Source organism: Thunnus maccoyii, chromosome 7, assembly GCF_910596095.1.
Source record: "Thunnus maccoyii chromosome 7, fThuMac1.1, whole genome shotgun sequence".
Taxonomy (NCBI): Eukaryota; Metazoa; Chordata; class Actinopteri; order Scombriformes; family Scombridae; genus Thunnus; species Thunnus maccoyii.
The window spans coordinates 11,403,101-11,547,279 of record NC_056539.1 but is presented as its reverse complement, the minus strand read 5'-3'; the positions used below and the strand labels follow the sequence as shown (position 1 = coordinate 11,547,279).

At 40.0% G+C, this 144,179-nt stretch overlaps 9 protein-coding genes and 1 long non-coding RNA gene across 24 annotated transcripts; 2 read left to right on the top strand and 8 right to left on the bottom strand.

Annotated features, from left to right (window-relative positions):
* Window positions 1–67,068: 67,068 nt before the first annotated feature.
* Window positions 67,069–70,202, bottom strand: LOC121900731 (granzyme B(G,H)-like). Its single transcript, XM_042417251.1, has 6 exons — window positions 69,405–70,202; window positions 69,092–69,175; window positions 68,793–68,952; window positions 68,341–68,473; window positions 67,933–68,154; window positions 67,069–67,826 (listed from the first exon to the last, which is right to left on the bottom strand). The coding sequence occupies exons 2-6, from the start codon at window positions 69,147–69,149 to the stop codon at window positions 67,674–67,676; spliced, it is 726 nt and encodes a 241-aa protein (XP_042273185.1). The 5' UTR covers window positions 69,150–69,175; window positions 69,405–70,202; the 3' UTR covers window positions 67,069–67,673.
* A 13,001-nt stretch (window positions 70,203–83,203) lies between these two features.
* On the bottom strand, window positions 83,204–84,481 carry LOC121900415 (kallikrein-11-like). Its single transcript, XM_042416727.1, has 3 exons — window positions 84,226–84,481; window positions 83,713–83,933; window positions 83,204–83,608 (listed from the first exon to the last, which is right to left on the bottom strand). The coding sequence occupies exons 1-3, from the start codon at window positions 84,235–84,237 to the stop codon at window positions 83,464–83,466; spliced, it is 378 nt and encodes a 125-aa protein (XP_042272661.1). The 5' UTR covers window positions 84,238–84,481; the 3' UTR covers window positions 83,204–83,463.
* Window positions 84,482–84,571: 90 nt separating this feature from the next.
* LOC121900407 lies at window positions 84,572–93,766 on the top strand. Of its 2 annotated transcripts, none has more exons than XR_006096969.1 (4): window positions 84,572–85,437; window positions 86,350–86,471; window positions 87,355–88,634; window positions 89,470–93,766. XR_006096969.1 is itself a non-coding variant. In XM_042416718.1 (4 exons), the coding sequence occupies exon 4, from the start codon at window positions 88,646–88,648 to the stop codon at window positions 89,564–89,566; it is 921 nt and encodes a 306-aa protein (XP_042272652.1). In that variant the 5' UTR covers window positions 84,575–85,437; window positions 86,350–86,471; window positions 87,355–87,749; window positions 87,825–88,645; the 3' UTR covers window positions 89,567–93,766. The 2 variants fall into 2 exon arrangements, 1 of the variants encoding a protein (XP_042272652.1); XM_042416718.1 differs by having other exon boundaries at window positions 84,575–85,437; window positions 87,355–87,749; window positions 87,825–93,766.
* Window positions 93,767–94,570: 804 nt separating this feature from the next.
* On the bottom strand, window positions 94,571–96,622 carry LOC121900405 (general transcription factor II-I repeat domain-containing protein 2-like). The gene is made up of 2 exons (XM_042416715.1): window positions 94,869–96,622; window positions 94,571–94,675 (listed from the first exon to the last, which is right to left on the bottom strand). Exon 1 carries the CDS (start codon window positions 96,164–96,166, stop codon window positions 94,892–94,894), a length of 1,275 nt encoding a protein of 424 aa, XP_042272649.1. The 5' UTR covers window positions 96,167–96,622; the 3' UTR covers window positions 94,571–94,675; window positions 94,869–94,891.
* Window positions 96,623–100,222: 3,600 nt separating this feature from the next.
* On the bottom strand, window positions 100,223–105,651 carry LOC121900412 (mast cell protease 1A-like). 2 transcript variants are annotated; one of them, XM_042416723.1, is made up of 6 exons: window positions 104,823–105,651; window positions 102,211–103,058; window positions 101,936–102,095; window positions 101,517–101,652; window positions 101,010–101,237; window positions 100,223–100,896 (listed from the first exon to the last, which is right to left on the bottom strand). In XM_042416723.1, exons 2-6 carry the CDS (start codon window positions 102,266–102,268, stop codon window positions 100,732–100,734), a joined length of 747 nt encoding a protein of 248 aa, XP_042272657.1. In that variant the 5' UTR covers window positions 102,269–103,058; window positions 104,823–105,651; the 3' UTR covers window positions 100,223–100,731. The 2 variants fall into 2 exon arrangements, with proteins under 2 accessions (XP_042272657.1, XP_042272658.1); XM_042416724.1 differs by lacking the exon at window positions 104,823–105,651 and adding an exon at window positions 104,071–104,133.
* A 6,998-nt stretch (window positions 105,652–112,649) lies between these two features.
* On the bottom strand, window positions 112,650–113,795 carry LOC121900414 (kallikrein-11-like). The gene is made up of 3 exons (XM_042416726.1): window positions 113,739–113,795; window positions 113,226–113,446; window positions 112,650–113,121 (listed from the first exon to the last, which is right to left on the bottom strand). The coding sequence occupies exons 1-3, from the start codon at window positions 113,748–113,750 to the stop codon at window positions 112,977–112,979; spliced, it is 378 nt and encodes a 125-aa protein (XP_042272660.1). The 5' UTR covers window positions 113,751–113,795; the 3' UTR covers window positions 112,650–112,976.
* Window positions 113,355–123,786, top strand: LOC121900403 (zinc finger BED domain-containing protein 5-like). Of its 13 annotated transcripts, XR_006096967.1 has the most exons (5): window positions 114,025–115,725; window positions 116,095–116,216; window positions 117,114–118,462; window positions 119,358–119,388; window positions 119,939–123,595. XR_006096967.1 is itself a non-coding variant. In XM_042416713.1 (4 exons), exons 2-4 carry the CDS (start codon window positions 114,820–114,822, stop codon window positions 117,460–117,462), a joined length of 1,377 nt encoding a protein of 458 aa, XP_042272647.1. In that variant the 5' UTR covers window positions 113,355–113,504; window positions 114,463–114,819; the 3' UTR covers window positions 117,463–123,595. The 13 variants fall into 13 exon arrangements, 5 of the variants coding, with proteins under 5 accessions (XP_042272647.1, XP_042272646.1, XP_042272645.1 ...); XM_042416713.1 differs by adding an exon at window positions 113,355–113,504 and having other exon boundaries at window positions 114,463–115,725; window positions 117,114–123,595; XR_006096968.1 differs by lacking the exon at window positions 119,358–119,388 and having other exon boundaries at window positions 121,580–123,786.
* A 610-nt stretch (window positions 123,787–124,396) lies between these two features.
* LOC121900418 lies at window positions 124,397–126,604 on the bottom strand. The gene is made up of 2 exons (XR_006096976.1): window positions 124,695–126,604; window positions 124,397–124,501 (listed from the first exon to the last, which is right to left on the bottom strand). It is a non-coding gene; the product is annotated as an uncharacterized LOC121900418 (long non-coding RNA).
* Window positions 126,605–130,247: 3,643 nt separating this feature from the next.
* Window positions 130,248–132,224, bottom strand: LOC121900413 (granzyme G-like). Its single transcript, XM_042416725.1, has 5 exons — window positions 131,963–132,224; window positions 131,685–131,838; window positions 131,256–131,391; window positions 130,750–130,977; window positions 130,248–130,636 (listed from the first exon to the last, which is right to left on the bottom strand). Exons 1-5 carry the CDS (start codon window positions 132,018–132,020, stop codon window positions 130,508–130,510), a joined length of 705 nt encoding a protein of 234 aa, XP_042272659.1. The 5' UTR covers window positions 132,021–132,224; the 3' UTR covers window positions 130,248–130,507.
* A 3,903-nt stretch (window positions 132,225–136,127) lies between these two features.
* On the bottom strand, window positions 136,128–138,395 carry LOC121900410 (granzyme E-like). The gene is made up of 5 exons (XM_042416721.1): window positions 138,202–138,395; window positions 137,924–138,077; window positions 137,495–137,630; window positions 136,987–137,214; window positions 136,128–136,873 (listed from the first exon to the last, which is right to left on the bottom strand). The coding sequence occupies exons 1-5, from the start codon at window positions 138,257–138,259 to the stop codon at window positions 136,676–136,678; spliced, it is 774 nt and encodes a 257-aa protein (XP_042272655.1). The 5' UTR covers window positions 138,260–138,395; the 3' UTR covers window positions 136,128–136,675.
* Between the last annotated feature and the right edge of the window lie 5,784 nt (window positions 138,396–144,179).

Below are 144,179 nucleotides of genomic sequence, written 5' to 3'. Positions count from 1 at the left end.
TGTAGTTACTCGCTAACTAACGCTAACTAGTTACTCTGCCATTTGGTGCTGGTGAGGTAGTGTATGGTGGGTTTTTCAAGCTTTTTCGCTGTAAAAAGATGCCTACTGCAGCCAAAAACTACACTGATGAGAGCGGAGAGAATGAAGCAAAGCGCTAAATTTGCAGGCTGGAAAACAGTAAGCTGAAAGATGCTGAAATGCATAGTTAAGGGGAGCTGGGCGATAATTCTCTATGAGTCAACACTGAAAACAACCCCTTTCCCATACAAACAGTCATGTGACCCATTGTTAATATAAGAATATTGGTTAAAGCTATTTTAAGTTCATTTATTGGCTGCAGGTCAGCTAGAAAAGAGTTATTGTTAGTTTTCCAACTTATGCAGCCACAAAAATAATAAAACTCTCTACACTCGAGAGAGATAGGGACACCAGAGAGAAACTAATATGGAAGGAATCAGAAACATAAACATGTCTCTGTGAAAAAAAAGTCACAGTGGAAAACTATCTGAATATGAAACATTGATTTTGGACGGAGTTTGTTTGACAAGTTTCCAAAACAAACTTTTCCTTCATGTGACATTTAGATAACATTTCTAAATTGACAACTGCCGTTACAATTAGGTTTGTTTGGAACATTTAGACGCAAACATTTATGCGCTTCCTCAAATTTCTAGCTCTGGACCGTCTCCTTTTGTTTGCATTAGTGAATGTTTGAGTGTGTTTTGGCAGCAGATTCCTGCTGCTCTTTTTTGAAACTCATAAATAAGAATTCAGACAAGGAGCAAACTGCACATCAAGTGATTCAGTTTGATAGAATGTGACAGCTCAATCATCTAAAAAAAATATACGTACAGTCATTCTCCCTCTGACAACTGTTTGTGAAACAAACAAATTGAACGCATCAGTGACTTAATGAGTAGATCCTACAGGTATGTTTCTGCTGCCAGCCAGTACATTTACTCAAGTACTGGCTGTACTTTACTCAGGTTTTTCCATTAGATGCCACTTTATTCTACTCTGCTACATTTTAGAAGAACATATTTGCAACTATTTCAAATTTTACATAAAAAAACACTGAATAAGCCTATTCAAAACAATGCCTTGCCATATATTAAACCAGTTGTTCCCAACCTTTTTGGTTTGTGACCTGATTTCTGGGGCCCCTTGTCACGTTTCAGGTATCGATGAGTTGTTAGCACTTCCATTAAAGAGTGATTACCCCTTTAAACGTCTCAGATGGTTTCATTTACGTATCCGTTTGAGGCTCAAAGTGGTAAAATGATCCAATATTTAGAAAAAAGCAAAGATTAGAGAAAAGAAAAAGGAATGCCAATTTGTGAAGCAGAATTTTTATTTTTTTATTTTTTAACTTCTTGGTCCAATCAGTCATCTTATGACCCCTCAGATGTATCATGTGGTACTTTTACTTCCATACTTTTAGGTATATTTTGCTGTTAATACTGCATCAGTTTACATCACCTGGATTTAGAATGAAGGACTATTACTTGTAATGGAGTATATATTCACATATTGGTATTAGTACTTCCACTTTAGTTGAGGATCTGAGTGCAACATTAAATCTTGAAGCAGGTGCAGTGCAGTTATGTCCTAGATCTTACTTTATAAAGCTTCTATAATGCCTTTTAGATGTTAAGTTCTCACCCTCTTAACCTTCATCACTGATGCTTCGTTTGCTGGCAAAATGATGCCGAATGCCACATGACTCCTCACAGGCACAGATGCCCTTGACTTGATCAATCAAACAACATGTATTAAAGTCCTGCATGTGCACGTGTGTGTGTGTGTGTGTGTGTGTGTGTGTGTGTGTGTTACACATTAAGCACTTACACATCGCCTCTGAGTGTACGTTTACATATTTGCACAGCTGTGTATGTTTATACCCAGCCATGTATGTGTGTGCCCACGCATCCTCAACATGAAAGTTTGTGTGTGAGTGTGAGAGAGCCAGGGAGAGAGAGGGAGGGTGGGAGTGAGAGAGATACTGTGTGGGTGGGATACGTTTCGACAAAGTTCCCATTTTTCAGAAATAATCACTTGTTCCCGTTACAGAGACTGTCGTGTGACTCCAGGGCTGCTGAGAAGGCAGAGCCAGAAAAAGCTATCTCTCTCTCTCTGTCTCTCTCTCTTTCTCTTTCTCTCTATCCCTCTCTCGCTCCGGGTGCATCCGACCCTTGTCCTTGTGGCTGCTAACGAGGGGGTGTGGCTGTCACTGGAGGCGTTGGGGCTAAATTACCATATTAATTAGCTCATCCTTTGACCGACAAACACAGAACTGAAATGTCACCACACTCACATTGGCCATAGGAAACACAATTAGTGGAAGTCATTATTGTTTTAGCAATGCCCTGTGTTGCTCACTCCATTTCCTGTGTCCTCCATTCCTCCCACTCCTCAGTTCCTTCTCCTACTCTCTAACTACTCTTTTTGACCCTTACCAGCCTATATACATGCATGCATTGCAAAGCCCATGTAGGATAGAGTTAGTCATATACTGGAAATGTTTGTTCACATTGAGCTGAAGTAGTAGCCTTAAATCACAAGACTGAATAGCAGCAAGGTTTCACTTCCACATACTCATGATGTCACGCTGAGCAGGACTTGAGGGATTTCTATTTTGACAGGCAGGATGTACTGCCGTTGAACCAGGCCGAGTTTTTTTAATTTCTTTTATTGTGACCTCTCAAAGAGCATCCCCCATTTTTTCCTGCTTCACCCTGCTATCCAAAGCCATGCAGAGCATGTCACATTTTCTACCAAAGCACTTAATTATGTTATTTCTATTGTCATTGCATATCTATAGTTTCAAGGCAACAAGATGCTCATAACATACTGTTTTCTGGCAGTGAATTTTGCATTGATACTAAAATCCTGAAAACTAACATATCTGCCATGGCACCTTGTGACCCTGAATCTAAAAAAGAGAATATTTGCATTTTATCTGTCATGAATGCAAGCAAACACATTTAAATACTATTTTTTTTCCACTAGTCTTTAATCCTTCCATACTTCGTTCGCATGGGTGGACTGTGAGAGTTAAAGTACACTAAATTTGTGTGTAAAGTCCTCCCTAAGTTCTTAGGAACTACTAGCAAGTTTTAGGGTTGCACCATTAAAATTTAAGTAATGTCTTAGTTATGAAAGACTTCAGTAGTGTGTAAATGTTTTGCTTGCAGACATTTGTACTACCATCCAGTCAAAAGCAATCAACTATAAACAGGAAGTCACTGCAGCATCACAAGATGTAATGTAACTGTCAAAAATAAGCATGGTTTGTGTGGTGCAACACATTTTAATTTAGTGAGGCGTAAATCCGCACTCATAAACAATTACGTTATAACTAAGCTAAGTTTGAACTTATGAAGAGCTGGTGCAACAAGAGACAGGAAATCACAAAATAGTTTCATAATTTAACATTAGAATAAAGGCACAGTGAAGTTGGCTGTGCACTCCTGGATGGAAACTCGATTCAGAATGTGGATTGATATTTGATAAAAAAAAAATGCTCAATGCTCTCAGTATGCAAGTGAACCAGAATAAGTTGAGACACCACCATGTGTATGGTATATGTATATTTCTTTTGATCAAAAAATCTAGAGTATCACAGCACACCCCCTCACAACACTACTGCTCTTTTGAATCGCTATTCATGGCTTTGTATATTCCTGGTACAAGCATCTGATGAATAAGTTAAACCAGAGGGGACTGTAAGGCTCAGATATCCTCCTGTGTAGACCTGACCCCTGGACCGATGCCTTTGTGTTCCTCTATGCTCTCAGAATGCTCTCATCATTTTGACATCAAAGATGCTGTCCAGATATCAGTCCCTTCACATGGTAGCTTGAGGTAACTTTGGAGCTTACTATACATGCTTGCAGGTCAGGGCATATGCATGTGAGTGTGTGCATGCATTTGTGTGATGTGCCCACATTCCTCTGGCCTTTGTATTGGAGTAAGAGATGTGATAGATCAGATGAATACCAGAGTCTGATGCTGGACAGGAAATAGTTTGTCTCCTGTCCTCTCCTAATCTCTCACAGCCAGACCTCTGTCTCATTAACTTAATGGATGTGTGGAGTAATTCAAACACAAAAGTTGGTTAGAAAATGCTGGAGACAAAGTTGGCTGTCATTATACCTTGAACCAATACTATGCAATTACTATGCTACTAACTATGCAATGGAGAATTTAGAACAACAACCAACTATAGGTGCTATTTCTGGCTCTTTCTTACTGGCTCTTTGAGATTCACTGTTCTAACATATTTTTCTGTATACTTCCCGGCAAGATCCATATATGTGCTCTCTACACAGTACCACCTGCACACAGTTTGCAAGAAATTAAAGGAACTTATATTTTTGTAGTTTTTGCCATCATTTTAACAGTATGACACTCAGCACACCCTGATAGCCTAAGACGCGTGCCACATTACATGTCACACCCCCATCTCTCTAATCTCTCCTGTCCACTCCCTCCACTGTCGCTATAATAAAGGCATAAAATGCCCCCAAAAAATATTTAACAGAAACAGTATAACACTGTACCCACTAAAAGAGATCCAGAGAGAGATTTTTACTCATAATTTACCCCACTATTTTTAACAAGAATAAATATTTGATCTCTTCTAATTAAAAATTCAGAGTATAAGGACAAAAGGCCTGCCTTGTGCTACAGTGTTCCGAAAATGCACTGTCCTTCTGACCCACTGCATGCCTTGTTGCCCAATTAGTAAACCAGGCTAAATTTGTTTATGTTGCTAATGCAAAATAGCTAGCCGTTGTGAACTGATTATCATCACGTCACGGTCACATTGTGGTCATTTTTCCTATCAATTAGTTGTAGCGAATAGCAAGAAACTCCTTATGTTAAGACTGTAATGTACGATGTATAATAACCCTCATCCCTGAAGTATTTGCTCACCAAGCTGTGAGCTGTCAGTGCACGGTTTAACTCTCACAGGAGGACTCAGGGCCTGGCTCCCACCACCCACTCGAAGGAAGTGACACCTCAGGGACGAGTCAAACTTGCCCGGGTTCAGGTAGGTCCGCATCGTTTCTTGGGCATGTGCAAACAAAGGCACAGGGTATATTTTAGAAGCTGATATGGCTGCAAGGGTTAATTAATTCCCCTAGACATACCAACAAATGATTTCTCTGGTAGTACCTGTACTGTGACATACCATAGATGGATAAGTTATAGATGAAGGTGAGGCTGTTTGCTGACTCCGCTGACTTTATGAGGCTGCAGAGGCACAGAAAATGAACAGAACAGTTAATTCTATAATATAGCTCAGGATGCGGCTACATATGATGCATTACAATTAAATTCAAACAACTTTTTTGTTAGTTTCAATTTGTTTGAACTTCATTTTATTTTACTGACAGCCCCTGTGTGCATAAAAAACCATAACAAGTACAGTAGGTCAAAGTTGAACCAGGAAGTTGGCTTGTAACAGTGACAGTTTACAGTTACAGGCAGTTTTGCGTAATCTATCTTTCTTTATCTTTTGCTTTTGTTTTCTCTTTCAATTAAGTTTGGCTAACCTGGGGGTTTAAAATCTGTCTGATTTTCTGACTGCCTGTCTTTCTTGCCAAAATATGCAATTTCACAATGTTCCCAGATCTCTTTGTGTTGACATACTGTACATATTTGTGTTTATAACAGTCCGGAGGAGCTGCTGATGCTTTGGTTCACCAATGGAATTATTAGGTAACAATAATGACATGTTTTATTCATCGGTGTATGTGATCGTATGCATGCATTCATGTATAAAGTGATGTGTTCATGGCGGTTTGTGAGCATGTGTGTGTGTGTTCTCTAGCTCTCCTGAGGGCCCTCATTTGGGTCTACCGATGTAAGAAATGGGTCACTCCCACTGAGCTGAGCAGTGAGAGTCGAGCAGTGACAGGTCTATGAGAAGGAGGAGCAAAGGCCCTTGTGAATCAGAGGCTGTATTGCATGTAGCGGTCGAGGCATCCGCTAGAAACGCACAGTGTGTGTGCAGCATATACACTGTGTGCTGCCTACGTGGGTGGACTGAGCAGCGAGCTAATCAGATGTGTTATTTGTATGGGGTGAGAGTGAGGCTGCTCACGGAATATGTGAGAAATCCGTCTTTGACCTTGAATCTCACTTTCATGCTGCTGCTCTTGACAAGTTGTCACATGTGGTCTGAATTTGTTTTGAAGGACGAATCAAGAGGTTGACAGTGAATGAACCATTTGGAGCAACAGACAGTGATGCATCAAACTGAGAAATGTTTTATGAAGCAATAAAAGATGATTGTTTTGTGTATTGATGTTTTTCTGTCAAGAATAGGAAATGTATCAGTTCATATTGAGTCTATTTAGATTTTTATATACGCAGATACATAAAAAACCAATATTATAACCTTTACTTGTTTGTTGTATTGCAAAGTGTTTTATTAAGTGTACTGAATTCAGAATGAATCGTGCATACAGTAAATACTAAGCAAATGTGATACCACAGCGGTTAAGTTCTGAGTTAATGTTCTCACTTTGATTTAGTTTACACAGTGGGGGTGTTCCTCTTTTCTTCTCTGCTTTCCTCTCCATCCCTAATAGAAGATGCTGTTAGAAGTCCTCTCCCATGGGAAGAATGCGACAGATCCCACATTGTTCATTGTTGTTTGTCTCTCCTTGAAAAGAAAGACAGAAAAAAAACCCCTTCACAATGGTGTAGGCAGGGATGGGAAAAAATGGAATTACAAAGATCACATTTTCATCCTCTTTGATCTCATGTGTTAAGAGTGGGTTTTGGTGAGTTGGTGTGTCTGTAGGGGGGGGGGGGTGACAATGTTTGCATGAGTGTGTCATGACAGAGAGTGGGGGGAAGAAAAAAAAAGTGTATGAGAGAGAGGGACAGTGAAAGCGAGAAATGTAAAGAGGGGGGTGTATGGTGATGTGAAGCTGTCCTTAAGGGTTTGAGATGTATAAAGGAAGGAGTTGCTCCATGCAGGGAGAGTGGGCTGTTTATTTACTGTAAAGAAGCTGTCTCCCTCCAGGGCTTTCCAAGGGAGCTTGTCCCCATCACTACCTCAGCTCCTGCACCTACCCTTCAGCTAAACGCCCCAGCTAAGCTCCACCCAAGTAGGGAAGACTGCAGAAAGAGAGAGAGAGAGAGAGAGAGACTCTCCTCCCATAGCCCTTGGCCGTGTTCTCTCCTTCCCCCGTCTGGAGCTGAAAATGGGGGAAACCACGCAGCGCCTCTGCCTCGGCACCAATGAAAACAAGCAGACTCCTAATGCCAAAGAAGTGCTTATTAAATCCCAGGCAGCCTTGCAATTGTGCTGTGCAGCCAGTCAAAATAAGAAATTGTTTGTTGTTGGTTTATTCACCCTGCCTCCCTCTTATTTCACATGCTTTCTTAACCTCCTCCGAATCAGTCTGGACTCTCTGTTTTCTCTGTTTCACTCTCCCCCTCCCTCCTTTTACATCTCTGTTTGTGAAAAATGATGTGTAGCTGAGGCAAAAACACGGGACATGACAGCCAAGCAGCAGAAACACGCAGATGTGACAGTATGAGAGGGCCACTGGAGGGCAGAAAGAAGGAGAGAGTATTGAGGAGAGAAAATGACACAAACAGAAAATATGATAGAACTGAGACAAGACATTGAAAACAAAAACAAACAGACAAAAAAAAAACATTGTGCAGGAGGGAAAGAGAGAGAGCCGGAGGGATGAAATATTTGAAATAGTGAAGGAGATTGTTAGTGTGGAGAGAGAGAGAGAGAGAGAGAGACAGAGACAGAGAGAGAGGGTTGGGGTACACTGTGAACAGCAGATTGTGGGGGCGCATGTTGTCGAGGTGGCCCAGGTCCCTGGTGCCCTCCTGTTTCATGGCTCTCACAGCCTGTCAGTGAAAACAGCCCAGCCATGTAGACAGCTGTGCTCAGGAGGCTGCGGGGGCGAGAGGAGAGGAGAGGAGAGGAGAGGAGAGGAGAGGAGAGGAGAGGAGAGGAGAGGAGAGAAGAGGAGAAGAGAGGAGAGGAGAAGAGAGGAGAGGAAGGGAGAGGAGAGGAAAGGAAAGAAGAAGAGGACCTTTGTTTCCCATTTTGCTCTTCATCTCCATCAATGTCCCCATTTTCCTCTAGGCTCGCTGTGCATCCATTCAACCCCAATTCTGGATTCTGCCATGTTTTAAGTACCATAAAATAAACAAAAGCCTTGGTTAGCATTCAACAGCCTTGACAATATTTACATATCTGTTTGCTCAGTGTGTGTTGGTTTTTGCCAATGTCAATCAAATCAAACCATGTAGACCATGTAAAATGTCCTCATCCTTTGCCTGCACCCCATATTAACCCACTTCCTTGAGGCGACAGGGCATTTTGGAGGAATGGCTGTGTGTGTATGTGTGTGTGCTGACATATTAGAGGAGAAGAAAGAAATCAGAGTTTGAAGCATTACGTTGAGCAATAGATGGGCAGAACTACCAGGCTGCCATTTCCACTGGCTTGAAATCAATCACAGGTTTGTTCGAGTGATTTTTATTGGCCCTAAAAAGTCCTAGCCACAGGCTAATGGGATAGATTCATCTTCACTCCCACAAACAATACATCTCCCAATGTGCAGACTTAAAAGAATATGACAGCTTGTCATCCGGAGAGTCTCTATGTGTCCCTTTTTTGTGTTCATGTCCTCTACATCAGAGGGATCACACAGATCAATGCTCTCTCCTCTCTCCTTTGAAGGGACAAGTGCTGTCCCTTCGATGGCCCTCCCCTCCACACCGACCCTCTCTGTCCCTCATGAAGGCCTCCGCTTACCTCCCCATCTCCCTCCACCTCCGCCCCAGCTCCCCCAGCCCTTCCTGTCATCATGGCCTTGTTTACGAGCCTCTCCCCTGGAAGGACAGGTTAATAGAGGACCTGGCTCAGCTCAGGCCCGCCTGGTTCCCATTCGCTCCCTAATAAGACATTTCATCTCCTGCCTTACTGCTTGCTCGCCAGCGGCAAAGCTCTCTCCAAAAACAGAGTCCAGTATATGTGTGTGTGTGTGTGTGTACTTTGGTCTCAGATCTATGGTGGCTTTGAGGTGCAAAACAAAAGCACATTTCAGAAATCAAATAAACAAAGCCCATGAACAAAACACAATGACATTTACACAGTCACTCACTGATAGGCTCTAAAGAGTTTCTTAAATATTTTTTATTCTTCATCATATATCTTGTCCACCCAATTAACATGTATAAGGGTGAGAAAATATTAGGAAGACTTTTCAACTTAATGCACTCCAGTACATCGCCAGCACCCACTATGACCACAATAATAAACATAAAGCAGAATTACAACCTTTCTGACAATATCAACAAAAACTGAAAATGTATAAGCTTCGTAAAAGTAGAATTTATGGCAGAGCTGTTGTATTGGATTGCATTAGATTGCACAGGTGTTCCTAATAAAGTGCTCGGTGAGTGTATAAGCTGTGCATGATCATTTCACAAACAGACCAACAGCAGTGCCTTCCCACATGGATCACAAATGTTTGGCAGACATTTTACTGTATTATACACAACATCCTGTTAGTTTTAGACAGTTTTAGACATCTACTTAAATGAGGTGCAGATTTTATTTTATTTTTTTTAGTAGATACCCATGGCCAGGATGACCTTGTTTTTCTCCCCAGTCCATCCCACATACTCAAGTACTGGAGTTTAATGTGAATTGAACATTGAAATAACATCCTGGTACTGCCCTCATAGACTCAAGAGTCAAAAAGTGACCAGCAGCATGATGTGGGGAAGTTGAGAAAGGTTCAACTTTGTACAAATGTCCTCTGACAAGCGGGAACAACAACTTGGAAACAACCAATTGATTTCCTTGGGAAATGGAAGTACACTTGTTTTTTAGTCCACTCAAATATGTAAAAGTTCTTCAAACAAAATGTAGGAAAAGCTGATTGTCACAGTCAGTGGCTTTCCTAATTTTAACAATCTAACAGGACTTGAATAAGAAAAATGATGCATGGAAAAACATTTCATGGGAGATTAACTACTTTATTGTAGCATTAGTGGGAGAAAATAACTGCCCAATCAGTGGCATAGTATGTATATTACTGGCTCACACAGAGGCAAGAGAGAATCCATATGTTTGAATTGGGGGTTATGGTTCCTTGTATTTGTTTTTCATCTCATCCACCCTTGTTGCCATTTTTCTGGGGTTCACTAACTATGTAGGAAGATGACGTGCTTAATCCTGCCTACTATGCTCTGATTGGTCGACTGTTTCTCCAACTGGTGTAAACACCCTTCAATGGGCACAACACTGGACCTAATGCTGAACAAATCTGAGATATGTGATCCAGAGGTCTGGAACTAGGTAGCTCTACATTAGGAACAATAAATGTGGTGTAATCATGTGTCAGGGGCATACACAAAACAAAAATGAGCGTACGTTACTCAACTTTCCAGTTGCTCTAGCTATCTGCTCTAGGCATCATTAACATCCAAGCAGAATTAAGAAGGAGAAAGATAATAAGTACCTTCTGGGGTCTGATATGCTGTCATGTTTTCTGAAATGTTGTTTTACTTGTTTATGTCTTTTCTGAAATGTTGTGTTTTGCCCCTCAGGGCTACCATACTACAGCCCACAATTAAAGACAGAAGAACAAACCAATGAAAGTAGCTCCCAGCACACAAGGTTACCCTGTAAATCAGTTCCCAAGGACACAATAACAACCTCCTGAAAACACTGAAACACAAGGACTGTGATCTTTTTACTGGGGGACGAATGAAAGACAGGAACTGGAGGAATGGGGAGCCAGGCCTGGTCCGTAATGCCTGGGCTTTAGGTGGTTTAAATCACCTTGACTAGGCGAGCTCTAAAAGCGAGCCAACTCCCTCATGTCCAGAGGGAGACCAGGGAGACTTGGTGTCCAGTAAACAATGTCCGCCTCGCCCTTTGGAACCCTGGGAGGGAAAGGAAACGGCATGTCCTTGGGGCTTCAACTTTGACCTCCCTCCCTGATGAAATATGGGCCCTGCCCTGCGGTGCAGACTTGTTTGAACTCGAGTCCCTAATGGGCAAGGGTGTGTGTACGTTTTTCATCGAGCCTTTGTGTTTGTGTGCCTGTGCACTTTGGTTGAATTTGTGCATTTGCAACACGGGGGAGTTATGAAATACAGTTATGTGATTGCAAATGACTCAAAAATAATGACTTCTGGAGTACTGAGTAACATGTTCAGGGAATAAAAGACGTTTTGATTGTGGTTCTGCGCCATTTGAAATAACAGCCTAAGCATGATTTAGGTTGCAAACTCAGTCTGTAAATTAGAATAAATAGTTAAACTTCTTGCCGTATTGATTTTGGAACCAAAGAAATCTAATTGTATTTCAGAGTACTCATATTATTTGTTAATTTACTTGCTCTTTGTTATGTTAATTATGCATCTACTAGATTAGTAATCGAATAGTATAATTGTTTTATGACTTTCTCTTACTGTATGTGGTCGGCTGTGTGTTTTTGCAGAATTAGAGAATGAGCTAGAGGGTGAGAAATGTTACGGTAAATGTTTACACAGGCGAGCTTATGCTTTGATAAATGTGTCAGGAAATTACCTATGTGTAATGCCATATTCTATGTTCATTCATACTTTATATGAAACTTGGCACATGATCCATCAGCAAAGCACAGTGACCTTTAGCATAATCGTGAGCAGCTTCTCTTCTGTGTTTCAGATAAGGGAGGATTTATGCCACGTGAAACAGCTATATATGGAGAACTTTGTCCTTCAAAAGTCATGTGTATAAGTCAGTCCTTATGTCACCTCAGTTCATCTCAGTTCGTCTATTTCAGTATTTTCCCTGAGGTATTGTAAAATAGGTTGCCTCTGTGTGCCAACAGCATGACAAAGCAGAAGGTAGAAATGGTGCGTCTGCTCAAATAAATGGAGGGTTTATGTCATTTTATTGTGGCACAAAAACTGCTTTTTGATGCAGTTGTTCTCTCATTTTAATATAAAAAGCAAATACACGCCTTGTAATAAGGTCCTTAAAATAACTTATCATAGTATATTTGGTGTTGCCTCAGTGATGAACATCAAGTCAGGATCGTCATTGAAATTCACTATAAATAACAGATCTACACAGTCACACAAGCAGGATTTGAAATGTTCCACTTCTCTTCAGTTCCTCCTGCTGTGGCTGTTAGTTGAGGTAATTTAGAGTCGTCTCTGTTTCCATGGTACATCTGAAATACAAGCCGTCTTTGTACAAATTGATCTGTAGGATGTCCCTCACTGTGCCTGGTGGTTCCCTAATTGACAATGCATGTGTTTCCATTTCTGCTCTTTTAAATTTCAAATGATGGATGAAAAAGACAGCTGCCTTTTGCCGATGTGAAAAGCACCTTCAGACTGTGGATGGCGGCCACAAGTGTCGTAACCTAGCAACCAGGGAGTAGCTGTGTGAGAGAGCGAGAGCACAGGGAGAGAGAGAGAGTGGGGCTTCCTCTTAGGGGAAAAAAAAGCCCCTCACGCTCCTTCTAGTTTATTTGTGCCTTTGTTTGACCAGCTATTTTAAGACCTTTGAGCATTTCTCTCTCACCCAAGGATTCATTTATTTTTAGCATCATCTCATGCTTCCTGTCTTTTCTTTCTGCCAGCTTCATGGGTGAACACTGCTTAACCCTTCTCTGTTTTTGCTGTGCTGCCTGCATCTGTTCCACAGAACGGCATGGGAGGATAAATTTGCGGGGAAAAGGGAAAAGGGAGGATGGTGGTGCGTGTGTGTGTGTGTGTGTGTGAGAGAGATAGAGAGAGAGAGAGGGGAGGAGAGTCGAGAGGAAAGAGGATGAGGGAGGAAAAGAGACAGAGGGAGTGTTTTCCATCTGTTTTTTGGCTGAATGTATTCTTTTTGTTTGAGGCTGGGCAATATGTTTGTTTTTGAATATGGTTGTTTCACCATCTGGACTATTACCTACCACAGAACACTGTCTTTGTCCTTGTTTATGCTACATTTGTGCTAGCTGTATGCATACACACACCCATGTTCAACTTAACAACACTCTTATATGTGTAGTCCTCTGTTGTTCATGACAACACTGCAGAAAAACAGCCTGTTCTCGAATGTTAATATGCATTAATATCACCTTGCTGCTGCTGCTGCTTTGATGAATAACAAGTAATGTATTTTTCTTATTGTCAAGTAATCATGTGGAAAAAATCCAACAATGTGTCTCAATACTTTCTGACTTCCCCAATCTGTGGCTCTCAGTCCAAATCACAACTAAATCTTTAAAAATGGGTCACAAAAACATACATTCATAATTTCATAAAACAGTCGGTTACTGTAGTTTTTAGCAAATACTTGTTAGTAATCGATAGTAAATAGTGTTTTGTTTGGGGAGTATTTACAGTGTGTGAGTATTTACAGCACCAGGACAGTGTATGTGGATGAGACTCAAAATGTGCTCATGTTCATGGTGAAGAAAGATGTTGCCCGGTGCAGCATCGTTGGCTAATTAATGTGGCTTTAATCATTTTTTGGACAACATTGTAGGCCTGTGGCACAGAGGAATAAGCTATATTAGGTAATAATTGTTAGTGAGATGAGCTTATTGTTGGGTTTGGTCTTTTCATGGCATTTGTTGACAGTTTGAAAAATATCACCAGACTTATCCTTTAAGCTTGCCTGCAAGTATCCAATTGTTTTTGAGAAGGTTTTCCAAATCCTGCCAATGAGCATCATGTGATCCTTCAACTATGTACAAATCATTGGTTTTTAAGTGACATCAATAATATATCTGCTTATGTTTATGTTATTAATTATCACATGTCCCTCTCTGTTGTGAATGAAGCATCAACAGATTTGTGGATGATCCTTGAGACTGAATACGAGTTGACGTCTTTTCTTTAATCACCCTCATCTTCCAACTGTTTCTCATTCTCTCTTCCCGTGAATTTGCATAGTCAAAGCTGTGATCATTTACATGATGGCATAGGTACAATTAATTTTGGTCTGATGTCGCCCCCTCCCCCTGGATAAAGCACTGCGGCTCAGTCCATGTCTGTGGGGAACGATAGGGGAAAAAATAAATGAGGAAATCATATAGGGGTGCTCAGTAGCTGATGTGTAGCTCTCTAGTGGCAATGTGATTTTACTGTCATTGGCTGGAGAAAGGTCAAAGCAAAGGCGTATTGAAATGGGGGAATAAATAGGCAAGCATACTGCAGTGCATAGGGAGAGTCGGCCTGCCAGTGAAGTCCCAATCTATTCCCCTCACGCTCCCTGTTCTCTCCCATTACAGACCTCATCAGCATCAAATCCCCACTAGCAGCAGCAGCACGCCCTCCCCCACATACAGTATGCAACCTCTTTCTCATGGATGCAAACACACACATGCATGCACGCACAAACACACACATCTCATTTGCAGGTCTTGCAAAAAGGAGGCTATTTGTTTAAATCTTCTAGGCAGTCTGTGTGTGTGTGTCTGTGTGAGTGTATACACTGTATATGCATTTTTGTGTGCATGCTGACTATAGTCCCTAACCCACAGATAACCGCCATTCAGATTGTCAACTCAGTTTCCATAGTGGTCATTATCTACAAGCTCTAACCAACAATATGAGATGACAAAAAGCCTTCATTCTCAAAACCACCAACCTGTTTAACTTGACATAAGTCTTATTATGCAAATATTTAGCATGCATTATAGTAAGTAGTTTAAAATTGATGTAATTTAAAAGATACAATCTTTAAAAATTAAAAAAAGAAAAATATAACGTTTTCATGAAAATGTAATTGTTGCTTATTTGCCTTATGATGATGACCGGCTGGAGGTCATAGTTTATATTAACCACTACATCACTGCCCTCTCCCTGTTCCCCTGTCCTCTCTACCTCCTTGCTCTCTCTCCTCCTTCCCACACCTCCCCGTCCCTCCGCCTGAGGCAGTGGACCGATACCTTTGCTACATCCAGACAGGCCCACCCCCCACCCCCCCCTACACACACACATACCTCCTCCACCTCACAGTCCTACACCCCTCTCTGTCCACCTCAGCTCAGCTCAGCTCAGCTAACATGACAGGCTGGGCAGATGATGATAAATGCAGAGGAGGAAAAGCAATTACTGGATCAGTTAGGTGTAGTAGGGAGCGCTCAGGGCACTCATTACCAACAGACTGTAGAGTTCAGGATGCGCACACACACACACACACACACACACACACACTCTCACACAAACACATGAATGTACATCTCCACTGGATTAGATCAGTCCCTCCAGGATTTCACTGAGTTATTTTGTGATTGTTGTGATCAAAAATGCTTGATTTTGCAGCGTCTTCTCTCAAAAAATGCAATGTAATTTGCAAAGTTTGAAATAGTTTGCATCCACTTTCATATAAAACATTTGGAAATTGTTTTGCACAGTCGTTTGCAGTTATTTTCATTGGCAAATGAGAGGGATTTGCTTTCTTCATCGTGTAATTTCACCTGAAATGCGATGACTTATCACGTTGGTTGTTTTGATTAGACTGACGCATGGAAGTGTAACAATTGGTAACATCATTCTCATGATATGACCACATTTCCCACAAACCCTGTCACTTCCTGTTTTGCCCTTTTTTTACGGTCAACTGGCATAGGGTTTGTTTTGATAGTGAGAGAAGCTGAAGAGCCTCGTTGACTGTAAATGAGGATTTACTTTTGTTGATAAAGCAAGTTTTGTTTGGAAAGGCTTATTTTGTGCTGTAATGCCTTCAGCAGAACTCCTGTGAATCCGACCTGGCTGCACACAATATCAATACAAAACAGAGTATATCGATGGACTTGTCGCAATTGTCTTTCATTCTCATCACAAGGTATGGACATTAAATTCACCATGATATATTGATGTCAAAATCTTCCTAGCAACACCTTTAACGCAGAGAAATCACAGGAATTTTGCAAAATTGCATTCCCATGCAAATATTGCAGGGATTGGTTGAATTTGTATTAATTATAGTGATCGCAAGGTCGCTGTTTCCTGAAGGAACTGTTAAATGCATCAACGGCAACTGTTACTCTCAGGGTAACATCTCACAAGGTGAAGATCTGATTTTTTTGTTTTGCTTTGTACTTCCATTCATTCAAGTGGATTGAACCAATAAATGTATCATAATTCATTTAATGCTGCAGAACATGTACTAATCAGAACAAAAATAAGATCAAAAGTGGCAAGCAGATGACAGGAACACTGTTACAGATGAACAACATGAATAGAACAAACACAAACAAACAGAAATGTGGCGTGCATTTGTTGATGTGAGCTATACATTTTTGTGATGTGCCTTCTGCACACCTGTCAAAGCTGAGGAAGCTGCGTGTATAGAATATAAGCCAAGGAGGATAAGCCAGCCTCAGTGATTGACAGTAGCACTGAGGTTGTCATAGGGACAGCTGTAGTCCTCGCTGTCCCCTTAGGAGGATGTAGAAACACTAATAATAAGGGATAAGACACATACACAGAGAGAGAGAGGGAAAGAGAGAGATTGAGGAAAAAGGAGGGATGATTTGTATTTGCCCTGCAAATGCACACACACACACACATATGAGCGCACACTCTTTCTTGCAGGCTAAAACAGAGGCTGTTGCCCGGGCTTTGTGTGTATGTGAGTGGTGGGCGGTGAGATCGCAGGTCAGGCCCACGCAGTCCCCATTCAGCCGTACAGTGCGCAACACACACTGGCTACACGGGGGCCAGAATGGCAGACAGAACAAAGAGGAGCTCATGCATGCACGCAGAAACAGAAACACACACACACATATTTACACTTGCATGCACACACACACACACACACACACACACACACACACACACACACACACAAGGCTCCTCCCCCCTGCCAAAAATCCACCCTGGTGCCCGCTTTGCCACTGCATTGCTGCCCCCTCTCAGTCAGAGAAATGATGATTATTGCTTCATCAAGGCATTAACTAAATGTTAAAAGGGTCTACATTAGCCTGCTTAAAGTCATTAAAAACACACAGCGTAATGATGAACATTAAATAGGATCAAGTGAGAGGGTTTGACTTTATAGTGAAATGTTTTCCCAAAGGTTAGCTGTAATTGTGCGTAGAAGAGCAGAAAATATGACAACTAGTGTTTAAGGACATGTTCTTTTCGTGCCTGAAAACTTTCATTTTCCTCCATCAGAATGTCCAGCAAAGGATCTTAGTTGTGGCTGTCCTTTACCACAACAGAGTAAATGTGATTACAAAAAGCTTGATTCTGTTGCATTTCTAATCACTGGTTGCATTGCGGTTCACTTTCGCTAACCTTAACTGTCAGAAGAGGTGTCTGTTCCACTTTGATAATGGGTATGTTTGGTTATTTGGCTCACATAGGCATTTTGTCACATATCCGACCACATTTGGACTGGACAGGATGTTCTAAACAAGTTCATGCTTGAGTGCCGCTGGGAGAGGATGATGTAGTGGCATTGTAGGTGGCAGAGATACACAAGTCTCAAAGTGTGTTTGTGTGCGTTCATGTGTGTGTGTGTGTGTTTGTGTGTATGTGTGTGTTTGCGTGAATATGTGTGTGTGCGTCAGCGCCAGAGTGAATGTTTGTGTATATGGGCGAGTGGGGGTGGCAGGGCTATAATCTGCTCCAAACTGCTTGCGGGCAGAGGCGAGGTGGGCGAGACAGTGATACAGAAAGAGAGCAAGGGAAAGAGAGAGCAAGTGGGGGGGGTGGGGGGGTTGGTGGGGAGGGGGAGGGAAGGTGGGGGGGGGTGAGGACAAGTAAGGAAGAAATGAGTTGGCAAGGGAGAAGAAATACAAAAAGAAAGGAAAAACAAGGAGAAAGGGAGGCAGAAGTAGAGGTTGAGAGTTGAGAGCATTGTGGATTCATGAGGCTTACGGATGCTCTACAGCTACTGTACCCACTGTCCTCTCTCCTCTCCCACCCATTGTCATGCCGGGCTCCGTGGGCGCCGGCAAGCAAGCTAATTCCTCTGACATTTACACTGATTTCTCAGCCCTCTAGTGACGCAAGCCTGGCCGCAGCCACTGTCAGCACCCACAATGGCCTCAGGTGGATGAGAAACGGTGGATGGTGCAGATGATGGACTACTCAACCCTAACCGGGCCTAACATATGAGGAGGCCCTTAGAAACACTCTCAGAGCCAAGGTCCTGCATATTGTGTTATATTATACAGTATGTCTTGAATAAAACAGGATTAGTGTGGGTGGAAGAATAAGAGAAGAAAACAGTGTGGAGGAAAAGACACAGAGGGAGAGGAAGGAATGAAGAAATGGGAAATTGATAGTGCGTGGAATTTACAAATTGTTCACTCTTCAGTACAAAAGTATGCACTCAAGTTTTAAAGCACAGATTGCATGACTTCACTTAACAACATCAAGTAACACTTACACTAACTATTTTTTAGGAATTTGGTTTGTTGATTACCTGAACTGACAGACATCCCAAAATCTATTGCTACCTGTGAAACCTTAACTACTTTCAGCAGTCTGCTTTTAAAGGACTACAAATCTGAGTAAACTAGGTACACTAAAGTTATTGGCAAAAAGGAGGATTAAACTTTTCCCAAAGACCACGTTTTAGTCAACTTTAGTGAGTATATTTAAAGTTGTTGTGTCAGTGGGATATACTGTATATCATTAGACACGGTGACACTTGTATGGACTACGGTGTGTTGCTCCTGGGGGAAATGTGCTGGACATAAACACGTGTATGTTACACGGGTGTGTATGGCATTCCACAGTAGCGATGAACTCAACACATGGGCATGTTGACTCCCACAGTGCTTTCACAGGATGTAAACACCAATTCCCAGTATCTATCTGTACTATCTGTACTTGTATGTGATATGAAGTTATCACCTGCGTCCTCATATGTTTTCTCAAAGGTAGGCATGACTAAATGGGAGGTATATTTTAATTGTGTAACTCGCTGTGTGTTTCTCCTGTATGAGCGCACTCTCACAGTCATATAACATGCACAGTCCTGTCTGTTTATAGGACAGCCTTGGGGCTCATACTGTTCCAACAGTATCTCATCTTCACCTCCATTTGCTTTTTCTCTCTTCCTTCACGTCTGCGTCACTTTCCCCTGCATCCCTACTTGTACTGTGCAGGATGCGAGGATAGATATAATTGTCAGGGCACTCACAGAGCCCAAGGGAACACACACACACACACACACACACACACACACACACACACACACACACACACACATACACATACACACACACAAACACACATACATACAGACACATTCATTACTACCTTACATAACTCTCTAACATGTACTTTAAGTTAGACAAAGTGACATTTGTGACACCAGGCATAACATGTAAGTCCATCAGTCTAACGATGAGAAGGCCCAGAGCAAAACTTTGCTTTTTTTTGACAATGGACATGAGGCTTCCCTCTTTCACAGCAGACACTCTTGTCATTCCTGAATTGCCTTTGCAAATGACTGTTAAGAGAATGCAAATATGTCTTTGTGGGTTTTAACGCTCCAAGCTTAAAAATGCAAATGATAGATAGAATCCATTCTCTTGCGCAGCGTCTCTTTGTTGACTATTCCTATGACTGTCTGTACACTGACTCTTCCTCTCTTAAAAAATACAACAAACTACTATTACCAGCATCTGTGCTGACAGCGTTTGTAAGAGTCTGAGACTGTCTGCTTTGCTGGTCCCTCCATCTGCTGTCGACCCTTGTCTCTTCATGTTCCTTCTGGCCATCCTTCAACTCACAAACCAGGAAGATAAGTACTATTGCTGTTCCGGTCACAGAACCTGTGCAGTGATGATCACTCTGAATGAAAATCTCTTTCTTTTTCTTTGTCTCGGATGTCATATCTTTGTTTCTGCAAAAGCGTGGGTTCAAATAGAGTTCATGGTTGGAATGGAAAAGAAATGGAGGGATGTTATCTTGGGTGGGATGATAGGAGTGGCACTGACCACTCTGAGATGAAATGGTGAGATGAGGAGTGTAAGATTGATTTGACCATCCCTTAGTCATCAGGGAATGATGACAATTGCTTTCAGAGAATCTGAAAGGCCTGTGCACAATAGATTTCTTAAGATAAATACTACTTATTCTTCTTAAAGTCCCCATTCACTCAAAAATATGCTTTTGTTCTTGTTCCCACAGTTGGATGTTTGAGCTTCACTGTGCAGAATGATGTATGTGCAGAGTTTGATTCTGGAAGTTTTAAAATTCATCTGCTTTAAGTGGAAAGTTTCTCTGTGGTCACTGAAAATCTTTCAAAAAAAATCATTGAAAATTTAAGGGGTGAACCAGCATGATTTGTGACATCGCAACTAGTTTGGAAGTCAATCCTAGTCAGTATGCAACTTTCATAAGTATACATCACACTTATGAAAGTTGAAACTCGAAGCCTCTAGTGCACACACACTGAAATTGGACTTTATAGTAAAGTAGGAGACATCTTGTGTCCAGCTGTTATATTAAATAAAATATATTTGTATGTTCATAGATTCTGGATTTTTAATGAGGGAGAAGGAATAGATGGAATTTTAAGGATTTTAACAGGATAATTACACTTTTTTGTGGAAAAACCATATCAGACACACATGATTGTTCCAAGCAGAGTGTTTTTATATGTCTTAATAGATGTCTGGAGGGGACATTTAATGATGTAAAAGTCATGCAACCAGTAACAACTCAAAACATATTTGGTGCGTTTTACTGTTTCATATCAAATGAAATATATGTATATCATGTACACATACTTAGACACATACAAGCAGAATGGATACAGGCGAGATCTCAGCATCAAAGAAGTGAAGACTGAAGACAAAGTCATTATGATTGAGCTGCAATCTGTGACCCCTCCTCCTCAGCCTCCAGTGCTCACCCAGACAGATCTAAATGATATTGACAGTTGAATAAATTTTCTGCATGAAATCATGTCAGCTCGAGCATGCCGGCCCCCCACCCCTCTCCCCCCACCTCTATGACCCACTGAAGTGCTAAATAATCACATTAGTTTCCAGAGGCTAATTTGACTGAGAGCAATAATTCTGGTCCCATGCCACCATAGTTGTTTTTATATATTTAATATCGGTATTCATAAATGAAAATGAACCGTAGGTTAGTGCCATTATATATCCAGTTGTGTATGTTGCAGGGTGATAATCAAGACATTGGACTACGGTGTAGCTAGAGGGTTAATAGCACTGTGGGTGATGTCTATCATCAGTAGAAATTAAGATCTGTAATTATTCAGGCACCTTGGTATTTCATTGTAAGAACTGTCAGGCAACCATATTGATGAACAATTTACAACCCCAACCTCCAATGTCATATGAGCCCATAAACATAGAGAACAGACGGCTCTACACAGTACGTTCCAATGCAAGAATTTTATAATAAAGCCAAGTGTTCGATCGGTAGATTTTCATCAGGGCAAATGTTTGACAAAAGGGAATCCCACAGCTTATAATGACATCAAATAGAAAGCACATATGGTACATATAGGAAATGTAACTCACAGTTTAGTTCCCAAGTTCCTAGGAAACAATATATCACAAAAAACTGTACATCAATACATAAAGTAAGCAGGAAATCAAAATATAAATACACATCAGAAGTATAAACAGGGAAGGAAATATTGCGCACACATTGGTAAGCCAGTATCATGCAATGTACTACACGATTCCTTCAAATGGTAAGTGCTTGGTCTATGTGTTAATGTGTATTCTAAGTATAGTCTAACAGATTTCTAATAGATTCATTCATCATCAACTGTCTGCAAAACAATGTGACTTATGATGCTTACACAGCTTTTATGCCTGTTTAATGACATATTGTGAGCCTTGGGCCTCTAATAGTCACTGTTTACTCTTAAGACCTGTTACCCATAGAGATTGTAATTTATGACTTCACATCTTTTATGTCTGTTTAATGACATTGCAGTTACTTACAGAAATAACACAGTATTAACATGCTGTATAATAGCACTTGTTTATTTCTGACCAACGCTTTGACCTTTACATGTTTGCAGGCTACAGTAGCTACACTGAAACTGTTTGGCTGCAGTCTTCTAAGATAGGTTTATGTGTTTTGGTCATTGTCTGCAAGTGGTGTTATGTAGTGTGTTGGGTCTGACTGGTCTTTCCACTGCTGGAGTTTCCCCCTGGTATTTGGACAAGCGAACATCTGCATTCCCTTTATTGTGTGTGTGTGTGTGTGCGTGTGTGTGTGTGTGTGTGTGTGTGTGGGGGGGGGGGGGGGGGGGGGGTGATCTAACAGCATACTAAAGAGCAGTTACATCATCAAAAAAAAAAAGACTGATTTTTCTTGCTTTGCATATAGTCATTCAGTCAAAACAAGGCACTAGTGTCTCAGCATTCATGTAAAACTCAATGTGTTTTTCATTAGAGGAGTGGTCACAGTGTGTTTTCACAGTTAGGCAGTTGTCACATAAAAAAAAAGACGAAAATCCATTCCAAGGCTTTTCTGGTACGTTGTCATATCTTCTGGGAAGAGTTGTGTTGTGTGAGACAGGAAGTACAAGGATTGGAGAACAGACAAAGGTCGTTGGCTGCAGGGTTAAGGCAACACGGGTTAAGTAGCATTAAAGCTTCCTCTCGCTGAAAAGCCCTTTAATCCTGATGAGGACAAACAACTTGCTGACACACACACACATTCAGTAACACACACACAAACACAGAGTTTGCTGATGAGAGAGCCAGGGGTCACCCTGAAGGATAAATGCTGATAATGATAAAAACAGTCTATAGTCTCCTTCCTCACCACAACTCTAGATAAACACACGCACATACGGTATGCTACACGTATAAAAAAAAGTCTGCACAGCACATAAGTTGTGGCCGTCGCATTTTTAGGAACCAAAATCATGTTCTGAGAGTCAAATGTGTTTCCCAGTTTGAAACTTAGACACACATCCCCATTTCTCCTTGCTGCTCATCATCATTCCATCTCACCATCATTACCCCTGACCCTGACGCTCAAAGTAGTTTTACCCAAATTTCTCTGTCTCCCTCCTCTCATCTCCGCTCCCTTGGCAGCTGTGTCAACACCCATAGGCCTCTAGCCTTAAACAAACCTTCCACACAGCCATTGTACACCATGCCACTCCCCTCACGCAGCCACAGGAAGGCTGCACTGACAACTCTATAAATGCTGGCAGTCAGTCCCTGAACAACATTGATTTTGTTCCAATCAATCTAGAGAGATTGCAATGCATGGTAAATGACGGCCTGTGTGCCATAGCATACATTTCAGCATTAATTGTTGCTGGGCAGACTTGGTTGGGCCAAATGGTGGGTTGGTCCCGTGAGTGTTAGCGGGAAACATCAGCCTGCTGTGTGTTCACTGGAGCTCTGTGGGAGGCCCAGCTGTCACCCATATCTCAACTCCGACTGGACAAACTTGATCCCCGTCCAATGAAAATGGCCTTCACCATTATTCCAAACACTCCTCTCAACAGTAATTGAGTACGAAATGTCAAAATACTTTAAGCCTTACATATTTCAAATACAATGGTAAACAGCAAGACAGGCAAATTAATTAGATTTATCTAATCGTCTTGATTTCTATTGTTAATCAATTAAGTTTAAAGGAATGATTTGTTTTCTTTCAGAAAATTAGATCAGAAGATTAATACAACTCTCATGTCTTTCTGTTAAATATAAAGCTGCAGCCAGCAGCTGGTTAGCTTATTTAGCTTAGCATAAATACAGGAAACAGAGGAAAATAGCTAACCTGGCTCTTTCCAAAGCAAATCCTACCGTAAAAATCTACAGCTCACTAATTAACACATTATATCTTGTTTGTTTAATCTGGATAAAAACCAAAGTGCAAAAATAACAAGTTTCCTCCCTGTTTAGTTAATCGTCTCCTCGTCTCCTAACTCTTGACAAGAAAGCAAGGGCATCTTCCAAAATGTCCAACTATTCCTTTAATCATTATTTTGGTCATTTTTCAGGAAACACCATTTCCTTCTCCACCTATGAGCTTTTGATTGCTAAAATAAATTGATATTGCAGACTCTTGCCAGAGCAACATATGTACGGTCAAAGAACTTCTGTGGATGTTATTCTAGCTGTCAGGCTTTGTTTACCTTTCATTTGAACATTTTCCTGTCTCTCATTCCTAAGTTTTGTATGTTTTCTCTTCACCCCGCCTCTTGTTTTGTGTCATAACAAAGTAAGTTATATTCCCTCCTCCAATAGTTTTCTCATCCTCTCTCCTTATGGTTGATTTTGCTGTTTATGTTTCCACTCCATCATTCTTCTCCCCTAGGACAGAGCAGAGATGGGACAAGGTCTGCTATTTTACTCTGTGTGATGCCGGTTTGTGTGTGTACAGTTTTGGCACAGGGCATGTTTCAGAAAGTATGTCAGGAGAGGTGTATGCTAACGGTGTGACGTCAGTGACATATCTTGGTGATGCAGGTCTGCATGTTTGTGTCTTACACAAGCAGCATCACGCTGAATTTAATCTGCCTTCATCTTCATGGACACAGATTGGAAGAGGGGGGGAGTCCTGTGCTGACAGCCAGCCTGCTGCCTCCTGACTGGAGAAAAATATTAATGTACCAGTGAGCAGGAATGCTGCCAGCTCTCTCTTTCGCTCGTCAGTCCATGTCTGATTGCTGGGAAAGACTTCTAGAGTTTTATGAGTTTTGCTGCCGGACCTGCCGCCGGCTTGGCTTAAGGCCCTGACAGGGATCAGAGTGGCATAGCAACACTCACACTGGGGCACACACACACACACACACACACACACACACACACACACACACACACACACACACACACACACAAAATGCGCTCAGTAACAAATGTGAATCATGTTGTATGTCTGCACTCTTCCTCCTGGGATGGTGTGGGGATTCTCAGTGATTGAGGTGGTGATGTGTGGTGCCAGTGGCTATACAGGGGGATGCTGGACATTGGTCACAGCATTCACACAAACATACACACACACACAAGCACATTAAGGCCAAGTAGAGACAACCTGCAGACAACCTGAACAGCCTTTGGCCAGTTGACTGAGGACTGTGCCACACATGAGTGGCTGCCTGGCGAGGCAAAGGTCACTGGGAGCAGATATGACGTACTGTTGAGAATCCAGTACGTAATCACATACGACAGATGAGCTGGTCAGGGATAATAAAGATAAACATTTGCTCTTCAGGTTATTTCCTGAGCCTTGCGCTAAATTTGGAGTTGGTGACAGCCAAGCAGCGTCTCACCCAACTCAACCAACCTGTGGCTCAGGGCCATTTCCTATTTGGCTCTGACCTTTTCTTCTGCTCTGCTTCTCTCTCTCTCTCTAACAGATATGATAATCTACAGTAGGCTTGATGACACAGAGAAAGAAAAAGACTGCATTAATCATTGACCACTGGTTGCATATAATTGAAGAAAAAAGTCTCAAGTAGTAACAGACTGAGAGTGAAAACCACAACAGAAAGGAGTGAGAGTACACCTGAATAATGCTCTTTCGAGGTGACGGTTGTGTTGTAAGTGCAACAGAGCAGAACGACAGGAGAGGTACTGTCCCTGTTGGTAAAGAGCACTCACTGCCCTTTGTGTTTGGCTTAGAAGAGGAGGAGTAACTGCTGACCACATCAACCACAGGCCTTTAACTCACGGCGCAAGCACTTTCTGCATGACCTTCACATTAGATCAGCTTTAAACTGATGTCTGGAGTTCAGTTTAAAAAAAAAAGAGAAAGGTAAGAAAATAAAAAGGTAGACTAGAATTGTACCTTTCAGAGTAGAAAAGCGTGACACTGGGGCAGTATACTATTAAAGTACAATTCAGTACCCTTTTTTGGAAAGCTGCTTTTCCATCCTTTCCTTTTGTACTTTCAAAGGGACAATTAATTGGTGAGAAAATAAGTTCTCCCTTTTGTTGAATTTTTGCCTTTTTCTCTGCAGTGTAGACAGACAAAGGGAGGGCTGCAACAAGGACATGATCCTGCACTGGCTTCCCACTACCACCAACACTGCTGATTGTCTTGGATAGGGTTAAACCAGAGGCATGGTGGCCACTACCTAAAAAGAATAGTTTGACATTTGGGAAATATAGTTATTTCCCTCCTGTGTCCTTTCTTTATGCTAAGCTAAGCTAGCTGGCTGCTGGTTCTAGCTACATATTTACCGTACAAATGTGAGAAAGGTATCAATCTTCTCATCAAACTCTTGACAAGAAAGAGAATAAATGTCCAAGATATTGAGCTATTTCTGATGTACTTAACTTACAAACTGAACCTTTAGTTCAGGATGAATCAGGACAAATGTGCACCCTAAACATCAAAAACTGCTCTAAAGGGTCCATTATATACCTGTTATGCGGGCTCTGTGAAAATTATACTTTTGCCTACCTTTTATTTTGAGAGAGTGCACTTTAGACCATTGCTGCTGTTCTGTCACATGTGTTGACTTTGATTCTTGATTATGTATTCACCACCACAGACTGATATATTGTGATTGATTAATGGAATGCAAAGAACTTATTTTCATTCTAGCCAATGGCCAAAACCAAAGTTCCTCAATCTACTAACCAACAAAAATGTTATATTTTAATTTTCAAAAATTTTCTCATCAGGATTTTTGTGAATTTGAACTTTAACCACCACACTCGGTAACACATACCGTAGGTACAGGTTTGATAAAAATAAACTGTTCATGATTCCAATGGAGAAGTACAGCAGTAATAAACAATACAAACATTTTAAAAAGTTTCCCAGTAAAAACTTTATTAAAAAAAATTATTACAGGCTAGGTAAATTATTCTTGCTCTAAATGCACTTGTTCACATTAAACTATGTCAGTCTCTCCTGCACTGTGCCGCGCCATTCTGTTGAGTTTAACATACCACTGGATTTGACAGGGCTGACTCTTCTCACCTCTGACTGTGTGCATTTACTAAACATTTGGCCTGGGACTGATTACCTCCCCTACCTCCTCTCTGGCTGTCTCTGTATATGTCTGCTGATGTTGTTTAGAAGAGCACAGACCACTTCAAATTGTCCTCAGTGTGGAATGGAAATGCCGGCAATCAGGGGGAGTGCTGCAGCGCATTCTTACATGTCACTTTTTAGCAAAACACACAAGCAGAGCTCTTATTCTCTGTCTCCGCATGGAGTTTGCAGTGTGGGCAGAGGGTGATGAATACAATGGAGAGAAAATAGAGGAGAGGAGAGAGGGGGAGTGGGGATGGAGGACAGTGCGTGGGTGAGCAGATAGGACTGGAGATGAGGGGGAGGGGGGCAGGTTAAGTTGGTGCCTACACAGGGCTCTATCCCACAGGCTCTCTCCTGTCTCCCACGCCTGGCCCCTCTAACCTGGCCTAGCTTCTGTTTAATGTCTGGCTCTGTCACACCTCGGCCCACTCCCTAGAGATCTGCACGTCTGTGGAGTAAAGTACATTTCAAACTAGTGTTCCAAAGGAGAAAAACACACTAGAGAAGCCTTCAGTGTAGATTTTAAGGGCCTTTCATCTCTCAAGCAACTTCTGCTCAGCTCCATCTTTGGCTCTGTTTCTCTTGTTACTGTTTTTTTTTTTTTTTTTTACCTCTACTTCTACAGGACTTGCATTTGCTAATATCACTTCCACCTGCTAGCATGTTCCATAAATGTCATGTAACAGTGTGATGCCTTAATGAAGCCAAAAGGAACTTCACTTCTGCTTTGTTCTGCACAGAAGGTCAGGGTCAGAACAGCAACTCTAAAGGCGGTATGTACCTACATGAATGATCAACTTGAAGGCACCCTGTGGAGTTTTTGGCTAGTAGTGCTCTGGAGTGATGTTTTTATGAGCTGGTCTCCATTGTTTGTACCTCGTGCATGCATGTGAGGACACACATGCACACGCATGAGCAGGTGGGCGACGCATTACTCATTCCTGCCAACAGTTTCACACTATTCACTGGTTGACAGTTGGTTGCAGTAAGACCAAGAAATGTAGAAATGTTTGGGTAAAGGCAAGGAACAAGAAGACTCTTTGCTGGGAAGCATGAATGGAAACAATGCAGAAAATACAACACTACTACAGAGAATAGAGGGAGCAAATTTACACAGCACTTTATCTTTAGTTGTTTTACTTTTTCTCAACTGCTTGCACTGCTAGCAACGACCTTCATGCTGGTAAGGTCACAGGGTAAACAGTTTCAAGAGTCCACATCAGTTCTAATATCTTTTATCTTGCATGTAAACACAATCAAAAGTCTTGCTTTAGAACACTTCCTCCTCAAATGCTTTCAAAGCCAGTAGCCTGAGCCAGATTTCCTCTTTGAATGCAGGTTCTCAGCTGATCATTTGCTTGTGTTGGCTAGGAAACAGGTAATACTTTATCAACTGCTGGTATACATAATGACTGAGATATTCAGATCCACATGAGGGCTGGATGAGCAGATTAATAGTATTGACAAATCCTAATTAGCGTCATGCTGAATCAAATGATTAATGTGAACAGTTGTTAAGGAGGCAGTGTGTGTCTAAATAGACCCAGAGGCTAGATAATACAGTAATAGCCTATGACTCACACTAGCACTGTTTTAATGAGAAATACACAGAAAAAGACAGGGAGAAAAAGAGTGAGAATGACAGAAAAAAAGTAAGAAAAAGGGAGAAAGGAGAAAAAGCGAGTGAAATGACGAGTGTTTTCAATCGCTCAACTGTTGTCTGCCTGCCTTTCTGCCTGGCTCCCGCCAATGTTTTTACACCTCGAGTTTTAAGCAGCGATGGGATTAGTTTGTAGGATTGTTGGCTTGCATTGTGTGCTGAGAGGATAGGCAGTGAAATCCCTTTTTCAGCCACTACTACTTATCCTTGTCCCTGTGTTGTCTCTTTCAAACAGAAGCGCCTCGCTCTACATGCATGTAATCTAGGTGACAAGAAAGAATGAAAAGAGAATTGAATGTGTTTGAAGGGAGTGAAAATGGGATGGCTGACAGGGAGAAGAATACAGTGAGGTTAGAGGGAAGAGGGTGGGAGTCTGGTTTAAATGTGAACTGACTTTGTGGTACCCAGGTAGCCCCCGTATTTTTTGTTCATTTGAAAGTGGGGTGCATGCCCATAACCTGAGCACAGTGCATTTATGTCTGACATCAGCATGTGAATAATTCATCCTCAACTTCATGCCTGAATTATTGATGTCTTAAAGAATGCAGAAACAGGCAGCAGAAAACAGCAGTCTTGAGGGAGGGAGCATGATGCAGGATGGAGAAAAGAATTATTATTTCATCATTATTTACAGTCTCATTCCAAAATGAGATAATCGCCAAATGAAAAATGTGACATTTAATCAGATAAAAAAATGATTACTGGCAAGAAAATAAAACTTGTGATTTAATATATTTTGTTATCAGCTGGCTCTAATTTACAAAACAATAACATTTTAGATATACAAAACAAATCTTTAAAAAAAAAATGTGGCTCACGCTGGGGATGCTTGTGTGTCTGAGACAGCAGAATGATACAGTGACCCTGATGAAAGCTGTTTTGCATACTGCATACTAAGAGTGTGTACTATAAATGTTGTAATAGTAGATTGTCTTTACTTTCTATTGGCCGGTTTGTCAGTCGGTCAGTCTCTGAAATATCTCAGTAACTATTCAATGGATTGTCCTGATATTTTGTACAAACATTCATGGTTCCCTGAGGATGAAACCTACCAACTTTGGTGATCCCAAGACTTTTAGCACCACCAGAAGGTTGAAATTTTTGGTTTTGAGTAAAATGTTTTGACAACTACTGTATGGAATTCTATGTAATTTGATACAGATATCCATGTTCTCCTCAGGATGAAATGTAACCCTTAACTTTTTATCTAGAACCACCATCAGTTCAACACTAGTTTATGAATGTTTACGAATATTTGCCTCCAAAACTAATAACATTCCCATTAGCATTAGTAACACGATAAATGAAGATGGTGAACATGCTGAACCTGCTGAACATCAACATGTTAACATTGTCACTGCAAGCATGTGAGCATGCTGATGTTAGCATTTTGCTCAAAGCACTGCTGTACAGCCTCACAGAGCCAATAGCTATGTGGCTGTGGACCTTTAGTCTTGTTGTAGTTAATACAACTACTGATGTCAGTGAAAGTGCAACTTTGGAATATTGCTGCCATGTAAACATAGCATAGAGGGAGCAAAAGGTTCTGTCACCATACATGATATGTTGTATTATTTTGCAGCTCTACTGTTTGTAGATTAACAACACACTCACTCACTTTACTAGTGTGAACACAGTACATACTCAAAACCAGAAGTATTCACATCCTTTAATTAATTAAAAGTACCATACAGCAATGTTAATATACTCCATTACAAGTAAAACCCCTGTATGAAAAATCCTACTTAAGTAAAAGTACATAAGTATTAACAGCAAAATGTACTTAAAGTATTAAAGTAAAAGTAGTGGTTTGGTCCCTCTGACTGATATATTATTATATATGACATCATTAGATTATTAATACTGAAGCATCAGTGTGTAAGCAGCATGTTACTGTTGTAGCTGCTGGAGGTGGAGCTAGTTTCAACTACTTTACATACATTTAGCTAATTTAGTGCAGTGGTTCCCAACCTAGGGGTCGGCGCCCCCCTAAAGGGTCACCAGATAAATCTGAAGGGTTGTGAAGCGATTAATGGGAGAGGAAAGAAGAAAAAACAAAGTTCTGGTACAGTTTTTGGACTTTTTCTCTAATCTTTGATTTTTGGTGAAATATTGGATCATTTGAACATTTATTGAAATGAAACCATGTGAGAAGTTTAGAGGGAAAAATCACTATTTGGTGGAGCTGTTAACAACTAATAGACATCTGAAATGTGACCCTGATTACACACTGCTTTTTGTAAAACCTTTTTTGAACTAAGATCTACTTTTAAAGTTGCCAGTCTGCCAAGATCTGCCAGTTCAAATAGAGACCTGTAGCCTTTACTGATAGCCTACCTGCATATTTAATATGCACACAAGAAACAGACAAGTAATTCAGATATAATGAAAGGCAGTTCTGTGGGTTGGAAAAGTGGAAATAAATATATTTCTCTACCTTAGTGGGATCATTGACACTGGAAGGAGTCTAAGGCAGGCCACAAGGTGGTCATCCATCATTGTGGATCTGTATTTTGACTTGATGATTTTCATGTGAGAGAAAGCAGACTCTCACAAACAGGTTGATCCCAGAAGTGCTGTCAAGTTCGAGGCGCATCTTCTGAGGTTGGGATACTTTTGTTCCAGCAGTAGGTTCCAGAATTCTCCATTCATGCCAGGTGTTTCCCTGGATTTGATCCCAATGTCATTTTGCAGTGTGAGAATCTCATTCTCAACAGCAGAGCTATCCAGTTGGAACAGTGATACTACTTTGGAGGCCTTGCAATCCATATCAATACTTGCACCAAATGGAAAACACAGATATCTGGCAACAGTCACGATGGATGTAAAGTCAGTAAAGTGCTTCTCAGATTCTGACAAGATGCTCTGAACTTGCTCTTCATAATGTGCACTGTCAAGCTACACAAAGTCTTTGCCCTGAAGTTCTGCCTGCACGTGAGAAAAGTTCTATAGGTCACAGCGTTTCAGCCTACTTGACCGCAGTTGTAGCTTGCTTTCAAATGTGTTTGCTCAAATGATCATGTTGAGTACATATTTATCCTTACCCTGCAGCTCTAAATTAAACTTATTTAGCAGGTTAGTGAGATCTGTCAGGGATGCTAAATCCAAAAGCCACTGGTAGTCCTCTAGCTGTGCATATTCTGCATGTTTTGAAAGATTCAGAAATTCTTCAGGCAACAACTCAGTAAATCTTGTCAAAAATGTACCTCTGCTTAGCCGTCTAACATTTGTGCGCAGCAGCAGGTCTGTGAGTTCTGTGCCCGTCTCCTCCAAGTGAGCATGGAATAACCTCTGTAGACTCTTGGCCCAAATGGAACACACAATCTTCATTGCAACATCCATCACTTGTTTCATGTTTAAAATCTTCCCACACAATGCTTGCTGGTGAAATTTACATAGATAATTAAGGAAGTCCGGGAAAGATTCACTTCGCCCAATGCATTGAACCCACTAGTGTGGCCCACCATCGCTACAGGACCATCAGTTATGTTGAAAATGAGCTTAAAGAGGGACAGTTGGCTCTTGTTAACAAATTCCATGAAAGTGTGGAAAATATCTTCGCTTCTCGTGTGTCCTTTTAGTGGCAAAATGGTGAGTAGCTCTTCGTTTGCACTCATGTCTCCAAAAACTATTCTGATGAAAACACATAACCATATCAGTTGACTCATTGAACCGGAGAGAAAAACACTCAAATGCATCAGTGTCCTTCTTAAGTTGCCTCTCGACATCTTCTGCCATTCCCTCGCTTCGCTGTGTAACAGTATTTCGGGATAATTGCACATCCTTAATAGCAGCCACGATATCTATTTTATGCTTAAAGTCACCGAAGAGTGTGTCTAGAGCCTCGACAAACGCTTCTTTAACAGTTTTGTCCTTGAAAGATTTCGTGTTTAACAACTGACGTGATAAGATGCTATCGTTGCAGCCTTACCCTTGGTGTTGGACCCGGTAAAAACTGACTGCTGTGCTGCCAACTGGCCCCCTTTTTGGGTTCATAGAGCTGTTTTAGCAGGGAAATCTGCCTAGTAGCTTTTGTGCATCTTTTGAATTCCACTCCAAATTGCCCTTCTTCTGTAAGGCCACACTTGCATTACAGATAAGACAGATGGACTTCAAATCAGAGTAAACAAAAAATAATCCTCCTCCCACTCTGAATGAAAATGATAAGTTTTCGATTTCTTGGCTTCTGCCATATTTGTGTTTCGTCAACAAACTGGACATGTCACTGACCATCCAGTGTTCTACACATACATGTCCATGCACAAGTTTGTGTGTTAACTTAAACATTTGGTAAATCTAATGATTTTGGCCTTCTTAATATATGTGCAATTTGATGTGTTGTCACCTTCATGTTGAAGTGTATCTGGCAGGACAGGACACCAGAGGTTGCACGGTGAAAAAGGAGAGCACGCACAGGAAAATGCTGAAACACCTTTCTATTTTACAATTCTATTTTATATTGACTACACTTCTCGCCATCGACTAGGAATTAGTCGATAGCACCCTTGACTTAGTTACTTTCCACCACTGTACATTAGTATGTAGTATGGAACTGAGATGCAGCAACAGAAAATAAAAGGTACTTCTGTTAGCTGAATAGATGGATGGATGAATAGTTGGATGGGTGGATGCATGGATAGATTGGATGGAAAGCTGGATGTTTAACTGGTGGCTAGATAAATGGCTGGGATCTACTAAAAGCCAGCAATTCTCATTACAGAATGGAACAAAAAGACCTCCCATTTCTTTCTCCATGTCTTTTGTTTACTTTGTTATCCCCTTTCTGCAGCACCCAGAGTGATACTTGGTGTGTGCTTACGTACATCATTCTGTGGGTGTAACTGTGCGTCTGTGTGTGTGTGTGTGTGCGTATGTGATGGCTGTGCTGCCTGCTCAGGGAGGCACGGGGCCCAGACACTTGGAATCATTTAGTGAGAATTTCGAGTGTGGGAGGAGAGGAATGTGCGCCCAGATAAAAGAAAGAAAAGTGAAAGAAAAACAGAGCAAAGCGAGGGGGTGGAGAGTGCGAGAGATAGACACAGATATAGACAGAGAGAGGGCAGGCAGGGAGAGTGTGGCAGGTGAGGAAGAGGTGGAGGGAAGATAGGGGGGGGATGTGCCACCGGAGAGAGAAACATTTGGAGTGGAGGAAGACAAGCTCAAGTAGAAGATGGGGCTGAGAACGAGGGCATGGAGAGGGAAACAAAACGGAGAAAGGGAGGCAGAGCGCAAAAAGATCTGGAGCAAATGACAGACAGTGGGAGCAGCAGAGAAAGAATAGAAGACTCGGAGAAAAAAAAAAGTACAAGCTGCCCACTCCTTACCTACTGTTCTCCATTAAGCTGATTTTTTTCAAATGGCTTTTGCAGGTCTCGCTTAGGGGGAACATCTATTCCTATCACAATGCTGCCTACACACACCTCGCAGTGACAGGCAGAGCGGGAGAGAGAGAAAAGAGGGGCGCCACAAGTATAAATGAACAACGATTTTAAAAAAAGAGAAGTGGAAATGGAAAGGAGGGGAAATGTCCACAGCATATGTACAACATGTTATATTGCTTTTATTACTAATATACAGAAGAGAATATAGAAACTGATAGCTTGTTTTCTTACTGCAGTGCTGTCTTCAAAAAACAATTACCATAAAGACTTTCCCCTTTTGGTTTTCTCTTTCTGAATCAATGGCATACCACTTTTCTTCCACTCTTCCACTGTTGTAACCTCTTTTCTATGTATCTGTCTTCATTTTATTATTATTATTATCTCTTTTTTTTTTTGCTGTTCACAAATATACCCTCCCACATTCCCTCCTCTTGCTTCCGGTCTGTCTTCGATGGTCTGTGCCAAGGCTAACAGCCTTGTGTGAGCATCCCTCTCTGCTGTGTATGTGTGAGAGAGTCTATATGTGTATCTGTAGGTGTGTGTTTGGGTGTGTACACATGCGTGTCTGCAGGACAGCCGGAGAGTTCCCATTGAATACTAATGACATACCACCTCCTCCAAGAGAGTTTGGGCTGCTTTTAACGGCCAGGAGAGTAGATGCAAAAATTTAGCTCTTAAATCAGAGGATCAGATTTTAGCTGAAACTTCAAGCCTCTGACTGAAACTAAATTCTAAAATCAGAATTGCTAATATCTTTATTTTTTATTCTATGCTTTAATAAATCCTAGTTATGGGGGAAGCATTTCTTTAAGCTCTGCCTTCATGCAGGTGGAAAAGGCAAAGCATTTGATGAAAAGTGTCTATCCATGCAAATCTGCAATTGGCCTCCTGACCCAGCTGATGAGCTACATAGTTTAGTTGGAGGAAGTATACACTGAAAACAACACCAAATCAGCAACCATTGTTCACTATCGACAAGGACCAATCCCTTGCTATCCCCCTGCCTGCAGGTCAAGATGATCGCCATCCAAAATCAATCTCGGGGAGTAACATGTGCATCTGTATAGCCATTGCTCTATCTTCAAGGGAATAATATGCAGAGGCTACGAATTAAAAAATTTAATGACGAATCAGAATTCAATTGATGGACGTGAGGCGCTATTGACCAACCGGGGTCACAGAATGAACTGGGTCGAGCTGACCTTCATGGCTCCTGGCAGCAAGGCGGGCACATTCAATCTCACTTGACCCACTCAGCTTTGACCTTTGACCCCTGGCAATGCTACCCCCGTGTGAACTCTCACCTCCAGAGATCAATAGCTCTTGACCATCGCCTCAGGCCTTTGGCCAGAGTGCTGAGGGCGATGAAGGGATGCTCAGGACGCTCGAAATGGGGTGCAGGCTGGTATAAGAAGCTGACCTCAAAGGGCAGGGCCACTGACCGATGATGATGTGGGAAATTTATATTGAAATTGGATCTGATGAGTTGAGAGTGGTGTTGGAATGTATATGGGTATGAAAATTTAGAATACATCAAATCAAAGCAATTTAACCCTTTTCTGAATTTGACAATAATGGTGAAATTTAGACTACAGACTTCAAAACCTTCAACTAAAAACTTGAACTCAGTCAAAGGAATCTTTTCAAGCTCTCCCAATCTATTTATGTCATACATGGATACCTCGCTCTTCACTTCAAACTAGGTTTCCTTGTTTTGATCCTTAGTTATTGTGGTTTTGTTGTGTAGTTTAACAAGTCAGATCACTAATCCTCTTATGCGAGAATGGTGTAGCAGCGGCTTCTGAAAGTTGAGCTGCCCTGCATTCTAATCAGCAAGGTAAAGTTCTTTGATCTTGAGTTGGAAAAGCTTCCTCAGTTTCTGCTTTGGAGATGATACAGTGCGTGGTAGCGGCTTTATGGTATAAAACCCCTCTAGCGTTTGCTTTGCTGTTGCCACAGACTCTGGTATTAGGCTACTTACAAAAACAGCCATTCTAGTTCTTATTCCCATATGACAATTTCCAGCCTCATCCCAATGTTAGGCTTGAACCTCTGGATTTCAACACACAGAAGACCACGCTGGCAAAACACACACACACATAGTAGGTCTTCAGTGGGTGTCAAAAAGATATGCTGAGGGTGTTATAACAGCAGTGAGTCATCAGCAACATAACACAACAGAACACTGAATTCATTGCTGGTCTCTGAATACATTGTTCCCATATAACTGGGCTAGACAATCTAAAAAAAAAACAAAACATGAACTCATCAAACAAACTGGGAAGTTCTCCGCTTCGGAAAGTTGAATTCACAGGCAATGAAACACAAGCTTGCTTAAACCTGCAGAAAAATGTGCTATGGGTAACCCTAGGTCACAGAGGCTCACAGAGGAGCCAATGCACACACTTCCTCCATCTCAGAAAGTACAAAAAGTTGTACATACAAGTATGAAAGACACAGCCCACTATTGTCTCTAAATGAGTCCCCATGCACATTCACCTACAGTATGTGCAGCCAGGAAAAGCATGTTTCAGCCTTGCCTTTACTTGGACTGGTATGACTTGTAGCTTATAGTGGTGAATGTTAACTAATGCTAGCAAAGAAACTGACTCCACAGTAGACATTTCTGAGTCAGTTTGCTGTCATTATGACTAAGAGAACTCAACGCACTGCAAATCAAGAAAACACAAGCAAACAGAAATGAAATGTGGCGTAAAGAGATGCACTGCAAGTAGGGAAAACATAAGCTAATAGAGAAAGCTGTACAGAACAACAGAACACAAAAAAAGTTTAAATAAATTAAAGGCTACTGCTAGGTCTATCTTAAATGATATAGGAATCATGCAATCAGCATTTCAAAAACTGAAATAAACATTGTTAGCTTATTATTTTTATTTCTTTTATTACTTCCAAATAGCTAACATTGTTAGCAATTTGGATTTTCTCAGAAATTTCTGCTAAGTTGTGCAGGATTTCAGCATTTTTGTATTAGGTTGTGTTTTGTTTTGTTTTATTTGTATTAGCAGCACATTCCTTTGTGTTTTATTTGTTTGCAGCAGTTATTTTTCAAAATGCTGCCTATGTATTTTCAAAATGGTGTAGAAGTTTTTCTTCTTTTGCCTGTGCTTTGTCTATTTGCATGTGTTTTCTTCTTGTTGTTTTGCTGCTTTGTGAGTTCTCTCAGCCACCTAACTCTTCTCTAAATGTGCTACTCTTATACTGCAGCATGTTTTAGCATTTACCCTAATCACGTAACAGCCAATTGTGGCCACGGTGCCTGCTGTTTAGTAACAGTTAGGCTACATAGGCTTTTTTTTAATGTTGCCAGTGGTAAAAAGAAAACTGCTGTTCCCTTTCTTTTAGTTTTACAATAGGTTGAAAAGATTCATAGTTTCCAGTTAATTAAAAAAAATCTGATGGGGACCACAGAAATACAGTCACAATTGGTCATTATTTTTAAAAGGAAAAGCCTCATCAAGCTTGCGCCACAGAACTCCACCATCACTTCATGGCAGCAGCCAACATTCATTGTGAGAGACAGGTGCTCCAGTCTGGCTTTATGCTTATTCATCCCAGAATGTTCCTGGTACAAGAATATAACCCTGTGTCTGTGTATGAGTGACTGTTTGTGCAAGTGAGCGTGTGTGTCTGTTTGTTCTCTCATTTCCCATTTCTCATATCTCATGTCTGTGGTTTCACAGACAGCAGGGCCCATCTCACGAGAGCTGAGGCATGACTCAGACCTACGCAGACTTGTGGCTGGCGGCTGTGACTCAGAAAGGAAGGGAAAGGGAGAGGAGAGGAAAGGAGAGGAGAGGAAAGGGAAGGAGTCAAGGGGGAGGGAGCAGAAAGAGAGAGAAGTGGAGGGTGTCAGAGATGGGATGTCTTCTCCCCACTCACTCAGGGTAGCAGAGATGAGCAGCTGGCCATGAATACATGAGTGGCAGCATCACTCAACATGCACACACAGTACCCACATGCATACACAGACGCTTATACACACATGCAGACACACAGGAGCAGCTGAAAATAGCAAAACAGAGGCCTTCCACAACATCTGCTAATTATCTGGCAGAAAGCAGGCCTGGGCCCAGGATCAGAGTAGTCCCAGCTGTGGGCCTGGACTGGATGATGGCACTGATAGAAAAAGAGAATGAGAGGAGAGAGAGAGAGGGCTTGGTGAGAAAAAAAATTGTCAATAACAGACAAAGGGCTTTACAACAAGCAAACTGGGTCCCAGTGCGACAGGCACATAGATCAGTCTGTCATAAACACATAGATTTATTTTATCCATATGTGCCGCAGAGAAACAACCGGGGCCCCAGCCTTCCAACAGCATTGGCAGCAATCACAATATCCTTGACAGTCAGTCAGTTTGCCCACCTTCCCTCCATCTCCCATCTCCATCCCTCTCTCCCTCCCTTTGGTCTCCTCTGCGCTCAGAAAAAGAAAGACAAACTCATTTCCATACAAATGGAGTGAGAGCCTGCAGCCCAGGGACCCAGTGGAATTGCAAATATTTCATCTTTGCCTGGGAGCCGTACGCTTTTACTCCTTGGCCATTATCCTCTCTCTTTCATTCTTCTTCTTTTACTTTCTACCTCTTCTTTGCTCTCATACCGACCCACCTCTGCTATCCACCCATGCTTATGTTGACTCCTTTCTACCTCCGTCTATTGTCTATTCTTCAAAATCACCATTCTAACCAAAAAAAAAACATCTTCCTACAATGTTCACAGAATTACAGCCACTCACTCTTCACTCTGGTCTTGTATCTGTACAGTAAAAAATAACTTTACTACAAAGCTACACTCAATTTAAGCTACCAATCCAATCTGTGCATTGTAGTTACACTTCACATTTTCAAAGCAACTTTTGGTGCAAACATTATCATGACTTTCAAGTACTGCAGCTCAACCAGAGAGCAACTGCTGTCCTTCAGTTTCAACTTCTTCCTCTGTCTTTCTCTCCCGAAACATCCCTCCATCCTCGCCTCCTTGATAGCATCTGCCCAGTGCCCACATTCTTGAGCACACATGGTGTCCAGCAGCTGCCAGGTCAGCATAGGTGCTGGAGCACAGATTGCCTGGCGCTGGTCTCCTACCCAGGCGAGCTGCCAGTTGTGGACACAGAGACAGCAGGGAGGTGCTGCAGAGGGTAAAGGATTTAACAGACTTTATACGGCACAGTATGTCGGTTACATTCTTTAATTCTTCCATTACTGATCAAAAGTATGGAAAGCATGCAGAGATAAATTGCCAGAAGTTGCCAGATATTAATCTATACAAGAATGGTAATTGTCAAATGAGTATCGGATTTTCTGACTGGAATCATTCAATTAACATTAAAATTTAAATTTGACATTTTAGCTATCGTGGAGATATTGATGGGGCCACTGAACCTGCAAATCTCAAAAGCATTGAGTATTCCTTTTCTATTCGAGCTTGCCAAATTTCCATCGAGCATACAAAACCTCTCCGTACTGCCTAGTATTTTCTGCTTGCTCTACATTTTATTCCCAAGAGGAAGGCCCTGGACGGGAGATAGGGAGTCCTTTACATGCCTGATTTTACTAGTATACAAAGAGGAGCAGAGGGAGGACAGGCTAGGCCCCAGATGGACAGTGTGTAATGTTGTTAGCTATAGTTAGCCAATTTAGTCACACTGCCAGCAGCTCTCATTACATGATCTAATTCTCCTTCTCTATCTCTCTTTCCCTCCTATTTCTCTAACAGCACACACACACACACACACATAGGCCAGAGAGGACGGAGTGAGAGCCAGGAGGTGAAAGACAGACAGACGTGTGTGTGTGTGTGTGTGTGTGTGGACGGGAGGAGGGGGTGGAGCTGCAGCAGTACCAGTATGTGTTCAGGAGGTTATGCAGGGCCTCACTCAGGAACTTCTAGTTTTCCACCAAGAGAAAGGCATCAAAATTGAATGAAGATATTAATAATTCACCATCAAATTTCTCCAAGAAAACAGGTTTTCTGAAACGATAAAGCAAAAATCAATGCTGCCTCTCTTCTCTCTGTCTCTCCTTCGCTCCCCATCTCTTCATGCATGCGTGGAGGAGAAAGGAAGAGGGGGTGGAGAGGATCAGCGTATGTGGCTGTATACCTCTTTGTTTGCGCCCCATGTGTGGGAGCTTCTGTTGGTGTGCTTCTGTCTGTGTTTTAGCAGGGTGGACATCAGCTTCGTGCCCAGCAGCCTGTGCTGTTACTCAGTGAATCCCCTGGAGGCAGGAGCGCTGCTTCAGCCTCGCCACCTCCAGACTGGGTCAGAAGAGAGGAGACACCACGCGGAGGGAGGTGCAAATCTCTGTGGGGAAAAATAGGCACACATGCACAAGCACATGTAAGCATAGACCCATCTGAGCACACACACTTAACAAAAGCCCTCGCTGCAAGACAAACAGGCTGCTCATGCCTTTTGAACAAAGCCGTCCTGTTGATGTGGTCGTGTGTCCATTGTGAGGATGATGTGTTGAGTCAACCAGCATACAGCATGAGGTAATTATCACCTCTGTATGAAGCTGTCTGGAGAGGAGACACATGCAGGTACACACCCAGTGCATGCATGTGCATGTGTGTGTGTGTGTCACCGTGTGCGTGCATGTCTGTTCGTGTCAGGATGTCAGACGCACCACTGTGTCTCTGCTTGGTGTTGTCTTTTTTTATGTCTCCAGTCCAGAACACCAACTACTATGCTGCCTCTCCCACTTAACCCACAGAGAGCTAAATGTAAAAATAATACAAAAATATGTCATCTCTCTCTCCTCGTCTTTGCTCAGTGGTCACATGGATGGCTTGTCAGTTTTCTTCCACAGTAATTTGAAGTCGGGGAGTTTGCAGCAAGACCGTGTGGGCAGGGTAGTTTACCAATGTTTTTAGAAACACTTGACTCGTAAGGTCAGTTGGTTCAGACATTTTTGGCTCTGACGTGATGAGGAGGAGGAGATGTAAATCAGAGACACAAATTGGAGGATAGTTTGTTAAACAGTTTTCTAAATAAAAATACATTTTATTAATTAAAGCGATTGCACACAGAGATTGCACACAACAACATGGAAACCTTTAAAATATAATGCAATCCAAGGTGATGGACATGCAATGAAAACAGTACATTCACATTTATAATGTTACTCTTTTGCTAATTGTGTTCATAGAGGTTTTTAATCAACTGCGGTTTTAACTAAGAAAAAGATGTTTTAATGTTAGAACAATTAAAAGATAATTAACATCAAAACCTCTGTGCTTGTAGAAGTATGTACATTTTTTTTCTTCAGTAAAGTACCAGTATATAAAGATGTGTGTGGACATTTTTGGACCTTACATATTGTAACATATCATATCATTTCATATCAGCTCACCACAATGTTTTTTTAAAACATATTTTAATTATATTCCATTGTTCTTCAGATAAAAGTGTTTCTTTAAATGAAGAGCAATGATGAAAGAAAGGCTTTATGGGTAGTGATATAGTGCTCTATAGGGTAGTGAGTGCCCTTATTTGCTGGAACACATCCTCCTCTGGGAGATAAGAAGCACCATGGACTAACTTCCTGTGATTGGTGAGGACAAACGATGAGGCCTTCTGTGTTTATGTGTGGGTGGCACATCTGGCACTGGAAGCTAATAATCTGTGTGTGTGTCTTTTTCCGTGTGCCTGTAGGGACAAGTATCTACTTCTGTTCAAGTGCTAAGTGTGTGTATTTGTACTGTATGTATTTGTGTCTATGTGTAGTCGTACTCTCTGATGTATGTGTGAATGTTACGAGCATGCACAACACAAAGTTTCTACGCGCATATGTGTGTACATTCGTTCCAAGTGTGTGTTTGGCGTGTTGTGAGAGATGGAGGAGGTTCTGCTCCTCTGACACAGCCACTGTGTCATGAAGACATATCCAGAGTAGAATAAATCATTACACTATGTTCTCCGTAATAAATTAGTGGGTTGAGGTAACCCAAGGCAAGGTAATACAAGGTTAATAATGCACTCTTATTCCCCACTGGCAGAAATAAACAATCTCCTCTGTTTATTTGCCTTCGCTACACTCCCACGAGAAGCCAGAAACAGCAGGACAGAGGCGTGGAAAGAGGGAAATGGAGGGAGAAAAAAGATCACAGGATGAGAGTGAGAAAGATAGATGACAAATAGATGATGCTCCATTCCCACTCTGACACCCACCTACCCCTCCTGCCGTGTCCTTCGTTTCACTGCTGAGAAAAATTAAAACAGGTCGACCCACGTTTTTTTTTTTCTTTCCCTCTTTCTCTCGTCCCTTATTCCTTCCTAAACATCAGGCCATCTCTCTCTGTTTATCCGTCTTCCTTTCTCTCTCTTCCTCCCACTCGCCTGGTCATTGCATGGGTCAGGATGGGAGTCACAACAGGCGCTGGGATGAACCCCCCACTATCTGTCATTCATCACATCCCACAATTGACAGCTGCCTCTACCCACTCACACTTTTACCTCTGCATTTCTCATGGAAGACAATGTGTTGCATGTAGCAGCGATATACCAATACACCTATTTATATAGCTCCTTGATATATTCACCATAGCACATGTGTGTGTTTGTGCATAAATAATTTTCCACCTGAGAGGATAGAAGTCATGGCCCATTTCTCTGTGATACTCCAAACACAGCAGGTGATTGTGGAGTTTTAATGTAAAATGAACTATTAGGTGTGGGGAGCTGATTAAGTGAAATTAAAAAAAAGCTGAAATTACAGTAGAATGTATTTACGTACATGTAATAAGGGGGATTTTATGTTCAGGGTCTTTTATTGGGGGGAGAGCAGCACTGGGTAACCAAGGATCACACAAATAAAATGAGTAAAAATAATAATTTATTACAAAATTTTAAATGATATTACAGTAAATGAAAACCCAAGTTAAAAATATCTATGACAAATTAAAAGACAAATTAAAAAGCTTTAAAACTTCTGCAACTAAAAATAATTAAAAAGGCTCAGGAGCAGAGTTTCTTAAAATATCTTTTAATAAAAGAGAGGGGTAAGGTAGCTAGCCTACTTAAGTGTCCTTAGGTCTGCACTGGCACACCAGTCTGCTGGGCTCGTCCTCCCTAGGGCCGCTTTTAATAAACTCTGAGCTGGATGGTGGTTCTAATTATGTCCCCTTAAGTTTGCCAAATATGTTAATACTAGCTGTGTTCTTCTTATTTCATCCATTTCCACCTGTAAAGCTGATACTGGCGTAGTCTTTATGGCCCCACAGCACAGTCTCAAAACTTAATACTGGATTGTGTCCAACTTTTTAAGTAATGTCTTTGATGCTGATTCATAGATTATACATTCATAATCAAAAACTGACCTGATAAAACCGATATAGTTTTCAAATCAGATCTGCTATCCCACTCTCTGCCCCTCAAACATCTAATAATATTCAGTATCTTCTTACATTTTCCTACCATTTTTCCTATATGTGTTGTGAGCTTCTTCAAACCAAATCCCCAAATACTTGAAACAATCTACTCTTTCTAAGTTTCTCCATATATAGATTAAGACTGACTTCATTATCAAGTTTCTTTTTGGTAAAAACAAACAAAAAACCTTTGTCTTTATAACTGAAAATCTAATACCCCATTCCAGTGCCCATGCCTCCATACATACATTCTCTATTGCTTGTTTTCTTAACTATAAACTCTATATTTCTTCCCCTTTTCCACATAACCTCATCACCTGCAAATAATGAGACGTCAGTAGACCAATCTACATTGCTAAATATTTCATTTACTACAACTGAAAACAATATTGGACTTACTATACTTCCTTGAGGGGCTCCACTTTCTACTAAAATCTTTTCCTATTCTTACTGAGATCGCCCTCTTTTTCTGCTTCCTGCTGCCCCCTTTGACCTCTGGCAGGTAGCTAGTTGTACCTTCTCTGGAGGTACAGTTCCACCTCATTGGGGTACTAGACTGTGCACAGGAGTGGGTGATCTGTGACAGCACAGGTAGATCAACATAATAAACATGCAAAGAAAATACAAAGCAAACTAACATGCAAAGCAAATTACAAAAAGAAAAGATAACTCAAAATACATGCAAATGATACAACAATCAATCTAAAATAAATACACAGAAAGAAAGAAAGAAAGAAAGAAAGAAAGAAAGAAAGAAAGACAGAAAAAGTTTTTCTGTGTCAGAGATGATGCACAGTCTGCCATGACTTCTGTGAGGACAGTGTGTGTCTTCATGATCATGCAGCAACACAACAAGGGACAGAGAAGAGATGGATAACAAACTTGTCATGTTTTATTGCAAGAGATGGTGTTCCTTCTTCATGACAGTTGTCCCTGTGGTGACATTCAGGCCCCCGCAGTCATCATCCGATGATCTCACTGGTGACACTCACGCATACATAGAAACACACACACACTGAGCTGCCCAGTCATGACCTCAATGCTCTTCCTGAATAGGCAATTCTCAGAATCAAGCTTAAGCAGAAACCTGGTATGTATGAGAAGCCCACACATGAATGGCAACACACACACACACACACACGCAAATGCAAAGGTTGCAGCCGAAAGGTGTAGTGGACTGATCATTGCACATGCAACCCGTCACCTGCACAGTGAAACATGACAGATAATGCAGGAGTAGGAGGTAGAGGCCAGAGATACAGAGCTGAGTGGGTAGCAGTGTGAGAGAGAGATAGGAAGTGAAGTAGCTAAAAACAGAGCTCAAATGTGAGGCGAGCCTGTCAGAAGAACTACTAAAACCCACCACAGGGACTTACTAACTAGGTCACACAGGACCTTTGGGTGTCTGGGTGAGCGCTGCACTTTTCAAAGAGAGGCCAACTTCTCTCCATTAAGGTAGAGTAGAGGAGTTTTGGATCTATCATGTCCACCTTAATCTCCACCAGGGGAATGCTCATTATGCCCTATCTACCACTATGATCATTTTTTTTTAGCATTTCCATTTCCCTAGGTAAACACTTATTTTCACCTCAGGCCAGCATTTGTGCTGCGTGTGCATCACTAAAATGAGGTCGACATATCCCTATTGATTCCTTTCAAACGAGTACTTCTCTGTAAAATTCATTAGATTGTTGCTCTTAAGGTGTGCTTAAACGGAATTAACCTGTACTGGTGAAAACACACAGTAAACCATCAATCAAGCAGTTTGAATACCTACACCAGCAACAATATGGCATATTCAGATTCAACAGATTTTGTTTTGTTTTGAATAAATAGAACATCCTCCCTTTCAAAAATGTGCTGCTGACTGATAAAATCCCAACAGGAAAATCTCATTATAGAAAATTATTGTTGTAGTTATATGAATACTGGATTCCCTTTATTCTTTTAAGTCCTGGCAAATTTCCTCAAATTTCTTGTTTTCATTTTTTTGGTTTCACAATTGTATCACTCCAGCTTGCACACCAAAACAAGAAATGTATTATTAAAGGTGCTCTGCCTAGTTTTCTCATTAAAAAGCACAAGTTATATTTACATTCAGTGGCATTGTGCACATGCTCAAGGTCTAACAAAAGTGCTGAGGCACTTAAGCAGATTTCTCTTGTTTGAAATGTGCATTGTTTACATCCATGTTTACTAGCTTACAGTCTCTGATTCTTCCCTGCCTTTTGCTGGTGCATGGCTGCATTTCTTCACACATTACCATCACCTGTCAGGCAGTGGAATAGTGTGAAACCATTAGTAGGACTATGTATTATTTCATGTGTGTGTCCACGTGCACAAGACAAACAAAAGCTTCCAATAAGAAGCTGTACCTTGTTCAATTCTGCATCTGTTTAGAGCCATGATTCAACATTTCAAAGACTCTTAAATTATGAGTACCGTAATGCCTATTTCAAATTTGATCTACAACATGTACCGTTAATGTCACGGCACATGTGGTAAAATGTTTTGCTGTTAGATATAGAGGGTTTAATTACCACTAAGCCTTACAGCTGTACTAAGAGGCCACAACATATACTGAACGTCGCAACTGGCAACAACAAACAAGGGTGAAGACCTTACCTAAACCCCAACTCGCTTTTCACTTTAGTTTCACTTGTCCCCTGCAGCGATGACTCACTCGACTGGGTGGTTGAGGCCAGCCCACTCCAGGGTCCTCTTCTCTTATAAAACATGGGCTGAGCTCAGCGCTGGTTTCAGCTCATTTAGGTTAACAAATAGATGTAGACAGAAACTAAACCAAAATACTTCAGGGATGAGGGTTACTGTCCATTGAAGTCTCAAAAAAAATTTCTTGCTTTCGGCGTCTTACCCCTGATCAGCCCGTATTAAGGCGGAGACACACATGACAACTGTTGAGCCGATCATGAATAGGATATGGGTGCGATGACTGATGGTGTTGACAGTCAGCAGATAAAATCATATAGCATATGATATGAAAACATTATCATCTGAACTCTTAAGATGCAGTCGCTGACAGTTCTTCTCATAAAGATTTATTTAAACATATTTTCGACTAACATCGGCAACCGATGATGGCACTTGTGTCAGCTGAGGGAGACATACCGGTAAGGAAAAGCTACTTACTACAACATAAAATCAAAGACATACACACACACAAAGTTTACTTACCTCCAATTCCCTCTGTAGGCTCTACAGTCCACATTACCTGTGCCTCTCCATCCAGGACCTCACCCAAACTCAGTGCTTTTTTTTTGTTTGTTTTGCCTTTTCAGCACAAATTGCTCTGCATATAATCTGTACAAGTGGCTGGTTGCCGTCCAGATTTGTACCCATCTTATAACCAATAGAACCAATAGGAAAAAGGACAACCTGTGACCGTGATACAAGCATTTATTAACAATGTGAGCAATGGTACACAATGTTCTTGGCATTTTTATAGTCTCTATAAAGATAGGAATTAATTCAACATGTTCGAACATGTTTGCCAATACCTGTTGTACCTGTGAGAATGTATACATGTGATCACTGCAACAGCTGGGAAGGAAAGAGAAAGTGTGTATGTGTGGATGTGCATATACATGATCAAATCTGTGTGTACACATCTGCTGTGCTTGGCTCAAGGTTGTGACAGACAGAAGTGCTTAAAGTTCTTGGCTCAAAGAAACTGTAATCAAACCAACACCCAAAGCCCACACAGAGCAGAGGGGCCAGCAGCCCACACACGCACGCTCACGCACACGTGATCACACACATCCCCACATAGAAACTCAAACACTCTCTCTCTCTCTCTTGCTCGTACAGGCACACCTACGATCTCACATAGCTTTAAGCACTTACCTGCAGCTTTTAATTGTACTTCCTGTGTTCTTATTCCACAAAACTCCAGACACCCACAACCTCTTTGCTGCCTACCTTGCTCATAATCCCTTTTCTCTCCTTTAAGACACCATGCAGCCGCATTTTCTATGACTACGCCTGTGAGTCAACTCATTACATCCTCTTTTTGTCTTGGTTTTATTATCTCAACGCAGCGGGCTCGGTCTCCAGCCTGTTTACATACATGCAGTATATGGTCAGTTCCATATGGGTGGTCAGGCAAGGATGTGAATGAGATCTAAGCATTTCTGTATGATTAATGCAGGATGACTCATTCGCCACAGCCTCTCGTCATACACACACAGACTCATAGGGGCACACACACACACACAGCACATGCACATCATTAAATATATAAAAGGAGTATATGTATGTATTCATTTTACACACCCACATACATTTCAGTACTCAGAGAGTTCTTGTCAAATGTCAAATGCTTTTGTGCATCTAATATGTAGGCTGTGCCTGTTGATGTTCTTACTCAATTTGACTCTGCGTCAGATTACTCTGCAGTTAACATTCAGTCCATTCAAAGGCTAACATCGAGTGCCGAAGCTTCGTCACAAGAGTGTCTCCTTTCACAGAGCCTACCCATATTTTTTATGGTTTTCTGTCATTTTGGGTGGTTCAGAGCCTGTACAGTAATTCCATATGTGTCAGCAAAGAAGGAATTCAGTGTGGGTGATTGTAAAACATAATTGCTTGAACATAAAACCTCAACTTTTCCTGAAAGTGAATAGTGTGTTACTGGATGATGTGACACGTGACACGCCCCTCCCTTCTCGCCCTCATGTCAATTAGACTTAGTTAAGATGAAGAGGCATCTGTTTTGATCATTTCAATCTCTGTACAGTGGCCAAGCTACAGTGTAAGATCCACCCAGACATTTTTTTCTATGAAGTACAAATGTGATACTTACTGATGTGTAGGCAGATCAAGAAAGCATTTTCATAAGGCTGCTAACATACACAATGTATATTAACAACAGACCCCAGTTCCCCTGAGAGAAGGAGCATCTATGTTTATTAATATGTATGATCCTGCACATTTTCATCTGTTCATTAAAGCATGCATGACTTTGTATATAACAAACCTGTGTGCATTATGTACTGTAGGCCGGTGAAGACCAGTAAAAGTATTCTGTCCTGTTGTGTGTGTTTCTCTCCCTGCACTTTGTCACTCACAGCTCCTCTGGTTACGACCTAGCCCCTCTTGGGGCCTCTGGGGCCCGCTGGCTAAATTAGTTTCAGCAGCACCAGGAACCAGAGTTGCAGGCCCCTAACCTCTCTTTGGATTACAGAACTCTAACCCTCCTCTCTGTCAAGGCCTCCTAAGGCCTTTGAAGTTGATCATGGCTTTTCCTTCCTCACGCCACTCGACTCCAAATGAATGATCTACCCCCACCTCTGCCCTTCACCGACCCTCCCTTGTACTCTCACCCCTTTTTCTGCTATCTCACCAATCCTCCTCCTCCCTCTTTCCATCTCTGCCTCCAGGTTGAGGTCCCCCTCCTGTTTTTGCTCCCTTCCTTGATTTCCTCCCACTCCACTGGCCTTTATCCCTCTCCCTCTTATTTTGGTCCTCATTCCTCATTTCTTTGTCTCGCCAACCCTAAAAGCACCTCTCCTGTCCTATCCTGATCCTCCTCCTGTCTCCATCTCCATCTTTTTGTCTTCTTTCCTCTCCGCCTCTGGTATCTAAACATCACTACTCTTTTCTTCACCGAGGGCTTAAAATATGTTTCCTCTCCCACTCTTTTTCTCAACTTCTCACATCATCCTGTATTTCCTTTTTCACGTCGTATTCTTCTTCACCTAATTTTCTCTTTACCCACTCTCTTGTTCTCTGTTCCATTTTCCTCCCCCTTCCTTCCTTTCTTCACCCCTCCCTTCCTCCTTTGGACTTTGTCCCCAGGGTTTTTTGCGTGCCTCACACATTCCTTTGCACTGACTGGCTCTGTTTACATTGACATCCTCTATTCTGTGTGTGGACCGCGGCACCACAAACCCGAGAGCACAGAAGCACACAGAGATGCACCCAAACCAAGTTCATTAACCCCCTTCTTCTCTCAGTCCAGAGAAAATAAATGAGAGTAGGAATAAATAACATAATGAAATAAATAGAAAGTTCAGAAATAGAAAGTAATGCGTCATTATAACCACCAGACAGAGGAACATACCATGCTTTATGTCTTCACATTCTACGACCCATTGACTTTTCTCTGCTAATTACACTTGCACATGGTAGCGTGCTCTCTAAAGGTGGACATTTTTCATCCACATGCTGGGACGGCAGGATAGTTGGAAGTTCAAATGGAACTCAAACACATTAGAGTACATTATGCCAGCAGAGGTTATGGAGTAAAGTCAAGAGCTGCCAAACTCTAATAGCACCCTTAATCATATACCACCTGATCCTGCTAAGTGAAAGCAGGGGAGGCACAGCCCAGATTCATTGATAAATAAATGCAGCCAAGTGGATCTTTTCATAGCTCTGGCAGCCAGAGGACAATATGTAGCCATGTGAGCTATGTTTATTTTATTAAACTAAGTAAGAAAGAGAATAAGGTAGCATGGGTGGGGGTAGGGGCGGGTAGGGTAGAACAAGACAAAGGTCAGCAACAGGGCTAGAGAGTGAGGGAGAGAAAAGAAGGGAGCATTAACAGTTGATCTATCATAAGGTCATCTTTTTCCGCTGCATACACGTCACCTGTGCGTTGCCTACCAAAGGACAGTCAGCACATTCAAATGTCAGTCTGCTGCTTGTATTGTGTAATGCTGCGCTCTCACATCCACACACACATGCCTCTGTGTGCTATAGTGAAGCATAGCATACATTGATCGCATGTATCTGCTCAGCCCAACCCAGTCCATTCCAGGTACTGTGTTGCACAAGGCACTCCCACCCCATCCAACTCCTCTCCTAAACTCACCCATATTAGGTTGTTATTTCTCATCCATGACATAATGTTTGTCTGTCACCATTTCCTGTCTTGTGCTATTCTTGTATTCACCTGTCAGTCTGGCTTAATGTGTTTCATTATTTGCTGAGATAATGCTCCATTGTGGACAAGCCTTAGATATTCACTGGAATGACTCAATAACAGTTGGCTTTATCACTAATCTGCTATTGTTAAACACTTATACAGCCAACATTCATGATTTAGCGTAGCTTGACTAAACCTAGTGTTTATGGGTTAAACACAGGCATGACCAATCCAGGGCTCCTCCTCAGTCTACCCTGTTTCATCTTGTGTTGTTCTTTCCCTCACTGATTGATCCTGTACTGTGTATTCACTTGTGTGTGTGTGTGTGTGTGTGCTGACACGTCCATCATGCCAGGTCACAGTTAATTGCCAGGCAGATTATACGGTGTTGCAAATGGATAAAAACATTTGCGCAGTGAATCATTTCTACTTTACTGGCACACACGCCTTGACTTCCAGTAAGGATCCATAGCTGCACGCCCGCCTCTTCCCCAGGCTTCCATGAAAACCGACATTGATGCCAGCGACTCTGGAACTGCCCAACAAGGAGTTAACACCTCAGATGGAGAGACATAGTGGAAGGAGGAGTGGGAGGAGAAGGAAGAGGATGGTGTGAAGGAGAAAAGGAGTGGCTGAAGGCAGGCGCAAAGGTGGTGAGCTCAGGGCTGTGGAATCAGGAACTGCTCTTTGCTCTTTACTCTGCTACGCCCCTGCACTACCGCCACCGCAACACCCACACCTCCACCCATACTCTCTACCCGTACGACCTCTGCTCCACTCTGGTCTAGCTGGAATGCTGACTTTCACCCCCACCCACCCCCTCCTCTCTCTGTTTCTCACCCCTCCCTCTCTTACAAAATAAGAAGAAATAAAGGGGAAGCAGCGGCCCCTGTTACTGCTTGCGGCTTTGTGTGACTGCCTGTGAATGTGAATCAAGTTTCCAACAAAACTCACAGAAAAAAAAAAAAAAACTTCTAAATCAGAGCTCTACCTTCTGTCTTGGTGTACTGCAGAAGTGCCACTGTCTGACTAAAAATATCTCTCCAAGCAGCAGAAGGAAAGTCTGATTCCACACGAGGCTCTATTAAAACCCACAGATTCGGCAGTGCAGACCTCAGCGTGATTCCAGTGAGGATCATTCCTGCCTCCAGAGCTGGAGTTTGTACTGATTGAGAGCAGGAAAAACATTCACACACAGTCTCAGTTGAGGCAAATTCCAGTAAAAGCAATTTGTGTAAAATATGTGTCCAGGGAAAAAGCCTTCAGAGTGGGTGCGCTGATCTAAAAAATATTACTTTTTAGCCTCGAATGAAGAGATGTTATCGCTCTTACATGAATACACAATTCCTTGTAATATTTCTGAGTGATACAAGATGTATCCTCTCTATGGTTCAGGAAAGCATGGTAAGGCATCTTTTATATGTCTGCTCCTTTTAACACCTCAGCCTCTTACATGAGACAGATCAGGTTAACCTTCCCCCTGACTTCAGACGTTTCAGGCATAGCTGGCATGAAATACTCATCAACATATTTGTCACTATCTCTTTTGTGGTAATGGACCATAGATGCTGTCTGTCTCCTGTTCCATGATATGACTCATTAAACTATAGCACATGAATAAAAGCCTTGTGTTTCTTGATAACGAAACATTTCCAGTTGGCTTTTTTAAGTGTTAGTTGGCCTTTGTTTCTGATAAAGATGAAGATAAGTATGTTTATCTGATGGAATAATTTATCAAACAAATAAAACTTTCCTTTGAAAAGAGTTCAGAGTTGTTTGCGGTAGCTAGGTCAACAGCAGCATAATAGATGAGTGCTTAGAGAGAGAGAGAAAGAAAGAAATAGGGCGGTAGCTGGCACATCTGTCATCCATTTGGGGTGGGGAAGGAAGGGATGGCTTTCTGCTTACCTGTGCACCGTCAGCCCAGGAGGGGTGGCGAGGACATTTGTCATGGAGCCGGGGAGTAAATAGTGAAGAAACAAACCGCCATCTGTCTGGGCCCATTGATTTTCACATGAAAAGCAAATACATCCTTTTTGTTTGCGCTGCCTCCCAGCCCTGTCTGCCTGTTGGGCGGGCGCAGAATTAAAGTTTACCTTTCGACATCATGTTCCTTTGATAATCTTTATATATAACTCAACCTCGAACCTGATGACTCCCTTTTGTGGGGTGCCACCGGCTGAAAAAAGGAGCAAACATGAAGTGCTTGAGCCCTAGTGAGTCACAGAGAGTCAGCAGTGCCAGAACAGCGGCAGGTTGGCGAGGTAAGCAGATAGCATGTCTGCTCTTAACAACAATGAACAATACAGAGCCATGGTGACGTGTACATGGCTGACCTGAACAGAGGGCAATGACAATGAAGGTCAAGGATCCAGCCTCTCACATCCTGTGCTTTCATAGCACCTTTGAAAATGCATCATTTTTCTTCTCTATCCTCCAGCATGCACCTCAAAGGGAAGATGTCCATTCACATCTGCGATATGTCACAAAGGTGTGGCACGAGAAGAAAAGACAGAAAGAGCGAGATGCAGAGATTGATGCCACGAAGGAGAGAGAGCTTAAATGTCTTGTGTCACCACCACCTGCCTCCTCTTATGAAATCTCTTCATGTTCCACCCACTGAGTTTCCAATCCTCCATTCTGTCCTTTAACAGACGCTAATTCAACCACTGAATCTAATCCCTAATGTAAAGACCTGATAAATTCCTTTCACTGCCACCATGTAAATGTTTATCATTAAATGGGGGTATTCACAGAATTATCACTGAGGGGCGTAATGACTATTTATGAGGTCTGACTAAGGTTTGTGGGCAGATAACCTAACAAAGAGCGCCTAGGTGCTCTCTGTGTGTATTATCCTCCCTATTTGGCTTTGATCGTTTTGGCATTTTGCTGCAGACACTTTAGATATACAGCTGATGCAACCAAAATGTCATCCCTTCTTTTTGTACAACCGCTGGAGTGAGGGCCTTTTCATTTAGGGGGAGAATTTGAAACAGCTCTAACCTTTCATCAACAATGCTGCCACTTTACGCTGTGGAATTCCTAATTCAATGAGAGGCGTACCGAGGCACCTGCTTTCATCAGTGCTAAGGTCCTCTGAGAAAGTCAGCGGAAAGAGAGAAAAAAGGATGGAGAGAGGCATTAGCAACTTGTTGACAAGACCGGAGTGTCAAAAACAAAATGAAACACGCACCTAAGGGCTTGTGATGTCATGTGGCACAAACAGGTTTTTACTGTTGAGACAAAAACAAAACAGATACACACACACACACACACACACACACACACACACAAACACACACACAATATATTATCTGGATCACCTTGTGGTGATGACAGAGACACTGACACATCATGCTACGTCATTAGATAATTATATATGAGTATGCGTTTTCGTGTGTTTGTGCATGTAGAGTTTGTGTGTGTGTGTGTGTCTGTGTGTGTCTGTCATTGTTCTGTTCCCATGCCCTTTCTTGTACATGTCAATCCCCACCTGTTCAGTAAAAGACGGAGTGGAAAACCTTCAACTATGCAATCCCCTCAAATGGTCTTCTCTGCTAGGACCCGCATGATGTGTCATTGCTGGCTTTGTCGTTACATTCCCGTCCCTGTTCTCACATTATCTAATTACCACACAAACAGTCTGATGAGAAAACTGGGTATTATCACAAGGGCCATTTAATATCATATTTCATATATCACATATCATATTTTGTTTTACTCAGCCTTTCCTCATCTTTTTCTTTCTTTCCTCATTCAGTTCCCTGTCCCTCCCCTCCCTTTATATCCCCCATATCAGCCTCTTACAGCCCCCCCCCCCCCCCACTTCTCCTCCCCCTCTCCGCATTCCTTGGTGAGTGGGTGGAAAGTTCAATGGGGATGTGGGATCCCAGAAGGGCAGGGGGTTTGCCTCTTACCAGAGCACAGTATGTGTGCAAACCGGGGGCTTCTTATCAGCCCATCCAATCTCTCTCCCTGCATGACTGCAACTCAACAGCAAGGCCCCTGCTCCTACACAGTGTCAGCAGTGGTGGTGACTGCTTGTAGGTGTTGTGGTGTGGTCCAAAATGTGTCCCAAAGAGTCATTCTATAGTGCGGTAAGTGTTTAAAAGACTTCTCATCATTAGATTTCATATGAATAGATTAAACTTTGTAAGCATCTACTCACCTTTACATTGTTATAGCAGGGGAGGGGGGGGTCCCTGAATTGTTGTGTTCCCCTTGCTGTAAACACCTATCCACTTCTGTTCCCCACTTCAAGATGGACTACAGAGACAGACGCTGACAACACTTAATGAGAGAAGGACCTCTGCTGGATATGTCTTGATACTGCAACCCTCCAGTTATCTCTTAAGGGAGGAATGAGTGTCAAGCTTTGTTGACTCCACTCTCAGTTTGAAGGTATAACTTGTTTAGAGTGTGAATATAAGATTTGAATTAATGTTGGGCTTTGATCATGTAGTGATAGGGTGAAGTTGACAGACTGCTCATCAATTTAAGTACAATCTTTCATCTGTTGTTTCTCTTGTCATTGTAACACCTCATTGCCTCACTTCACATACTTGGCAAGTAGAAAATGACAGGGTAGGGCAGTGTGGGCAGGTCATTTCCAGCAACTTGCATAACCTTCCTATAGTGACAAACCCATCACTATTTTCTTAGTGGCATACCGTACCCTTTTGTCACCGTGTTTACCTTTGGTTCTATCTTATCTCTGTTGCGCTGCAGCAAACTGGTTTTAGTAGCAACTCTGGTCCGTGGGCTGTGAGTGTAGGAGACACACAGGAAGTGGTGGGCGACCAGTAAACTGTATTTCCTCTTCCTGTCTATGTCCTCCCTCCCTCCCTGCCTGCCCTTTGGCTATTAATGCAACTCTGAGCTACCCACCACACACCCACATGGCCACTGGGAGCTAGTGTGCACTAGAAATCACAGACACGGACACACACACACACACACGCACGCACAAAAACAAATATGCATACAGTCCCACCAGCAGATGCCAAGTGATATCAGTGTAAATAATTAGTGGCTAAACAAGCAGGCAGCATATTAGGTTGTACAGAGAGCCACACAAAGAGCACAGTACAGTATGTGCCCTCATGGCTGGCTCTCATATCAGTCCATTAGCTCTTGCTTCTCCCTCCTACCTTGCTGGTACATAGACAACAGACAGCAGGGTGCAATTAAATAGGTGTCCATCACTCAATCATGATGTCTATCACAGCTAAGGAGGAGGTGGATGTAGAGTATGCATGCACAGTTGGAAAATACCACTGGTGTGATAACAAGGTTGCCCATTCTTTAAGCAGCTGCACCTGCCTCTGCAGACTACCGGGCACGTGTACATCAAGCAGGGATGCACACACATACACACACACACACACACACATACACACACAGCCACACACAATACAGATGTACCATTGCAGTTGGCTGTGAAGGGAATTATTGTTTTTTTTTCTGTTAGCTATTTTTTCCTCCCTCCTTCAAGTAGGCCTGATTTTTCTGAAAGTGGGCTCAAAAGTGGGCTGACAAATTTGGCACTTCAAATGTGCACTTTCAATCTCTCCATCTCTTTCGTTCTTTGTTCAATTTACCACTTACACACGTGGCACAGCCTACACACACACATGCACACATGCACACACACACACACACACACACACACACACACCCATGATCCATGTTCCCATTGCAGTCCTTATCTCCTCCCCCCGGTCATCCAGCTCATCTGTGAGAACAGAGAGAACACACACGAGCATGAATCACAATGAATCATGCAGCCCAAATAGCACCCAAAGAGAGGTGTTGCATTTAACCAGGACACAGACTATTTATAATGGCCTGTGTGCACATTCTCATTATAGGCCACGGAGGATGCTGACAATGGACAGGCAGATGAGGGGGTAGTGACTCCTTTTAAATGTCACCAGCAATGTATCTTCTTATCTACAGGCTGTTGTGGTGGCGGTCTGTCTGAATACAATATTTAGAGCAGGGTGAATGAACTGGAATAGAAGGGGAGAAAAGATCTTTTATAAAACATTGGCTTTGACACAATTATTTGCAGAGGAGGGGGCACAGACGCTCTATCACCATATAAGATTACTGATTTATTAGATTTAGTCAGTCCTGTAGTAGAGGGCTCTGACATTTCGCCTGCTTAGAGTGAAGTCAGCTAATTTGATTAAGATCAGCCTTAATGATTTAAACACTGATTATAGGTTGTTAATAAGAGCATGTATAATTTCATCAATGGTGATTCAATTCTGATAAAAAAAAGGTAAAATAAATAAAAACAGAAACACAAAAGGCAAGTCTGTATACAAGCAAAAAGTGTCTCTTCCATGCAGACCTCTGCCTAATAAGCTTGTTTAAGTCTAATTAGTGTAACAAGTATCCGGAAAATAAATAAACATAATTATCATATCAAATACATTAGCTGTTGGGGGGATGATAGACTAATTTGACAAACACTTTGTTCTTCTGTTTTCTTTTGGCTTATTTTCTCTCCGCACATGCCAATCACGCTCAATGCATCACATCAGGACCAGAGAGTTGGGAAGTGCAGGCTCATCAATCCTTGGCAAACTAACATTCAAATTACACTGTGTCTGATCCTGAAAGCAACAATGCACTGAACCCCCACCCCCCAAATTTGCAGAATAGCAGGGTAGAAACCACACTGAAACAGCTTCGAGAAGCAATCAGCACCTGAACAATTACATCTAGTGAATTGATGAGATATTGATTGAAGGTAGCCAGACACCTGACCAGAATCTGCAGATTCTCAACACCCACACTACAAATCAGTATATAGGCCTATGCCACCCACCAACACAATAATGAAAACACAGTAGATACAGAACACTGGAAACCCAGTGTGCACCGTGACAGTCTTTCTTCTATTCCAGTGGAAGAGGCAGAGGAGAAGAAAGGAGGGGCGATTTCATTACCAGCCAACATGTAGACTCACGCCGCACGGCTTTACCCAACCAACCGTTGTCATGGTAGCAACTTGTCATGTCATCTGCGTCTCACCTTGAATGAATGGAGACCTGTGGGACATGTGTCCTCTCCTGGGAGCGTGCACGGGGTCTGTAGTGGAAGTGCGTCAGCCCTATACGAACAGCTGGGGACACACCCACGGCAACATGCGCCACTGTTTGTGTGCATGTGTGTGTTACGTATGTGTCTGCTCTCTTAGGAGATAACAAGGGAAGCTGGCTTCCTCAGAACCACATCGTCACCACAGGGAAGACAACAACAGCAGCAACAGCAGCAGCAGTTGACCAGCTGCTCCTCCATCTGAAACCTGCACTTCACTATAGGGTCATTCCTGTTCTACCTTTGATCAAGGAGCTATTTCTGTGTTTGGGAAAATGTAGTCATAAACTTTTGCCTATGGGTTATCGCCTGTATCACCACTGAGTTTCAGTTTTTAAATGTGCAAAAATGACTAGCTGGTATCAGTTTACATAATATACTCTGTGTATTTTGTCTTCTACAGCGAGAAATGACTGTTGTGTTTATCTTTGAGGTGACAGCAACGTTTCTTTTGAAAACTATCTGCAAAAATCTATCTGGCTGCTGAAGAGCTGTAGAATCTGTGTTGCTTTTTCTGATGGTGTGCAATAACAGCGATCATGTATCTCATTTCTGGCCTGATGGCAATAACAACAACAAGGCAATTCAGACTAAAATTATCTCTTATTTGAGCTGGAGATCATAGAGTTAATTTTCTAAGGAAAGTTTCACTTTTACCACTACTGATCAGTTAGTCTCATGAAAGAGTCAATGTGTTCAGACTGCATTATAATAATTAGGGTTAGGATAGGGTTGTACTTTTTTAATAATTTCTTGTATTTCTCTGTGTTACTCTGCATTCTATCCATAAGACTTAGCCATCATTTTTCTGCACTGTTTCTTGACGTCGTCCATGTCGCTTGAGAGTTTATTGAATAGACGCGAGATAGCTTTGTGTGTATGTGTGTATGTGTGTGTGTGTGTGTGTGTATACAAGTTTGAGTGTGCTGAGGGGATGATGAGGGGAGAGGAGGAAAGGCACAGCAGGTTTCTATGACAACAACTTTTTATTTGTGCTTCCTCAATGGTGTTGGTGGAGTAGATAGATAGATAGATAGATAGATAAATAGATAGAGAGAGAGAGAGAGAGAGAGAGAGAGAGAGACAGAGAGAGAGAGACAGACTAAGAGAGTCTGGCGAGTTCTTTGGAGACAGGCTAGTAGGCTGGGGTGCATGGGCAGGCGGGGGTGGAGGAAGGCAGCAGAGTTGTATGCCTGCATGCTTGCTTTGTCTAGAACAGAATGTCCTCTTTGTATACACCCCTCCCTTGTTGGATGACAAGTAATCAACAACTTGCTTGCAGTTACCCAGAAATACCTTGTGAATATGACATGTGTCTATACTATCTGATAAGGGCTAAGCATTCCTTCTCAAGAGCAAATGGAACAAAACTCATTTGCCTTAACGTTCAGTGTGGGAGGGCACGTGCGTGCTTGCCTTTATGAGTATGTGTGTGTTTCTGTACGGAGACTGTCCTGGTGAGATGAATAATAAATGTGACACACATGCAGCACCTAAACAAGTGATCTTGTTTCCAGATCAGTAGAACGTGAAAGAACTTGCTAGTGAAACTTCTAACTGTCCTCATTTAGTTTGATGCCGAGACCACATGAACATGACGCCCACCATGTGCACCGGAGTAGAGTAGCCCAAAAAATGTAGTCGCTGTGCATCTGCAACATAAACAAATGAAAGTTTTGCACACATGAACGCACAAAGACGCAAACAATTGATAAAAAGTGTGCAAATATACTATCTGAATGCATGTTTAAGAACTAAATTTGTTGCTATTTTGGTCAGTCCTCTTTTTTGTGTTTGCTTGTTTTTGAAAATATAGGTTAAATAAAAAATACAGATAAATTCTCTTAAAATAAAAATGATGCCCTGTTGCCCTCATTTAGTCTGATACTGAGCCACGTGAATCTTACGCCCACCTTGGGCATCAGAGTCAGCTGCCCTAAAACCAGAGATAGCCTATCCACTACACACAAAATCACAAAAACATACACACAGAAAAGCACAATGTATACAGTGGTATTCATTCTCCTTCACTCTGTTGCCAGCAGCCTTATTTTATTCTCTCGACAACAATTTGGGCATGTGGGCACACATAAACAAAAACACATGTGTGCGCGCACACACACACACACACACACACACACACACACACACACACACACACACACACACACATTGATAGACTGTCTATCTGTGTGGGGAATGACTCACCTCCTCCACCTGGAGTAGAGCCAAGTCTTTCTCGCCTCCTCCCCCTTCATCTGTGTGAGCCCTTCACTTCACTCACTCCAGCTTCACTATGGAAGCATTTCAATCATTCAAATTAGCTGTAATCACAGCCAAAGGCATAGAGTGGGAATGGCAGCACGTCACTCTGTATACTCAAGAACACTTAATACATTGATTTTATATTGAGCATGCTGTGTTTCAAAAAGGGAGCTGGGGAGGAAATAAATAAGCTATCCAGGCCAAGCCTTTTCTGCCACGCATGCTTCCAAGACAAAGGATGGAAGCAGGGATGAGAGGCCGGCTTTATAATGAACCACGCTAAGACTCCTTTCAGTCTTCAGCCCTGACATGTGAGAAGCAGTGCATCAGTGGCACCAGCTGCAGTCTTCATATAATGACACAAATTATTGGCTTGTTAATGGGCAGCTTAGCCTTGAGTGTTCAGCCTGCAACACCATTCCGGAGAACAGGGGAACACGGGATCAATCTATGCCTCCTTGGACGTTGCTGTAAAGCACGGGATGCATCCTAAGGACATCTTATCCACATCGCAGTGTCTCTCTCTCTCTCTCTCTCTCCCTCTTTTTCTAATCCATACTGGCCCCTGGAGACTCATATTATGAGACTCCTACACACGCCCCTCCCACACCTACTCTCTCCCCCACACACCACCCTCAGAACCACTATCTGTCCACCTCCACAGTCGGCTTGTGGACAAACCCAGAATAACAATGTGATCTTGCCTCTTAAAGGCACACGGGCAGCTTTTCACATTATTATCTTTCAGTTCATGACTGTGTGACTACATTTATGTGATCCTCATAACACTGATATTGGATAAAATATATTTAAAAAAAAAAAAAAAACGGTCACACATGAATCTCAGGTGGATATAATTATTATTTCTGGAATGTATCTGTTGGTATTCAAGTGTGCACTGATTTGTGTTATAGGGTAAATTAAATAATAATAAATAAATCATCATCTGAGATAAACAAAGCAGCATCACAGTCAAAATGCATATCTGACAGACAGCATCAAAACACCAAGCCTCTGCAAAGCTGTGGCTCCGGAATAGCAATCAACATCAAACAGAGAGTCAAGTGCAGGCACTTGTGGGCTGCAGTCAATGAACCTCTCAGAGGAGGTACTGGTCCACACTCCAACTTGCATGAGGAAGCCTGCAATGGGTTTGCTTAGAGTGCCCCCTTCTGTCATATCAATTAAAATAACATAAATGACATGGCAAAAATAGAAAAAAAACAAACATTCACAGTTTCAAACACTTAAGAGAGAAGCATTTTTATTATGTAACTAACTGGCTGATTGCTTAATTGACAGATTTCTGTCGTCAGTTTGTCTGGTTGATTGATTGATGGAAAAAAATCTGACATTAAATCAACAGGTGTGCACCAGAATGACAGTTAAGGCATTCATTTTTCAGACTTAGCATAAACATAGCTCTTCAACATGTGCATTCTCTTTGAATATCTCAGCAGGACTATTTTGCAGGTTCTCACCTGATTAAAGTTGTAAGCGAAACTTGACGGGTCTTAGAATACCACAATGGAAAACTGTGGTGTTGCACAGGAAGCCATGAGGTGTATTGTGTGTAGGAGGTGCTGAGGTAGAAAAAGGGTAGTACAGAAGTTAAGAGTGCTTACTGCAACAGTATCTACTTCTATTTTTAACTTGACTGTAGTCTTAACTTTCTAATCTTAATTGCCTACAGCAAGAGCGTTTCTTTTAGAGACACCCCAGGATTACAGTTTCAGAACAGCTTATTGCAAATAGATCTGATTTTATTTCTGCTCAGTAGTTAACTATAACTTATATATTCATCATCTTCCTCCTTTATTGCATCTTTTTTTCTTTTTAGTAACTTTAGCTAACGTTTGGAAGACTTGTATAATGATTACACCATATTTGTCAAATGCATTCAACTTATTTATTTACACATTTTCTTGTTATGTCATATTGCATACTAAATGTCATTGATATAATTGTCTTTGCTGCATCTCGTTTGGGTACCACTTAGGTGAAATGTCAGGTGTCCCTCAACTGAAGCCTACTGTAAATTTAAACCAAACTATGCTCCAAATTGTATGCAGCAGCAAATGGTTCTGTGAGGAATATTGTTGTTGTTGATTCAGTGGTTCCACCTAGTGGACAAGGGGGTGGAAAGCATCAGTTTGTTCAAGCCTCTTAATATACCGCTTTTTCAATTGTCTTGAACATACAGCTTTTTGGCAGAGGCCATTTTAACAGCATTTCCATACACCAAACCTCAAGTCAATGTATTTACTATTGTTCAAGATAACATAGAAAGAAAGCGTTGAGAAGAAACTCTCTATTGGGAAACATTAAAGTATAGTGGACCTACATGCTTCTTGCAAACATTTAAGGAACAGATTAGATGGTGCATAACCAACCACTTGTCTATAGGTTATTTTAGGTGAGCCATCTCCAGGGCCCAGGTGTTGTGTATGCAGGCTCATTTATTATCTCTTATCTAATGTAATAATCATCAATCATTATGTAATCATGACATTATTAGTTGCACCTGTGCCTTTGCTGCTATGACAAGTCAAATGGCTGCCACGAAAAAGGCTGGTGAAATATTATTGGACTTTTTGTTTTGTTTTTTTTGTTCAATTATAAGCTAAAAACTACAATGGTAGCCTTTTTTCTGCTCAATTGGGAAACAGCCATGGTTGTAGTTAACTCTTGCATGAGCTCTATCAATGAATTTAACCAAGGAGGAACTACATCATTTTTTAGCTAGTCAACTCTTTAAAGTAGCATAAAGCTGCGGTAATCTCTTTAGCTGTCCTTTTACCGGTCCATTTGGCTAGATAGGAATATTTTTCCAGCTCTTAACCAACTACTATCTTATAGAGTATTTATTATTTATGAGCTCTGTTTAGCTAGCTACAACAGAACATTATTATTTCTTTATCAGCCAAAATAGTTATGTGAAGTTAGTATTGGGCCTACTGGGGTTTCAGGACTAATGTTAGGCTGTTAAAATGAGTTTTGCTTTATCCTAGTGTTGGGGTAGTGCTTACAAATAAAAATCATTAAATGTTGCAGGAGTATTTTGGAGGCTAATCATAGGTTTACCTAAAAGTTCAGTTGTACTTGGTGCATTAGATTGTGCAGTTGCTGTACTAATGTGTCGCCACATACTGGTACACATACTTGAATAGCTTGGAACTAATCTTTCCAGTAACATGCAATCAATTCTAATTTGTAAAGCTTATAAGATTAAGTTTCTTATTGTCGGTGTCTGTGTAGTGTATTACAATTATAATTTTTTTTCTTTTTTTCTTTTGAACAGAAGAAGTTGAGGAAATTAATATGTTGGAGCAGTTCATTCCCCATTTGGTTTAAGTGAATAATGCAGTTGCTGGATTCTTATATATCTCTAATATTACAAATTTAAAAAGCTTATTTTTTGGTGGTTTCTTCTTGGCAAAAATATTATTATTCAAAATATTCAGAAAAACCTATAAACTCCCCACATATGTGTGCCTCCCTTCTTTCATAGGTGCAGAAGATGTGGTGTTCATATGAATAGAGACTTGATACAGGGCCAGCAGGATCAAGAGATATGAAGTCAGTGAATAAAGCCCCTTCGGAAAAAGATACAGGAGTGCTGGTGGATACCGAGATAGCAGGGGAGACAACACCTTATCAGCAACAGTCAGTGTTCACAATACAGTAGACAGTCAACATATTATACATGGTGCTTGTGACGACAATGTTAAATTTTGAAGGTGCAGACAAGAAGTAATCTTAAGTAATATTTTGAATAGAGCTGTTTTAAGTGGTTAATGTTCCTTGTTTCTCCTACATTTCAAAAGTGACCCAGGCATGACATGGAGATCCTCTAGGGGACTGTACAGAGCCAACTAGCTACTGTATAACAGCTGTGGTGAGTATCACAGTGATGTAACTGAAGTAGATTTTTATGTAGTGTTTTCACCATAATGTGCAGCTATGCTGAGCCCTCATGATGCCTTGCTAAAACAGTTGCTGAAAACTCTAAAAGCTCTTACCCTAACTTATTACTATGATAAATATTCAACAACCCTTTAAATATGTCCATCTACCCATTACAAAATATAGAAGAATTAGAATTTTGCAGTGTTCATTTTACTTTAGTGGTTCAAGATCTGAAATTCCCCTTTATAGAGTCAGAGGCATGCTTATATTGTCCTTCAACATAACACTCTACTGTATTGCTCCAATGTGGAGAAAGGTTTATAGAGTCAGAAGTTGCTTATATAATTAAAGCTGCAAGCAGTGTTGGTCGGGACCTCGCACTATGGCCCGTCGGGATCAGATCATTTTGCTTTTTAAAAATGAGGGATATTTATTACAAATGTGGTGTGCTTTTATTTTGAAAGATTGATTGACAGGATGAGAATTTTCTGCAGGGTGAGACATGTCTGTCTTGCTCACACCTGTGTCATCAAAATCATGCAAGTTTTGGGCCCATTCACTTGAATTTCAATTAGTAAATTGAATTGTTTGTGTGTAAAACAAATTATTTTCCTCATTTTCATCAAGTCTATTTTTAGAAAAGGAAAGACTTTTAACCCACATGACCTGGTCAAAGTTTGATTTGGAGTTTGAATGGAGAGTGTGAGCGAACCCACACCTTTTTGAACATTTACTGCTTCCACATAGTTTTAGATACAAACTTCATTTGAACTTTAAATGAGTCACGAGACTTTGACCTATAAATCTTGAATTTACATGTTTTTTCTATCTTTTATTGTTTTTGAGATATTAGAGAGTGAGTTTTAAAGTCTTTTCTTGCTCTTCCTGTGATTTTATAATGAGTGTGTATTGCGGAATGTTTCACAGCACTGAGGGAGTGACATCACCAGGAGCAGTTGGAGAGGAGGATTTTAGAGTACGCTTTTTGTGAAATCTCCTCATAAATCCCATGACTTTGGCCAAATCTTACATAATTTAATTTCATATTTTTTAGTAGGAAATTTCGTTGTGAATCCATTCATACAGGTTTGAAAGTAGTCAGGAGTCGTCAGTAGCCTCTGTTTGACACAAAGTCCATGCCCATAGATTGCCTCCCCATTGGTTTACATTGTAAGGTGAGATGTGGCACTGCAACCGTTCGAGTTATTACAAAGTTTTTAACACCTTTTTTCAGCATAGTGTCATAAGTCACCCATTAAAGTTTGAAGCTGATACCATTAACGCCCTCAGAGGAGATAGCGTTTGTTCGGGGGCCAAAATTGGGGCAAAGTCTTATTTTGAAAGGCTAATTGTGGACTTCCTGTTGGATTTAGGTCAGGGATGTCAGTGTATGATTTGTAGGTCTTGTTGAGACAAATAATTGAGTTTTGGTTTGATTTCTCTACAACATTCCTACGGGCCATGGCGGCCATTTTAGTTACATAGGTGGTGCTAGAGAGCACATTTTGGCACTTTCGGGGTTAATTTTTACATTTTATCAAATTTTTCACCAGACCTGATGTGTGTGCCAAATTTGGTGAGTTTTTGAGCATGTTTAGGGGGTCAAATTTAGGGTTTGAGTCCCGTAATAATAAAGAAAGAAAGAAAGAAAGAAAGAAAGAAAGAAAGAAAGAAAGAAAGAAAGAAAGAAAGAAACAAACAAACAAACAAACAAACAAACACATGAAAAACAATAGGGTCCTCGCCCTTAGGTAAGGACTGCTGTTTTACAGTAGTCCTCTGCCTTTTGGGCTCGGTCCCTAATAATACTCCAATATAGAGAAAGATTTGTGTCTTCATATACTTAAATGTCAGTGTCTATACTTTCTATATTCATGTATATCTTAACCACAGACCACCACGCAATTATGTAACTAACTTCAGTATCCTCTTTTTTTGCAACCAATAAGCTTTTATTCATATTTCTGTTCATTCAGTGAAGTGTATTAAACCGTTACATAAAATAGTTCTGTTCTTGTATACTTGTATCAAAACCAATGCTTAGAGCAGGATGACTCAAGACTGCAGAGTTACATCAAAGCCACAGATACATTTATGGTACAAACAGCACCAGGTTAGAAAAATCTGCACTCTATGAATCAGGTATTAAGGCTATCGACAGAGGGTTTTCCTGAGTAAAGGAGCACAGGACCACACCTCTGACAACACCATAACAACAGCTCTGAGACACTAAGTATATATTATCTTTGTGTCCTGGCCCCTGCCCATCTCTAGGTCCCTGAATTATTCAGAGTAAGTAGGAATAAGAGACTTCTCAAGATTGTGGGAAGGGTGAACAGAGCAACATACTGGGAGTTTTTCAGAAAAATGCACGCATCCCTCAGATTGAGATTTTAGCAGCCATAACCCCTTTAAACAGTTGATATAGAAGTTCACAGATGGTCTGACAGAGCATGGAGTATCTGCAAGACAGATAAACCACCTGAGAGCTGTATCAAGTGACCACTAGAAGATCTACATCTTGAGGCAACTGTAAATTGGCTTCAACATTGAGGCATATTGGCTGCTTCCTCATCTGAATACATACAGAACCCGTCAAAAGTTCACACACAGTTTTGACCAGTACTGTATGTAAGTTCAATATTTTCAATAAGTAAAACCTAACAAATGGGTTTTCTGCATGGATTATTATATTTATAAATATATATTTTGTGCATTATTAAACAGATGCATATGTGTTTATTAATACAATCACCAATATGGTGTCACAAACTGATTCAGAGTCAGCAACAAAAAAGGGAATCATACATGAACAAAGCTTCTAAAACAACATTTACTGTCAACTTAAGATAAAATATAATAATGTTAGTCAGCTAAGTCAGTAATGAATACAATGCGTGGATGGGTGAAGTATGTGAGACATGCAAACAAAACCCTAACCCATCTGGCTGGTGGAGGCCTGGGAGGAAGAGAAGAGCAAGAAGCCACCCATATAGGCTGAGGCCTAAACTACCCAGATGCAAATGACGATGGTCATGTAAAAATGGAAACTGCCTGTTGGTGGTGCTACAGGAAAGCATATGCAGTCACCAAAATCAAAACCGTCTTTAGTCAAGACATGCTGGTCAGATTTAAAAATTGTCAAACAGAGGATTGACTTAAGAGCCTCACTGTTACCTATAGAACATGTTTAATCATTTTGTTTTGACAAAAATTAGGAATATACAAAATCAGTTACATTTGATTCTTACATTCTTCTCAGTACAACTATCCTGACAGTTGTTATACCTTTCATCATTTGTATGGTTTCACTTTGTTTTAAATGAAATGCTTTTACAAATTTCTGTCACCAGTTTTTGATAACAGATTTCATGTACTGCACATATTTTCTCATATTATTGTAAGCTATTAAAAGACATTGCAGTTACAGTACAATATCACTCTTGTCCCAGATGTCATAGCTGGAGGAGGATATCAAATGATATTCAGCAGAACTGATTGGTCATGTAGCAACAGTTTATTGTTTAAAAAGATGGTACAAAACAGGATTCTTTGTTTTCATTTCATCAATTCAAAACTTAGATGCAAAAGCAGTAATGTATTTAATATATATAATGCATTTAAGAGCAGTAGGACATATGTATCTAATACTGTATCAATAGATATTTACACTGATTAAACATCACTGAGTCTAAATTTTTGAATGGTACCCCAACCCGTCACTCCAACCTATACTGTGTGCCATTATTGGTGTATTGAAGTCTAGCCTCGAAAAACCCACATACTTGGTTTAAATTTGTAATGTGTCTAGAATAACCTAAAATGCATTGACAGAAACTATAGTTATCAATTTTGTAGCCTACTGCAGCAGAAAAACAGCTTAAGCATAAAAAGCAGAAACATGTCACTCTCTTCAATTAACCAAACCACATTCATATATTTTATATCGTTTGACTGAACTTGCCAAAAAAAAAAAGTCATATGTAGCATATTTTGATTAAATCTGTGTAAAGCAAGGAAATCCAAACTTTTGTATGGCAGGACTGTAAATTCAAATGTTTTGATTTGGTCAATCAAGTGTTACATGTATAAGAACTCTTTTATTTTTTCATAATTGTATCAATCCAGCTTCTATAGTCAGGAATCTTAACATAATGGTAGACTTTTGGGCCACCTTCAGGTGGACTGAAGGCAGAGGACACCACCCCGTATGCTTTTCCATCTTCACAGACCAGTGGACCACCAGAGTCTCCCTGGAAGTACATATACAGGATGCAGTTATTCCTCAACAACAGTGAATTAAGTATCATGGTTAACCAGATTAAGTTTGTCCATGTTGTGTTACATAAATGTACGTACCACATCAGGTCCATTGTGTCCCTGAGAGCAGTATGATTTTTCTTTAACACACGTCTCAATTAGTTTTACATTGATTTCCATGAGTTTAGGAGACATATATTTATTGCTGTTCTCCGTTCTGCCCCAGCCGGAGACAATACATGATTGTGGTAGTGAGTCACCACTTTGATCTGCGAGAGCAATGGATTCCACATTTTTGCTAAATTTTGCCTTGGAGTGCAACTTGAAGAACAGGGAGAAAAAAAATATAAAAAATATAAACATCAAACTGTACAGTATTTTAGTACTCCATTTGATTAATGCATTTAATAGATAATTTAATACTATGATGAGAGAAAAATTGGAGATGAAAAACACAAAACCACTTTTCTGCTACTACAGGGGTTTTACAATTTTTTTTTCTTTTACCTTGAGTAACATTATGTCATTTTTGTATTCAGCTGCATCGTAGTCTTCATGTGGAAATGCTTGTTCCACAGATATGTTCTGTCGGCCATCATTTTTTTGGGCATTGTGAACTCCTAGTGAGACGTTGTAGGACCTGAAATGACAAAATTAAAAGCAAAAAAAGTTAACTGGGAATTCATTGATTAGGAATTTTTTCTTTGAGTTTTTGTTTCTTTTCTTTGTGTATTTGTGTATGTATTTTTGTCCTTAAGTATGATTAAAAAAACAGATTTGTGAAAGCATTATATTCACAAAATAAAAACATCAAAAGACTTGAATTTATGTCACAATTCATGAAGAACATTTGTCAAATTGATGCTGTAAAGTTGAAATCTTAATTCATGTGGGGACATAGAAAAAGAGTCTCAGAATCATCCGTGTCAGTAGGTAAACATAAAGTTTGTTCAACTTACTTGGCTTGACAGTGGGCTGCAGTCATCACAAAATCCTCATTCAGAAGAAAGCCACCACAGTGTTTTGTTTTACCACGAGGCATCTCTCCCTCCAAAAGCACCATGTAGGGCCTGCTATGTGCCACAGCCTCATGACCTCCAATGATTTCCCCTGTATGAACTAGAGGAGAGGTAAATAAATGCACTATACTACACAGTACTGAGAGTGGAATGTAGTTTCTCATGTACTGCGGTCTAAACTGCATGTTATAATAACCTGTGTGTACATTATAATACCGTAAAAACTATGTTTAACTTACCTTGATCATCAAGAGTCAGCGCAAGTATCAGCATAACAAGTTTACACTGGATATTCATGATGAGATCACAGTCCACCTGAGCTTCTGAAGAGAAATGGCACACATCACCGATAGTTTCAGTCTTTAAATGCTCTGCTGCTTAGAGAAAGAAGGAAGTGTTTGCGCAATGTGCATGCGCAAACTATGGGGCTTTGAAGAGGAAGCCTCTATAACAAAAGTTAGATTTTCAAGGAACAAGTCAAAAGTCTTTATACAGTGTTTGATAAAGTACATATGGTGTATGTGGTTTATTGATGACTGTTGTAACACACACCCTTGAAGATTTATTGAAGATCATTTCGTCCTCAAGAGCATTTTGTCCTCAGTGCTGTGGCTCTCTCAGAGATCACACAACACATAGAAGTGGTTTGAAAGTGTTGTTTGTGAAACTTGTAGTAACATGACATTAAACCTTTTAGCTACCAAAAAAAATTAAAAACTCATCAGAGATCAGTCGACACACATTTTTATTACTGTAATTAAATTATTAGGCATTACAGTGAAGTAATATTTTGATGAGTCTTTAAGGTTTTGAAATAAAATGATTCCCCACCAAATTCTGAATCCTGAATTGTGAGACAGGCAACAGTTAGTAAGTAACATTTCTGTAGTCTTTTACTGTGCCAACCACTGTTAGACCTTTTTCCTGAACATAAGCCACTGGCGTCCTCTTCATGCCCCTGTTCCTTTACAGTAATAAAATCAGTTGTGATGAGGGAAGGATTTGTTTCTATTTTGTCAATTATTTCTGTTTTGTTTTTTCTTTTTTTCTGAACTATTGTTGTATTGCCTATTCATTCATGTGTTTTCAAGTTTGTACTGATGATTTAAAGTATGGATATAAAGACAGCATTATTTGAGTATTGCAGGGTAGAACTATTTAGCCTTAGCGTTATAGTACAGTATTCTAAATAAAATTGTAATCTATGTTATTACCCTTGTTGTAATTGATGAAATCTTATTCATTCTAACATAACCCTTGGATGGTTTGAGTGCTTATATAGAAAACATACACAGACAAGCAACACAGTGCTTAGATTTATGCTATAATGTTTGTATTTTCAAACAGTATGCTTTGCTTTTAAAAGAGAACACACTTTGTGTTTGTGTGTGTGTGTGTGTGTGTGTGTGTGTGTGTGTGTGTGTGTGTGTGTTTGGGGGGGGGGGTTTGCAACAGTATGAATATACTTAGAAACTAATCAGATTGCAACAAGGAAGAAGCTGTTGCTGGATCTGGTTCAGGTTCAAGGTAGAAGCTGCTGTCCACTTGCAAGCCAAACCAAAAACCGGACCAAAAGTGTTATGGAAAGTCTAAATGGAGAGGCTAAATGACTCAGCAAATCCAATAGCGAAGGATAGGAAAAGGAAAAGCAATGGGGAAATGGAAATGCAAATGGGAAAAGGAACTTCCCTTTCAAATGCCTGATTAAAAGCTGTATTCTTAATTCAGGTTTTGAATTCAGTTCTTTATTTATATTTCTAAAATTATTTTCAATTAGATTTTGAAATTCCATTTTTTTATTTAGGAATTCATTAATGTATTTTTAAATTATGTACTTAATGACTATTTTGCAGTTGTTTTTGTAAATCTCGTTTTAATTTGAACATTTTATTGATGGATAATTATTTGATTTGTAAAGTAATTTATTCATTTCTGTTTTTAATTGTACAATTAGTTATTTTAATTAATTTAATAATTTAATTAAAGAAATGCTTTATTACTATTTCTGTGATCTTTTTGGTCCTCCATGTTTTTGAGTATGATGAATAACCAACGGGTTTTTGCAAGTTTGGCTGGAGTTGCTAGAGTGTAGACCATGGATGTATTAGAGGGAAACTTTGCTGATTTTAAACCAGCATTGTATCATTACAATGTGGGTAGTATATGACAAATGAATAATGTTTAAAGCTATAATATGTAACTATTCTGCATTAAAATGACAACTAGACCAATGTTATATACTTTGTTGAGTTGTGTACTTACATTATCCCAAATATTTCTAACAATTTTCAAACCGAGAGAAATCCGTAAAATTAATCAAGGTAATGGTCCATTTCATTTGGTCGCCTGTCAATGGCGTCATACCCCCTCTACCAAAGAGTATTTGTGCACAAGATGCATGCGTCAACGTTGTATTTGTCCACCACAATGACATCTACCAAAGAGTATACGCATACAAGATAATACCTTGGCAGCATTGTGGTTGTCTGTGACAATGGCGTCCACCAAAGAGTATACACACAAGATAATACGTAAGCGTTGTGGTTGTCCATCACAATGGCGTCTACTAAAAAGTATACGCATACAAGTCGGCGGCATTGTGGTTGTCTGTGACAATGGCGCCTACCAAAGAGTATACACATACAAGATAATACATTGTCGTTGTGGTTGCCCGCCAGAAACTGTCATAAATGGACTTTTATTCAGTTTTAAGCCACATTTTTATGATAAACTTTTTAGATCTTGGTCGTTTTTAACTGTATCTTTTAACCAAATTAAGGATTTTAGTCATTGTACATCTAGATCTTAAGTTATCAGAGAAACAAGCTGAGTAAACGTTAGCAACAGCTCGGCTAACAGCCCCTCCTGGACGTCCTCTTTCTGTTGAACTGCATCGGAGAAACACCAATTTTTTAAGTGAAACTGCTTTATTCAGTGTTTTTACTGGTTTTAATCCACGTTTGTTTTGGAGGACCTGCTGAACGTCTGTATTTTAAGTTGTCAGAGAAACAAGCTGAGCGAATGTTAACAGCAGCTCGGCTCGCAGCCCCTACCAGAAGTCCACCGGACAGTGTCAGAGAAACACTGATTTTTTATGTGAAAATGCTTTGTTCAGTGTTTTTACTTGTTTCAATCACCGGATCTGTTTGTTCTGGGGTGGATGAGACCTCTGCGGATTATTCGGCTCAAGGTAAAAACATCCTGAACGATGAACACTCAAGTAATCCTATGCAGGAGAAGCTGGTTGTTTAACAATGAAGACAACAACTCCCATGATCCCATGCTTCTTCACAACATCATAACACTCCGTCTTTTGTTATTGTTTTGATTGAGAGATCCTTAGCAGCAGAAATTACATATTGTGCATTCAACTTCCCTCCATGTTGCCTGCACCCAGAGCTCCCTAGTCATATCCCGGAAAAGGACAAACTACATTTCCTCATTTTCTGTAGTGGTGCCTTCAAAGGTAGGTCCCCCAAAACACTCTGTCTACCATGTTATGCTAACGATAGGGAAAAGCAGACACTAAAATATCATTCTGCTAAATAATTTAAAATATCAGCCTATTTGGAAGAGAACTAGTTTCATGATACAAGGCCCAATATCGCGCTGTGGAATCAGGCACAACAGAGTCTGGAGGAGGAAGCGACGACCAGAGCTACGTTACAGCCGTGACCTGACTTCAGCTGCTGAGTTTTACCATGATAACACTAACATTAACACAAACAAACAACTAGCTTTACAATATAACGTCGGAGCAGAGATGTGGCGCAACTATTACAACTTATGAGGCTGAACATAGTGCTGTCGAATCAGACAAAACAGAGTATGGAGGAGAGAGCAACCACGGGAGCTATGGAATAGCAGCAGCTGAAAGAGGCGCTACAGTCAGACAGGCGGCTGCAGCATCGAATACTGGTGCCCAGTGCAGAGGGAATGGAGACAGAACAGAAAGCCCTGTGATGCAACAAACTTTGCAGTGCCTTGGTAAACCTGACTTTGTTTTCTGACAGAATATTATATTGGATTTTGCCAACTCTGAGCACAGAACAGAACTACAGTGACTGGGTGACTACAAGTAGGTCCCCGTTCATCATCATCCAAAATAGGTAAAAGAAACAGTATTTCCTTGCAGTTTCTCACCCTTTTCCCCCATGATTGTTTCCCAAAACAAGCTGAAATGACAATCACAGACTCAAAGATTTTTTTAACTGTCCACTGGCACCGTGCAGCACTCGGTAAGTTTGCAATGATCCACATAATGTTAACTGACTGCAGCGCACCGTTTGTTTTATGATCCTTGCACACCGGTACGATATATCCCAACTTGATGAGGAAAAAGTTTGTAAATGAAAATAAGCCTTAGTAAAGAGATATAATGCTGCTCACGAACTTTGTCTCTGAAACTTTGTATCTGTACTCGCCACCTGCATTCCATAAACACACCATCAGTAGATGACTGAACGGGATGTGCACAATGCATTCTGCTTGTTGTAGGATTCCCCCCACAGTGGTATGGGGAATCTACAGCCTTTTTCTCAGTTTTCTATATAGATGACCTAGTTTAAAGAAATCATCATATTCACAGTGATGAATTTTCTCTTTCACTGGATATGGCTCTGCCACTCAACCTTGCTGCCTATTTTTCCTAGTGGCTTCTCGCAGTATTGCAGCAAAAAACTCCCCTGTAGTCCTAAAAAGTAGTTTCCCCATAGACCACCATTATAAAAGAGACATCTGTAAAACTGTTGACAGGACACCTCAGAGTGCAAATAAGGTCAAGTATTAGCCTTTGTATTGTGAATCTTTAATCCATGAAGGTTTTATATTTGTAAAACTTTCCAAATATGCAAAGGAGAAACACTACTTCGCATATTCAGTGGGCCACACGAGGCAGAAGCAAACCCAGAAGCTAGAAACTTCTTTGGCTCATGTGCCAGGTGAGCAAGTAACATTCAGTTGAATTGGCACCATCTTTGAGTCTTTCTTTGAATCAGTATCCAGAGGGGTGTACTATGAAATGACATTAATGGGTTAGTGAGGTATGTTGAGCCTAAAGCCAGAGTTTTCAATGTCATGAAGGTGACTCTCTTTTAACCTGGCTGAACTGCCATGGTAACTTATGCTGCATACCTAACCTGCTCCAGAGGAGGTTATGTTAAGAGTTTCAGATTTAAATCGTCTATAAAAAGCACCGTTTGGCTTTTCCGGGCAATTCCGAGCGATATAGATGAGGGAATACATGACATATGAAAACTTGTTGAGCCATTCATTAGTAATGCAGTAGCGTAAACTGCATGGATTACGTTTCTTGCCTGGAACTTACATGCATTCAGTTGGTGATGCAGGCAATCTGACCAAGAATACTGTATGCTGCACTATTCGCAAGGTTTTTTTGCTCTTATGAACTACTGAATATGTTTGTTGTGTTCCCTGGCCATTTGCCCATGCTGGCTATAAAAGAAGCCTTCTATAAAATCGCAGGTAACATACATTGTTGTATGTTCACTATATTATTAATCAGTATGATGTTTACTTGCATATGAAATATATAAAACTAATTCCTTCATAGGATTCTCTAGGGTCATCGTCACTGGAGTCTTAGCAGAACGTGAGGGCGATTTTGTTAATAGAAAGTCCTTTCACAGCATCAATATTCAGGTAAACTATTTGGTACTCATTTTTGTTGGGTGATTGGTAGCACATATGCACATTGCATGCTGGTACACTAAAGTTTTGTCACAGTGCTGCACAGTAGACAGAAATATTCACATAAAGCACAAAAATTGTTACAGTACTTTGTCACCATTAATAAGCACAATGCGTTCCCTTTAAAAAGCCTTCACTGGTAACTTTGTCTCGGTGCTTTCATTGTGAAATTAACCTGAAATGCCATTGCAGATGACTTGTGACCACCAATTAATGTTCACAAGTGTGGATGCTAAACAGCCTGGCTTGGTTCATGACTCACACATTTTCCGAAAGTCATCATAGGGTAATGGTTTGAGCAAGGTATGGCAAATACACACAGTTAATTCTATTGCTTGTTTAATTGTGACACTGATTAAGTAGTTTCCTCTCCCTTTATTAACAGAACATTTTAAAGGACTTCTACTGGGGGACAGAGGATAGGCATGTACAGGATACTTGATGACCCCTTATCCTGACCCACAGAAACCACTACAAAGGTGTTTTAATGTGGCAATGTGGGAAATGCAGGTTTCAGGATAGAGATGACCTTTGGGGTCATCAAGTCCTGTTTCAACTGCCTCCATGGCCTTAGGGTCTCTCCCAAGTGGGCTTGCCAAATAACATCAGCAGGTGTGGTGTTCCACAACATTGCCACTATAAAGAAAGAAAGAGCCCCTCATGTGCCATTGGTGGCACCCGACGTTGTGGACTCCATCACCCTCGATCACCCCACTGGTATAGCCATCAGACAGGCCATCACTCAACAATGTAACAACAACAACAACAACAAAAGAATGAACCAATCACTTATTTATTATCACTTATTTATTAATTAAAATGTCTGCCTTTGCTGGGAAAACAAAAAAAAGTCATAAGTATACAATGTCGATCATGCTTAACCAAAAAAAATTAAGTACCATTTCCTGCAATACCTCTTTCTCATACTCCAGTTGCTCAATTTCTAGTTTGAGCTTTTTAATCATGCCGTGGAATCAGAAACAACAGGGTGTGTAGGAGGAAGTGACCACAAGAACAACATCATAGCTGCAGCCTGACTTTAGCTGCTGAGTTTCTCCATGATAACACTAACACTAACACAAACAAAGACATAGCTAACAATATAATGACAGAGCAGAGATGTGTTGCCAATATTAGACCTTATGAGGCCGAATATAATGCAGCTACACTAAGGCTTTGTAATAGCGCTGCACAGTAGACTTTGCACATTTGTCAGAAATATTCACATAAACCACAAAGTTTGTTACAGTACTTTGTCACCATTAAAAAGCACAATGGGTTCCCTTTAAAAAGCCGTCACTGGTATCTTTGTCTCAGTGTTTTCATTGTGAAATTAACCTAAAATGCCGTAACCCCCAATTAATGTTCACAGGTCTGGATGCTAGATGGCCTGGCTTGATTCATGACATTTTCTGAGATTCATCATCGGGTCATCGGTTTGAGCAAGGTATGGCAAATATACACAGTTAATTCTATTGCTTATTTAACTGTGACACTGATCAAGTAATTTCCTCTCCTTTTATTAACACAACATTTTAAAGGACTTCTACTGGGGGGGACAGAGGATACGCATGTACGTGATACTTGATGACCCCTTATCCTGACCCACAGACACCACTACAAAGGTGTTTTAATGTGGCCCTCAGTAAATGCAGGGTCAGGATAGAGTTGACTGTCAGGGTCATCAAGTCTTGTTTCAACTGCCTCCATGGCCTGAGGGTCTCTCCCAAGCAGGCTTGCCAAATAACATCAGCATATGCGGTGTTCCACAACATTACCACTATAAGGAAAGAGAGAGCCCCTCCAATGTTGTCGACCCCATCACCCTTGATCACCCCGCTGGTAAAGCCATCAGACAGGCCATCACTGAACAATTTTTCATGTAACAACAAGAACAAAAAATAAATAAATAAATAAACCAATCACAGGATGTGTTTCCCTATTTCTTAATAATGTCTGCCTTCGCTGGGAAAAGAGAAAAAAGTCAAAGCATACAATGTCAATCATGCTTAACCAAAAACATTTTCAAGTACCATCCACTGCAATACCGCCTTCTCATACTCCAGTTGCTCAATTTCTAGTTTGAGCTTTTTAATCTCCAACTCTTTTTTAATGTCCAGCTCCAGGTTCCGTTTATAGAGGGACTTCACATTGCCTGCGTCAACCTGTAAAAATAGTTTTAGTTGATAGGACACTGAGGCGTTCATCAAGCAACAGAGATGACTGGGATAGACTTTTTTAGTCATGTTGATGTTGTACTGTGTTCATGATTCATTTAGCATGGCGCAAAGCTCACTTTATAAGATGGACATAAGACTACTACAAAATGTAAAACCCTTACCATTTGCATTGTTGAAGTCACTTAGAGAAGTGTTGGAGTGTTGCATATGAGGCAGTTAAGCCTATGTGCAGACTACCACAAGCCTTTCATCGATACATTAGTTGTAATTGGGTCCACATGATAAAAATAAATTTACCCCTAAAGCCATCCCTGAGAACACAGACAGTGTCTCCTCATCATTGATCTCAACCTAAAGAATGATTTAAGAGAACTGCATTAAGTGGATTCAGCACATCGGCAGACATTGATAAAAACACATGACAACTTGCTTTGACGGTTAACTCTGTGTGGGGGTCAACAAGGGTGTGTGCTGTAAATTAGATAAAGACTTTTCAGACTTGATGGCCACTACAAATATGTATTCAGTACTTTACCACCAAGCCATGTATACATACCCTGAACATGCAATTGTTGCTGGGAGCTGCCAGCCCCAGGATCAGACTGGACTCCCCCCTCCATTACTGGCCGACCTTGATTGTTAGAAAGGGTCAGCTCCTCTGAAATTGTGTAGTCTGGTGGAGATGCCCCCTCTCCAATCTTCCTCCTGTCATTTTTTTCCTGTTTGCTTCAGATAATATTAACACTTTACACACCATATCATCCATATACTAAAAAATGATGAAAGCACAACAGCTACACTTTGGGTTATGTTTTTATACTTTGTCCTGATTTGCTGCCAAGTCTGTTTTACACTGCTGGTACCGCAGCTAATGGAATAGAGAATTGATTAGTCTATTGGTATTTATCATAGATAATATTCAATCAATAAAATTCATTTCACTTTGATTTGGCCAAAGAGTAAAGTTATTTTCACTTATCCTTCATTATGGGACAGTGTCAGACCTAAATGCAGTTCTTGAGTATAACGTTTAAATATTCTGTATCAAGTTTAAAGTTTAAGAGCTCTACAGTTTTCACGATAGAAATAAACGGGAGGCATTGAGAGTGCATTGGGTAGTAAAATAAATATATTAACTTTCAAATTTACACAATTTTCTGCCAGAATTCCTCTCTTGCCTTATTTGCAGCAACAGTATTGCTTTTTGCCATAATAATATTTTTATATTCTTCATAGCTATCCATTCTAACAACCTGTTCCTCTTGATTGAAGTAGGCAGCACGCGATCAGTCCATTTTCTGCAGAAGAAGATTCAAATGATGTGCCAAACGCCCTCTTTTATGGGGACACGCAATACCCATTATTGCTGAGTGGGGTTTTAGGTTTTGTTGAGCCAGCTAACGCAAAGAAAGCATGGCTATGTCAAACTTACTTCATAGTACACCCCTCAGTTCTGTTCTTATAATACATCCATGGTATAGACTTACCCAAATCAAACAAAGAGCACGACAGAACCGCTATTGTTACTCTAAACTCTTACTCTCAGACATTGTAGCATCTTGGTTCCCAGTGATTATTTATTGCCTTGAATGGGTATGTAACACCACATATTAATATACTTAGCTAATGACATGTCCCTTTTGAATTAATACGGGTTACTAATGTGGGTAGTAAGCTATTTACATAAATGGGCATAGTAACATTTGCAGTGTATGTTACATATAAACACAGTTTAATCTATTCCTTATATTTTTGGTCTTGTGTTTTTGTTTTTGAAAGGTGATAGAAAAGACACCACTCCCCAAACTCTTTAGATATTGATCTTAATATAGGCCCATGCATATCTCTGTATGTGGAGAGATCTAAAGCTTGACAGGCATGCCATGCCTAGTTACACTGTTAAGGAGGGCAAACAGTCAACTGGATAGTGTGTAGTGACAGTGTAGGCTATTCATTTGATTTGCATACATATTTTGTGACTAATATCCTGAGGGTCCAGCACAGCCCCACAGTGTTCTATTTTAGCTTGTTTTTATTTTCTGTTCTCTTAGCTCTTTAATGACTCTTTCTGTTTGTATTTAAATGTCCTTTTATGTTGTTTCTTTTGCACTTTATCTTGATGCTTTAAATATTTTATGTAAAGCACCTTGAATTTCCTTGTTGCTGAAATGTGCTATATAAATAAACCTGCCTTGCCTTGCATTTTGATTAAGCTTTTTTTTTTATCATAATTCTTTAATGCATCCCCTTTCTTTGCACTGCATAAGCCTGAAGCCTTCCATTTTTTGTACTATTTAATAATACTAATAACAATAATTCATTTTATTTGCTGTCGCACCCCACCGAACACCCAAGGACACCTTACAATGCACCAAAAAGAACTAGAGCAGTATGAAGTGAACACAACAGAAAATTAAGTGGCAAAAGTTAAAATAGGAGTGAATATGGAATGGATAGAACTGCACAATAGAGTCCACCTGACAGACATGTAGAGTGAGTTCTTGATAAAAGTCTCCCTCGCTTTAAGTAATTGAAAATAAAATAATTATTTTTGGAAGCAGTATCTGATTCCAGTTTACTCTGTGTCTTTTTCATATCTGTTTGAAATGTGCTGACATGGTTAGTGTTGAAACTTACAAGAAGTATAGATTTATATCATAAACCACTTCCTCTGCCCTAGTTGTGTGACAGCAGAATATGGTACCTTGATTATCTGTCATCATTAAGAACTTATTAAGAACATTCAGTGATATATATACTGTGTCTAGAATCACTAGATACCATTCCTTTTGAGTTTCTAATGGAAGTACTTAATTGGACAATCACTGGACCCTCGGCCTTCCAGTGCTGAGACAGGAAAGACATTCAGCACTGCACGAAGTGTTCCACTGTAACCCTAATGTTCCTCACTCACACTCAGGAAAGTCAGTAAGACATGGAGGATTCCTTGGGCAATATGCAGGTTATTCCAAGATATGTAGCACCTGACCTTATTATATTTGGAGTGAAATGTATGAATAGATAGAAGACAAAAGGTTTATGCAAGATTTGATTTCCTGCTTTGAAATAAGGAGTCTAGCTATAGCAAAACCGAGTTTCATGGAATTAAAGTAAATCTAGGAGATGCCATCATGAAATCAAAGACTTTAGAATCTACATTTCTCCCTTTTGACTTTGGATTTTTCTCTCAAAGGAGAACACAGGACAGGTTATTTAAAGAGTAGATATGTCTGCTGTATTAGACAAATTTAATTTTTGTTTGACTTAGTGTGGAGCTCCAGTGTTCTCCAAAGTGACATTTGGAAACAGTAGCTGTCCTGCTGCTTTCAGATGGCTGCAGGGATTTAATGAACTGAAAGAGATGCTTTTCATACAGAAAGTTATTATGCAGCTCTGGACAACCAATATTGTAAGAATCACTCATATTAATTTATAGATCAATGCAGACTGATTTAACCACATTAAACATTATTTTTTGATGCTGAATCACATCTACTGAATGGTAAGCTAATTCAAATTGTTTATTAACATGTTAATTATAATTCCATTATTGCTGCGCATTTGCCTCAAGTAAGATGCCACTGAAGTGATATTGTGTATATTTTAAGTGTCAAAGACCCAATATCCACCATAATACCCACAACTTGCATTGTATTGTCTCATTTAAATGAACATCACCAGTGTGTCATGCATCCTGCCCCTGATACCACACAAACAGACCAAGCAAACTTCAGTGTTTGGAAAATAACAAAATATCATTCCGCTTGTCGCTGCACCAGCATCAAAATCAAGCACGTAGTTGAGAAACCACATGAAAGCAGTGTATTAAAGCTGTAAAGCCAGCATCTGATAGAAGAACTACATGTTGAGGCACTTGCAAAGTGAAAAGACATCAGACATAGAAAAGTCCTGTTTTCTTTAATAAACTTGTCAATTTTTTAACATAACATTGGCACAGACGACTAATGTCACTAATGGCCAAAAGCAGACACATTCTGTTCTTAAAATGTCCTCAGCACAAGAACTCTGACAGTAAAAACTAATTTATTCCTCTTACTGTATATAGAGTCATATTTAATTTGTATTATTTAAAGGTGCAATAAATGACATTGAGCCTCACTGGATGTCAGCAAACAACTATGTGCTATGTAAGGATGTAGCCGAGTAATGCAACCTGAGCAGTGACTGAAGTCACACTCCTTCTGTGTGTGTTGTTATCCGAGCATCTGTTCTTGGTGGCCACACTGGCCGCATTTGCATGTTAGTGCATTTGAGTCCCTTCGTGTCCTGCACGTCCATTTCCAAGAAGGCGGCCGTGTCACAAACTTTCTCAAATTACAGCTAAACAGTACACTAAAATATGTTTCTGAAAACATTTGAGGCGAGAAATAGGCAATGCAGTCATAAGGTTTTGATCCATATTTGATCAGCGCTGCCTAGTTTGACAATTTGATCTGAGTTTCGGCTTTCTTTTTTTTTTCCAACTTTATTGAGTAAATGAAACACGTTTGTTTTGGTCTGAGATGTTGGTGCTATAGTGGGACATCTAGTGGCTGAATGTCATGTACTATAACTTTAAGCATGCTTAACGTGCATGTTTTAAATGAAATGCCTTATTAATGTCCATACCCATTTTTGTTCACATACCTCATGGATGTACATAAAATTAATGTAAACTATCACAAGACATTTCAGCATCACTCCTGTTCCTCCTTAAGGACAACTTTGAAATTTTCCCTGAAGATATAGTTTGAGCAGTTATAAAATGACATTTAATTGTAATTCGAATAACAGGTAAACAGATGGATCATAAAAAGCCAAAACATGTCACTCTCTTAAATTACCCAAATCACATTCATATACTTTTAGTCTTTTCTGCCAAATATGCATTTCAATTGAGCAATTGATATCATTTGGAAGCACCAAAATGAAGTATGTCAATAAAATATATAAGGTAAGTCAAAAGTCCAAATTTTGCTTTATGGAATTAGTCATGATATTTGCATCTCAATAATCAGTTTTCAAGTTCTCCAATGTTATGCAAAGAAACTGAAATAAACACATTTAAATTAAAATGCTGTGGCTTAGTCATTTAACTGCATTAACAACACTGTCTCCAACAAATTACTTTTATACACTTTCCTTGATTGCTAATGATTGAATCGATCCAGCGTCTGTGCTCAGGAATCTTGGCTTAATAGTGGATTTTTGGGTATCGAGCAGTGGTTCCTATTTGATGGTTTGCTATCCAAACGTGGACTGTGGGTCTGTTCTGAGAGTAAAAAAACCTTTACATTAAAACTCTGCAAAGGCCCAACTAGGAGAAAAAGAGCTAAACTTCAAGTGGAGAAAGTTAACAGCAATGAGGAGGCAACTTCAGCCAATCTGGAATATAACACAGGTGCACAGTCTACTGCCACCTTCTGATGAGAAATCAGTGACCATTTGTTAAATGATAGAGAAAATAGTCATTGTTAGTAAATAGCCTATAAAAATTTACATTCTTGAGCACCATAGCAATACAGTCGGATGACAGTGTTTCGGAACGAGGCTATTGAAGATGGCTTCTCAGAATGCATTGATCAAGTGAAAGAGTTGTGTTGAGCCACATCAGTGCGACTCCAGCTTTTTTATTCAATGAAACATGTCCATTTAAAGAAACCATTCACTCTGACTTTTTATCTGTAAATAGAAAATGAATGACAAAGTTAAACAGCTCACAAAAGACATTGCAGTTGCATTTCAGCATCACTCCTGTCCCTCCATAAGCTACAACTTTGAAATTTCCCCAGATGTGATAGTTTGGTGAGCTGTAAGGATATCCAATGATATTTGACATAAGTGAGCTGCCTAGTTGTACACAATTAATTAAAAATGTCTACATTTGGAGGAATAATAAAGCAAAGTGGCCTTATTTAATGCTGAACCAGTCTCAAAATCATCATCATCAGGTACTGTTAAAAATGCAATTAGAGGGTCTTTTCAAGAACAGGCAGAGACTTGATTGGGTTCAAACTTCATGATAAGAAGAGTGTCAGCTCAGACTTCAAAAATACACTTTGTTCACAAGGAGGCAGTGTTGTCTTTTTTGTTAATTTAATTCATGCTCAAAAAGCAAAGCATACAGAGATTCTGAGAGAACATGCAGAGAGAGCAAAAGTTTATTTGGTAGAAAACAAACTAAAATGATTCTGTTCTCATTTAATCTAGTCTAAAAGAAGATGATCAGAGCATTAATGTATTTCTTACATGCAACATTGTATTTAAGAGACAGGACATACTATGTTTAAATATCAATAGATATGACGTCTCTAAAACAGCATTGAGTCAACACTTAAATGTCTGGTTTTAACTGTAGCAATACCTGGAATTTGCCTGGAATATCCTACATTTTATTGACAAAACATTTTTGCAAAAGCCAAAACATGTCACATAAACTGACCAAATCATATTTATCTTCTTACAATTTTTTGATTCAACTTGCCTAAAGAAAATTTCATTGATATGATTTAGAAACATTGAAGTAAAGTATATTTTGAATTTTTAAATCTGTGCAAAGCATATTTAGCAGTGTCATTGCTATGGAGCAAATGATAACAGCAACTTAATTATCAATTTTGAAATTCTCCAGTGTTATACAATTTAAATGAAGTAGTCTACCGTAAATTCAAATTGGATTTGGTCAATTGAATGTAACACGTATTAGAGCTTTCCATTATATTTCATGAATGAATCGATCCAGTATCTATAGTCAGGAATCTTGGCATAATTGTACATTTTTGGGCCACCTCCATGTGGACTGGAGGTGTAGGACAATACCCCGTATGCCTTTCCATCTTCATAGAACAGTGGACCATCAGCGTCTCCCTGGAAGTACATATACAGGAGGAAGTGATTCCTCAACACCAGTGAATTAAGTATCATTGTTGACCAACGTTTGTTTGTCCATGTCATGTTATAAATGTACGTACCACACCCGGTCTCCCTGAGAGCAGTATGAGTTTTCGATAACACACTGCTCTTCATCACTTAGTGTTACATTGGCTTCCATGAGTCTATGAGACATATGTCCTTTGTTGCTGCTTGTTGCGCCCCAGCCGGAGACTATACATGATTTTGGCAGAGAGCCGTCACCTTGACCTGTGAGACCAATGGGTTTCACAGTGTTGCTGAAATGTGCCTTGGAGCTCATCTTGTGGAACAGGGAGAAATAAAAACAAAGAAACAAAGAAACAAACAAAAGTAACAAGGTAAAAATCAATTCAGATTTCTCCAATACTCACATTTATCTGTTACTAACACATTATCTGATTATTTATTGTTCAGGAGTAGGCATGCATTATTTAATTCCTTTTTTAAAGTATAAAATGCATTCAATTAAGCATTTGAAAATAATCACAAACATATAAAATTCCAAAAATAAACAAAAATAAAATTTTTGCCATTAACTGCAAGAATTTTGAAGGCAATATTTTATGTTTTACCTTGAGTAACATTATGTCATTTGTCAAGTCAGTTGCATCGTAGTCCTTATGTGGAAATGCAGTTTGTAGGTAAAATTTCTGTAGTCTTTTACTGTGCCAACCACTGTTAGACCTTTTTCCTGAAAGTAAGCCACTGGCGTCTTCTTCATGCCCCTGTCCCTTTACAGCAGGCCTGTTCAACTAGCGGCCCGTGGGCCGGATACAGCCCTTTCGAATTTTTCTATGGCCTGCAAGAGGCTGCCTGCAAATCAGGCTAGCATGGTAAAATTTATTTTTATTTTTTTGTATTTGTTTAAGGGGACAGATAGCTGTGGTTCACACTCCAACATAGTAAGTGGCAGTAATGCGCCTTAACGCTGGTTGCCATAAAAATGATAAAACAGCCATAAAACGGAAAAAAGAAGTATCACACCCGCTCCACACCTGCCATTTGCTCACTGGGTCAAGTTGCGCTCTGGGCTGGCAGGCCCGGGCGGGCCACAGAGAAACTCACTTTACCTAACAGCAAGCTTCAAAATGTCCCGGTCGAAGCTAGAGAGACATAAAGTTGGTTGTGAAAATTGCCAATTCTAAAGCGAATGGACTGAGAAGTATTTATTCACTTTGCCAACTGCAACAAGTAATAAACCGGTGTGTTTATTGAGAAACAAATGCATTGCTGTGATGAAAGAATATAACGTGAAGAGGCTTTACAAGTCAAATCATGGCTCGTTTTCTGCCAGTTTTGCAGAGGGCTTGGAGGAACGGAGAAGGAAAGTACAGGGACTGCCAGCATCTTTTCAATGGAGTCAAGTGGCCCTTGGTCGCTTTTGCACGGAACAAGAGAGAGCCATGATAGTATCCCTGCATGTAGCCTGGACACTAACCAGAGAGAAGAGGCCTTTTACCGAGGTGGAAACCGTTAGAGATTGCATGCTTGCTGTCATTGATGAAATGGTTGTTGATGAAATAGTTAAGGAAAGCGTCACTTCAACCATTAAAAAAGTACCTCTCTCGGACACATCATTCTTCGCAGAGTGGAACTACTTGCAAAGGATGTCTCAAGAAAGCTTTTGGAAAACCTTCAAAAAGCAGAGGTGATGTCTATCGCTGTCGACGAATCAACTGATCGTACCGACATGGCCCAGCTATGCATCTATGTCAGGTTTTTCAACGGAGCGTGCTTTTGGGAAGAACCTCTGGAACTTATTCCATTGGAGGGACACACTACAGGTGAGGTGATTTTTCAAAAGATTGTCTCATTTTTTAATGAGCGTGAACTGGATTTACAAAAAGTTTGCCTGTTGGTTAATGATGGCACTCCAACTATGATTGGTAGAGTGCAAGGGCTGGTGGCGAGGCCATCAGCCATAGCCCCACATATGCAGTTTTTACACTGTGTCATTCATCAGTCTTTGCTGTGTGCAAAGCTCGTGGTGATCTGAAAAACACTATGGACACTGTTATGAACATTGGGAATTTTATTCGTTCCACTTTCTGTGTGACATTTTTGGACACTTGAATACTTTGAATTTGGAAGTGCAGGAGTGGGAAAAATCTATTGCTGATTTGGTTGAGAGGCTTTGTGCCTTCAAGAAAAAGCTAACGATTTTCACAACAGACCTAATGGTAACAAAAGTGCTGCACTTCCCAGAACTCTGTGCATTCATGAGCACAGCACCTGGGGCACACATAACACCCGTCATGACAGACTTCATGACAAAATTGACTGAGAACTTTACTGAGAGATTCCAAGGCTTCAGCATTCCCATTGAGGTATTGCAGTTTGCTTGTGTAGTGGAAAAAACACACTTTGTATCCTCTGCACCACATTTCAGACTTTGCACTTTGGATAAATTCACATTTAACCTTAACCTATAACCTTGAACATGTAACCATCTGGTCGTATGCTCATTATTGGTTTTTGTCAGTCCCTTTTGAGACAGCTTTGATGACATCCGGCACTGCACCCCACACACATCCTGATACTGTTTCCCACACTCCTTGTCTATAAAGAGTATGTACACTTTGTATTTGATTATCAGTCTGCAATTACACTTTGCTGTGACTGTACACTGATCCCTTGCAAGGTTCTCATTAAAAGACAAAAAGACAGCTTGGTCATTGTCAGATTTTTTTTTCCAGATTTCTACCACAAACTGGTGTCAGAAGTGGGATCGCTCGACTGAGGGTGTCTGGACTCGGAGTCGAAGGAGGCCGATCATCCTGAAGCCAAATCTTCAGCCTCAACCTCGCCACAAGGACGGGTAAGACGGAGGGCCTAAAACCCGAGGCGCTGAAACCAATGATCCTGAACTGGTGAGAATCTGGAAATTGACTCAGAGAGAAAAAAAGGGGTACTAAAAAGGTTGAAAATATTAATGGTGAAATAAGAAAGAGATTTTGATCTACCGATCAGGAAAGAGTCCCAACAGTTTTTTTAACCAAGGTTTAATAGAAAACCTGGAGGTGCACTGACGAGTCCACCTCAAAGAGAGTTTACTGTAATCACAATAGTGTGTGGAAGAATTATTACTTGGTAATACTTATAATATTGTGTGAGGTAAGACTCAGAAAACGCACATAGGAAACGTAGATAATTTCTCTGTTCTGATAACCCTGTTTTGATGAAAAAAAAAAAATTGAGAATTTGACAGTAATAAGACACCATACTGAAATTGGTCACATTATTTTGGGTATACTAACATTGATTAGTTTTCTGATATTCTTAACGGGTGTACTTTGGAGATTAGTTGAACACATAACTCAAATCTCTTACTACATTTTTTTTCTTTTAATCTGCCAAAATGGGTAGCGTTAACAATAACAATCATACAAAGTACAAATATGATAATGTGAACCTGTCCGCTCCAAATATAAACTACATGAGAGTGAACTATGGTGATTCATCTGTGAAACAAATAAAAATCTGGATTACTGAATGTGGCTTTCTGAGCACAGGAAGTTTCAGTATCAGACAGCTAAATCAGCTGAAGGAAAGACTGCAGGAGAAGGAAAAAAAGACTGAGGATAAAAAGGCAAGAGGAAGTTCATAGGAGATTGGAAAGCTTTTAGTTTATGGATGAAAGAAGCACAAAAGAGGGACAGAAAACACAGGCAGGGACAGATAAAACCTCATCTGTGTCTCAGTGTGTCAAAATGCAGGATTCTGAATTCAACTGGGTGCTGCCCAGGAGACGCCTCAACCCGCCACAACAACAAGATGAACCAGCAGCCCAAGCTCATCAGACGCCTGATCCACGGCCAAGAGCTACACCACCATATAACTCTAACCTTCCCCCATCTCATGTTCCCCTCATCTACCCTGATACATCTGGCTTACGACAACTTTTGGATGAGGCCACAGCAACAACAAATCAACAGGACAAAGCTGCCTCCCCTTCTCATACCAGGTCTGGTCTGGTATTCAAAAGATCTCAAAATCCAACCATCGTCCCTGTGCTTTCATTCATCACCCCCCATCTACAGTGAGACCTGACACAGATGGAAACGTGGACCGGATCCTGAATCTCCCCATGATGGAGGTAGAAGGTGCACCTTTCATCACCATCAAATGGAGGTGGTGTGAAATTTGCAGCTGAACTGATTCTGTTTTGCAGAGAGTTTCACCCAACAACTTCTGAACTGAGATGGCTCCTGATGGTAAAGATGGGCAATAATTGGGCAAAGATCTCAGCAGGATATCCAGAGAATGATATGACACTGGCTAACCCCGACTGGGTGCATAATGACAACGCAGCCTATAGAGTACACATCACAGATCTCTGTGAGCACATCAAAGCAGCATTCACTATGAGATTGGACATGAGCAAAATCTCCTCATGTAAACAAGATGATGAGAGTGTTCACAACTATCTCACTCGTCTGACAGAAGTTCACAACACACACAGCGGGCTGACACCTACAGCTGACCTGAATGATAATGCTATTACAGCATGGGAAGTACATTTGAGAAACAGCTTCCTGAATGGACTGGAACCTGATATTTCCTACATAGTGAAACGTATATTCATCACCTGGGACTAAACGCAAATTAAGCCTCATTGAAGCACATGCTGTGCACGCTGAGAAAATCCTCAAAGAAAGCCAAGTGAGGAAAGGAGAAAAGAAAGAGAAAGATCTGCACATTGCTGCATTGACTATGTTCCAAGGACATGCCAGAGGGCGCAGACACAGCCGTGGCAGAGGCGGACTTAGAGGTGGCTGTAGAGGATGACACACAACTGATCCAGATTCTTGTTTTCATTGTGGTGAGAGAGGACACTAGGCCAAAGACTGCGTAAAGAAAAATCCAACTTTCAAGCACAAGGCCGATTGACTCGGGGCGGCAGCTCAGGAGGGGGAGGAATCAGCACCTTTAACTTTGACCACACTGACACACGATGAGAGACAACCTACACATCAGACAGGTGATTGCACCATGCACACACATATGCACACACTGATTGATGATGCCATAGCTCAGTTAGAGAAGAAGCAGGAAACAGCAAACACACAGCATGTAGGCACATATGCTAAATACTCAACTGATGCTTATGCAGGCATGCCGACACACACACTTCTTGTACATGGTAAGCATGTAACATTTCTTGTTGATTCTGGTGCAACACAATCTGTTATTAGAGCTGACACTTTTTTAACACCTCCAAAGATGAGCGGAAGATACATGAAGTCTGTAGGGGCGTCAGGTGACACAGTTCTGGAAAAATACAGATTTCCATTATCATGCACTGATGATGTTACAGGCAAATTTAAGCATTCATTATTGTTGTCAAACTGTTGTCCAATCAATCTAATGGGAAGAGATGTAATGTGTTTCTTGGGTATTTGTCTTGTTTCAACATCAAAAGGGGTTATTGTTATTCGAACAAGTGAACTTGAGTTCCCTGACACTCACGTATTTGTGAAATACAGCCCTGACACACTGCTTTATGTGTATGAACGCAAGCTCTGCACATCAGCTGTGACTTCCGTAAACACTGCTGATGTTGAGAGTTCATGCACACTCACATTCAACATAGACACAGACTACATGCAACCACAAGACCTACACTGCACTGCACACATACATGAAGGGGGAGATGCAGAGTTTGAGAAAAGATGGTTCAAAGATGGTTGTCTGAGCGAAAAGCTAACATTAAGTAACATGTTTTGGAATAAACACAGATATGCCGTTTCAGTGACCTTGCCTGAACAAACAAAACCAAAGCAAATTGATGAATCTTCACCATATTTCTCTTTCAGTGATTCAGGTTCCAATTCTCTTTTTGACATTCCTGTTTCATATCCACACGTGTCAAACACAGGGAAGGAAAATGGCAAGATTTGGGTCCATGGGTGAGTCAGTGTGTTAGTGCACAAATGTGGGAGTCAAAATCTGATCCTTATGTTCAATATAATCCTGTTTTGAAGGTTTATCGACAAAAATACACCTCTGTTGTTCACACACTCAGATCTGTTCAGCTGATACCAGACACAACACACATCTGCATATATGCATGACACCTGTGATGTCATAAACAGCCCAGCCCTACAGGAAGTCCCAAAGACTCTGTGGGCCCAAGGCAAAAATGATGTTCGTCTGATTAAAGGAATGCAGCCAGTTGTGATAACACCAAAATCTGATTACAGGCCCTGCCAACCACAATATCCTCTCAAAAAATAAGCGGTTGAGGGCGTTACACCAGTCTTTAATGCTTTATTAAAGGCAGGTGTAATCATTCCTTGTGAAAATTCTCCTGTGCGCACACCAATCTTCCCAGTGAAAAAAATCAGGGATGAAGGACAGCTAGGTGAATGGCGTTTTTTACAAGACTTGCAAAGTGTGAATGATGCTGTACAACAATGTGCTCCAAATGTCCCTAACCCATATACTATTCTTTCTCAGGTGCCGCCTGAAATTAAATGGTTTTCAGTGGTCGATTTGGCGAACGCATTTTCAGTGTTCCAGTCCATCCAGAGAAGGGTTTTGTGAATCACCTACCATCTACAGCGTTGCGTTGAAAGAAAGTTTGAGCTCATTAAAACTGTCACCAGGAAGTGCACTGTTGCAATATATTGATGATTTCATGATCTGTGCTCCAACTCAAGCTCAGTGTGAAAAAGACACAATTGCACTGTTGAAACATTTGGATAAAGAAGGTCATAAAGTTACCCTGTCAAAATTGCATTTTGTACAACAAGAAGTGACATTTTTGGGTCATGTGATCACATCAGAGGGCAAATCCCTCTCCCCAAAAAGAATAAAAGCAATCCAAAACATTCCACGACCAATTACAAAGAAACAAGTCATGTCTTCTTTAGGAATGTGTTCTTATTGCAGATCATTCATTCCCAACTATGCTGTCCTCGAGGTGCCCCTGAGCGCAATCTCACACGGGCGAGGCCTGCAGGCACCACAGTAAGGTGACATGGACTGCTGAACCAGAAAAAGCATTTGTTGATTTGAAACTTGCTCTCCAAACGACTCAGACTCTTGGATTACCTGATCCAAGTCAACCTTTCACCTAGACTGTTGACAAAAATGGAGGATGCATGACTTTAGTGCTGCTCCAGGACCATGGAGGCAGACAGAGACCTGTAGCTTACTTTTCAAACTTGACCCTGTAGCTGCAGGACTTCCTACATGTCTGAGAGCTGTTGCGGCTGCAGAAAAAGCTGTGATGGCTTCCAGAGACATAGTGGGGTACTCTGACCTAACTTTGCTCATTCCACATGCTGTTTCATTGATTTTGCTCGAACAGAAAACATCTCATCTGTCTGCAGCAAGATGGCTCCGTTACAACACTGTGTTGCTTGAAATGCCTAACATCACTGTGAAAAGATGTAATGTTCTTAATCCTGCAACTCTTCTCCCCACAGAAGGTGATGGAGAAGAACACAACTGTGTTGCCACAATAAGTTTGTGCCACAAACAACATTGGTATTGGTATTCAAACACCACAAGCAGCACACCCTCCACCAGAAAAAAAACATTTGATCACTTACAGATGGATTTCATTGAACTAACACCAAGTGGAGGAAAGAAATATTGTCTGGTAATTATTGACATGTTTTCCAAATGGATCGAAGTTTTCCCATAGCAAAACAAGACACTGGTGCTGTTGCTAAAGCTCTTATCATTGTCAGGAATTCCGGGAAGAATTAGCAGTGATAATGGAACACCGTTTGTCTGTGCTGATCTAAAACAAGTTGGTGAATATTTTGGCATTGACATGAGACAGCATTGTGCTTATCATCCAGCCAGTGGTGGTGCTGTTGAGCGAGAGAATGGAACCTTAAAAAATAAATTGGCAAAAGGAAACAGGCTTGTCTTGGACAAAGACACTCCCAATTGTTCTTATGCAAATGAGAGCTAGGGTCAGACCAAAATACGGCCTTAGTCCATTTGAAATCCTGTTTGGGTGAGCAGCCAACACAGGCATTGGACCTGTCAAAAGACAATTACCGTCCACAGTCCACTGTGAAGATGAAATGCTTCGTTACTGTGCTAACTTATCCTCTTTTCTATCTAACATACACAACCAGGTGAAAGAAGCACTACCAACTCTTGTCACAGGACCTCTTCATGACCTGCAGCCTGGTGACAGGATAGTATTGAAAGACTTGAGAAGAAAGGCTTGGCGCTCTAAGCGGTAGACGGGCCCATTCCAGGTGCTGTTGACCACACAGATGGCAGTAAAGGTCACTGAAAGAGTCACCTGGATCCATGCCAGCCACTGCAAAAGAGTTCCACCTCCACCAGAGACACCTACAACAGAGTAAGTCACCACGGCGCGATTGAAGACTCTACGAGAGTGTAGGTGGATTGCTGCTCTCAGGTGACCAACACAAAGACATCCATTCACACACCAGGAAGAGAAGTAGAAGTTACAGTATTGGCATACTGTCCGACAAGAGCGGGCCAGGCTCCAACTAAGTGATGTGCTGAGTGAATCTCAGTGTCACCATCGTGGGATCAATGATGGAACCCGAACGACGGCCATGGCATCCATTCAGATGTCCTGGATGGTGTGGTTTGCGAGGTTCAATGTGTTCTCTTTTTGTGATTTAATTGTTCTCTTAATTGTGATTCCAATCAGCTTCAATTTAGACAGTCAACATGCACAAACAAATACCGATACAACACCAGGGCCACAACCAGCTAATGTTACCACATTGTCGCTTAAAAGCAACCAACGTTTTGCATACAAAACTCCTTTTGACCACCCTGACTTTATGAAAAACAATGCCTGGTTGATGTACACTAACTACACCACACGACAGCATGCTAACCACTCTTGTTTGTTCTGTATGCCAGCCCGCCCTGAGCTAATGATCATGTCAACTCCACACACCCCACAAACATCCTGATACTGTTTCCCACACTCCTTGTCTATAAAAAGCATGTACACTTTGTATTTGATTATCAGTCTGCAATTACACTTTGTTGTGACTGTACACTGATCCCTTGCAAGGTTCTCATTAAAAGACATTAAGACAACTTGGTCATTGTCAGCTTTTTATTTTTCAGATTTCCACCACACTCGTGACCCATTTTCCATCAAACCAGAGGCAGACTTCTGTGTAAAATCAAAAGAGGTAATGTCTTGTATTGATGAGAACATCTTTCAAATGGAATTGGTTGATGTGCAGTCCTCCTTTGCTTTAAAACAGCACTTGCAGTCTGAGGGTGCAGTGGACTTTTGGTCTAAGCATGTTAGCCAATATCAGTACCCCACAATAAGGAAAGTGGCCTTGCTAATACTGACAATGTTTGGATCCACTTACACTTGTGAGTCTAGTTTTCTCGTATGAATGCCATCAAAACAAGGGCACGTTGTTCCATGACCAATGAGAAGTTGCATGAGTGTCTCAGGATTGCCCTTACTACTTATGAGCCAAACTATGTTGAAATAGCGAAATCAAAGCAGTGTAATTTCTCTCATTGACTCAAACGACTCAAAATGACAGAAGTCTGATTTGTATGGTGGTTCTGTAGTAGTAAATCACCTGATTGAGGCATTTAATGCCATCTTAGTGAAAATGCAAAGACTACAGATCTGTTTTATGATGATTCAAACAGGCCAACTTATTGTTAGTCTTGATACTGTTCAACTGTTTTCACCCTTAACAAATATGGATATGGACCTGCTATAAGCACCATATGTCTGCTTGGAATTGTTTTTGATAGTACCATGAACAGGCCCATTTATTATTAGTCTGATGGCTACTGTTTTACTATGTTCATCTTGCATTTAGCATTTAAGGATATGGACCTGTTTTAAAAGCTCCTTATGTATGCTTGGAAGTGTTGTTGAGGATGTTATAAACAGGCCTACTTACTGTTAGCCTGATGGATACTGTTTTACTATATTCATCTTGTTTTCTACATTTGTGGATATGGACCTGTCAGAAAAACACCTCATGTCTCCTTGGTTTTTAAATTGTTACTCTTTGCACTTCTGTTTCAAGCTTTGTAACCATAGCTTTCCTACTTTTTGTATAGACTGGCTGCTGTCTGGAATTGATTGTAATGATACAATTAAAGTGAAAGAAAAGGGATGCACGTGACTAGTTTATTCTATGTAGTTATATATCTATTAACATTATACTGTAAGTTATTTGTAACCATTAATTGACAAAGTATTATGTGTGGCCCACGGACCCCCAGTGATTTTCCTATTTGGTCCACTTGCTATTGAAGTTGAAAAGCCCTGCTTTATAGTAATAAAATCAGTTGTGATGAGGAAAGGATTTGTTTCTATCTTGTCTGTTTTTTCTGTTTTGTTTTTTTTTCTAAAATATTGTTGTATTGCCTATTCATTAATTTGTTTTCAGGTTTGTACTGATGATTCAAGGGATGGAGATAAAGAGCATTATTTGGTATTGCAGGGTAGAACTACTTAGCCTTAGCGTTATAGTACAGTATTCTAAATAAAATTGTAATCTATGTTATTACCCTTGTTGTAATTAATGAAATTTTATTCATTCTAACATAACCCTTAGATGGTTTGAATGCTTATATAGAAAAACCTACACAGACAAGCAACACGGTGGTTATATTTATGCTGTAAGTGTTTGTATTTTCAAACAGTGTGCTTTATTTTTAAAAGAGAAAGTATTTGAGTATGAGAAATAACCAAAAGGTGTTTGCAAAGGAAACTCAAATGCAAATTTGGCTGGAGTTGCTAGAGCAGGGGTGTCCAAACTTTTTTTTCCTGAGGGCCACATACAGAAAAATATACAAAGGACTGGGCCACTCACTAGACGCGAGGTATACTGCCTCACTTCTAATGCACTACTGCAGGTAAATTACGTTTGATAACTGAACATGTTTGAAGAAAAAAAGCCTCCATCACAGCTCTCCATTAGTAGATTTTCATTTTATTTTTTATAAAAAGGTTGGCAGGTCATTCTCTCAGTGACAGCCTCAGATTGTTTCTTAGGGTGCTGATCCCCCTTCATTGTCCTGTATGAAGGGAGAGACAAGAAGAGAAATAGAGGATGTGGATATTTCAAGCTTATTACACAAATAAATTATTGGGCTTGTTAAAACATCAACTAACGTTTGTTAAAAAATTATCATCAACTTTAATTGACTGAATTTATTAAGTAATTGGGCTTATTAACACATGAAAACTGTGTGTATATTTTCGACTCACCTGTAATGGGAAGAATGTTGCGCTCAGTGGGAGCAGTGATGCTGCGCTTTGGTCTGAAGGAGAGCTGGCACGTCAGGAGTAAGTTTGGTGGTTGAGATGTGAAGGATGTCACCGAGAAGGCTGTCGGTCATTCTGGTTCTCAATCTGCTTTTGTTCAGCGTTAACAGCGAGAATGTCTGCTCACAGATGTATGTTGAGCCGAACAGACTCATCATTTGTTTTGCGTGGCGTCTTATCAGAGGAAACTTGGCCTTTTCCAAGCTCCGGTAGAAGTCAGGTAGGGAGAGAAGCTGATGTTGATTCTTCAGAGACTCATCACACTGCATTTCGATCAGTTCTAATTGCAGACTCTCCTCCACTTCTTCTGCATCCACCGAAAACGGAGCCACAAACAGTGTGATTTCCTTCTCAATGACAGAAAAATCTTGAAAGCGCTGAGTGACTTCTGTAATGAGAGATGTGATCACAGACACATATTCTCCCACTTTAGCAGAGAGCTTAGCATTTGGAAATGCGGATTTGATTTCAGTCAGTGTTGGGAAGTGCGCTACATTAAAGTTGCGCAGTTGTGACTCGGAGAGACGGAGCTTCGCACGGAATGCTTTCATGTGTGCATACAGCTGTGGTACCAGCTGCTCTTTGCCTTGTAGTCTCTTGTTCAGGGTGTTGAGATGACCAGTGAGATAAACTAAAAAAGCCAGGTCTGCCAACCATAAAGGGTCACTGAGCTCATGCAGAGGTCTGCCCTTTTCTTTCAAAAACTTGCCGATATTTGATCTCAGGGAATAAAACCACTGCAGCACGGAGCCGCGACTGAGCCAATACACTTCAGACTGGTAGAGTAGGTCCCCGTATTCAGCATCGACATCAGAGAGGAATGCTTGAAATTCTCTGTGGTAAAGCCCTCGTGCCCGAATTATGTTGACAGTTTTCACAACTGTGTTTATCACGTCGCCAAGCTGTACTGTCTTGGCACAGAGGGCTTCTTGGTGGATGATGCAGTGCATTTTGACAGCCTCACCTCCGCTCTCCCGCACCTTGGCGCATACTAAAGATGCCATTCCTTTGTGCTCGCCTGTCATTGCTGGAGCCCCATCCGTTGTAATTCCACACAGCTTGTCCCATTGAAGTCCAGCCTGGTCAATTGAATCTGACACAGCTTCAAAAATGTCCTTCCCAGTTGTTGTCCCCTTTAGACTCTGAAGATCAAGCAGTTCCTCCGTAATGTAAAAAGTATCATCCACTCCCCGCAAAAAAAATGAACAGCTGTGCAGTGTCCGTGGCATCTGCGCTCTCATCACACGCAATCGAGTAAAAATTGAAAGCACAAGCTTTATGTGACACTTGCTGTTTTAAGTTGTTTGACAAGTCTTCACTGTATTTCTGGGCATGCTGACATTGTTGAAATCCTGCATTTTCTTCGGGTACATTATTCCCACGACTTTAGTGAGGCACTGTTAGATGAAATCACCGTCTGAGAAAGGTTTCCCGTGTAGGGCAATGAGTTGAGCTACTTCATAACTGGCTATTGTTGCATTTTCTTGAGCTTTGTTAGCATGAAAAAAAAACTGTTGCTGCGTTAGCAGGCTAGCTCTTCCCACTCAGCGCCAGTGTAGGACGTGAAGGTCTGATGTTTCGTTTCATAATTCCTTCGTACATTGTACTCTTTCATCACGGCAACACTCTCATTACAAATCAAACAAACACACTTCCCCTTGTTTTCTACAAAAAAATATTCATTTTTCCACCGAGTCTGAAATTTTCTGAACTCGTTAGCAATCTTGCGTCTCTTCGGGTCCGCCATTTCTGGTGACCCTCAGCATTTTTTTTCTTTGATTGCTTGCTTTGAAGAGACGCTGCCTTGTTTAAGACAGTAGCTCCACCTAGTGTTTTAACTAAGAAGTACAACACAGTTAAGCACAAATATTATGTGTGGGCCGTAGTCCATTATATTTTTAGACTTTGATACAGGCCAATTAAAAATGGATGGCAGGCCGTAGTTGGCCCGCGGGCCGTAGTTTGGACACCCCTGTGCTAGAGTGTAGACCATGGATGTAATTTAGGGAAACTTTGCTGATTTTCAACCAGCACTGTATCCTTACAGTATGGGTAGTATATGGAAATGAATAATGTTTAACCTCCTTCCATGTTGCCTGCACCCAGAGTTCCCCTCTCAAAGGTGGGTCTCCCAAAACACTCCATCTAGCAAAAAAAAAAAGCAGACACTAAAATATCATTCTACTAAATACTTTAAAATATCATCATATTTGGAAGAAAACTTGTTTCATGATACAAGGCTGAATATCGCACTGTGGAATCAGAGACAACAGAGTGTGGATGTACAAAACCCCCTGTTGCTGCTACAACTTGGGCTCACCCGTGACATCACAGACAATAGGGGGCGGGGAATACGGACTAGATCCGCAAAGAAAACACCCGCACATGTTCAGTCCAGTTGTGTACTGAGTTCTTTCCTTCATTTATGGGCTTACTGTTCACTTTGTTTGTGGACATGTGTGTGCGTTTATGAGCATGTAAGCTGCATTCTTCTCTGTGACACTCTGTGATTGAAAGAGGGTAATGTTAGCAAGAGCAGGTGGATGATGCTATGATATGTAGCTTCATGGGTTTGTGCTAGTTCAGGAGGATACAAGGCAGTATTCAACATTTGTACAGACTAATCAAGGAAATTCATGTGTTATGTTGATAAATATGTTTAATCTGTTGTACATGTGGCAACGTCCATATCTCGTAGCTTTGCGTACACAAGCTTGAAGAAGCATCTGGCTACCCTATATTGTTATAAGCCTTTAGTTCATTCTTATTGATATGTTAATTTATGTTATCGTTACTGCTCTATATGTCATACTAGCCAGAACATTGTGATACTACTTACATCTACTACTTATTATCTACTTATTTATATATAATAATGATAAAAATAATAATATGGCATTTAACACCATTTATTACCATTGATTGTGTAGTGGATGGTTCAACTGGTACTTGTCATCCTAGTGTGTTTGGCCACTAGAGGGCATTATTGCTTCATTTTGGATTATCCAGCATATGTATTCTGTGCCCTCATGTACAAAAAGGGAAGCAGTTTCCTGGAGATTATCATTCATTATATTTTTTCCATTGTTTATTTCAGATATACCACACATTGCACATGTTGATGATATTCCACAAACAACCCTTCAGTAAGACATTCTGGCAGTGAGAATGAACACAATCTGTGGAAGCTCTTTCTTCATCGAATGAGTTGCCTAAGCCTTCTGACAGAGGCCAGGAATATCAGGTTGTAGCACACCAGTGACTATCGCACACAGTGTCCCCTACAGTGGAGGAGGAAGCAACCACAGGAACGACGTTATAGCTACAGCCTGACGTCAGCTGCTGAGTTTCTCTGTGATAACACTAACACAAACAAAGAAATAGCTTTACAATATAATTTCAGAACAGGGATATGGTGCTAATATTACAACTAATGAAGACGAATATAATGCAGCTGCACTAAAGCTGTGTAATAGTGCTGCACAATAGACTTTGCATATTTGTCAGAAATATTCACATACAGCACAAAGTTTGTTATAGTACTTTGTCACCATTGAAAAGCACAATGGGTTCCCTTTGAAAAGCCTTCACTGGTATCTTTGTCTCAGTGTTTTCATTGTGAAATTAACCTAAAATGCCGTTGCAGATGACTTGTGACCACCAATTAATGTTCACAAGTCTGGATGCTAGATGGCCTGGCTCGGTCATCACCGGGTCAGCGATTTGAGCAAGTTATGGCAAATATACACAGTTAATTCTATTGCATGTTTAACTACTAAGTATACAATGTCAATCATGCTTAAACAAAAAAAAATGTAAGTACCATTTACTGCAATACCTGCTTCTCATACTCCAGTTGCTCAATTTCTAGTTTGAGCTTTTTAATCTCCAACACTTTTTTAATGTCCAGCTCCAGGTTCTGTTTATAGAGGGACTTCACATTGTCTGCTCAAACCTGTAAAAATAGTTTTAGTTGATAGGACACTGAGGTGTTCATCAAGCAACAGAGATGACTGGGATAGACTTTTCAGTCATGTTGATGTTGTACTGTGTTCACGATTCACTTAGGGTGGTGCATTCTTGGTAAGGCTCACTTTATAAGATGGACACAGGACTACTAAAAATTAAAAAAGCCTTACCATTTTCATTGTTGAGGGCTTAGAGGTGGAGGCCACAGGCTAAGGGGAGTGTTGCACACCTGAAGCAGTTAAGCCTATGTGCAGACTACCACAAGCCTTTCATTGATACATCAGGCATACTTGGGTCCACAATTTCACCATATGATGAAGATAAATTTACTCCCAAAGCCATCCCTGACTACACAGACAGTGGTTCCTAATCATTGATCTCCACCTGAATGATGGTTTAAGAGAACTGCATAAAGTGGACTCAACACATCAGCACACATTGATAAGAGTACATAATGGCTTGCTTTGTGTGTGGCTCAACAAGGGTGTGTGCTGACAGCTTGCGCAAAACCATAGTATCTCCTTTAACTGCAAATTAGATAAAGACTTTCTTTCCTTTCCGCTCTGTCATCTCCTTTAGGATGACAATGTTTTAGGAGCGAGTCCATTTAAGATTAGAGGCTTATTGAGATGCATTGATCAAGTGAAAGAGCTGTGGTGAGCCACATTAGTGCAACTCCAGTTTTCTTATTCAATGAAATATGTCCATTTAAACAAACCATGCACTTTGACTTTTCATCTGATGTCACATTTGGAAATAGTAATGATAATCAAAGTGTATTGAGGCAGTGGTGCATTTGAGATGTGAAGCAGGTTTATTTTCTGAGATATGGACTTACATCTGGTTGAATAGCCATCGTTTCTGTTGCAGTAAGGGGTAAAACTAGCAATACTGTGGCTCAATAAGTGGAGTAATAAATAATTAAATAAAACAGAAAATTAATGACAAAGTCAAACAGCGAACAAAAGACATTTGAGTTGCATTTCAGCATCACTCCTGTCCCTCCTTAAGATACAACTTTGAAATTTTCCCAGATATGATAGTTTGGTGAGCTATTAGGTTAATGATATTTAACATAAGTGAGCTTCCTAGTTGTATACAATTAATTAAAAATGTCTACATTTGGAGGAGTAATAAAACAATCCAGTCAGTTCACAAGGAGGCAGTGCTGTCTTTTTTGTTGATTTAATTCATGCTCAATAAGCAAAGCGCACAGAAATACTGAGAGAACATGCAGAGAAAGCAAAAATTTGTTTAGTACAAAACAAACAAAAATGAGTCTGTTTTCATTTAATCTAGTCTAAAAGAAGATGCACAGAGCATTAATGTATTTCTTACATGCAACATTGTATTTAAGAGACAGGACATACTATGTTTAAATATCAATAGATATGACGTCTCTAAAACAGCATTGAGTGTACACTTAAATGTCTGGTTTTAACTGTAGCAACACCTGGAATTTGCCTGGAATATCCTACATTTCATTGACAAAACATTTTTGTAGCCTCTGTAGCAAAAAAAACCGCTGTGCCTTAAAAAAGCCAAAACATGTCACATAAATTGACCAAATCATATTTATCTTTTTTCAGAGTTTTGGTTCAACTTGCCTAAAGAAAATTTCATTGATTTACAAACAGACATGATTTAGAAACATCAAAGTAAAGTATATTTTGAATTTTTAAATCTGTGCAAAGCATATTTGGCAGTGTCATTGCTATGCAGCCAGTGATAACAGCAACTTAAACATCAATTTTGAAATTCTCCAGTGTTATACAATTTAAATGAAGTAGTCTATTGTAAATTCAAATTGGATTTGGTCAATTGAATGTAACATGTATTAGAGCTTTCCATTATATTTCATGAATGAATCGACCCAGTATCTATAGTCAGAAATCTTGGCATAATTGTACATTTTTGGGCCACCTCCATGTGGACTGAAGGCGGAGGACACCACCCCGTATGCCTTTCCATCTTCACAGACCAGTGGACCACCAGAGTCTCCCTGGAAGTACATATACAGGATGCAGTGATTCCTCAACACCAGTGAATCAAGTATCATTGTTGACCAACGTTTGTTTGTCCATGTTATGTTATAAATGTTATAAATGTACGTACCACACCCGGTCCAATGTCTCCCTGAGAGCAGTATGAGTTTTCTTTAACACACTGCTTTCCATCACTTAGTGTTACATTGGCTTCCATGAGACTCTGAGACATATGTCCTTTGTTGATGCCTGTCGTGCCCCAGCCGGAGACTATACATGATTTTGGCAGAGAGCCGTCACCTTGACCTGTGAGACTAATGGGTTTCACAGTGCTGCTGAAATGTGCCTTGGTGCTCAACTTGTGGAACAGGGAGAAATAAAAACAAAAAACAAAAACAAGTATGAAGGTAAAATATCAATTCAGATTTCTCCAATACTTTATCTGTTACTAACACATTATCTGATTATTTATTGTTCAGGGATTTGCATGCATTATTTAAGTTCTATTTTTGATAAATGCATTCAATAGAGCATTTGCAAATAATCACAAACAAAAATTTAAAATTCCAAAAATAAACAAAAATAAAATTTTTGCTATAAATTGCAATAATTCTAAAGTCATTAATCTATGTTTTACCTTGAGTAACATTATGTCATTTGTGAAGTCAGTTGGATTGTAGTCCTTACGTGGAAATGCTTGGTCCACAGGTATCTCCTGTATGCCATTAGTTTTTTCTCCGTAAATGTGAACTCCTAGTAAGACTGTGTAGGACCTGAAATGACATGAAATTAAATGCAAAACACGATCTAAGAATAAACTAATTTTTTTTCTGTGTAGGCTTTGCATTCACAATATGAAAATATTAAGAGACTTAAATTTATGTTGTATTCACAAAGCCATCACAGAGCATATTTACTACATAGATATCATGTATTGCTGCAGTCTTAATACATGTGGGGACAAATAAGAGAGTCTTGGTTTTTAATCTATCAGGGGACCCAGAATTCCTAGAATCATCCGTGTCATTAGGTAATCATAAAGTTTGTTCAACTTACTTGGCTTGACAGTGGGCTGCAGTCATCACAAAATCTTCATTTAGAAGAAAGCCACCACAGTGTTTTGTTTTACCACTTGGCATCTTCATCTCCAAAAGCGCCATGTAGGGCCTGCTATGTGGCACAGCCTCATGACCTCCAATAATTTTCCCTGTATGAACTAGGAGAGGAAAATAAATAAATGAATATAAACATATATATACATGTTACTATAATGCTACTATAATACCCTGTATGTACATTATAAAATGCCATAAAAACTATGCTTAACTTACCTTGATCATCAAGAGTCAGCGCAAGTATCAGTATAACAAGTTCACACTGGATATTCATGGTGAGATCACAGTCCACTTGAGCTACTGAAGATCAATGGCACACATCACCGACAATTTCAGTCTTTAAATGCTCTGCTGTATTAGAGAAAGAAGGAAGCGTTTGTGTAGTGTGCATATGCAAACAATGTGGTTTTGAGGAGGAGGCCCTTATCACAAAGGTTAGATTTTCAAGGAACAAGTCAAAAGTCTTTATTCAGTGTTTGATGAATTACATATGGTGTGTGTGGTTTATTGATGACTCTGATGTGATTCATTCATGTGTTTTCAAGTTTGTACTGATGATTTAAGGTATGGATATAAAGACAGCATTATTTGAGTATTGCAGGGTAGAACTATTTAGCCTTAGCGTTATAGTACAGTATTCTAAATAAAATTGTAATCTATGTTATTACCCTTGTTGTAATTAATGAAATCTTATTCATTCTAACATAACCCTTGGATGGTTTGAGTGCTTATATAGAAAAACATACGCGGACAAGCAACACAGTGCTTAGATTTATGCTATAATGTTTGTATTTTCAAACAGTATGCTTTGCTTTTAAAAGAGAAAGTATTTGAGTATGAGGAATAACCAACAGGTTTTTGCAAAGGAAACACAAATGCAAGTTTGGCTGGAGTTGCTAGAGTGTAGACCATGGATGTATTAAAGGGAAACTTTGCTGATTTTCAACCAGCACTGTATCGTTACAGTGTGGGTAGTATATGGAAATGAATAATGTTTAACTTCCCTCCATGTTGCCTGCACCCAGAGTTCCCCTCTCAAAGGTGGGTCTCCCAAAACACTCCATCTAGCAATAGGGAAAAGCAGACACTAAAATATCATTCTACTAAATACTTTAAAATATCATCATATTTGGAAGAAAACTAGTTTCATGATACAAGGCTGAATATCGCGCTGTGGAATCAGAAACAACAGAGTGTGGAGGAGGAAGCAACCACAGGACCAACGTTATAGCTGCAGCCTGACCCTTAACACAACATTTTAAAGGACTTCTACTGGGGGACAGAGAATACGCATGTAGACGATACTTGATGACCCCTTATCCTGACCCACAGACACCATTACAAAGGTGTTTTAATGTGGCCCTCGGTAAATGCAGGGTCAGGATAGAGTTGACTGTCAGGGTATTCAACTCCTGTTTCAACTGCCTCCATGGCCTGAGGGTCTCTCCCAAGCGGGCTTGCCAAATAACATCAGCATGTGCGGTGTTCCACAACATTGCCACTATAAGGAAAGAGAGAGCCCCTCCAATGTTGTCGACCCCATCACCCTTGATCACCCCGCTGGTAAAGCCATCAGACAGGCCATCACTGAACAATTTTTCATGTAACAACAAGAAAAATAAATAAATAAATAAATAAATAAATAAACCAATCACAGGATGTGTTTCCCTGTTTCTTAATAATGTCTGCCTTTGCTGGGAAAAGAGAAAAAAGTCAAAGCATACAATGTCAATCATGCTTAACCAAAAACATTTTCAGGTACCATCCACTGCAATACCGCCTTCTCATACTCCAGTTGCTCAATTTCTAGTTTGATCTTTTTAATCTCCAACTCTTCTTTCTTTTTAATGTCCAGCTCCAGGTTCAGTTTATAGAGGGACTTCACATTGTCTGCTTGAACCTGTAAAAATAGTTTTAGTTGATAGGACACTGAGGTGTTCATCAAGCAACAGAGATGACTGGGATAGACTTTTTTAGTCATGTTGATGTTGTACTGTGTTCATGATTCATTTAGCATGGCGCAAAGCTCACTTTATAAGATGGACATAAGACTACTACAAAATGTAAAACCCTTACCATTTGCATTGTTGAAGTCACTTGGAGAAGTGTTGGAGTGTTGCATATGAGGCAGTTAAGCCTATGTGCAGACTACCACAAGCCTTTCATCGATACATTAGTTATAATTGGGTCCACATGATAAAAATAATAAAATATTATAAAATATTATAAATAAAATAAATTGTGTAGTCTGGTGGAGATGCCCCCTCTCCAATCTTCCTCCTGTCATTTTTTTCCTGTTTGCTTCAGATAATATTAACACTTTACACACCATATCATCCATATACTAAAAAATGATGAAAGCACAACAGCTACACTTTGGGTTATGTTTTTATACTTTGTCCTGATTTGCTGCCAAGTCTGTTTTACACTGCTGGTACCACAGCTAATGGAATAGAAAATTGATTAGTCTATTGGTATTTGTCATAGATCATATTCAATCAATAAAATTCATTTCACTTTGATTTGGCCAAAGAGTGAAGTTATTTTCACTTATCCTTCATTATGGGACAGTGTCAGACCTAAATGCAGTTCTTGAGTATAATGTTTAAATATGCTGTATCAAGTTTAAAGTTTAAGAGCTCTACAGTTTTCACGATAGAAATAAACGGGAGACATTGAGAGTACATTGGGTAGTAAAATAAATATATTAACTTTCAAATTTACACAATTTTCTGCCAGCATTCCTCTCTTGCCTTATTTTCAGCAACAGTATTGCTTTTTGCCATAATAATATTTTTATATTCTTCATAGCTATCCATTCTAACAACCTGTTCCTCTTGATTGAAGTAGGCAGCACACGATCAGTCCATTTTCTGCAGAAGAAGATTCAAATGATGTGCCAAACGCCCTCTTTTATGGGGACACGCAATACCCATTATTGCTGAGTGGGGTTTTAGGTTTTGTTGAGCCAGCTAACGCAAAGAAAGCCTGGCTATGTCAAACTTACTTCATAGTACACCCCTCAGTTCTTATAATAGATCCATGGTATAGACTTACCCAAATCAAACAAAGAGCACGACAGAACCGCTATTGTTACTCTAAACTCTTACTCTCAGACATTGTAGCATCTTGGTTCCCAGTGATTATTTATTGCCTTGAATGGGTATGTAACACCACATATTAATATACTTAGCTAATGACATGTCCCTTTTGAATTAATACGGGTTACTAATGTGGGTAGTAAGCTATTTACATAAATGGGCATAGTAACATTTGCAGTGTATGTTACATATAAACACAGTTTAATCTATTCCTTATATTTTTGGTCTTGTGTTTTTGTTTTTGAAAGGTGATAGAAAAGACACCACTCCCCAAACTCTTTAGATATTGATCTTAATATACGCCCATGCATATCTCTGTATGTGGAGAGATCTAAAGCTTGACAGGCATGCCATGCCTAGTTACACTGTTAAGGAGGGCAAACAGTCAACTGGATAGTGTGTAGTGACAGTGTAGGCTATTCATTTGATTTGCATACATATTTTGTGACTAATATCCTGAGGGTCCAGCACAGCCCCACAGTGTTCTATTTTAGCTTGTTTTTATTTTCTGTTCTCTTAGCTCTTTAATGACTCTTTCTGTTTGTATTTAAATGTCCTTTTATGTTGTTTCTTTTGCACTCTATCTTGATGCTTAAATGTTTTATGTAAAGAACCTTGAATTTCCTTGTTGCTGAAATGTGCTATATAAATAAACCTGCCTTGCCTTGCATTTTGATTAAGCTTTTTTTTATCATAATTCTTTAATGCATCCCCTTTCTTTGCACTGCATAAGCCTGAAGCCTTCCATTTTTTGTACTATTTAATAATACTAATAATAATAATTCATTTTATTTGCTGTCGCACCCCACCGAACACCCAAGGACTCCTTACAATGCACCAAAAAGAACTAGAGCAGTATGAAGTGAACACAACAGAAAATTAAGTGGCAAAAGTTAAAATAGGAGTGAATATGGAATGGATAGAACTGCACAATAGAGTCCAGCTGACAGACGTGTAGAGTGAGTTCTTGATAAAAGTCTCCCTCGCTTTAATTAATTGAAAATAAAATAATTATTTTTGGGAGCAGTATCTGATTCCAGTTTACTCTGGGTCTTTTTCATATCTGTTTGAAATGTGCTGACATGGTTAGTGTTGAAACTTACAAGAAGTATAGATTTATATCATAAACCACTTCCTCTGCCCTAGTTGTGTGACAGCAGAATATGGTACCTTGATTATCTGTCATCATTAAGAACTTATTAAGAACATTCAGTGATATATATACTGTGTCTAGAATCACTAGATACCATTCCTTTTGAGTTTCTAATGGAAGTACTTAATTGGACAATCACTGGACCCTCGGCCTTCCAGTGCTGAGACAGGAAAGACATTCAGCACTGCACGAAGTGTTCCACTGTGACCCTAATGTTCCTCACTCACACTCAGGAAAGTCAGTAAGACATGGAGGATTCCTTGGGCAATATGCAGGTTATTCCAAGATATGTAGCACCTGACCTTATTATATTTGGAGTGAAATGTATGAATATATAGAAGACAAAAGGTGTATGTATTTAGGCCAGATAGTATTGCCTTAGATGTTGGCAAAGTGTGGTAAGACACATAAGTACAACTCCTCACTGTTTAAGTTATTTTGTTTGTTAAAGTTAGATTAAAAAAAGGAGACTTCTTTAGCAGGAAAATTACTGTGGGTTGTTGTTCAGAGTCTGTGGCTCTAGTGTTACGTAGCTGTCTGGCTCAGTGTGACCGTCTGCTCTGCCTATGATTGAACGCCATGTTGTTGCTTTATGCAAGATTTGATTTCCTGCATTGAAATAAGGAGTCTAGCTATAGCAAAACCGAGTTTCATGGAATTAAAGTAAATCTAGGAGATGCCATCATGAAATCAAAGACTTTAGAATCTACATTTCTCCCTTTTGACTTTGGATTTTTCTCTCAAAGGAGAACACAGGACAGGTTATTTAAAGAGTAGATATTTCTGCTGTATTAGACAAATTTAATTTCTGTTTGACTTAGTGTGGAGCTCCAGTGTTCTCCAAAGTGACATTTGGAAACAGTAGCAGTCCTGCTGCTTTCAGATGGCTGCAGGGATTTAATGAACTGAAAGAGATGCTTTTCATACAGAAAGTTATTATGCAGCTCTGGACAACCAGTATTGTAAGAATCACTCATATTAATTTATAGATCAATGCAGACTGATTTAACCACATTAAACATTATTTTTTGATGCTGAATCACATCTACTGAATGGTAAGTGTTAAGCTAATTCAAATTGTTTAATAACATGTTAATTATAATTCCATTATTGCTGTGCATTTGCCTCAAGTAAGATGCCACTGAAGTGAGATTGTGTATATTTTCAGTGTCAAAGACCCAATTTCCACCATAATACCCACAACTTGCATTGTATTGTCTCATTTAAATGACACCAGTGTGGCCAAAAGCAGACACATTCTGTTCTTAAAATGTCCTCAACACAAGAACTCTGACAGTAAAAACTAATTTATTCCTCTTACTGTATATAGAGTCATATTTAATTTGTATTATTTAAAGGTGCAATAAATGACATTGAGCCTCACTGGATGTCAGCAAACAACTATGTGCTATGTAAGGATGTAGCCGAGTAATGCAACCTGAGCAGTGACTGAAGTCACACTCCTGTGTGTTTCTGAAAACATTTGAGGCGAGAAATAAGCAATGCAGTCATAAGGTTTTGATCCATATTTGATCAGCACTGCCTAGTTTGAGATGTTGGTGCTATAGTGGGACATGTAGTGGCTGAATGTCATGTACTATAACTTTAAGCATGCTTAACGTGCATGTTTTAAATGAAATGCCTTATTAATGTCCATACCCATTTTTGTTCATATACCTCATGGATGTACATAAAATTAATGTAAACTATCACAAGACATTTCAGCATCACTCCTGTTCCTCCTTAAGGACAACTTTGAAATTTCCCCTGAAGATATAGTTTGAGCAGTTATAAAATGACATTTAATTGTAATTCGAATAACAGGTAAACAGATGGATCATAAAAAGCCAAAACATGTCACTCTCTTAAATTACCCAAATCACATTCATATACTTTTAGTCTTTTCTGCCAAATATGCATTTCAATTTAGCCATTGATATCATTTGGAAGCACCAAAATGAAGTATGTCAATAAAATATATAAGGTAAGTCAAAAGTCCAAATTTTGCTTTATGGAATTAGTCATGATATTTGCATCTCAATAATCAGTTTTCAAGTTCTCCAATGTTATGCAAAGAAACTGAAATAAACACATTTAAATTAAAATGCTGTGGCTTAGTCATTTAACTGCATTAACAACACTGTCTCCAACAAATTACTGTTATACACTTTCCTTGATTGCTGATGATTGAATCGATCCAGCGTCTGTGCTCAGGAATCTTGGCTTAATAGTGGATTTTTGGGTATCGAGCAGTGGTTCCTATTTGATGGTTTGCTATCCAAACGTGGACTGTGGGTCTGTTCTGAGAGTAAAAAAACCTTTACTTTAAAGCTCTGCAAAGGCCCAACTAGGAGAAAAAGAGCTAAACTTCAAGTGGAGAAAGTTAACAGCAATGAGGTGGCAACTTCAGCCAATCTGGAATATAACACAGGTGCACAGTCTCCTGCCACCTTCTGATGAGAATTCAGTGACCATTTGTTAAATGATAGAGAAAATAGTCATTGTTAGTAAATAGCCTATAAAAATTTACATTCTTGAGCACCATAGCAACACAGTCGGATGACAGTGTTTCAGAACGAGGCTATTGAAGATGGCTTCTCAGAATGCATTGATCAAGTTTTTGTCGTATTTAGTCCTTAGTACAGATAAAGTAATTATAGTAGGTGATTTTAATATTCATGTGGACGTTGATAATGACAGTCTCAGCACTGCATTTATCTCATTATTAGACTCAATTGGCTTCTCTCAGTGTGTAAATAATCCTACTCACCGTCTTAACCACACCCTAGACCTTGTTCTGGCTTATGGGATTGAAATTGAACATTTAATAATTTTTCCACAAAATCCTATTTTATCAGGTCATTTTTTAATAACTTTTGAATTCCTATTACTGGATTATACACCATTAGACAAAAATGTCCTCACTAGATGTCTCTCTGATAGTGTTGTAGATAAATTTAAGGAAGCAGTTCCGTCAGTACTGAATTCACTGCCATGTCTCAATACTACAGAGGACTCTTATGTTAACTTTAGTCCCTCCCAAATTGATAATCTTATTGATAGTGCTGCAGGCTCACTAAGACAAACACTCAACTCCATCGCCCCCTTAAAAAAGAAGATAATAAAACATAAGAGGTTAGCTCCATGGTATAACTCCCAAACCCGCAAATTAAAGCAAACATCGCGAAAATTGGAAAGGATTTGGCGTTCCACCAAAGTAGAAGAATCTTGCTTAGTCTGGCAAGATAGTCTTAAAACATATAGGAAGGCCCTCTGTAATGCCAGAGCCGCCTATTACTCAGCATTAATAGAAGAGAATAAAAACTGCTCTAGGTTCCTTTTCAGCACTTTGGCCAGGCTGACAAAGAGTCATAACTCTACTGATCCATGTATTCCTATAGCTCTCAGTAGTAACGACTTTATGAGCTTCTTTAATGATAAAATTCTAACTATTAGAGACAAAATTAACCACCTCCTGCCCTCAACAGGCACCGTTCTCTCCCCAAACACAGGAACCTTGGTAACGGCAGTAAATCCTGACATATATTTGGACTGTTTTTCTCCAGTAGACTTGTCTGAACTAACTTCAATGATTTGTTCAGCTAAACCATCAACCTGTCTCTTAGATCCCATCCCAACTAGGCTGCTTAAGGAAGCCTTACCCTTAGTGAGCACTTCTTTACTAGATATGATCAATCTGTCTTTAGTAACAGGCTATGTACCACAGTCCTTTAAAGTAGCTGTAATTAAACCTCTTCTTAAGAAGCCTACTCTTGATTCAGGCGTTTTAGCCAATTATAGACCTATATCTAACCTTCCATTTCTATCTAAGATCCTTGAGAAAGCAGTCTCTAATCAGTTATGTGACTTTCTACATAACTATAGTTTATTTGAGGATTTTCAGTCAGGATTTAGAGCGCATCATAGCACAGAGACAGCACTGGTGAAAGTCACAAATGACCTCCTAACTGCATCGGACAAAGGATTTGTCTCTATACTTGTCCTGTTAGATCTTAGTGCTGCATTCGACACAATTGACCATCAAATCCTTTTGCAGAGACTGGAACATTTAATTGGCATTAAAGGAACTGCATTAAGCTGGTTTAAGTCCTATTTATCAGACCGATTTCAGTTTGTACATGTTAATGATGAATCCTCCGTGAAGGCAAAAGTTAGACACGGAGTTCCACAAGGTTCTGTACTTGGACCAATTCTATTCACCTTATATATGCTTCCTTTAGGTAATATTATTAGGAAACACTCCATAAATTTTCATTGTTACGCAGATGACACCCAATTATATTTATCAGTGAAGCCAGATGAACCCAATCAGTTAAACAAACTCCAAACATGCCTTAAGGACATAAAGACCTGGATGACCTGCAATTTTCTACTACTAAATTCAGATAAAACTGAAGTTATTGTGCTTGGCCCTAAACACCTTAGAAACACATTATCTAATGATAAAGCTACTCTGGATGGCATTACCCTGGCCTCCAGCACCACCGTAAGGAATCTGGGAGTTATCTTTGATCAGGATATGTCCTTTAACTCCCACATAAATCAAATCTCAAGGACTGCCTTTTTTCACTTACGTAATATCACAAAAATCAGGCACATCCTGTCCCTAAAAGATGCAGAAAAACTGACTAAAACTAGAAAAAGAGACCACATTTCTCCCATTTTAGCTTCACTACATTGGCTTCCTGTAAAATTTAGAATAGAATTTAAAATCCTTCTCCTAACTTACAAAGCCCTTAATGGTCAGGCACCATCATATCTTGAAGAGCTCATAATACCGTATTATCCCACTAGAACACTGCGCTCCCAGTATGCAGGCTTACTGGTGGTCCCTACAGTCTCTAAAAGTAGAATGGGAGGCAGAGCCTTCAGCTATCAGGCTCCTCTTCTATGGAACCATCTACCGGATTCAGTCCGGGGTGCAGACACCCTCTCTATGTTTAAGAGTAGGCTTAAAACTTTCCTTTTTGATAAAGCTTATAGTTAGGGCCGACCAGGCTCGCCTTGGATCAGCCCTTAGTTATGCTGCTATAGGCCTAGACTGCTGGGGGACTTCCCATGATGCACTGAGCTCCTCTCTCCTCCTCCTCCTCTCCATCTGTATGCATTCATGTAACATCAATGCATGTCACTAACTTTGCTTCTTCCTCGGAGTTTTTTGTGCTTTCTCATCTCACAGGAAAACCTGAGTCCCGGGCCGAACCTTCGTGGTCCTTCACAGTCCTGATGGCATCCTTCCCTGGCTGTTGCTGCTTGTGCTTGTTGTTGTTGTTGTTGTGATTTTTTTCTTCTGTCCCCCCTCCCCCTTTCCCTCTCTCTTTCTCTCTCTCAACCCAACCGGTCAAAGCAGATGGCCGCCCACCAAGAGCCGGGGTCTGCTTGAGGTTTCTACCCGTTAAAGGGGAGTTTTTCCTTACCGCTGTCGCCAAGTGCTTGCTCATGGGGGAATTGTTGGGTCTCTGTATATTAAAGAGTACGGTCTTGACCTGCTCTATGTGAAAAGTGCCTTGAGATGACTTCTGTTGTGATATGGCGCTATATAAATAAAAATTGATTGATTGATTGATTGAAGTGAAAGAGTTGTGTTGAGCCACATCAGTGCGACTCCAGCTTTTTTATTCAATGAAACATGTCCATTTAAAGAAACCATTCACTCTGACTTTTCATCTGTAAATAGAAAATGAATGACAAAGTTAAACAGCTAACAAAAGACCTTGCAGTTGCATTTCAGCATCACTCCTGTCCCTCCATAAGCTACAACTTTGAAATTTCCCCAGATGTGATAGTTTGGTGAGCTATAAGGATATCCAATGATATTTGACATAAGTGAGCTGCCTAGTTGTACACAATTAATTAAAAATGTCTACATTTGGAGGAATAATAAAGCAAAGTGGCCTTATTTAATGCTGAACCAGTCTCAAAATCATCATCATCAGATACTGTTAAAAATGCAATTACAGGGTCTTTTCAAGAACAGGCAGAGACTTGATTGGGTTCAAACTTCATGATAAGAAGAGTGTCAGCTCAGACTTCAAAAATACACTTTGTTCACAAGGAGGCAGTGTTGTCTTTTTTGTTAATTTAATTCATGCTCAAAAAGCAAAGCATACAGAGATTCTGAGAGAACATGCAGAGAGAGCAAAAGTTTATTTGGTAGAAAACAAACTAAAATGAGTCTGTTCTCATTTAATCTAGTCTAAAAGAAGATGATCAGAGCATTAATGTATTTCTTACATGCAACATTGTATTTAAGAGACAGGACATACTATGTTTAAATATCAATAGATATGACGTCTCTAAAACAGCATTGAGTGAACACTTAAATGTCTGGTTTTAACTGTAGCAATACCTGGAATTTGCCTGGAATATCCTACATTTTATTGACAAAACATTTTTGCAAAAGCCAAAACATGTCACATAAACTGACCAAATCATATTTATCTTCTTACAATGTTTTGATTCAACTTGCCTAAAGAAAATTTCATTGATATGATTTAGAAACATTGAAGTAAAGTATATTTTGAATTTTTAAATCTGTGCAAAGCATATTTAGCAGTGTCATTGCTATGGAGCAAATGATAACAGCAACTTAATTATCAATTTTGAAATTCTCCAGTGTTATACAATTTAAATGAAGTAGTCTACCGTAAATTCAAATTGGATTTGGTCAATTGAATGTAACATGTATTAGAGCTTTCCATTATATTTCATGAATGAATCGATCCAGTATCTATAGTCAGGAATCTTGGCATAATTGTACATTTTTGGGCCACCTCCATGTGGACTGGAGGTGTAGGACAATACCCCGTATGCCTTTCCATCTTCATAGACCAGTGGACCACCAGCGTCTCCCTGGAAGTACATATACAGGAGGAAGTGATTCCTCAACACCAGTGAATTAAGTATCATTGTTGACCAACGTTTGTTTGTCCATGTCATGTTATAAATGTACGTACCACACCCGGTCTCCCTGAGAGCAGTATGAGTTTTCGGTAACACACTGCTCTTCATCACTTAGTGTTACATTGGCTTCCATGAGTCTATGAGACATGTGTCCTGTGTTGCTGCTTGTTGTGCCCCAGCCGGAGACTATACATGATTTTGGCAGAGAGCCGTCACCTTGACCTGCGAGACCAATGGGTTTCACAGTGTTGCTGAAATGTGCCTTGGAGCTCATCTTGTGGAACAGGGAGAAATAAAAACAAACAAACAAACAAACAAACAAAAGTAACAAGGTAAAAATCAATTCAGATTTCTCCAATACTCACATTTATCTGTTACTAACACATTATCTGATTATTTATTGTTCAGGAGTAGGCATGCATTATTTAATTCCTTTTTTAAAGTATAAAATGCATTCAATTAAGCATTTGAAAATAATCACAAACATTTAAAATTCCAAAAATAAACAAAAATAAAATTTTTGCCATTAACTGCAAGAATTTTGAAGGCAATATTTTATGTTTTACCTTGAGTAACATTATGTCATTTGTCAAGTCAGTTGCATCGTAGTCCTTATGTGGAAATGCAGTTTGTAGGTAAAATTTCTGTAGTCTATTACTGTGCCAACCACTGTTAGACCTTTTTCCTGAAAGTAAGCCACTGGCGTCTTCTTCATGCCCCTGTCCCTTTACAGCAGGCCTGTTCAACTAGCGGCCCGTGGGCCGGATACAGCCCTTTCGAATTTTTCTATAGCCTGCAAGAGGCTGCCTGCAAATCAGGCTAGCATGGTAAAATTTATTTTTATTTTTTTGTATTTGGTTAAGGGGACAGATAGCTGTGGTTCACACTCCAACATAGTAAGTGGCAGTAATGCGCCTTAACGCTGTTGCCATAAAAACGATAAAACAGCCATAAAACGGAAAAAAGAAGAAGTATCACACCCGCTCCACACCTGCCATTTGCTCACTGGGTCAAGTTGCGCTCTGGGCTGGCAGGCCCGGGCGGGCCACAGAGAAACTCACTTTACCTAACAGCAAGCTTCAAAATGTCCCGGTCGAAGTTGGAGAGACGTAAAGTTGGTTGTGAAAATTGCCAATTCTAAAGCGAATGGACTGAGAAGTATTTATTCACTTTGCCAACTGCAACAAGTAATAAACCGGTGTGTTTATTGAGAAACAAATGCATTGCTGTGATGAAAGAATATAACGTGAAGAGGCTTTACAAGTCAAATCATGGCTCGTGTTCTGCCAGTTTTGCAGAGGGCTTGGAGGAACGGAGAAGGAAAGTACAGGGACTGCCAGCATCTTTTCAATGGAGTCAAGTGGCCCTTGGTCGCTTTTGCACGGAACAAGAGAGAACCATGATAGTATCCCTGCATGTAGCCTGGACACTAACCAGAGAGAAGAGGCCTTTTACCGAGGTGGAAACTGTTAGAGATTGCATGCTTGCTGTCATTGATGAAATGGTTGTTGATGAAATAGTTAAGGAAAGCGTCACTTCAACCATTAAAAAAGTACCTCTCTCGGACACATCATTCTTCGCAGAGTGGAACTACTTGCAAAGGATGTCTCAAGAAAGCTTTTGGAAAACCTTCAAAAAGCAGAGGTGATGTCTATCGCTGTCGACGAATCAACTGATCGTACCGACATGGCCCAGCTATGCATCTATGTCAGGTTTTTCGACGGAGTGTGCTTTTGGGAAGAACCTCTGGGACTTATTCCATTGGAGGGACACACAACAGTTGAGGTGATTTTTCAAAAGATTGTCTCATTTTTTAATGAGCGTGAACTGGATTTACAAAAAGTTTGCCTGTTGGTTAATGATGGCACTCCAACTATGATTGGTAGAGTGCAAGGGCTGGTGGCGAGGCTATCAGCCATAGCCCCACATATGCAGTTTTTACACTGTGTCATTCATCAGTCTTTGCTGTGTGCAACGCTCGGTGGTGATCTGAAAAACACTATGGACACTGTTATGAACATTGGGAATTTTATTCGATCAACCTCCAGCCTGCAACATCGCCTCTTCCGTCAGCTACTTGCTGACACCTCTGCAGAACACACTGACTTATTTGTCCATAACGACCTCAGATGGCTCAGCAAAGGAAAGTTTCTGGACTGTGTCTGTCAACTCAGCCAGGAGATTGTGTCTTTCCTTTGCATGTGTAAACACAAACGGGCAACAAACCTCATGGAGTGCATGTTGGATGAACAGTTTATGGCAGAAGTCCACTTTCTGTGTGACATTTTTGGACACTTGAATACTTTGAATTTGGAAGTGCAGGAGTGGGAAAAATCTATTGCTGATTTGGTTGAGAGGCTTTGTGCCTTCAAGAAAAAGCTAACGATTTTCACAACAGACCTAATGGTAACAAAAGTGCTGCACTTCCCAGAACTCCGTGCATTCATGAGCACAGCACCTGGGGCACACATAACACCCGTCATGAGAGACTTCATGACAAAATTGACTGAGAACTTTACTGAGAGATTCCAAGGCTTCAGCATTCCCATTGAGGTATTGCAGTTTGCTTGTGTAGTGGAAAAAACACACTTTGTATCCTCTGCACCACATTTCAGACTTTGCACTTTGGATAAACTCACATTTAACCTTAACCTATAACCTTGAACATGTAACCATCTGGTCGTATGCTCATTATTGGTTTTTGTCAGTCCCTTTTGAGACAGCTTTGATGACATCCGGCACTGCACCCCACACACATCCTGATACTGTTTCCCACACTCCTTGTCTATAAAGAGTATGTACACTTTGTATTTGATTATCAGTCTGCAATTACACTTTGCTGTGACTGTACACTGATCCCTTGCAAGGTTCTCATTAAAAGACAAAAAGACAGCTTGGTCATTGTCAGATTTTTTTTTCCAGATTTCTACCACAAACTGGTGTCAGAAGTGGGATCGCTCGACTGAGGGTGTCTGGACTCGGAGTCGAAGGAGGCCGATCATCCTGAAGCCAAATCTTCAGCCTCAACCTCGCCACAAGGACGGGTAAGATGGAGGGCCTAAAACCCGAGGCCGGACTCACTCAGCGCTAAAACCTATGATCCTGAACTGGTGAGAATCTGAAAATTGACTCAGAGAGAAAAAAAAGGGGCACTAAAAAGGTTGAAAATATTAATGGTGAAATAAGAAAGAGATTTTGATCTACCGATCAGGAAAGAGTCCCAACAGTTTTTTTAACCAAGGTTTAATAGAAAACCTGGAGGTGTACTGACGAGTCCACCTCAAAGAGAGTTTACTGTAATCACAATAGTGTGTGGAAGAATTATTACTTGGTAATACTTATAATATTGTGTGAGGTAAGACTCAGAAAACGCACATAGGAAACGTAGATAATTTCTCTGTTCTGATCACCCTGTTTTGATGAAAAAAAAAAATTGAGAATTTGACAGTAATAAGACACCATACTGAAATTGGCACATTATTTTGGGTATACTTACATTGATTAGTTTTCTGATATTCTTAACGGGTGTACTTTGGAGATTAGTTGAACACATAACTTAAATCTCTTACTACATTTTTTTTCTTTTAATCTGCCAAAATGGGTAGCGTTAACAATAAAAATCATACAAAGTACAAATATGATAATGTGAACCTGTCCGCTCCAAATATAAACTACATGAGAGTGAACTATGGTGATTCATCTGTGAAACAAATAAAAATCTGGAATACTGAATGTGGCTTTCTGAGCACAGGAAGTTTCAGTATCAGACAGCTAAATCAGCCGAAGGAAAGACTGCAGGAGAAGGAAAAAAAGACTGAGGATAAAAAGGCAAGAGGAAGTTCATAGCAGATTGGAAAGCTTTTAGTTTATGGATGAAAGAAGCACAAAAGAGGGACAGAAAAACACAGGCAGGGACAGATAAAACCTCATCTGTGTCTCAGTGTGTCAAAATGCAGGATTCTGAATTCAACTGGGTGCTGCCCAGGAGACGCCTCAACCCGCCACAACAACAAGATGAACCAGCAGCCCAAGCTCATCAGACGCCTGATCCATGGCCAAGAGCTACACCACCTTATAACTCTAACCTTCCCCCATCTCATGTTCCCCTCATCTACCCTGATACATCTGGCTTACGACAACTTTTGGATGAGGCCACAGCAACAACAAATCAACAGGACAAAGCTGCCTCCCCTTCTTATATCAGGTCTGGTCTGGTATTCAAAAGATCTCAAAATCCAACCATCATCCCTGTGCTTTCATTCATCACCCCCCATCTCCAGTGAGACCTGACATAGAGGGAAACATGGACCGGATCCTGAATCTCCCCATGATGGAGGTAGAAGGTGCAGATGGACATGTGATGTTAATCCTCAGACCATGGACTATGGAGGACGTTTAACAGGCAATGACTCACCTTTCATCACCATCAGATGGAGGTGATGTGAAATTTGCAGCTGATCTGATTCTGTTTTGCAGAGAGTTTCACCCAACAACCTCTGAACTGAGATGGCTCCTGATGGTAAAGATGGGCAATAATTGGGCAAAGATCTCAGCAGGATATCCAGAGAATGATATGACACTGACTAACCCCGACTGGGTGCATAATGACAACGCAGCCTATAGAGTACACATCACAGATCTCTGTGAGCACATCAAAGCAGCATTCACTGTGAGATTGGACATGAGCAAAATCTCCTCATGTAAACAAGAAGATGATGAGAGTGTTCACAACTATCTCACTCGTCTGACAGAAGTTCACAACACACACAGCGGGCTGACATCTACAGCTGACCTGAATGATAATGCTATTACAGCATGGGAAGTACATTTGAGAAACAGCTTCCTGAATGGACTGAAACCTGATATTTCCTACATAGTGAAACGTATATTCATCACCTGGGATTAAACGCAAATTAAGCCTCATTGAAGCAAAATGCTGTGCACGCTGAGAAAATCCTCAAAGAAAGCCAAGTGAGGAAAGGAGAAAAGAAAGAGAAAGATCTGCACATTGCTGCATTGACTATGTTCCAAGGACATGCCAGAGGGCGCAGACACAGCCGTGGCAGAGGCGGACTTAGAGGTGGCTGTAGAGGATGACACACAACTGATCCAGATTCTTGTTTTCATTGTGGTGAGAGAGGACACTGGGCCAAAGACTGCGTAAAGAAAAATCCAACTTTCAAGCACAAGACCGAATGACTCTGGGCGGCAGCTCAGGAGGGGGAGGAATCAGCACCTTTAACTTTGACCACACTGACGCACGATGAGAGACAACCTACACATCAGACAGGTGATTGCACCATGCACACACATATGCACACACTGATTGATGATGCCATAGCTCAGTTAGAGAAGAAGCAGGAAACAGCAAACACACAGCATGTAGGCACATATGCTAAATACTCAACTGATGCTTATGCAGGCATGCCGACACACACACTTCTTGTACATGGTAAGCATGTAACATTTCTTGTTGATTCTGGTGCAACACAATCTGTTATTAGAGCTGACACTTTTTTAACACCTCCAAAGATGAGCGGAAGATACATGAAGTCTGTAGGGGCGTCAGGTGACACAGTTCTGGAAAAATACAGAACTCCATTATCATGCACTGATGATGTTACAGGCAAATTTAAGCATTCATTATTGTTGTCAAACTGTTGTCCAATCAATCTAATGGGAAGAGATGTAATGTGTTTCTTGGGTATTTGTCTTGTTTCAACATCAAAAGGGGTTATTGTTATTCGAACAAGTGAACTTGAGTTCCCTGACACTCACGTATTTGTGAAATACAGCCCTGACACACTGCTTTATGTGTATGAACGCAAGCTCTGCACATCAGCTGTGACTTCCGTAAACACTGCTGATGTTGAGAGTTCATGCACACTCACATTCAACATAGACACAGACTACATGCAACCACAAGACCTACACTGCACTGCACACATACATGAAGGGGGAGATGCAGAGTTTGAGAAAAGATGGTTCAAAGATGGTTGTCTGAGCGAAAAGCTAACATTAAGTAACATGTTTTGGAATAAACACAGATATGCCGTTTCAGTGACCTTGCCTGAACAAACAAAACCAAAGCAAATTGATGAATCTTCACCATATTTCTCTTTCAGTGATTCAGGTTCCAATTCTCTTTTTGACATTCCTGTTTCATATCCACATGTCAAACACAGGGAAGGAAAATGGCAAGATTTGGGTCCATGGGTGAGTCAGTGTGTTAGTGCACAAATGTGGGAGTCAAAATCTGATCCTTATGTTCAATATAATCCTGTTTTGAAGGTTTATCGACAAAAATACACCTCTGTTGTTCACACACTCAGATCTGTTCAGCTGATACTAGACACAACACACACCTGCATATATGCATGACACCTGTGATGTCATAAACAGCCCAGCCCTACAGGAAGTCCCAAAGACTCTGTGGGCCCAAGGCAAACATGATGTTTGTCTGATTAAAGGAATGCAGCCAGTTGTGATAACACCAAAATCTGATTACAGGCCCTGCCAACCACAATATCCTCTCAAAAAATAAGCGGTTGAGGGCGTTACACCAGTCTTTAATGCTTTATTAAAGGCAGGTGTAATCATTCCTTGTGAAAATTCTCCTGTGCGCACACCAATCTTCCCAGTGAAAAAAATCAGGGATGAAGGACAGCTAGGTGAATGGCGTTTTTTACAAGACTTGCAAAGTGTGAATGATGCTGTACAACAATGTGCTCCAAATGTCCCTAACCCATATACTATTCTTTCTCAGGTGCCGCCTGAAAGTAAATGGTTTTCAGTGGTCGATTTGGCGAACGCATTTTCAGTGTTCCAGTCCATCCAGAGAAGGGTTTTGTGAATCACCTACCATCTACAGCGTTGCGTTGAAAGAAAGTTTGAGCTCATTAAAACTGTCACCAGGAAGTGCACTGTTGCAATATGTTGATGATTTCATGATCTGTGCCCCAACTCAAGCTCAGTGTGAAAAAGACACAATTGCACTGTTGAAACATTTGGATAAAGAAGGTCATAAAGCTACCCTGTCAAAATTGCATTTTGTACAACAAGAAGTGATATTTTTGGGTCATGTGATCACATCAGAGGGCAAATCCCTCTCCCCAAAAAGAATAAAAGCAATCCAAAACATTCCACGACCAATTACAAAGAAACAAGTCATGTCTTCTTTAGGAATGTGTTCTTATTGCAGATCATTCATTCCCAACTATGCTGTCCTCGAGGTGCCCCTGAGCGCAATCTCACACGGGCGAGGCCTGCAGGCACCACAGTAAGGTGACATGGACTGCTGAACCAGAAAAAGCATTTGTTGATTTGAAACTTGCTCTCCAAACGACTCCGACTCTTGGATTATCTGATCCAAGTCAACCTTTCACCTAGACTGTTGACAAAAATGGAGGATGCGTGACTTTAGTGCTGCTCCAGGACCATGGAGGCAGACAGAGACCTGTAGCTTACTTTTCAAACTTGACCCTGTAGCTGCAGGACTTCCTACATGTCTGAGAGCTGTTGCGGCTGCAGAAAAAGCTGTGATGGCTTCCAGAGACATAGTGGGGTACTCTGACCTAACTTTGCTCGTTCCACATGCTGTTTCATTGATTTTGCTCAAACAGAAAACATCTCATCTTTCTGCAGCAAAATGGCTCCGTTACAACACTGTGTTGCTTGAAATGCCTAACATCACTGTGAAAAGATGTAATGTTCTTAATCCTGCATCTCTTCTCCCCACAGAAGGTGATGGAGAAGAACACAACTGTGTTGCCACAATAAGTTTGTGCCACAAACAACATTGGTATTGGTATTCAAACACCACAAGCAGCACACCCTCCACCAGAAAAAAACATTTGATCACTTACAGATGGATTTCATTGAACTAACACCAAGTGGAGGAAAGAAATATTGTCTGGTAATTATTGACATGTTTTCCAAATGGATCGAAGTTTTTCCCATAGCAAAACAAGACACTGGTGCTGTTGCTAAAGCTCTTATCATTGTCAGGAATTCCGGGAAGAATTAGCAGTGATAATGGAACACCGTTTGTCTGTGCTGATCTAAAACAAGTTGGTGAATATTTTGGCATTGACATGAGACAGCATTGTGCTTATCATCCAGCCAGTGGTGGTGCTGTTGAGCGAGAGAATGGAACCTTAAAAAAATAAATTGGCAAAAGGAAACAGGCTTGTCTTGGACAAAGACACTCCCAATTGTTCTTATGCAAATGAGAGCTAGGGTCAGACCAAAATACGGCCTTAGTCCATTTGAAATCCTGTTTGGGTGAGCAGCCAACACAGGCATTGGACCTGTCAAAAGACAATTACCGTCCACAGTCCACTGTGAAGATGAAATGCTTCGTTACTGTGCTAACTTATCCTCTTTTCTATCTAACATACACAACCAGGTGAAAGAAGCACTACCAACTCTAGTCACAGGACCTCTTCATGACCTGCAGCCTGGTGACAGGATAGTATTGAAAGACTTGAGAAGAAAGGCTTGGCGCTCTAAGCGGTAGACGGGCCCATTCCAGGTGCTGTTGACCACACAGATGGCAGTAAAGGTCACTGAAAGAGTCACCTGGATCCATGCCAGCCACTGCAAAAGAGTTCCACCTCCACCAGAGACACCTACAACAGAGTAAGTCACCACAGCGCGATTGAGGACTCTACGAGAGTGTAGGTGGATTGCTGCTCTCAGGTGACCAACACAAAGACATCCATTCACACACCAGGAAGAGAAGTAGAAGTTACAGTATTGGCATACTGTCCGACAAGAGCGGGCCAGGCTCCAACTAAGTGATGTGCTGAGTGAATCTCAGTGTCACCATCGTGGGATCAATGATGGAACCCGAACGACGGCCATGGCATCCATTCAGATGTCCTGGATGGTGTGGTTTGCAAGGTTCAATGTGTTCTCTTTTTGTGATTTAATTGTTCTCTTAATTGTGATTCCAATCAGCTTCAATTTAGACAGTCAACATGCACAAACAAATACCGATACAACACCAGGGCCACAACCAGCTAATGTTACCACATTGTCGCTTAAAAGCAACCAACGTTTTGCATACAAAACTCCTTTTGACCACCCTGACTTTATGAAAAACAATGCCTGGTTGATGTACACTAACTACACCACACGACAGCATGCTAACCACTCTTGTTTGTTCTGTATGCCAGCCCGCCCTGAGCTAATGATCATGTCAACTCCACACACCCCACAAACATCCTGACACTGTTTCCCACACTCCTTGTCTATAAAAAGCATGTACACTTTGTATTTGATTATCAGTCTGCAATTACACTTTGTTGTGACTGTACACTGATCCCTTGCAGGGTTCTCATTAAAAGACATTAAGACAACTTGGTCATTGTCAGCTTTTTATTTTTCAGATTTCCACCACACTCGTGACCCATTTTCCATCAAACCAGAGGCAGACTTCTGTGTAAAAGCAAAAGAGGTAATGTCTTGTATTGATGAGAACATCTTTCAAATGGAATTGGTTGATGTGCAGTCCTCCTTTGCTTTAAAACAGCACTTGCAGTCTGAGGGTGCAGTGGACTTTTGGTCTAAGCATTTTAGCCAATATCAGTACCCCACAATAAGGAAAGTGGCCTTGCTAATACTGACAATGTTTGGATCCACTTACACTTGTAGAGTCTAGTTTTCTCATATGAATGCCATCAAAACAAGGGCACGTTGTTCCATGACCAATGAGAAGTTGCATGAGTGTCTCAGGATTGCCCTTACTACTTATGAGCCAAACTATGTTGAAATAGCGAAATCAAGGCAGTGTAATTTCTCTCATTGACTCAAACAGGCTCAAAATGACAGAAGTCTGATTTGTATGGTAGTTCTGTAGTAGTAAATCACCTGATTGAGGCATTTAATGCCATCTCAGTGAAAATGCAAAGACTACAGATCTGTTTTATGATGATTCAAACAGGCCTACTTATTGTTAGTCTTGATACTGTTCAACTGTTTTCACCCTTAACAAATATGAATATGGACCTGCTATAAGCACCATATGTCTGCTTGGAATTGTTTTTGATAGTACCATGAACAGGCCCATTTATTATTAGTCTGATGGCTACTGTTTTACTATGTTCATCTTGCATTTAGCATTTAAGGATATGGACCTGTTTTAAAAGCTCCTTATGTATGCTTGGAAGTGTTGTTGAGGATGTTATAAACAGGCCTACTTACTGTTAGCCTGATGGATACTGTTTTACTATATTCATCTTGTTTTCTACATTTGTGGATATGGACCTGTCAGAAAAACACCTCATGTCTCCTTGGTTTTTAAATTGTTACTCTTTGCACTTCTGTTTCAAGCTTTGTAACCATAGCTTTCCTACTTTTTGTATAGACTGGCTGCTGTCTGGAATTGATTGTAATGATACAATTAAAGTGAAAGAAAAGGGATGCACGTGACTAGTTTATTCTATGTAGTTATATATCTATTAACATTATACTGTAAGTTATTTGTAACCATTAATTGACAAAGTATTATGTGTGGCCCGCAGACCCCCAGTGATTTTCCTATTTGGCCCATTTGCTATTGAAGTTGAATAGCCTTGCTTTATAGTAATAAAATCAGTTGTGATGAGGAAAGGATTTGTTTCTATCTTGTCTGTTTTTTCTGTTATTTTTTTTTTCTAAAATATTGTTGTATTGCCTATTCATTAATTTGTTTTCAGGTTTGTACTGATGATTCAAGGGATGGAGATAAAGAGCATTATTTGGTATTGCAGGGTAGAACTACTTAGCCTTAGCGTTATAGTACAGTATTCTAAATAAAACTGTAATCTATGTTATTACCCTTGTTGTAATTAATGAAATTTTATTCATTCTAACATAACCCTTAGATGGTTTGAATGCTTATATAGAAAAACCTACACAGACAAGCAACACGGTGGTTATATTTATGTTGTAGTGTTTGTATTTTCAAACAGTATGCTTTATTTTTAAAAGAGAAAGTATTTGAGTATGAGAAATAACCAAAAGGTGTTTGCAAAGGAAACACAAATGCAAATTTGGCTGGAGTTGCTAGAGCAGGGGTGTCCAAACTTTTTTTCTTGAGGGCCACATACAGAAAAATATACAAAGGACTGGGCCACTCACTAGACGTGAGGTATACTGCCTCACTTCTAATGCACTACTGCAGGTAAATTACGTTTGATAACTGAACATGTTTGAAGAAAAAAAGCCTCCATCACAGCTCTCCATTAGTAGATTTTCATTTTATTTTTTATAAAAAGGTTGGCAGGTCATTCTCTCAGTGACAGCCTCAGATTGTTTCTTAGGGTGCTGATCCCCCTTCATTGTCCTGTATGAAGGGAGAGACAAGAAGAGAAATAGAGGATGTGGATATTTCAAGCTTATTACACAAATAAATTATTGGGCTTATTAAAACATCAACTAACGTTTGTTAAGAAATTATCATCAACTTTAATTGACTGAATTTATTAAGTAATTGGGCTTATTAACACATGAAAACTGTGTGTATATTTTCGACTCACCTGTAATGGGAAGAATGTTGCGCTCAGTGGGAGCAGTGATGCTGCGCTTTGGTCTGAAGGAGAGCTGGCACGTCAGGAGTAAGTTTGGTGGTTGAGATGTGAAGGATGTCACGGAGAAGGCTGTCGGTCATTCTGGTTCTCAATCTGCTTTTGATCAGCGTTAACAGCGAGAATGTCTGCTCACAGATGTATGTTGAGCCGAACAGACTCATCATTTGTTTTGCGTGGCATCTTATCAGAGGAAACTTGGCCTTTTCCAAGCTCCGGTAGAAGTCAGGTAGGGAGAGAAGCTGATGTTGATTCTTCAGAGAATCATCACACTGCATTTCGATCAGTTCTAATTGCAGACTCTCCTCCACTTCTTCTGCATCCACCGAAAACGGAGCCACAAACAGTGTGATTTCCTTCTCAATGACAGAAAAATCTTGAAAGCGCTGAGTGACTTCTGTAATGAGAGATGTGATCACAGACACATATTCTCCCATTTTAGCAGAGAGCTTAGCATTTGGAAATGCGCATTTGATTTCAGTCAGTGTTGGGAAGTGCGCTACATTAAAGTTGTGCAGTTGTGACTCGGAGAGACGGAGCTTCGCACGGAATGCTTTCATGTGTGCATACAGCTGTGGTACCAGCTGCTCTTTGCCTTGTAGTCTCTTGTTCAGGGTGTTGAGATGATCAGTGAGATAAACTAAAAAAGCCAGGTCTGCCAACCATAAAGGGTCACTGAGCTCATGCAGAGGTCTGCCCTTTTCTTTCAAAAACTTGCCGATATTTGATCTCAGGGAATAAAACCGCTGCAGCACGGAGCCGCGACTGAGCCAATACACTTCAGACTGGTAGAGTAGGTCCCCGTATTCAGCATCGACATCAGAGAGGAATGCTGAAATTCTCTGTGGTAAAGCCCTCGTGCCCGAATTATGTTGACAGTTTTCACAACTGTGTTCATCACGTCGCCAAGCTGTACTGTCTTGGCACAGAGGGCTTCTTGGTGGATGATGCAGTGCATTTTGACAGCCTCACCTCCGCTCTCCCGCACCTTGGCGCATACTAAAGATGCCATTCCTTTGCGCTCGCCTGTCATTGCTGGAGCCCCATCCGTTGTAATTCCACACAGCTTGTCCCATTGAAGTCCAGCCTGGTCAATTGCATCTGAGACAGCTTCAAAAATGTCCTTCCCAGTTGTTGTCCTCTTTAGACTCCGAAGATCAAGCAGTTCCTCCGTAATGCAAAAAGTATCATCCACTCAAAGTATCATGCACTCTCAACTGTGCAGTGTCCGTGGCATCTGCGCTCTCATCACACGCAATCAAGTAAAAATCGAAAACACAAGCTTTATGTGACACTTGCTGTTTTAAGTTGTTTGACAAGTCTTCACTGTATTTCTGGGCATGCTGACATTGTTGAAATCCTGCATTTTCTTCGGGCACATTATTCCCACGACTTTAGTGAGGCACTGTTAGATGAAATCACCGTCTGAGAAAGGTTTCCCGTGTAGGGCAATGAGTTGAGCTACTTCATAACTGGCTATTGTTGCATTTTCTTGAGCTTTGTTAGCACGGAAAAAAAACTGTTGCTGCGTTAGCAGGCTAGCTGTCATTTGCTTCACCTTCTCTTCCCACTCAGCGCCAGTGTAGGACGTGAAGGTCTGATGTTTCGTTTCATAATTCCTTCGTACATTGTACTCTTTCATCACGGCAACACTCTCATTACAAATCAAACAAACACACTTCCCCTTGTTTTCTACAAAAAAATATTCATTTTTCCACCGAGTCTGAAATTTTCTGCACTCGTTAGCAATCTTGCGTCTCTTCGGGTCCGCCATTTCTGGTGACCCTCAGCATTTTTTTTCTTTGATTGCTTGCTTTGAAGAGACGCTGCCTTGTTTAAGACAGTAGCTCCACCTAGTGTTTTAACTAAGAAGTACAACACAGTTAAGCACAAATATTATGTGTGGGCCGTAGTCCATTACATTTTTAGACTTTGATACGGGCCAATTAAAAATGGATGGCGGGCTGTAGTTGGCCCGCGGGCCGTAGTTTGGACACCCCTGTGCTAGAGTGTAGACCATGGATGTATTAAAGGGAAACTTTGCTGATTTTCAACCAGCACTGTATCCTTACAGTATGGGTAGTATATGGAAATGAATAATGTTTAACCTCCTTCCATGTTGCCTGCACCCAGAGTTCCCCTCTCAAAGGTGGGTCTCCCAAAACACTCCATCTAGCAAAAAAAAAAAAAGCAGACACTAAAATATCATTCTACTAAATACTTTAAAATATCATCATATTTGGAAGAAAACTTATTTCATGATACAAGGCTGAATATCGCACTGTGGAATCAGAGACAACAGAGTGTGGATGTACAAAACCCCCTGTTGCTGCTACAACTTGGGCTCACCCGTGACATCACTGACAATAGGGGGCGGGGAATACGGACTAGATCCGCAAAGAAAACACCCGCACATGTTCAGTCCAGTTGTGTACCGAGTTCTTTCCTTCATCCATGGACTTACTGTTCGCTTTGTTTGTGGACATGTGTGTGCGTTTACGAGCATGTAAGCTGCATTCTTCTCTGTGACACTCTGTGATTGAAAGAGGGTAATGTTAGCAAGAGCAGGTGGATGATGCTATGATATGTAGCTTCATGGGTTTGTGCTAGTTCAGGAGGATACAAGGCAGTATTCAGCATTTGTACAGACTAAGCAAGGAAATAATTCATGTGTTATGTTGATAAATATGTTTAATCTGTTGTACATGTGGCAACGTCCATATCTCGTAGCTTTGCGTACACAAGGTTGAAGAAGCATCTGGCTACCCTATATTGTTATAAGTCTTTAGTTCATTCTTATTGATATGTTAATTTATGTTATCGTTACTGCTCTATATGTCATACTAGCCTGAACATTGTGATACTACTTACATCTACTACTTATTATCTACTTATTTATATATAATAATAATAAAAATAATAATATGGCATTTAACTCCATTTATTACCATTGATTGTGTAGTGGATGGTTCAACTGGTACGTGTCATCCTAGTGTGTTTGGCCACTAGAGGGCATTATTGCTTCATTTTGGATTATCCAGCATATGTATTCTATGCCCTCATGTACATAAAGGGAAGCAGTTTCCTGGAGATTATCATTCATTATATTTTTTCCATTGTTTATTTCAGATATACCACACATTGCACATGTTGATGATATTCCACAAACAACCCTTCAGTAAGGTATTCTGGCAGTGAGAATGAACACAATCTGTGGAAGCTCTTTCTTCATTGAATGATTTGCCCATTTCACAGTTTCTCTGTGATAACACTAACACAAACAAAGAAATAGCTTTACAATATAATTTCAGAACAGGGATATGGTGCTAATATTACAACTTATGAAGACGAATATAATGCAGCTGCACTAAAGCTGTGTAATAGTGCTGCACAATAGACTTTGCATATTTGTCAGAAATGTTCACATACAGCACAAAGTTTGTTATAGTACTTTGTCACCATTGAAAAGCACAATGGGTTCCCTTTAAAAAGCCTTCACTGGTATCTTTGTCTCAGTGTTTTCATTGTGAAATTAACCTAAAATGCAGTTGCAGATGACTTGTGACCACCAATTAATGTTCACAAGTCTGGATGCTAGATGACCTGGCTCGGTCATCACCGGGTCATCGATTTGAGCAAATTATGGCAAATATACACAGTTAATTCTATTGCATGTTTAACTACTAAGTATACAATGTCAATCATGCTTAAACAAAAAAAAGGAAAGTACCATTTACTGCAATACCTGCTTCTCATACTCCAGTTGCTCAATTTCTAGTTTGAGCTTTTTAATCTCCAACTGTTTTTTAATGTCCAGCTCCAGGTTCTGTTTATAGAGGGACTTCACATTGTCTGCTCAAACCTGTAAAAATAGTTTTAGTTGATAGGACACTGAGGTGTTCATCAAGCAACAGAGATGACTGGGATAGACTTTTCAGTCATGTTGATGTTGTACTGTGTTCACGATTCACGTAGGGTGGTGCATTCTTGGTAAGGCTCACTTTATAAGATGGACACAGGACTACTAAAAATTAAAAAAGCCTTACCATTTTCATTGTTGAGGGCCTAGAGGTGGAGGCCACAGGCTGAGGGGAGTGTTGCACACCTCAAGCAGTTAAGCCTATGTGCAGACTACCACAAGCCTTTCATTGATACATCAGGCATACTTGGGTCCACAATTTCACCATATGATGAAGATAAATTTGCTCCCAAAGCCATCCCTGACTACACAGACAGTGGTTCCTAATCATTGATCTCCACCTGAATGATGGTTTAAGAGAACTGCATAAAGTGGATTCAACACATCAGCAGACATTGATAAGAGTACATAATGGCTTGCTTTGTGTGTGGCTCAACAAGGGTGTGTGCTGACAGCTTGCGCAAAACCATAGTATCTCCTTTAACTGCAAATTAGATAAAGACTTTCTTTCCTTTCCGCTCTGTCATCTCCTTTAGGATGACAATGTTTTAGGAGCGAGTCCATTTAAGATGGCTTATTGAGATGCATTGATCAAGTGAAAGAGCTGTGGTGAGCCACATTAGTGCAACTCCAGTTTTTTTATTCAATGAAATATGTCCATTTAAAGAAACCATGCACTTTGACTTTTCATCTGATGTCACATTTGGAAATAGTAATGATAATCAAAGTGTATTGAGGCAGTGGTACATTTGAGATGTGAAGCAGGTTTATTTTCTGAGATATGGACTTACATCTGGTTGAATAGCCATCGTTTCTGTTGCAGTAAGGGGCAAAACTAGCAATACTGTGGCTCAATAAGTGGAGTAATAAATAATTAAATAAAACAGAAAATTAATGACAAAGTCAAACAGCGAACAAAAGACATTTGAGTTGCATTTCAGCATCACTCCTGTCCCTCCTTAAGATACAACTTTGAAATTTTCCCAGATATGATAGTTTGGTCAGCTAATAGGTTAATGATATTTAACATAAGTGAGCTTCCTAGTTATATACAATTAATTAAAAATGTCTACATTTGGAAGAGTAATAAAACAAAGTAGTTTTATTTAATGCCGAAACAGTCAGTTCACAAGGAGGCAGTGTTGTCTTTTTTGTTGATTTAATTGATGCTCAATAAGCAAAGTGCACAGAAATACTAAGAGAACATGCAGAGAAAGCAAAAGTTTGTTTAGTACAAAACAAACTAAAATGAGTCTGTTTTCATTTAATCTAGTCTAAAAGAAGATGATCAGAGCATTAATGTATTTCTTACATGCAACATTGTATTTAAGAGACAGGACATACTATGTTTAAATATCAATAGATATGACGTCTCTAAAACAGCATTGAGTGTACACTTAAATGTCTGGTTTTAACTGTAGCAATACCTGGAATTTGCCTGGAATATCCTACATTTCATTGACAAAACATTTTCGTAGCCTCTGTAGCAGAAAAACCGCTGTGCCTTAAAAAAGCCAAAACATGTCAGATAAGCTGACCAAATCTTTTTTTTTTTTTTTCAGAGTTTTGGTTCAACTTGCCTAAAGAAAATTTCATTGATTTAGAAACAGACATGATTTAGAAACATCGAAGTAAAGTCTATTTTGAATTTTTAAATCTGTGCAAAGCATATTTGGCAGTGTCATTGCTATGCAGCCAATGATAACAGCAACTTAAATATCAATTTTGAAATTCTCCAGTGTTATACAATTTAAATGAAGTAGTCTATTGTAAATTCAAATTGGATTTGGTCAATTGAATGTAACATGTATTAGAGCTTTGCATAATATTTCATGAATGAATCGATTCAGCAGCCATAGTGAGGAATCTTGGCATAATTGTACATTTTTGGGCCACCTCCATGTGGATTGAAGGCGGAGGACACCACCCCGTATGCCTTTCCATCTTCACAGACCAGTGGACCACCAGAGTCTCCCTGGAAGTACATATACAGGATGCAGTGATTCCTCAACACCAGTGAATCAAGTATCATTGTTGACCAACGTTTGTTTGTCCATGTTATGTTATAAATGTTATAAATGTACGTACCACACCCGGTCCAAAGTCTCCCTGAGAGCAGTATGAGTTTTCTACAACACACTGCTCTTCATCACTTATTGTTACATTGGCTTCCATGAGTCTACGAGACATATATTTTGAGTCGCTGCTTGTTTTGCCCCAGCCGAAGATTATACATGATTTTGGCAGAGAGCCGTCACCTGGACCTGCGAGACCAATGGGTTTCACAGTGTTGCTGAAATGTGCCTTGAAGCTCAACTTGTGGAACAGGGAGAAATAAAAACAAAAAACAAAACAAGTATGAAGGTAAAATATCAATTCAGATTTCTCCAAAACTTTATCTGTTACTAACACATTATCTGATTATTTATTGTTCAGGGATGTGCATGCATTATTTAAGTTCTCTTTTTGATAAATGCATTCAATAGAGCATTTGCAAATAATCACAAACAAAAATTTAAAATTCCAAAAATAAACAAAAATAACATTTTTGCTATAAAGTGCAATCATTTTAAAGGCATTAATCTATGATTTACCTTGAGTAACATTATGTTATTTGTGAGGTCAGTTGGATTGAAGTCCTTATGTGGAAATACTTGGTCCACAGGTATCTCCTGTATGCCATTAGTTTTTTCTCCGTAAATGTGAACTCCTAGTAAGACTGTGTAGGACCTGAAATGACATGAAATTAAATGCAAAACATGATCTAAGAATAAACTTGTTTTTTTTCTGTGAAGGCTTTGCATTCACAATATGAAAATATTAAGAGACTTAAATTTATGTTGTATTCACAAAGCCATCACAGAGCATATTTACTACATAGATATCATGTATTGCTGCAGTCTTAATACATGTGGGGACAAATAAGAGAGTCTTTGTTTTTGGGATGAGGAATTCTATCAGGGGACCCAGAATTCCTAGAATCATCCATGTCAGTAGGTAAACATAAAGTTTGTTCAACTTACTTGGCTTGACAGTGGGCTGCAGTCATCACAAAATCCTCATTTAGAAGAAAGCCACCACAGTGTTTTGTTTTACCACTTGGCGTCTTCATCTCCAAAAGCGCCATGTAGGGCCTGCTATGTGGCACAGCCTCATGACCTCCAATAATAGTTTCCACTGTATGAATTAGGAGAGGAAAATAAATAAATGAATATAAACATATATATACATGTTACTATAATGCTACTATAATACCCTGTATGTACATTATAAAATGCTATAAAAACTATGCTTAACTTACCTTGATCATCAAGAGTCAGCGCAAGTATCAGTATAACAAGTTTATACTGGATATTCATGGTGAGATCACAGTCCACTTGAGTTACTGAAGATCAATGGCACACATCACCGACAATTTCAGTCTTTAAATGCTCTGCTGTATTAGAGAAAGAAGGAAGCGTTTGCGTAGTGTGCATATGCAAACAATGTGGTTTTGAGGAGGAGGCCCTTATCACAAAGGTTAGATTTTCAAGGAACAAGTCAAAAGTCTGTATTCAGTGTTTAATAAATTACATATGGTGTGTGTGGTTTATTGATGATTCTGATGTGACACACACAGCCTTGCAGATTTACTGAAGATCTATTAGCATTTCATGCTCAGTGCCATGGCTCTCTTAGAGATCACAGAGCCCCAAAGGAAACATTATTCTAATGTTATCATGTCATAAGACAGTGCGTAAACAAGCAGTGGTTTGAAAGTGTTGTTCATGAAACTTATAGTAACATGAAATTAGACCTTTTAGCTGCCAAAAAAAAGAAAAACTCATAAGAGATCAGTCGACACACTCTATTTTTATTACTGTATTTAAATTATTGCACATTACGGTAAAGTAATATTTTGATGAGTCTTTAAGGTTTTGAAATAAAATGATTCCCTACCAAATCCTGAAGCCTGAATTGTGAGACAGGCAACAGTTAGTAAGTAAAATTTCTGTAGTCTTTTACTGTGCCAACCACTGTTAGACCTTTTTCCTGAACATAAGCCACTGGCGTCCTCTTCATGCCCCTGTTCCTTTACAGTAATAAAATCAGTTGTGATGAGGGAAGGATTTGTTTCTATTTTCTCTGTTTTTTCTGTTTTGTTTTTTCTTTTTTTCTGAACTATTGTTATATTGCCTATTCATTCATGTGTTTTCAAGTTTGTACTGATGATTTAAAGTATGGATATAAAGACAGCATTATTTAAGTATTGCAGGGTAGAACTACTTAGCCTTAGTGTTATAGTACAGTATTCTAAATAAAATTGTAATCTATGTTATTACCCTTGTTGTAATTAATGAAATCTTATTCATTCTAACATAACCCTTGGATGGTTTGAGTGTTTATATAGAAAAACATACACAGAAAAGCAACACAGTGCTTAGATTTATGCTATAATGTTTGTATTTTCAAACAGTATGCTTTGCTTTTAAAAGAGAAAGTATTTGAGTATGAGGAATAACCAACAGGTTTTTGCAAAGGAAACACAAATGCAAGTTTGGCTGGAGTTGCTAGAGTGTAGACCATGGATGTATTAAAGGGACACTTTGCTGATTTTCAACCAGCACTGTATCGTTACAGTGTGGGTAGTATATGGAAATGAATAATGTTTAACCTCCCTCCATGTTGCCTGCACCCAGAGTTCCCCTCTCAAAGGTGGGTCTCCCAAAACACTCCATCTAGCAATAGGGAAAAGCAGACACTAAAATATCATTCTACTAAATACTTTAAAATATCATCATATTTGGAAGAAAACTAGTTTCATGATACAAGGCTGAATATCGCGCTGTGGAATCAGAAACAACAGAGTGTGGAGGAGGAAGCAACCACAGGAACGACGTTATAGCTGCAGCCTGACGTCAACTGCTGATTTTCTCTGTGATAACACTAACACTGTCACAAACAAAGAAATAGCTTTACAATATAATGTCAGAACAGAGATACGGTGCTAATATTGCAACTTATGAGGCCGAATATAATGCAGCTACACTAAGGCTGTGTAATAGTGCTGCACAGTAGACTTTGCACATTTGTCAGAAATATTCACATAAAACACAAAATTTGTTACAGTACTTTGTCACCATTAATAAACAAAATGGGTTCCCTTTAAAAAGCTGTCACTGGTAACTTTGTCTCAGTGCTTTCATTGTGAAATTAACCTAAAATGCTGTTGCAGATGACTTGTGACCACCAATTAATGTTCACAAGTCTGGATGCTAGATGGCCTGGCTCGGTCGTCACCGGGTCATCGGTTTGAGCAAGTTATGGCAAATATACACAGTTAATTCTATTGCTTGTTTAACTGTGACACTGATCAAGTAATTTCCTCTCCTTTTATTAACACAACATTTTAAAGGACTTCTACTGGGGGACAGAGGATACGCATGTACACGATACTTGATGACCCCTTATCCTGACCCACAGACACCACTACAAAGGTGTTTTAATGTGGCCCTCGGTAAATGCAGGGTCAGGATAGAGTTGACTGTCAGGGTCATCAAGTCCTGTTTCAACTGCCTCCGTGGCCTGAGGGTCTCTCCCAAGCAGGCTTGCCAAATAACATCAGCATGTGCGCTATTCCATAACATTGCCACTATAAGGAAAGAGAGAGCCATTAATGGCACCCGACGTTGTGGACCCCATCGCCCTCGATCACTCCACTGGTACAGCCATCAGACAGGTCATCACTAAACAATGTAACAACAACAACAACAACAAAAACAACAAAAAAGAATAAACCAATCACTTATTTATTCATTAAAATGTCTGCCTTTGCTGGGAAAAGAAAAAAAGTCAAAGCATACAATGTCAATCATGCTTAAACAAAAACATTTTCAAGTACCATCGACTGCAATACCGCCTTCTCATACTCCAGTTGCTCAATTTCTAGTTTGAGCTTTTTAATCTCCAACTCTTTTTTAATGTCCAGCTCCAGGTTCCGTTTATAGAGGGACTTCACATTGTCTGCTTGAACCTGTAAAAATAGTTTTAGTTGATAGGACACTGAGGTGTTCATCAAGCAACAGAGATGACTGGGATAGACTTTTCAGTCATGTTGATGTTGTACTGTGTTCATGATTCACTTAGCGTGGTGCATTCTTGGTAAGGCTCACTTTATAAGATGGACACAGGACTATTAGAAATTAAAAAAGCCTTACCATTTTCATTGTTGAGGGCCTAGAGGTGGAGGCCACAGGCTGAGGGGAGTGTTGCACACCTGAAGCAGTTAAGCCTATTTGCAGACTAACACAAGCCTTTCATTGATACATCAGGCATACTTGGGTCCACAATTTCACCATATGATGAAGATAAATTTACTCCCAAAGCCATCCCTGACTACACAGACAGTGGTTCCTAATCATTGATCTCCACCTGAATGATGGTTTAAGAGAACTGCATAAAGTGGATTCAACACATCAGCAGACATTGATAAGAGTACATAATGGCTTGCTTTGTGTGTGGCTCAACAAGGGTGTGTGCTGACAGCTCGCGCAAAACCATAGTATCTCCTTTAACTGCAAATTAGATAAAGACTTTCTTTCCTTTCCGCTCTGTCATCTCCTTTAGGATGACAATGTTTTAGGAGCGAGTCCATTTAAGATGGCTTATTGGGATGCACTGATCAAGTGAAAGAGCTGTGGTGAGCCACATTAGTGCAACTCCAGCTTTTTTATTCAATGAAATATGTCCATTTAAAGAAACCATGCACTTTGACTTTTCATCTGATGTCACATTTGGAAATAGTAATGATAATCAAAGTGTATTGAGGCAGTGGTGCATTTGAGATGTGAAGCAGGTTTATTTTCTGAGATATGGACTTACATCTGGTTGAATAGCCATTGTTTCTGTTGCAGTAAGGGGCAAAACTAGGAATACTGTGGCTCAATAAGTGGAGTAATAAATAATTATGTTCTTGTATTACTATTGCAGCGACACTTTACTTCAAGTCCCCATATTTAGCATTTATAAACAATATATAAACGAATGATGAATGGTTTATAACACACTATAATGTAGTTTTAAGCAGATATAAGTGTGTATTAATGTATTTGTCAACAAATATAACTCCTTTGAGCACCCATAACTTTATCTTGGTATGTAAACAGAAAATGAATGACAAAGTCAAACAGCGAACAAAAGACATTTGAGTTGCCTTTCAGCATCACTCCTGTCCCTCCTTAAGATACAACTTTGAAATTTTCCCAGATATGATAGTTTGGTGAGCTATTAGGTTAATGATATTTAACATAAGTGAGCTTCCTAGTTGTATACAATTAATTAAAAATGTCTACATTTGGAGGAGTAATAAAACAAAGTAGTCTTATTTAATGCCGAACCAGTCAGTTCACAAGGAGGCAGTGTTGTCTTTTTTGTTGATTTAATTCATGCTCAATAAGCAAAGCGCATAGAAATACTAAGAAAACATGCAGAGAAAGCAAAAGTTTGTTTAGTACAAAACAAACTAAAATGATTCTGTTTTCATTTAATCTAGTCTAAAAGAAGATGCACAGAGCATTAATGTATTTCTTACATGCAACATTGTATTTAAGAGACAGGACATACTATGTTTAAATATCAATAGATATGACGTCTCTAAAACAGCATTGAGTGTACACTTAAATGTCTGGTTTAAACTGTAGCAATACCTGGAATTTGCCTGGAATATATTGACAAAACATTTTTGTAGCCTCTGTAGCAGAAAAACCACTGTGCCTTAAAAAAGCCAAAACATGTCACATAAATTGACCAAATCATATTTATCTTTTTTGGTTCAACTTGCCTAAAGAAAATTTCATTGATTTAGAAACAGATATGATTTAGAAACATCGAAGTAAAGTATATTTTGAATTTTTAAATCTGTGCAAAGCATATTTGGCAGTGTCATTGCTATGCAGCCAGTGATAACAGCAACTTAAATATCAATTTTGAAATTATCCAGTGTTATACAATTTAAATGAAGTAGTCTATTGTAAATTCAAATTGGATCGGTCAATTGAATGTAACATGTATGGCGGTTTCCATAATGTTTCATGACTGAATCGATCCAGTGTCTATAGTGAGGAATCTTGGCATAATGGTAGATTTTTGGGCCACCTCCATGTGGACTGAAGATGGAGGACGCCACCCCGTATACCTTTCCATCTTCACAGACCAGTGGACCACCACCGTCTCCCTGGAAGTACATATACAGGATGCAGTGATTCCTCAACACCAGTGAATTAAGTTTCATTGTTGACCAACGTTTGTTCGTCCATGTTATGTTATAAATGTTATAAATGTACGTACCACACCCAGTCCAACGTCTCCCTGAGAGCAGTATGAGTTTTCGGTAACACACTGCTTTTCATCACTTAGTGTTACATTGGCTTCCATGAGTCTACGAGACATATATCCTGTGTTGCTGTTTGTTGTGCCCCAGCCGGAGACTATACATGATTTTGGCAGAGAGCCGTCACCTTGACCTGCGAGACCAATGGGTTTCACAGTTTTGCTGAAATGTGCCTTGGAGCTCAACTTGCGGAACAGGGAGAAATTAAAAAACAAAAAACAAAACAAGTATGAAGGTAAAATATCAATTCAGATTTCTCCAATACTTTATCTGTTACTAACACATTATGTGATTATTTATTGTTCAGGGATGTGCATACATTATTTAAGTTCTCTTTTTGATAAATGCATTCAATAGAGCATTTGCAAATAATCACAAACAAAAATTTAAAATTCCAAAAATAAACAAAAATAACATTTTTGCTATAAATTGCAATAATTTTAAAGGCATTAATCTGTGTTTTACCTTGAGTAACATTATGTCATTTGTCAAGTCAGTTGGATTGTAGTCCTCATGTGGAAATGCTTGGTCCGCAGGTATCTCCTGTATGCCATTAGTTTTTTCTCCGTAAATGTGAACTCCTAGTAAGACTGTGTAGGACCTGAAATGACATGAAATTAAATGCAAAACATGATCTAAGAATAAACTAGTTTTTTTTCTGTGTAGGCTTTGCATTCACAATATGAAAATATTAAGAGACTTAAATTTATGTTGTATTCACAAAGCCATCACAGAGCATATTTACTACATAGATATCATGTATTGCTGCAATCTTAATACATGTGGGGACAAATAAAAGAGTCTTGGTTTTTGGGATGAGGAATTCTATCAGGGGACCCAGAATTCCTAGAATCATCCGTGTCAGTAGGTAAACATAAAGTTTGTTCAACTTACTTGGCTTGACAGTGGGCTGCAGTCATCACAAAATCCTCATTTAGAAGAAAGCCACCACAGTGTTTTGTTTTACCACGTGGCATCTTCCCCTCCAAAAGCACCATGTAGGGCCTACTATGTGGCACAGCCTCATGACCTCCAATAATAGTTTCCACTGTATGAATTAGGAGAGGAAAATAAATAAATGAATATAAACATATATATACATGTTACTATAATGCTACTATAATACCCTGTATGTACATTATAAAATGCCATAAAAACTATGCTTAACTTACCTTGATCATCAAGAGTCAGCGCAAGCATCAGTATAACAAGTTTATACTGGATATTCATGGTGAGATCACAGTCCACTTGAGCTACTGAAGATCAGTTGCACACATCACCGACAATTTCAGTCTTTAAATGCTCTGCTGTATTAGAGAAAGAAGGAAGCGTTTGCGTAGTGTGCATATGCAAACAATGTGGTTTTGAGGAGGAGGCCCTCATCACAAAGGTTAGATTTTCAAGGAACAAGTCAAAAGTCTGTATTCAGTGTTTAATAAATTACATATGGTGTGTGTGGTTTATTGATGACTCTGATGTGACACACAGCCTTGCAGATTTACTGAAGATCTATTAGCATTTCATGCTCAGTGCCATGGCTCTCTTAGAGATCACACAGCCCCAAAGGAAACATTATTCTAATGTTATCATGTCATAAGACAGTGCGTAAACAAGCAGTGGTTTGAAAGTGTTGTTCGTGAAACTTATAGTAACATGAAATTAGACCTTTTAGCTGCCAAAAAAAAAAAAAAAAAAAACTCATAAGAGATCAATTGACACACTCCATTTTTATTACTGAATTTAAATTATTGCACATTACGGTAAAGTAATATTTTGATGAGTCTTTAAGGTTTTGAAATAAAATGATTCCCCACCAAATCCTGAAGCCTGAATTGTGAGACAGGCAACAGTTAGTAAGTAAAATTTCTGTAGTCTTTTACTGTGCCAACCACTGTTAGACCTTTTTCCTGAACATAAGCCACTGGCGTCCTCTTCATGCCCCTGTTCCTTCACAGTAATAAAATCAGTTGTGATGAGGGAAGGATTTGTTTCTATTTTGTCTGTTTTTTCTGTTTTGTTTTTTCTTTTTTTCTGAACTATTGTTGTATTGCCTATTCATTCATGTGTTTTCAAGTTTGTACTGATGATTTAAAGTATGGATATAAAGACAGCATTATTTGAGTATTGCAGGGTAGAACTACTTAGCCTTAGCGTTATAGTACAGTATTCTAAATAAAATTGTAATCTATGTTATTACCCTTGTTGTAATTAATGAAATCTTATTCATTCTAACATAACCCTTGGATGGTTTGAGTGCTTATATAGAAAAACATACACAGACAAGCAACACAGTGCTTAGATTTATGCTATAATGTTTGTATTTTCAAACAGTATGCTTTGCTTTTAAAAGAGAAAGTATTTGAGTATTTGAGTCGAGGAATAACCAACAGGTTTTTGCAAAGGAAACACAAATGCAAGATTGGCTGGAGTTGCTAGAGTGTAGACCATGGATGTATTAAAGGGAAACTTTGCTGATTTTCAACCAGCACTGTATCGTTACAGTGTGGGTAGTATATGGAAATGAATAATGTTTAACCTCCTTCCATGTTGCCTGCACCCAGAGTTCCCCTCTCAAAGGTGGGTCACCCAAAACACTCCATCTAGCAATAGGGAAAAGCAGACACTAAAATATCATTCTACTAAAGACTTTAAAATATCATCATATTTGGAAGAAAACTAGTTTCATGATACAAGGCTGAATATCGCACTGTGGAATCAGAAACAACAGAGTGTGGAGGAGGAAGCAACCACAGGAACGACGTTATAGCTGCAGCCTGACATCAGCTGCTGATTTTCTCTGTGATAACACTAACACTGTCACAAACAAAGAAATAGCTTTACAATATAATGTCAGAACAGAGATACGGTGCTAATATTGCAACTTATGAGGCCGAATATAATGCAGCTACACTAAGGCTGTGTAATAGTGCTGCACAGTAGACTTTGCACATTTGTCAGAAATATTCACATAAAACACAAAATTTGTTACAGTACTTTGTCACCATTAATAAACACAATGGGTTCCCTTTAAAAAGCCGTCACTGGTAACTTTGTCTCAGTGCTTTCATTGTGAAATTAACCTAAAATGCCGTTGCAGATGACTTGTGACCACCAATTCATGTTCACAAGTCTGGATGCTAGATGGCCTGGCTCGGTCATCACCGGGTCATCGGTTTGAGCAAGTTATGGCAAATATACACAGTTAATTCTATTGCTTGTTTAACTGTGACACTGATCAAGTAATTTCCTCTCCTTTTATTAACACAACATTTTAAAGGACTTCTACTGGGGGACAGAGGATACGCATGTACACGATACTTGATGACCCCTTATCCTGACCCACAGACAGCACTACAAAGGTGTTTTAATGTGGCTCTCTGTAAATGCAGGGTCAGGATAGAGTTGACTGTCAGGGTCATCAAGTCCTGTTTCAACTGCCTCCATGGCCTGAGGGTCTCTCCCAAGCGGGCTTGCCAAATAACATCAGCATGTGCGGTGTTCCACAATATTGCCACTATAAGGAAAGAGAGAGCCATTAATGGCACCCGTCGTTGTGGACCCCATCGCCCTCGATCACCCCGCTGGTACAGCCATCAGACAGGTCATCACTGAACAATTTTTCATGTAACAACAAGAACAAAAAATAAATAAATAAACCAATCACAGGATGTGTTTCCCTATTTCTTAATAATGTCTGCCTTCGCTGGGAAAAGAGAAAAAAGTCAAAGCATACAATGTCAATCATGCTTAACCAAAAACATTTTCAAGTACCATCCACTGCAATACCGCCTTCTCATACTCCAGTTGCTCAATTTCTAGTTTGAGCTTTTTAATCTCCAACTCTTTTTTAATGTCCAGCTCCAGGTTCCGTTTATAGAGGGACTTCACATTGCCTGCGGCAACCTGTAAAAATAGTTTTAGTTGATAGGACACTGAGGCATTCATCAAGCAACAGAGATGACTGGGATAGACTTTTTTAGTCATGTTGATGTTGTACTGTGTTCATGATTCATTTTGCATGGCGCAAAGCTCACTTTATAAGATGGACATAAGACTACTACAAAATGTAAAACCCTTACCATTTGCATTGTTGAAGTCACTTGGAGAAGTGTTGGAGTGTTGCATATGAGGCAGTTAAGCCTATGTGCAGACTACCACAAGCCTTTCATCGATACATTAGTTGTAATTGGGTCCACATGATAAAAATAAATTTACCCCTAAAGCCATCCCTGAGAACACAGACAGTGTCTCCTCATCATTGATCTCCACCTAAAGAATGATTTAAGAGAACTGCATTAAGTGGATTCAGCACATCGGCAGACATTGATAAAAACACATGACAACTTGCTTTGACAGTTGACTCTGTGTGGGGGTCAACAAGGGTGTGTGCTGTAAATTAGATAAAGACTTTTCAGACTTGATGGCCACTACAAATATGTATTCAGTACTTTACCACCAAGCCATGTATACGTACCCTGAACATGCAATTGTTGCTGGGAGCTGCCAGCCCCAGGATCAGACTGGACTCCCCCCTCCATTACTGGCCGACCTTGATTGTTAGAAAGGGTCAGCTCCTCTGAAATTGTGTAGTCTGGTGGAGATGCCCCCTCTCCAATCTTCCTCCTGTCATCTTTTTCCTGTTTGCTTCAGATAATATTAACACTTTAAATTTTACACACCATATCATCCATATACTAAAAAATGATGAAAGCACAACAGCTACACTTTGGGTTATGTTTTTATACTTTGTCCTGATTTGCTGCCAAGTCTGTTTTACACTGCTGGTACCACAGTAAATGGAATAGAAAATTGATTAGTCTATTGGTATTTATCATAGATAATATTCAATCAATAAAATTCATTTCACTTTGATTTGGCCAAAGAGTAAAGTTATTTTCACTTATCCTTCATTATGGGACAGTGTCAGACCTAAATGCAGTTCTTGAGTATAACGTTTAAATATGCTGTATCAAGTTTAAAGTTTAAGAGCTCTACAGTTTTCACGATAGAAATAAACGGGAGGCATTGAGAGTGCATTGGGTAGTAAAATAAATATATTAACTTTCAAATTTACACAATTTTCTGCCAGAATTCCTCTCTTGCCTTATTTTCAGCAACAGTATTGCTTTTTGCCATAATAATATTTTTATATTCTTCATAGCTATCCATTCTAACAACCTGTTCCTCTTGATTGAAGTAGGCAGCACACGATCAGTCCATTTTCTGCAGGGGTGTACTTACTTCATAGTACACCCCTCAGTTCTTATAATACATCCATGGTATAGACTTACCAAAATCAAACAAAGAGCACGACAGAACTGCTTTTGTTACTCTAAACTCTTACTCTCAGACATTGTAGCATCTTTGTTCCCAGTGATTATTTATTGCCTTGAATGGGTATGTAACACCACATATTAATATACTTAGCTAATGACATGTCCCTTTTGAATTAATACGGGTTACTAATGTGGGTAGTAAGCTATTTACATAAATGGGCATAGTAACATTTGCAGTGTATGTTACATATAAACACAGTTTAATCTATTCCTTATATTTTTGGTCTTGTGTTTTTGTTTTTGAAAGGTGATAGAAAAGACACCACTCCCCAAACTCTTAAGATATTGATCTTAATATAGGCCCATGCATATCTCTGTATGTGGAGAGATCTAAAGCTTGACAGGCATGCCATGCCTAGTTACACTGTAAAGGGGGGCACACAGTCAACTGGATAGTGTGTAGTGACAGTGTAGGCTATTCCATTTTTGGTACTATTTAATAATACTAATAATAATAATTCATTTTATTTGCTGTCGCACCCCACCGAACACCCAAGGACACCTTACAATGCACCAAAAAGAACTAGAGCAGTATGAAGTGAACACAACAGAAAATTAAGTGGCACAAGTTAAAATAGGAGTGAATATGGAATGGATAGAACTGCACAATAGAGTCCAGCTGACAGACGTGTAGAGTGAGTTCTTGATAAAAGTCTCCCTCGCTTTAATTAATTGAAAATAAAATAATTATTTTTGGAAGCAGTATCTGATTCCAGTTTACTCTGGGTCTTTTTCATATCTGTTTGAAATGTGCTGACATGGTTAGTGTTGAAACTTACAAGAAGTATAGATTTATATCATAAACCACTTCCTCTGCCCTAGTTGTGTGACAGCAGAATATGGTACCTTGATTATCTGTCATCATTAAGAACTTATTAAGAACATTCAGTGATATATATACTGTGTCTAGAATCACTAGATACCATTCCTTTTGAGTTTCTAATGGAAGTACTTAATTGGACAATCACTGGACCCTCGGCCTTCCAGTGCTGAGACAGGAAAGACATTCAGCACTGCACGAAGTGTTCCACTGTGACCCTAATGTTCCTCACTCACACTCAGGAAAGTCAGTAAGACATGGAGGATTCCTTGGGCAATATGCAGGTTATTCCAAGATATGTAGCGCCTGACCTTATTATATTTGGAGTGAAATGTATGAATATATAGAAGACAAAAGGTTTATGCAAGATTTGATTTCCTGCATTGAAATAAGGAGTCTAGCTATAGCAAAACTGAGTTTCATGGAATTAAAGTAAATCTAGGAGATGCCATCATGAAATCAAAGACTTTAGAATCTACATTTCTCCCTTTTGACTTTGGATTTTTCTCTCAAAGGAGAACACAGGACAGGTTATTTAAAGAGTAGATATGTCTGCTGTATTAGACAAATTTAATTTCTGTTTGACTTAGTGTGGAGCTCCAGTGTTCTCCAAAGTGACATTTGGAAACAGTAGCTGTCCTGCTGCTTTAAGATGGCTGCAGGGATTTAATGAACTGAAAGAGATGCTTTTCATACAGAAAGTTATTATGCAGCTCTGGACAACCAATATTGTAAGAATCACTCATATTAATTTATAGATCAATGCAGACTGATTTAACCACATTAAACATTATTTTTTGATGCTGAATCACATCTACTGAATGGTAAGTGTTAAGCTAATTCAAATAGTTTATTAACATGTTAATTATAATTCCATTATTGCTGCGCATTTGCCTCAAGTAAGATGCCACTGAAGTGAGATTGTGTATATTTTCAGTGTCAAAGACCCAATTTCCACCATAATACCCAAAACTTGCATTGTATTGTCTCATTT

Bases quoted from the DNA above. Each gene is read 5' to 3' on its own strand.
- LOC121900731 (XM_042417251.1), bottom strand. From the start codon at position 69,149: ATGAATATCCAGTGTAAACTTGTTATGCTGATACTTGCGCTGACTCTT. The intron at 68,474-68,792 runs GTAAGTTGAACA...TTGTCATTTCAG, and splicing joins GCAGCCCACTGTCAAGCCAA to GTCCTACAACGTCTCACTAG. The intron at 68,155-68,340 runs GTAAAAGAAAAA...CTGTTCTTCAAG, and splicing joins ATGACATAATGTTACTCAAG to TTGCACTCCAAGGCAAAATT.
- LOC121900415 (XM_042416727.1), bottom strand. The intron at 83,609-83,712 runs GTACGTACATTT...ATGTACTTCCAG, and splicing joins TCTCAGGGAGACCGGGTGTG to GGAGACGCTGATGGTCCACT.
- LOC121900407 (XM_042416718.1), top strand. From the start codon at position 88,646: ATGCACACACATATGCACACACTGATTGATGATGCCATAGCTCAGTTA.
- LOC121900405 (XM_042416715.1), bottom strand. From the start codon at position 96,166: ATGAGAGCGCAGATGCCACGGACACTGCACAGCTGTTCATTTTTTTTG.
- LOC121900412 (XM_042416723.1), bottom strand. From the start codon at position 102,268: ATGAATATCCAGTGTGAACTTGTTATACTGATACTTGCGCTGACTCTT. The intron at 102,096-102,210 runs GTAAGTTAAGCA...TTCCTCTCCTAG, and splicing joins GCTGACTCTTGATGATCAAG to TTCATACAGGGAAAATTATT. The intron at 101,653-101,935 runs GTAAGTTGAACA...ATGTCATTTCAG, and splicing joins GCAGCCCACTGTCAAGCCAA to GTCCTACACAGTCTTACTAG.
- LOC121900414 (XM_042416726.1), bottom strand. The intron at 113,122-113,225 runs GTACGTACATTT...ATGTACTTCCAG, and splicing joins TCTCAGGGAGACCGGGTGTG to GGAGACGCTGGTGGTCCACT.
- LOC121900403 (XM_042416713.1), top strand. From the start codon at position 114,820: ATGTCTATCGCTGTCGACGAATCAACTGATCGTACCGACATGGCCCAG. The intron at 115,726-116,094 runs GTATTGCAGTTT...TTTTTTTTCCAG, and splicing joins GCTTCAGCATTCCCATTGAG to ATTTCTACCACAAACTGGTG. The intron at 116,217-117,113 runs GTAAGATGGAGG...TCTGTGTCTCAG, and splicing joins CAACCTCGCCACAAGGACGG to TGTGTCAAAATGCAGGATTC.
- LOC121900413 (XM_042416725.1), bottom strand. From the start codon at position 132,020: ATGAATATCCAGTATAAACTTGTTATACTGATACTTGCGCTGACTCTT. The intron at 131,392-131,684 runs GTAAGTTGAACA...ATGTCATTTCAG, and splicing joins GCAGCCCACTGTCAAGCCAA to GTCCTACACAGTCTTACTAG. The intron at 130,637-130,749 runs GTACGTACATTT...ATGTACTTCCAG, and splicing joins GAGACTTTGGACCGGGTGTG to GGAGACTCTGGTGGTCCACT.
- LOC121900410 (XM_042416721.1), bottom strand. From the start codon at position 138,259: ATGAATATCCAGTATAAACTTGTTATACTGATGCTTGCGCTGACTCTT. The intron at 137,215-137,494 runs GTAAAACACAGA...CTGTTCCGCAAG, and splicing joins ATGACATAATGTTACTCAAG to TTGAGCTCCAAGGCACATTT. The intron at 136,874-136,986 runs GTACGTACATTT...ATGTACTTCCAG, and splicing joins GAGACGTTGGACTGGGTGTG to GGAGACGGTGGTGGTCCACT.